The sequence below is a fragment of the Papio anubis genome, chromosome 15 (genome assembly GCF_008728515.1).
Source record: "Papio anubis isolate 15944 chromosome 15, Panubis1.0, whole genome shotgun sequence".
NCBI lineage: Eukaryota > Metazoa > Chordata > Mammalia > Primates > Cercopithecidae > Papio > Papio anubis.
The window spans coordinates 24,614,196-24,758,374 of record NC_044990.1 but is presented as its reverse complement, the minus strand read 5'-3'; the positions used below and the strand labels follow the sequence as shown (position 1 = coordinate 24,758,374).

Here is a 144,179-nt window from a genome sequence, read left to right as displayed (position 1 = left end):
ATACATTATTCAAAATTTGCCACTTGTGTTCTAATTCAAAATTTGCCACTTCTAATTCAAAATCACACATCACATTTTTTATCATAACCCTTTAATCTCCTTTAATGATCCCTTAGTGGTCCCCTTGTATTCTAAGAGTTTCTGGACCTGACTTCTCATGCTTTTATCTTCCGCTAGGGTTCTACACCTGTGTGTGCCACCATGCTTTGGCCTTGTATCAGATACAGGCATGAGGCTCATCTCTGTCACCGTTCCCAAAAAAGGAATATGAACATACCATTTGTGAGTGTAGGAAGCTCACTGCAGATGTGAAATCCCATGAGAAGAGACCGCATGGCCCATTGCCTGGCCTCCTGCCCATCAGGGGCCAGTGTGCTTGTCCCTTCACACAATGCTGCCTCTTGAAGTTTATGCATGCTACCATTCAGGCTTACTTACCTATCTGAACTGTCATTCATTCGTGGAAGCTGAAGACTAGGAGTCGGAGTTGGATCAGGCAGCAGGTGTGGTGGGTGGTGGGAAAGGTGGCTCTGTGGTCAACCAACGTGACTGCTATACAAGCAACTTGTTAAGCTTGTCCAGACCCTGCACCCATGTGGGTGCCCTGCCTTCTACTTTATCAACCTCATTGCCTGTAGTATTTTGTTTTTCCACATACCTCATCCATGCATTCCTGAAATCACACACTCCTGAAATCGTGATATCGTCATCACCAATCATTGCATCACCTCTGAAACCTCAACTCCAAGCCTCTCACCGTCTGAGCACTATCCTATTACCTCCAGCCCATTCACTCTTCTCGCCTCACTCAGGCAATTTGACATTTTGAGCCCTTGATATCTTGAAACTTGTGCTCTCTCACCATCAATAGCCCTATGTATTTCAGCCCCTCCAATCTCATTTTTCTCTACCCTGCCCTGCTTGCTTTTTTCCAGCCATGCTGGTCTCTCTTCTATCCTGGGAGGCGTCTAGCTTGTCCCATTTTATGGCCATCGTACTTGATGTCTCCTCTGCCCAGAATGTTCTCCTTGCATTGTTTTGATTTTGGTTAGAAACACTTTTAAACATCTAGTTAATAATTAATCCATACATTAATGAACTAATTATTAATCCATAATTATAACTTATAATAATAAAATAATTTATATTCTTATTTATAATAATATAACATAAGCTAATCATATTATTATATATAAAGACAAAAAATAATTTATAATAAATATATTTATAATTAATGAATTATTAATCCGTTAATTTATGAACTAATGCTATATTTATAAAATGCACATCACGTTTAGAGAACAACAACATATCTTACATTCATAGACCTGCTAACCATTTCAGTCATTTACCACAAACTCTGTGAGTTCCTTCCTGATCTCAGCCCCTCTCCTACTTAGTCTGAGATAAACATTAGCCTAAATTTTGTGTTGAGATTCTCTTGCTTTTCATTATAGTTTTACCACGTCTGTTTCTATCTCTAAGCAATATGTTGTTTGGATTGAATGTTAGTGGAATCACCATACTTCTGCCACTTGCTTTTTCACTCTGCTTTATGTTCTTAAGGTTCATCATGTTTGCGTGTAAAGCTGTAATTCATCCATTTTCACTGCTGTGTAGTATTTCATTACATCAAAATACAATTATCTGTTCTACTGTTGATGGACATTTGAAGTTTTCCAGCTTTTTGCTATTACAATAAACTAAACTTTCTGAAACATATCTCCTAATACACATGTGCAAGGTTGATTCCGTATAACTAGGTATAGACTTGTGGGTTCTAGGATGTAAGCATATTCCTTTTCTCTAAGTAACATAAAATTGATTTCAAAATGGTTATACCAATTTACAATCTTATTGTCAATGAAGAAGCATTCCTATTGCCCTATACTCTTGTCAATATTTGGTATCACCTAACTTTTCAAGTCTTGCCAGTCTGGTAGGTATAAATGATATCTTGCGGTGCTCTCACTTGCAATTTGCTGATTATTTGTCATGACTTCTGCAGGGCTAGCTTCTTCTTGTCATTCAAATTTGAGCTTAAACACCTGGAGTCATCTTGCCCTTCTTAACTATGTCAACCTATTTTAATTCCTACTATCTGATATTTTCCTTCCTCTCTTTTTCAAAAAATGTTTGTTGGTCTATTTTAGTTCCTCCTCTACAAAGCTTGCAGATAGTGGCTTCTCGGTAGATACTTATTGACTATTTATTGAATAAATAAAATGTGCTAACTTTAGTTCTGTTCAGATCAATACTTGCATTCTTCCTGCTTGGTATATGTTCTTTCATCTTGCTTTCAGTTTCATCTTATACTTTCTCCACTGTCTTTTACTCTCCATTAGTGTGTACTTTTGTGTTTATTCTCATTCTTGCTAACTTCTTTCTTCCTAGAGAGGTCTCTCTCTTGCTTCCATGCTTGTTGCCAGACTTGAAACTTCAGGAGAGCTTACTCATATTTTTCAAAGTCAGCTTTTCAATTTAATAACCCCTGTACCCAGCTCCCACCCCGCTACTTGACACCCCTGGGCCTTGGTCAGTCAGAAGCAGCCTGACTCTAGAAGACACAGGAGACAAGAGCCAACAAAAATCATCAGTCATTCAAATCATCTGCCAAGGATCCTAAAAGAAAGAACCCTGAGGGTCCCTAACTTTTGTTAGAGGTGCTAAACTCTAGAAGCAAAAAGACGTCTTGTCTAGAGCTCATTTCAATGTAGCCTTCCCTCACGTTTCCTGTCAAATTTCACAACTTTGATATTGCAATAGCAGCAAATTCGGGTAAATATGTGTGGAAGATAGAACCACATATCACCCAACAAAGTTTTAAAGATGAATGAGGCAAAAATATAACTTATCTTCTGAAATAGTGAAAGTAATCTTTTTTGTGATACCTTTTATGAAATATGATCTCGTGTTACTTCTATATTTGAAATTATGTTAGACAAAAATTCCATTTTCATCATATATTTAAATATTTTTTTAAAAAGATTGTTTTATGTTGCATAAGCATGGCAAATTAACTAAATGTGCTTTCCCCCTCCCTCCTAGAACTTTAATAAAATATCTGTAAAGGAAGTAAAAAAAATACAAAAGTCCAAGAGGACAAAGTGGATTGAATATGAAACAGCATCTGGTGAGAAAATTTTCAACAAAAAATTTCATTGATGGAAGATTTGTAACAATGTTGGTGTCTATAGAGGGGAAGTTTGATGGGAAATGGGTGATTCCTCTTCAGAGGCACAAAAAGGCTTAAAACAGGTGTGAGATACCATGAGTCAAAGGTGGAAATGGGGGCATTTTCTGGAAGGCTGTATGTGGAGTGGTTAGACATCCTCCCCTGTCCTCATGAAGCTAGCTAGGCAAGTGCCCTCTCAGAGCCCAAGCTGGAGTGCAGTGACACGATCTCAGCTCACTGCAACCTCCACCTCCCAGGTTCAAGCAATTCTCCTGCCTCAGCCTCCTGAGTAGCTGGGACTGCTGTTGCGTGCCACTACGCCTGGCTATTTTTTTTTTTTTTCTGAGACAGAGTCTCACTCTGTCACCTAGGCTGGAGTGCAGTGGTGCGATCTCAGCTCACTACAACCTCCATCTCCTGGATTCAAGTGATTCTCCTATCTCAGCCTCTTGAGTAGCTGGGATTACAGGCACATGCCACCACACCCGGCTAATTTTGTATTTTTAGTAGAGATGGGGTTTCACCATGTTGGCCAGGCTGGTCTCAAAGTCCTGACCTCAAGTGATCTGCCTGCCTCAGCCTCCCAAAGTGCTGGGGTTACAAGCAGGAGCCACGGCGCCTGGCCTGGAGGTTTATTCTCTATGGAAACTGAACTTGAGAAACTCAGGAGAATCTTGATGAACGTGAGTGAGAATAGATGGGTACAAGTTGAAAACAAGGAAATTAACTTACAATCTGCACATTGAATAGTAGACTCTCAATACCCTCCCACAACGCTCTGTTTTAAGGAAGCTAGCAGTCAGGCTTACAATTCTCCCCATCCCTGGGGAGATTGGAAGCATCTTCTCTAGACTATGTGAATGAATCTAGAGAAAACATCTCAGGCACCACCATTTGGAGGACCCTCTGGTGATGAAGAAGTTGATGTTCCAACTGATCTCCCTGTGGTGGGTCCTACAACCATGCACAAGCTGACCCTGCAATTCACTTCAAGCTTGAATATGATTAATAGTCAAGACTGCCAGACATTTGTAGGTAGCTTCCAAAATGAAAGAGCACTAGAAAAAAAAAAAAGGACAGAAAAAAATAGAACATGAAGAAAAAATATCAGGCTGAAAACAGAAAAAAAATACATTGATTTTACTGTGGTGGGGGGAGTGAGGGTGAGTCTCTTAAGGGATAACATGAGGGAGATCTTTGTGGCGATGACACAGCCAGGTGGGAAGGGGTCCCCAAAGCAATCCCAACTGACTGGTGCACTGGAGTTCCGCCGTGTGCATTGGGGAGGAGCTTGGCCCCTCCTCTTCCTGGGTGGAATCTGGAATTCAATCTGCGAGGCGGGAAGCACACTAGCAGGGACTCTGGATTTGCGGAGAGGCCCTGTTTCCCTTTTTTCCTTTTTGCCCAATAAATTCCATTATTCTCACCCTTCAAATTGTCTGTAAGCCTAATTTTTCATGGCCATGTGACAGGGACCTCGTCTTTAGCTGAACTAAGGAGAGAGTCCTACAACAGTGATGTAACATAGAAATATACATGCACGGGCCGGGCGCGGTGGCTCAAGCCTGTAATCCCAGCACTTTGGGAGGCCGAGACGGGCGGATCACGAGGTCAGGAGATCGAGACCATCCTGGCTAACACGGTGAAACCCCATCTCTACTAAAAAATACAAAAAAAAAACTAGCCGGGCGAAGTGGCGGGTGCCTGTAGTCCCAGCTACTCGGGAGGCTGAGGCAGGAGAATGGCGTGAACCCGAGAGGAGGAGCTTGCAGTGAGCTGAGATCCGGCCACTGCACTCCAGCCTGGGTGACAGAGCAAGACTCCGTCTCCAAAAAAAAAAAAAAAAAAAAAAAAAAAAGAAATATACATGCGCATTGCCCCAGTATCAACTTCCTGATTTTGATATTGCATTATAAGTATGTAAGATGTAACCATTGGGGGAAACTGGGTGAAGGGTACTTGCGACCTCCCTGTACTATCTTTGTAAATTTGAATCTATAATTATTTAAAGACAAAAAGCTAAAACAATAAATATCCCCAGTACATTAAGATATTGCATCTAGAATAAGAACCGCTGTTGGATGTGGTTTGTTAATACTTTGTTGAGGATTTTTGTATCTATGTTCATCAGGGATATTGGTCTGTAGCTTTCTTTTTTGTTATGTCTTTGTCAGATTTTGGTATCAGAGTGATGCTGGCTTTGTAGAATGAGTTAGGGAGGAGTCTCTCCTCTTGCATTTTTTGGGAATAATTTCAGTAGGATTGGTACCAGCTCTTTTTTGTATGTCTGGTACAATTCAGCTGTGAATCCAACTGGTCCAGGGCTCTTTTTGGTTGGTAGGTTTTTTTATTACTGATTCAATTTCAGAACTCAATATTCATCTGTTCTGGTTTTGATTTCTTCCTGCCTCAGTCTTGGGAGGTTGTGTGTTTACAGAAATCTAGAGATTTCCTCTAGATTTTCTAGTTTGTGTACATAGAGATGTTCATAATAGTCTCTGAAGAGTCTTGGTATTTCTGTGGAGTTGGTTTTGATGTCACCTTTGTAATTTCTGATTGCACTTATCTAGATATTCTCTCTTTTTTTCTTTGTTAATCTAGCTAGTGGTCTATTGATCTTGTTTGTTCTTTAAAAGAACAAGCTTTTGGTTTTGTTGATCCTTTGTGTGGATTTTGGGATACATGAAAAATAAAAAGAAATATTTCTTTGAGATTAAAAATGAGACATTTCTAAATAATGAGAGGACTGAAAGATAATATTGAAGAAATCTCATGTAAAATAGAAGCAAAGTTAAAGTGATAGAAAATATGAAAGGAAAGAAAATTAGAGGATCAGTCTAAAAAGTCCTATAGGAGCTAATAGAAGTATCATAAGGAGAAGTAAAAAAATAGGAGGAGAAAATTATCAAACAATAAAATGAGATCATTTCCTGTAATTGAAGTCTTGAGTTCTAGGTGACAGGACTCACCAAGGGTCCAGCACAACAAATGACAAAAGACTGTCAAAACTTGCCATTATGAAATTACAAAACACAAAAGATAAAGATTCTAAAAGCTTCTAGAAACAACAACTCACAAAAGAGTGTGAGTCAGACCAATAGCAGACTGCTGACATCAAAAGTTAGGAGACGGCCGGGCGCGGTGGCTCAAGCCTGTAATCCCAGCACTTTGGGAGGCCGAGACGGGTGGATCACGAGGTCAGGAGATCGAGACCATCCTGGCGAACACGGTGAAACCCCGTCTCTACTAAAAAATACAAAAAACTAGCCGGGCGAGATGGCGGGCGCCTGTAGTCCCAGTTACTTGGGAGGCTGAGGCAGGAGAATGGCGTAAACCCGGGAGGTGGAGCTTGCAGTGAGCTGAGATCCGGCCACTGCACTCCAGCCCGGGCGACAGAGCGAGACTCTGTCTCAAAAAAAAAAAAAAAAAAAAAAAAAAGGAGACAATGGAGGCCTTTCTTCAAATTCTGAGTGACAATGATCTTCAATCCAGAATTCTGGATTCTAATATACCACACACACTGATATTAGAATCAAGGCATTTTCTGACATATACATCCTCAAAACAATGTTCTCCCATTTACAAGTTATTGAGAAGTTACTGGAGGATGTGTTCCACTAAGACAAAAGAGTAAGCCAAGAAAGAGGAAGGTAAAATAAAAGATCTAACACAGGACAATGGCATAAGAAAAGTCCTGAGATGACAGTGAAGCAAAGTGACAGGATAAAACTTGTATAACCAACTTGGGAAGAAAACAGTCCAAGCTGAAGCAGGAGGACAGAGGACCCCAGAGAAAACACAAAAAGTAATTGATACAGTTGAGTATCCGGAAAATATTACCGATGAATATATAACAATGATAAAAGAACATTAGGAAAAATTAGCCACCAGTGCATAAAGTATCACAGATGAAAACAAGCAAATGTTTATTCTTAGTAAAATGGAACATTGTATGATAAAGAGACCTAGTCATAGTTTACAAGTCATGGACGGGGGATGATATTTGACTTCACCAAAAGCTGTGTCATAACTATATCAAGGTAATGTTAGGAGGGGAATTGGGAGTAGGAAATGTAATAGGTGAGTTTTTTTCTACCATGACAGAAAGTCAATAAATACTACCTAAACCAGATAGAACAGAACATTTATAGTTTAAGCATATCATTTGGAAATATCGAGGTAAATACCAGTAGAAAGAGCTAGAAAAAGTCGAGAGTGGTTGCTGCTGGAACAGGATGTGGGGAGACAGGGCGTATGGCTATGGATTTCATTATAAGACTTTTTTTTTTTTTTTTTTTTTTTTTTTGAGACAGAGTTTTGCTCTTATTGCCCAGGCTAGAGTACAATGGTGCTATCTTGGCTCACTGCAGCCTCTGCCTCCTAGATTCAGGCGATTCTCCTGCCTCAGCCTCCCAAGTAACTGGGATTACAGGTGTGTGCCACCAGGCCCAGCTAATTTTTGCATTTTTAGTAGAGACAGGGTTTCGCAATGTTGGTCAGGCTGGTCTTGAACTCCTGAGCTCAGGTGATCCACCCCTCTCATCCTCCCAAAGTGCTGGGATTAGAGGCGTGAGCCACCACGCCTGGCCAGCCTTTGAAATTTTTTTTTTCAAGTTTTAAAACTATGGATCTATATGTATTTTAAAAATTAATATTGATAATGTCACCAAAATCTGTATAAGTATTGTGTGTAATTAAAATTAATAAAATAAAAATTAAAATCACTTAAAATAAAAATGAGGTAAAACCTCATGTTTCTATTGCGTTGCTATAAAGAAATACTGGAGGCTCGGTAATTTATAATGAAAAGAGGTTTAATAGGCTTACACATCTGCAGGCTGTATAGGAAGCATTGTACCAGCATCTCCTCCTGGAGAGGGCTGCAGGAAGCTTCCAATCCTACTCGAAGGTGAAGGGGCAGCAGGCATGTCACATGGCAAGAGAGTAAGCAAGAAAGAGAGAGGGAGGACATACCACATTCTTTTAAACAACCAGATCTTGCTTGAACTCAGAGCAAGAACATGCTCATTACTATGAGGAGAGCACCAAGCCATTCATGGGGAATCTTCCCCCATAACCCAAACACCTCCCACCAGGTCCCATCTTCAACATTAGGGACCACATTGCAACATGAGATTTGGAGAAGACAAATATCCAAACCATATTCCCTCAATTACTCAAAATTAATTTTCACTGGAACTTCAATAAACATTCTTTTTATCTCTGTACGTGAAATATAAAGGAATGATAGAAATTAAAACCAAACAGCTAATCCAAGAGATTGTATTTTTAAACAGCAATTTCCTGAAGAATCTTGTGGGATTGTCAGTCCAGCTTCCCCTGTCTTCTTCTCTATTGTATTAAAACTGTGTCTTCAATAAGATTATTTTTAACATTTTCAGTCATCAAGAAAACTCCAAGTACGTTCAATCTATTTACTTCAGAGAACAGACCAATACATTTAAGACTTTAAAAATATCAATAGTTGATATACAAAATGACAGGGGCCACATCTATCTTATGTGTTTCCGTAATCACAGGTCTAGAACTGTGCCTGGTGCATTGTAAACACTCAATAATTTCTCATTGGGTCAATGATTATTATGAACCAAGGAAGTCATTTGACCAGAAGATCCTATTCTCTTTGCATTCCACTTTCTCAGACTTTTAACAAATGCACCAAAGTGACATTCCATATTTCTGACTTTAATACAGGTTTGGTTTTTGCCAATTAAAGAAATTATTTCATTTTTAAAGATTACAACAAATAAACCACTAATCTGTCAATCTTCAAAGTCCGCCTGAAAATAAGACTAGTTTCTCTTGCACGTGCATTGCCCAAGTTTCATGCTACAGAAATCTGCCCTCCGCAGCCCTGCAAGTGTGAGTCAGTTGGAGCACCAGCCGCATCCTAAGGCATGCCACACTTATTTTCTGGCATCTGCTAATCTGATGAGAAAGGGAACCTGACCTGAGGGAAGGCAATCCATTGGCCAGCCAGCAACCTCTGGTACATTTAAATGAACTGAGCCAGTCGAGTGCTCTGTCTTAAAAACTTGGACTCAGATAAGGAGAAATGTAGTCAATTTGTGCTAGTGACAAACACGGAAAAGATCACAGGACAATCACGGAAAAGAATAGAGTAGGGACCGTAAGAAGAAATGGCTGTGTTCCAGTCAAAGTTACAAAGAAGCGGAAACTAAGTAAGTAGAGCAGTTAGTACTAGGACAAGAATAAAAGAACCCAGATTGTAGATAAAGTCGTATCAAAATTAGAGCCCTAGAGGGTATGCCAAGGTGTAGGAATGTCTGAGTGGCAGCTCAAGTCCCTAGAGCAGCCACAGATCTAGAAACCCTCTCTCCATCTAGTCCCTATAACAGTTTTTGTTTTAAAATTTCAGAGACAGTTAAGCTTTCCTATTATTTGTATCTTCATGTAAATTTCCTTAACTTGAGCTATCTGGAAGAGCTTATGTTGCTTGCAACCAAATGAGTCTTATCAGAAGTAACTTGGAATACGTTATTGAGGCTGCGTCATTTTGATGTTGACAAAGATATTTTTGTTATGGGTTTCATACAAGTAGAAAAGGATAGCAAATGCAAATGCATATGCAGATAATACTGTGGTACAAAGAGGACAGCCAGTACAGAAAGTATTGATTTCCCTAGGCAAGTGAATGGTAGGTATTCTCTTTCTGTATCACAGGAAATCACATCGATTCTCTCCTAGGTTGAGGGAGATATACACTCTTTCACTGTTGACTCCAGGTACCTGGCATAATGCCTCACACATATTAGTTGCTCAATAAATAGTTGGGGAATGAGTGAATTCTGGTGTGTCCTGACTGCATGTTATGAGAAAACAGGTGCAGCAATATTTTATTTGCTGAAAAGAAAGAAAGGGGGCCGGGCGTGGTGGCTCACGCCTGTAATCCCAGGACTTTGGGAGGCTGAGGCGAGTGGATCACCTGAGGTCAGGAGTTCAAGACCAGCCTGGCCAACACGGCAAAAAACCCCATCTCTACTAAAAATACAAAAGTAAAAATTAGCCAGATGTGGTGGCAGGTGCCTGTAATCCTAGCTACTTGGAAGACTGAGGCAGGAGAATCGCTTGAACCCAGGAGGCAGAGATTGTAGTGAGCTGAGATCACACGATTGCACTCTAGCCTGGGCGACAAGAGTGAAACTCCATCTCAAAGAAAAAAAAAAAAAAAGAAAGTAAAAATTCACATATAGGCCAGGTGTGGTAGCTCATGCCTGTACTCCCAGCACTTCGGGAGGCCAAGGTGTGAGGATCACTTGAACCCAGGAGTTCGAGGCTGCAGAGAGCTATGATTGCACCACTGCACTTCAACCTGGGTAACAGAGCAAGATCCTGTCTCAAAAAAAACCCCGAAAACAAAAAAAGGACATTTGTCAGGAGACATTGCAATGGTTGCTCATTAACTCATCATTTATTTATGAAACAGCTTATGCTGGTACTGTGTTTGAGGCTAGGGCTAGAGAGCAAAAAAGCCATCAGTGGTCCTGGTCCTCAAGGAGCCTATGACCAGTAGGTATCACAAGAAATTGAATAAATGATTACACGGGCTCTGAGTATGTAAAGGAATGAACAAGGTGCCACAGAAGCATCAAAAGGGGACATTCTAATCCAGTCAGGAGGCCAGGGAACTTTTTTTAAAAAAAATTTGTCGGTACACACCCCATAGCAAGTGTATATGTTTATGGGGTACATGAGATATCTTGGTACAGGCATAACAATGCATAACAATCATGTCACAGAAAATTAGGTATCCATCCCTTCAAGCATTGATCCTTGGTGTTACAAACAATCCAATTATATTCTTTCAGTTATTTTTTAATATACAATTAAATTATTATCGACTATAGTCTCTCTGTTGTGCTGTCAAATACTAGGTTGCATTATTTCTATTTTTTTGTACCTATTAACTATCCCCACTTCTCTTCCCTTCCCGCCGCCACCTCTCCACAACCCTTCCCAGCCTCTAGTTACCATCCTTCTATTCTCTATGTCCATGAGTTCAGTTGTTTTCATTTTTATATCCCACAAATAAATGAGAATATGTGATGTTTGTCTTTCTGTGCCTGACTTATTTCACTTAACATAATGACCTCCTGTTCCATTCATGTTTTTGCAAATGACAGAGTCTCATTCTTTCTATGGCTGAATAGTACTCCATTCTTTTTTATGGCTGAATAGTACTTTATTTTCTTTATCGATTCATCTGCTGACAGATACGTAGGTTGCTTCCAAGTCGTGGCTATTGTGAACAGTGCTGCAGCAACACACGGGAATGCAGATGCGCCTTTGATATACTGATTTCCATTCTTCTGGGTATGTACCCAGCAGTAGGATTACTGGATTGTATGGTAGCTGTATTTTTAGTTTTTTGAAGAACCTCTGAACTGTTCTCCATAAGGGTTGTACTAATTTACATTCCCACCAACAGTGTACAAGCATCACGGAATGTTTCTTTGAGGAAGTTATGTTTAAGCTGAATCAAACAAATTAGTTAACTGAAGTCAGGCATGGTGGTTCACACATGTAATCCCAGCAGTTGGGGAGGCCATGGTATGTAGATCACTTGAGATCAGGAGTTAGAGATCAGCCTGGGCAAGATTGCAAATCTTCATCTCCACGAAAAAAAAAAATGTAGCCGAGCATGGTGCACACCTGTAGTCCCAGCTACTCTGGAGACGGAGGTGAGAAGATAGCTTGAGCCCAGGAGATAGAGGTTATAGTGAGCCGAGATCACACCACTGCACTCCACCCTGGGCAAAAAACAAACAAACAAACACCAACGAAAAAAGAAAATTAGTTCGCAGAGGCATGATTCCAGCATGTGTAAAGGCCTGGGAACTGGAAAAGTGTGGCCCATGTGAGGAACTGGAAGAAACCCAGAATGAAGCAGTCATACTATGAGATGAGAGTGGCACGAGATGAGGCCAGATGAGGCTGAGCTGGAGCCAGAACAATCATGCTGAGAAAAGGTGTTCGAAACCCACTGAATAACTTTTTACAACAGAAACTGTATTTTATTAGGTATTTTAAAACATTTTATTCAAAAGACATGTTTATTTATTTTTAATTAACACATAATAATTGTACATATTTATGGAGTACCTAGTGATATTTTGATACATATGATGTGTAGAGATTCGATCAGAGTAGTTAGCACATCTGTTATTTCAAACATTTATGATTTATTCGCATTGGGAACATTCAAAATCCTGTTTTCTAGCTATTTGAAAATATATAATATATCATTGTTAACTAGAGTCATCCTATACTGCTATAAAACACTAGAACTTATTCTTCCTATTTGGCTATAATTTCACGTTCTTTAACAAGTCTCTTCCTCTCCCCCTCTTCTCTTTCCTCTAGTAACCTCTGTTCTGCATTTTATATCTATGAGATCAACTTTTTTTCAGTTTCCACATATGAGTGAGAACATGTGGTATTTAACTTTCTGTTTCTGGCTTATTTTATTTAACACAATGTCCTCCAGTTCAATTCATGTTGCCAAAAAGGACTGGATCTCATTCTTCTTATGGCTGAATGTATTCCATTATGTATATATCCTACATTTTCTTTATCCATTCATCTGCTGTTGTATTGTACACCTAGGTTGATTCTATATCTTGGCTATTGTGAATAGTGCTGCAATAAACATGGGGGTTCAGCTGTCTCATCAGTATACTAACTTCCTTTCCTTTGGTTAAATATCCAGTAGTGAGACTGCTGGATCATATGTTAGTTCAGTTTGAAGTTTTTTGAGGAATCTCCATACTGTTCTCCATAGCGGCCGGACTAGTTTGCATTCCTGCTGACCGTGTATATGAGTTCCCTTTTCTCCTCATTCTTACCAGCATGTTATTTTTTGTCTTTTTGATAATAGCTATTCTAACTCAGTGAGATAATACTTCACTGTGGGTTTGATTTGCATTTCCCTCATCAGAGGAATTAGTTAAACTAATTAAATTAAACTTTTTTTTAAAACAAATTTGTTGGCCATTTGTATGTCTTCTTTTGAGCAATGTCTGTTGAGATCATATGCTCATTTATTGATTAGATTGTTTAGGGGATTTTTGTTGTTGAGATGTTTGAGTTCCTTATATATTCTGGATATGAATCCCCTGTTGATGAACAGTTTGCAAATATTGTATCCCATTTTGTAGACCGTCTCTTCACTCTGTTGATTATTTCCTTTGCCATGTAGAAGATTTTTAGTGTGATATAATCTCAGATGTTTATTCTTGCTTTTGTTGTCTGTGCTTTTGAAGTCTTATTTATACAATCTTTACCCAGACCAATGTCCTGAAGTGTTTCCCCATTGTTTTCTTCTATAAGTTTTATACTTTTAGGTCTTCCATTTAGGTCTTTGATCTATTTTGAGTTGATTTTTACATAGGGTGAGAGGTGGGACCCTGTTCTTTTTCCTTCTGCATATGGAAATTCTGTTCCCAGCACCATTTATTGAAGAGACTGTCTTTCTCCAGTGAATATTTTTGGCACTTTGGTCAAAAATCGGTTGTAGATACATGGATTAATTTCTAGGTTGTCTATTCTGTTCCATTGGTCTCTCTGGTTTTATGCCAGTACCATGCTGTTTTGGTCACTATAGTTTTGTAGTATATTTTAGTGTCTGGTAGTGTGATATCTCCAGCTTTGTTCATTTTGTTAAGGATTGCTTTGGTTATTCAGGGTCTTTTGTGGTTCCATATACATTTTAGAATTATTTTTTCTATTTCTGTGAAGAATGTCATTGGCATTTTAACAGAGATTCCATTGCATCTGTATATTTGGGTAGTATGGTCATTTTAGCAATATTCTTCTAATCCATGAATATGAAATGTCTTCCCATTTTTTAAATGTTCTCTTCAATGTCTTTCATAAGTATTTTATAATTTTTCTTATAGAGATCTCTCATTTCCTTGGTTAAATTTATTCTGAGGTATTTGATTTTCTTTGTAGTTATTGAAAATGGGATTGCTGTCTTGATTACTTTTTCAGGTAGTTTTTTGTTTGTGTATAGAAGTACTAGCAGATTTTGTATGTTGATTTTGTATGCTACAATTTCACTGAATTTGTTTATCATTTCCAAAATTTGTTTTGGTAGACTCTCTAGGTTGTTAAATATATAAGACTATATCATCTAGAAATAAGGATAATTTGACTCTCTCATTTCCAGTCTGCATGCCTTTTATTTCCTTTTCTTGCCTAATTACTTTGGCTAGAACTTCCAGTACTATATTGAATAAGAGTGGTGAGAGTGAGCATCCTTGTCTTGTTCTAGTGCTTAGAGGAAAGCTTTCAGCTTTTCTCCATTCAGTATGATGTTAGGCTGTGGGTATATAATATACAGCCTTTATTGTTTTGAGGTACTTTCATTCTATACTTAATTTACTAAATATTTATTATGAAGGGAAGTTGAATTTTATCAAATGCTTTTTCTGCATCTATTGAGATAGCCATATGGTTTTTGCCCTTCATTCTGTTGCTGTAATGTATCACATTTATTGAGCTCAATCAATATTTGCGTATGTTGACTGGGCACAGTGGCTCATGCCTATAATTCCAGCACTTTGGGAGGCCAAGGCAGGTGGACCACTTTGAGGTCAGGAGTTTGAGACCAGCCTGGCCAACATAGTGAAACCCAACCCCATCTCTACCAAAAAAATACAAAAATTAGCCAGGTGTGGTGGCAGGCACCTGTAGTCCCAGCTACTTGAGGGGCTGAGGTGGGAGGTTCCCTTGAATCCAGGAGGAAGAGATTTCAGTGAGCCAAGATCGTGCCACTGCACTCCAGACTGGGTGAACAGAATGAGACCCTGTCTCAAAAAAAAAAAAAAGGTCAACATTTACATATGTAGAACCATCCTTGCATCCTTGGAATGAATGCCCCACTTGGTCATGGCGTATGATGTTTTTTGGTGTGCTGCTGGATTCAGTTTGATAGTATTATGTTCAAAATTTTTGCATCTATGTTCATTATGGACACTGGTCTGTAGTTTTTGTTGTGCCTTTATCTAGTTTTGGTATCAGAGTTAAGTTTGCCTTTTAGAATGAGTTTGGAAGAATTTTCTGCCCTTCAATTTTTTAAAATAGTTTGAGAAGAAGCAGTCTCATGTCTTCTTTAAAAGTTTGGCAGAATTCAGCTGTGAAGCCATCCAGTCCTGGACTTTTCTTTTTAGGGAGACTTTTTATTGCTGATACAATATTGTTACTCATTATTGGTCTGTTCGGGCTTTCTATTTCTTCTTGGCTCAATTTTGATAGATTATATATGTCCAGGAATTTCTATATTTCCTCTAGGTTTTAAAATTTATTGGCATATAGTTGTTCATAGTAGTCTTCAATGAGCATTTGTATTTCTGTGGTATCAGTTGTGATGTCTACTTTTTCATTTCTGATTTTGTTTATTTGGGTCTTCTCTCTTTTTTTCATAGTTTGTCTAGCTAATGGCTTGCCAATTTTGTTTATCTTTTTAAAAAAATCAGATTTTTGTTTCATTGTTCTTTTCTGTTATTTTTAAGTCTCAATTTTATTTCTGCTCTGATCTTCATAATTTCTTTCCTTGTAAGTTTGATTTGCTCTTGGTTTTCTTTGAGATGCATCATTAGTTTTTTTTTTTTTAATTTGAAATCTTTCTTTCTTTTTTTTTTTTTTTGAGACAGAGTCTTGCTCTGTTGCCCAGGCTAGAGTGCAATGGTTCGATCTTGGCTCACTGCAACCTCTGCCTCCTGGGTTCAAGCAATTCCCCTGCCTCAGCCTCCTGGGTAGCTGGGATTACAAGCATGCACCACCACACTGGCTAATTTTTGTGTTTTTAGTAGAGACAAGGTTTTGTCATGTTGGCCAGGCTGGTCTCCATCTCCTGACCTCAGTTGATCCACCCACCTTGGCCTCCCAAAGTGCTGGGATTACAGGCATGAACCACTGCACCTGGCTTTTTTCTACTTTTTTGATGTAACTATTTACTGCTATAAACTTGCCTCTTAATCCTGCTTTTGTTGCCTCCCACATGTTTTGGTAGGTTATGTTGCTATTTTCATTGATTGCAAGAATTTAAAAAGTTTTCTTTTTAATTTCTTTCATTACTCTTTGGTCATTCACAAGCATGTTGTTTCATTTTCATGTATTCGTATAGTTTCAAATGTTCCTCTTATTGATGTCTAGTTTTATTCCAGTACTCAGAAAAGATACTTGATATGACTTCAATTTTTTTTAAATTGAAACTTGTTTTGTTTCCAAACACATGGTTAATCCTGGAAAATATTCCATGTGCTGATGGAAAAAATGTGTATTATTTAGCTATTGGGTGAAATATTCTGTAAGTGTCTATTAGGTCCATTTGATCTATGATGCTATTTAAGCCCAATGTTTCTTTGTTAAATTTTGTCTAGATGATATATCTAACACTGTCGGTGAGATGTTAAAATACACAGCTACTGTTATATTGGAGTCTGTATCTCCCTTTAGATCTAATAATTTGCTTTATATATCTAGACTATCCAGTATTGACTGCATATATATACAATTGTTATATGTTCTTGCTGAATTGATCTCTCTATTATTATATAATGTCCTTTGTTTCTGTGTATAGCTTTTGAATTAAAGTTTGTTTTTTCTGATATAGGCATGGCTACTCCTCCTTGCTTTTGGTTTCCATTTTCATGACATATCTTTTTCTGTCCCTTCACATTAAGTTTGTATTTACAGGTGAAGGGATTGTCTTGTAGGCAGCATATAGTTGGGTCTTACCTTTTTTCAATTTGGCCAACCTATGAGTTTTAACTGAGTAATTTAACACATTTACATTCAAAGTTATTATTGATAGGTGAAGACTTACTCTTATCACTTTATTGATTGTTTTCTGGTTGTCTTGCATATTACTTATTCCTTACTTCCTCTCACTGTTTATTTTTGCAGTTTAGTCATTTTCTGTAGTGATAAAGTTTGATTCCTTTTTTTTCTCCTTTGTGACTACTGAATGAGTTTTAAGGAGGGCAATAATGTGATTAACTTTACATTTTGGAAAACTGACTTTTGTTTGTTTGTTTGTTTGTTTTTGAGATGGAGTCTCGCTCTGTTGCCCAGGTTAGAGCGCCATGGTGCAATCTCGGCTCACTGAAAGCTCTGCCTCCCAGGTTCACACCATTCTCTTGCCTCAGCCTCCCGACTAGCTGGGACTACAGGTGCCCACCACCACACCCGGCTAATTTTTTGTATTTTTAGTAGAGACAGCATTTCACCGTATTAGCCAGGATGGTCTCGATCTCCTGACCTTGTGATCTGCCTGCCTCGGCCTCCCAAAGTGCTGGGATTACAGGCGTGAGCCACCACGCCTGGCTCTGACTTTTGTAGAACTATATAGAAAGCTAGCTAGAGTGGGGGAAGAGTTGACGTATATGGCCATACCACTTAGTAAATTATCACAATTGTTCAGATAAGAGATAATGATGGCCTGGAATGGAATAGCGGCAGTGGAGCCAGAGACATTGGAAAGACATGTAAGAGGTAGAGGTAGAACTGACAGGACTTTGTAAGTTATTGGAAGTGGATCATGGCTATGAAAACATAAAACACTTGAACCATTAAACTTAATCCATATCCTGTATGTGTGTGTGTGTTGGAGGAGGTGGGTATACTCTCAGCAATAAAAAATATATTTGCTTGGGGGTAAACAATGCTACTTTCATTGACTTCATAATAGCTATAGTTTCTGCTTTGCTTTTTGAGGTAAAGCAGTCCTGACTGGGCCATGAGGCTACTGAGGTACAAGCTTTGTTGTACTTACTAATACAAAGAAGAATGACTACTAATTAGATAAATGCAAATCAAAACAACAATGAGATGCCATCTCACACTGGTCAGATTGGCTATTATCAATAAGTCAAAGAATAACAGATGCTGGTGAGGTGGCAGAGAAAAGGGAATGCTTATATACTCTCGGTGGGAGCGTTAATTAGTTTAACCATTGTGGAAATCAGTGTGGTGATTGCTCAAAGAGCTAAAAACAGAGCTACAATTTGACCCAGCAATTCCATTACTGGGTATATACCCAAACGAATACAAATTGTTCTACCATGAAAACACATGCACATGTATGTTTATTGCAGCACTATTCACAATAGCAAAGACATGGAATCAACCTAAATTCCCATAAATGGTACAGTGGATAAAGAAATGTAGTACATATATACTATGGAATGCTATGCAGCCTTAAAAAAGAATGAGATCATGTCCTTTTCAGAAACATGGATGAAGCTGTAGGCCACTTTTGTAAGTAAACTAATGCAGGAACAGAGAACCAAACAGCACATGTTCTCATTTATAAGTGGGAGCTAAATGATGAGAAGACATGGACACAAAAATGGGAACAACAGACACTGAAGCCTACTCAAGGGTGGAGGGTGGAAGGAGGGAGATAATCAGAAAAAAAATAATGATTGGGTAGTAAGTTTAGTACCCAGGTAACAAAATAATCTGTACACCAAACGCCCATGACACAAGGTTACCTATATAAAAAATTGGACCTGTAGCCCTAAAACAAAAGGTTTTTTTTTTTTTTAATAAAAGATGCATAGAAAATACAAACAAACAAACAAAAAACAATGATAGTGTAAGTTAGAGCCTATAACAGATAACATCCATTTACTCCTCCATATCTACTCACTGCCTCTCTCCACTCTGCTGTCTGCCCCAGGAGGTAAAGGTGTAAGTTCTGTGTCGATAGATCCCTACCCTTATAGCTTTCAGGAGGGTCTGGACAATTAGAAACCCTGAAAGGAGACCTAAGAAAGGAAGGAGAGGGAAGTCATGACAATTGTTCACCCTGGTTTTTACTTGTGAGGCTGCCTTGGGATGGTCATGCTCCTTAACTGAAGGTCTCAGCATCTTTCAAGGTAGTTATTCTACATAGATCTCTCTACTTTTGGGTTTTGGAAACTTTCATTCCTCTCATCCCTTCAGGCTAGGGAGTAGTGAGAGTTCTGCTGCTGCTAGCCCAGGTTCCTCCAGCATCTCATGATCAACTGTTCCCTGTATATACCTTTGTGAGCATACGACATTTATGTCTGCCTCCCTACCTCTAAGTCTCCAATCCTGTTGCTATGGATGATTTGCAGAGAAGTGTGTGCTTCTGCTGTGGAGCTGTACTCATGCCTAGTACAGAATGTGGTGAAACTGAAGGAACAGTCCTGTGGGAGCTTGAGGAGCTGTGGACCCAGCCACTGCCCCTACCATCAAAGTTAGTCAGTGGATCCATGAAAATGTGCATGAGGGGCAACCGGGTCTGACCTACATCAATCTTCAGAGAGGAAACATGGCTAATGCCTCATGCCAATATCTCTTCTGGCCATCCCTAACTAGAAACATACAGGAAGAGAATTCTGAAAAATAGAGTTCAGCTTAGCAAACTTGACACATAAAACCACCACAGGAGTGCTGCCATTATTCATTTTTAACTTTCCTCATAATATTTCTAAGACACCAAACTAAGATGATGAATTAAGGTTAAGAAAATGTTTGGTTTCAACAAAACCTTAGAACTGTGAAAGAAGTGACCGGAGGCTGCCAACTCTGGTGAGAAAACTTCGGGATAACAAATTTTCAAGCCTCAAACACAGCAGAATCTGGATTTTACCTTAAGAGAGAAAAATATAGGAGCAAAATCCAATACACATTTGAAAAATTTTGTCCCTTTGCTTGAAGAAGTTGTGAGAACTTTTACCATATCTTTGGGCACATGGGAAAAAAAGTCATCTGTGAAAAGTAAAAACCCTGTACATTACATCGAAATATGTCCTGTTTGCATGCATTGGGAAACTCAAGCCAAGAGATGAACATGCATAATGAGCCATAGCCATTGGTATTTTTAGAGTTCTGACCAAGTCATATGAAAGTTTTTCATCCCTCAAGACTCATAGGACTACCATGGAAAAAAATCCCTACTAAATATGAGTACAATAAAAAAAAATCGCTGGCCAAAACAGGAAATCATACACTATGAAGGAGAGTCAGCATACATATCAAACAGGAGGTCAGCACATTGAGAATTTGAAATAACAGGATAATCTGAAAGGCACTATAAAAGAAGCATATTTATAATGATTAAATAATTTTAATAGGATTAGAAATCATAATAAAAGAATAAGTGCTCTGAAAAAGACAGGGTTGAGAAAGAATCAAATAGGAATTTGAGAAATAAAGTCATTGAAAACAAGAATTCAGTGTGTGTATTAAACATCTTATTACAAACAGCTGAAAAACTGGAAGATAAATTATAAGGAAATTATCTTGAATGTAGCACACTAAAATAAATAGGTGGATATGTAAATGAGAAGGTAAAAGACATGGAAGATTAAAGAAAAGGCTTCAAATTACATCTAGCAGGAACTCTAGAAGGAGAGCATAGAGAGAATGGGGGAAAAACTAATGAAGAGCCACTAGCTAAGAATTTTCAGGAAAGAAACAGAATGCAGCTTTAATTTGAAGAAGCACACTAAATACCCAAGCATAATAAATAAAACTAAGTTCACATTAAATATGTCATGGTGAAACTTTAGAATATTAAAGACAAAGAGCAAATATTAAATGCAAGGAGAAGATGCACAGATTACCAAGAAAGGAATAGTAATCAAACAAAAAAATACTTGTTATTAATAACAATAGGTCCTGAAGATGAATGTCAAAGTGCTGAAATGAAATAGCCATCAGCCTAGAATTCCATTCTCAGCTAAATTATAATTTTATAGGTGAAGTGAAATAAAGGCATTTTGTACATAAACACCTGTCACATAAGATAACTTTTTCCTGTATTGAAAATATATTTGCTTTTTAAAATTAGTTTTCTCCCACAATATGCTTTATACATATTAGTATTGCTGATTTAATTCTCTGAAGAAAATAAAAGCTGAGATAAAAAACACCAACTTTCCCAAGTTTACCAAACAAATTGAGGATAAAAAACCTTGGATTATTATGTTCTGAACCACAGATATAAAAATATCAGAAAGATCTTTCCTTATCACAGATATACAACCTGTATTAGTCAGCATTTGTTAGGTTAGGTTGCAGTAACAAAGAATTCCAAAATCTCAGGGACAATGACAAAGGATTACTTTTTGCTTACAATACATGTCAGCTAGGGCTGGCTGTAGCTCTGCTCTACATGTCTTCTTCATTCTGGTTTATAGGCTGAAAGATTCACCCCTACCTAGGACACCCCCTTCCTCCCCCCAACCCCCACATTTTTTAAGAAAAGGAAAAAAAGCCATTGCTGAACTATGCAATGATTTTTGTTGTTGTTGTTGTTATTATTGTTGTTAAGATGGAGTCTTGCTCTGTCACCCAGGCTGGAGTGCAGTAGTGCAACCTCCACCTCCTGGGTGCAAGCAATTCTCCTGCCTCAGTCTCCCTAGTAGCTGGGACTACAGGCACGTGCTACCACACCCTATTTACCACACAGCTAATTTTTGTATTTTTAGTAGAGACAGGGTTTCACTGTGTTGGCCAGGCTGGTCTTGAACTCCTGACCTCAAGTGATCTGCCCACCTTGGCCTCCCAAAATGCTGGGATTACAGGCGTGAATGACTTCTAAAATTTCTGCTGAGACATGGTATAAGTTATCTGATCACATTCCATTAACCAAGGCAAGTCCTTGGACTCAAGTCTGATGTAAATAGTGGGAAGAAATGTATTCCACAGGAAGGCTCATGGCAGTAGACCTGGATGTATAATTTTCTTACAGGGACAGTGTAAATAATCTGGAAAAAATACTGCAGTCTATCACAGATCCCAAAGATAGTTTCATCATTTGTATTTTTACAAATACTTACTGGATACTATTCCTGTCTGTGAGGCAAGAACAACCAGCTGTCATTCTCTAAAAATTTTCTGATATTAAACACATATTCACCTCTGAACTTTGAAGTTTTTTCTACATCAGCATTATTCGGAATCTGATCCAGGAACTACTTGCTAAGAATTTGCAAAGAGATGAGAAGATTGTGCCAGGAAGTCAATCAACACACTGCTTCCTTCATCACGAAAGCCTTGCTACAAAAAATCACGTGGCAGCAGAACTGAACAGCGCACTTACTGATGTAGTTGGTTAACATTTTGGTTTAAGCTCCTTATCTTGCCATGGACAGGTACCAAATACTCTGTCGACTGACAGAGGTCAACAAACTATGCTTTGAGTGGCACTGTTCTGCAGCACGGTGGCTTTACCCGTAAGACCATTCAATTACAGAATTTTAGAACTGAAAAGTGTCATAGACACCATCTAGTCCAAGTTCCTGGTTTCACAGCTGAGGATACTTAGAACCTGAAAGTTTTAGCAAACTTCCCAAAGTCACGTTGTGGTTGTGATGCAATAAGAACTAGAGGCCAATTGTCCTGACTCTTTCCGATCACCAGCGTGCCCTGAAATTCCTGAAGGAAGAAGAATTTCCTCTGAGGTTCCTGCTGAGTCATATGCAGGTTCCATCTGATGTAGAGATTCAGTAGAAGGGGCCAGTTTGCCTCCTGATGGCGGCAGCATGTGGAGGATGAGCCTGGGCTTACATGGCAGACAGATCTGGTCATGTTCCAGCTCTATTTCCTACTTGCAGAATGTCTTTGGGAAAATTACTTACATTCTCAAAGCCTCAGATTTTTACTTTGTCAACATTCCTTGAAGACTGCTGTGAGGATGAGATATGCTAAACTGAAGACTCTGGTGTTCCCTTTTGTGGTAGGGAGAATAAACCCCCGCAAAGATATCGACATCCTAATCCTTGGAACCTGTGACTATGTTATGTCACATGGCAATGGGAGACTTGAGGTTCCAGACTGAATTAAGGTTGGTAATCAGCTGACCTTGAGATGGGGAGACTATCTGGGATCATCTGGGTGGGTCCAATGTTATCACAATGTTCCTTATAAGAGAGAGGCAGGAGAGAAAGAATCAGACAGACAGCAGCATGAGAAAGGCTCAACCCGACATTGCTGGCTTAGAAGATGGAGGAGTGAGGCCATGAGCCAAGGAATGCAGGAAGCCTCTAGAAACTGGAACATGTCCCTGCTGACACCTGGACTTGCACCTAGTGAAACCCATTTCAGACTTCAGACCTCCAGAACTGTGCAGTAATAAAGCTGTATTGTTTTAAGCCACTGATTTGTGGTAATTTGTTAGAGCAACAATAGGAAAGGAATTCACCATTCATCTGAACATTGTTATTGCCTCCCTAGAGCAATTGTTACATCATCTTTTGGAAGATACAGCTTTTTTGAGGACACATTTTATAGTGGTATTATTTGGCAGAATCTGCTCTAACACAAGCTAGCCAAGGTAGGAAGTCTGCTTCTTTAGAGGGCATAGTTTCTCTCTTGCTGTTTCTCAATCTTTTTTAGCTATTTTAGTCATAGCTGGTCAAAAACAATGGTTTGCTTTTAGGGGTCATTGCACTTGGGAATTTAAATGTACTCTAAAATAGCTGATAATCTGATTTTTTCATCTTGCTTGATCATCAATTTTAGTCAGAGCCGCAGTCTTTCTAAAAGTGCTGCTCTTTTGCACTGTATCAGACACTATTTGCCAGGAAAGAATTGAGGTTACATGGTGCCTGGCAGTGGTGGCAGACAGTTTGTGGTCTCTACGCTTTGCAACACTCATCATCCTGTTCGATGCAACTCTCTGACGCAGTGTGAAAAGGCACTGCAGCAGGAGGAGGCGTTTCTGTTTGACCTATTTCCTCATATTTGAGCAGAGGTATTAGGATTTGAATGCTTGATAATCACATATTCACTAAGTTGCATAAAATTCTCAGCATGCACTGACACAGTAACACCAGTGATGAGTCTGTTAGAAGAAGAGAAAAAGCACAGAGTGAGGCTCAAACCAGCTTTGACACATACATACCCACATGCTTCCCATCACGTGTTCTGGACTCTTAGCTTCTCTTGATAACACAGGTGCTAGCGCTGAAGCTCTGACTGTTGAGAGGAGGAACAGAGCAAGCTTCTTTCTGGTTCCTCAGAGTAAAGGAGCTGTTCCTTTTTCTGGAACAAACCATAGAAGTGTGGGAGGGTCTGACGCTGTTAGATTTTCCCTTTTCTAAGTTTTTCTTTCCTTTTAAAAATAAAATACCTATGTCCATTTCCAGGAAAAATAGTGAAGCATTTCCTCTTTTTATTTAGGATTTATGCCATGCTTACTGCCTACAAGACTCAGAAGGACTAGAAAATCGAACAATTGGAAAACAGAGAATTTAAAACAAAGACCATTAAAATAACCACAAAAAGACACTACTTTCCCATATGAAGGCATTAAATATTTCAGAAGACAATCCTTAATGTCTTGCTTAGTATGTAGTGGGAAGAACAAGTAGGTAGCACGCTGGGAATGTACACTAGCAGGAACACAGTTTTCAAAAAACAAATTGGCTTCTCGTATGAAAAACCTTAAACATGCTTACATTTATAACCTTGAAATTACACTGTGTGGAATCCACTCTTTTTTTCTGAGATGGAGTTTTGCTCTTTCGCCCAGGCTGAGTGCAGTGGTGTGATCTTGGTTCACTGCAACCTCCACCTTTTCAAGCATTCTCCTACCTCAGCCTCCCAAGCAACTGGGATTATAGGCACCCCCCACCACACCCAGCTAATTTTTGTATTTTTAGTAGAGACGGGTTTTCACCATGTTGGCCAGGCTGGTCTCGAACTCCTGACCTTGTGATCCACCCGCCTTGGCCTCCCAAAGTGCTGGGTTTACAGGCGTGAGCCACCGTGCCCAGCTGGAATCCACTTTTTCTTAACTCTACTTGCTTCAGTTTACTGACCTATAAAACAGAGATATTAATAGGAGCCATTTCATAAAGTGATGTGAGAATTAGATCATAGATAACTGGCACAGTGTGTGCCTGACAAATGTGAGACATCACTATTAATAAAAAAGTAAAAATATTCTTAGGCAAAAATGATTACAGCATCGTGGCATAGAAATTTAGGGCACTGATAGCTCCATGTTCTGGAGTGAACCTGCAGCCCAGGTTCCAGGGGTTTTGAGGTCCTTGGGTACACACTGTGAAAAAGTACCCACTTGTTACTGCTGCACCTTGAGTTCCTGTTTCAAAAAGTCCCAGAAAGAAGCTCAGCCTCTGCAAAACAAAAACCTGGTTGAATCGGGAGATGCCTGCTGTGTTGGAGATGAAATTTGGGGAACTCTCCTCATTCCCATACTTAAAAAACCTGCCCAGGGAGGAGCCTGTTTGCCATTTTCTGAACATGCAACATTATTTTATTTTATTTATTTATTTTTTTGAGACGGAGTCTCGCTCTGTTCACCCAGGCTGGAGTGCACTGGTGCGATCTCGGGTCACTGCAACGCCCACCTCCCAGGTTCAAGCGATTCTCCTGCCTCAGCCTCCCAAGTAGCTGGGACTATAGGCATGCCCAGCTTTAATAGAGACGAAGTTTCACCATGTTGACCAGGCTGGTCTCGAACTCCTGACCTCAAGTGGTCTGCCCGCCTCAGCCTCCCAAAGTGTTAGGATTACAGGCATGAGCCACCGTGTCTGGCCACATGCAATATATGGAGAAGCATGAACAGCGACTGCACCTGTGTGGCCTAGACTCCCCCTTTACTTACAGTAACTCAGCTATCCAGCCCAATTAAAGCCCCGTTTTCACTTTTGTTATGAAAGGCACTGTTTTGGGGAACTATCCCGGCTGTCTTCCTTACTTGTTGCAAGTAATAAAATCCCCTTGTTAAATCCTCCTTGGTTGTGGTCATTGGACAGCCACCCACCAAGAGATCATACCTGCCCATTGTGTGGGTAACAAACATAAAACCATTTGAAAAGAGCTCCGGCTGTCTTGTGAGCTTTCCACCCACCCACTTCCCACTAAGTTCTGGAATAGGTCTCTTAAGACGTCTGAAAGTTATGTAAATTGGTGATCACAATTTAATTCAGAGTTATAAGAAAAGTTAAGGACATCTTTGATATAAGAAAACTACACATGTTATTTTTATGGATTGCTTTGGGGGCATACAGTGTGCTTCTGAGGGAACATTCTAGGGTGGACTCTGTTACCTGGAATTGTGTGGTTAGTGTGGGCTTATCAGCCTTCACAGTGGGCTCTCTTTTAGAAGTCTATTTCTCTTGTACGAGTCTGAGTCTATTTGAAAGTTTTCAAGGGCTTTGAAAATGGAAGCTTCTTGGTTCTTAAGGAAAGGGGGTCCAGATTGTTTTGGGCTAGCCATGATTGGGCTGTGGTGATTGGGCTGTGGTGTAGACGAGCAACTCAAGCTCTGTTGTGAATGAAGGGAGAATACAGCTGTTTAGGAAAGCTGTGAGAAGGGCGTGCAATGGAACCCACAGGATAGAGAGGAGGGAGATGCACCAGTGGTTGTGGGATGGAGACCTAGTTTTCTGACACTTGAGTGAGAGGGAATTGTCAGAATGGGGAAAGAGGCTGTCCATGCAGTGCGGGAGTGGGGCAGCATGTTGGGAAGGGTAGACTCACAGGAGGCCTAATGCAGGGTCCTCTTCTCACACGCTCAGGAGCTACTTTGAGTGTTGTCTTCGTCGCTGACCTCCCAGCCTTCATGCATGTGGAGGTCTCCCTCTCCTCCTCCTGACTACACACGGACCTCGGCTCCACCCACCCCTCTGCCTCACCAGTTAACTGACTAGCAAAAGTGACCCCAAGCAATGCCACAATCTTCGTCATGTGGACAACTACCCAAGATATCTACAAACCCAAAGGGGACCCTCATAGCTTAGTGTTCTCAGAGTTCCCTGTCCTGTGCTTGGGCCAGAAGTCCTAGTGAATTGAGCAAAATTTAGATCCTCAAGTTGGGACAGTGCTTAACAGGATTCCATCACCTTTTTAAGGTAATGCTGTTTTTTTGGTTTTTTTGTTTTTGTTTGTTTTTTCTTTTTTAGAGCTAGGGTCTCCCTCTATCACGTAGGCACAATCACAGCTCACTACAGCCTCTACTTCCTGGGCTCAAGCAATCCTGCTGCCTCAGTCTCCCAAGTAGCTGGGACCACAGGAATGTACCACTACACCTGGCTACTTTTTTATAATTATTTTTTGTAGAGACAGGGTCTTGCTTTGTTGCCCAGGGTGGTTTCAAACCCCTGGTCAAGCAATTCCCCGGTTTTGGCCTCTCAGAGTGCTGCAATTACAGGCTTAAACCACTGCAGCTGGCCTTGTTTTCATATTTTTAAACTTATTTGTCTTACACAGGACATCTTTTACACTTGTGTCCACTGAAGACTGCAAATAGCTGTAATTCCATTTGCCCTGTAAAGTGGGGGACAAGGAGATAAACCTAATAGTTATGATGATAAACACCTCTAGCAACATCATGAGAGGAATTCAGGCGGAATCAAAATACAAGAACAGTTAAAGGTTCTTTGAGCTTTGCTAAAAGGAATACCGTAGATCTTTTCTTTTCTTTTTTTTTTTTTTTTTTGAGACACAGTCTCACTCTGTCGCCCAGGCTGGAGTACAATGCTACGATCTCAGCTCACTGCAACCTCCGCCTCCCGGGTTCAGGCGATTCTCCTGCCTCAGCCTCCTGAGTAGCAGGGACTACAGGTGTGTGCCACCACACCTGGCTAATTTTTATATTTTTAGTAGAGACAGGGTTTCACCATGTTAGCCAGGATGGTCACGATCTCCTGACCTCGTGATCCGCCCGCCTTGGCCTCCCAAAGTGCCGGGATTACAGGCATGAGCCACTGCGCCTGGCCCCGTAGATCATTTCTGAGTCTCTTTTTGGTGTATTGCCAAACAGAAAAGGAAAATAAAATTGTAAAGTTCCAATTAGGCAATTTGTTCTGTGATGTATGACGTTACAGAGAAATGCCCTTGTCGGAACGCTGTTTCAAGGATAATCTATCATCATGCTTTCTGGGCTAAGAGAATGCCCAGTTAAGGTCAGCGGGAAATCTGGTGTCCCAGCAGATATTTCCAATTAGATAATGACTTTGTGAAACTGTCTGTATCTGGCCCAGGCCTTACGGAGACTATTGATCTGCTTGTTGAGCCAAATTTTGCATTACTATAAATTACTTGGGCAATGCTTACATCTTATTACCTCACTCCTGAATTAAAAGTGTCTGACAGAAGCAAGAGTGACCCAGGGATCAAAAAGTATAATTGGTGAGCACCTCTTTTTAGTTAAAAAAAAAAAAAAAAAGAATACAACCCATAAGCTATATGCAATTGGGCGAGGGAAAAGTACAGGAAGAAAATCAAACTGACTATTATTTGTACAGTTTCGGGTAAGCCCATGGTTCTCACTAAGCTTTTTATAATTATGGCAAATGGCTTGTCTGAGTTCCCGCGGAATATACCAATTGGCCTCATGAAGTTTCAGCTTTAAAAAATCTAGTAGTAATAGTTTTCTGGAGACACCTCTGACTTCTGCAGAATTTCCTAACATCAGCTTTCTTTATTTGAAACATAGTGAAAATTTAACTTGTTTAGATTTTCCCAGTCGTCAAACAAATGTATGTGTTGTTGTTGAAATGTTGTGACATTCCAAAATTGATGTGGCACTGTTGAGTAGACTGATTCTTATTCTTCTCATGCTCCAGGCATCAGGAAATAGCCTTTCCCACATTGAGGGGCAATCGTGGAGGAATTCCCTCAAAACGGACAGGTAGCTCCAGTTCCTGGGCCCACACATTGCCTAGGGGCCACATGGGGACTGAGGGAGAACACAATGTGGCTGCTATTTTTTTTAGCAAGTAGGACCTAAACAGGGGTGAGGCATGGGAGGCAGAATGGAATAACTTGGTCCTTTGTCTCATGGCCCTTTATATCAAAGGCCAGTTCCTTCCCTGCCTCTGCATGAAATCTCTGGTAGAGCGCAATGCTCTACCTGCTTTTTTGTGTCATAAGAGCAGTATCATTGCAGCAACAAAATGTCCAGTCCAGTGTAATAATCACACTCCAAGCTCTTAAGCAGGTGAGACCAGTACTGAGTAGGACAGGAGAATAGAGTGAGGTAGAAGTGGTGATCAGCTGCGTCTGTCCCCCCTCGCTCCCCAGTCCCATCTTGCTCACCCATTGGCTGGCTGTAGTTTCTGACCCTTTCAGAGTGGTGCTCCAGGGGCAAAGGAGATTAGGAGAAACTGGCACAATCTTGCATCATGATCTGGCATTGTGTCATTTGGGTCTGGTGGATGCTCAAGGCCGATTGTCTCCGGACAATCCTGTGGGTTTCTTGAAGAGTCTCCTAAACTCACCCCACCAGGAATCTCCCACTGCAGCTCCCACCATCCTGGTGGTACTTCCTTCAATTGCCACTTTCTGTCCCCTCCATTAAGCCCTGCACCTCCAGTAGTAGATCCCCCTGTAGCGTTTGGCTCAATCCCCAAGCAGACCTCCTAAAGAGAACCCTCTCAACGTGACCCCAGGCCTGATCCTCCCTCTGGTCCACCTGACTCAAGGGAGAGCTGACACATCCTTGCCTCTCTTTGGGGTCTTGCTGCTTGTGCCTAAGCTGACCTGGGTCTGTTCTTTTTAGTTGGCCATCTTAGGCCGATAGCCACAGTCTCCTCCCTTTCGATTTCTGCGTATGTCCTGCGCCAGTGCCATGTTCCTGAGCTACAGGGAACACATTAAAAACTCATCAAGCAGACCTTTGAAGTCTCTCCCACTTGGCTGAGGGCAAGGGGAAGCAACCACCGTGATTCCTGGAGCTTTAGTTCTGCAACTGTTCTCTCTAAAGGAATTAATTTCTGTGTCTCTTCGGGTCTTGGTGGACCTCCCACACACCTCTTATGTGTTTTTCAGATTTCTGGAATATATGTTTTTATATATATATGTGTGTGTGTGTGTTTATATACATATATATATGCCATACAGACACACACACATATACACATATATATATGACTAACTCACAAAACTAGTTTTAACCACCTTCTTTCCAAGTTCTTTACAACATATCATTCATGAAACTTATCATCTTATTTTAAGCATTTGGCCCCCAACTAAAATGAAGAGAATGCAAATCTTATTTTAGTATCCTGTTTGAGTTGCTAACCATTACCAAACAAGAGCTCAGTAACCTAAAAAGAGGTCGTATAAAATGCATTTGTAAGCACTAACATGTAAACAAAGAGAAGCTTAGTCTGATAGGTTATACTGACAAAGATTCAGGGGCACATCAGGGCCTAGCAGGCAAGAGTGTCAGGATTGATTAGGAATGTCTATAGTAAGCTGGAGAATATGATGATACCTGGCTAGAAATTCACCATCCCAGTAGATGTTGGGAGACTCAATAACAAATCAGATTTTGCATGCAGTTCCCAGGTTTTCCTGGTTTGCTGATTTAGGACTTTTTTTTTTTTTTTTAAGAAGTATACAGAGATACAAAAAGGAAATATAAGTTGACCAGAAGTGGTTGATTTCTCCCTGGCCAGTATGTCATATAGACCCGTGTCAGGGGAGGTGGGAGAGCCCAGCCCCCTGCCCCATCCCACAAGTGAGATCACAAAGAAATCAGTTTGCTCAAGTTTTCTCCAGCCTCACATGTAAATCTGACTTATAACAGGTTTAGAAGATAGCCAAGAGCCACTTGAAGGGAAAAAGGAGTGAGTTAACAACAGATTTCTCCAGCAGGGGGAGTCTAACTCTTTGCTGGTGTCATTGATTAGTGTCTAAAGCAGTATCTGTGAGGATTAGATTTGGCTGGATAAAACAGAGACCCAAAATACCAGTGACTAAAACAAGATAAAAATCATTTTCTCTCACATGTACAAGGTAGGGAATACCAGGTCTGATACTGTGGCTCTATGCTGCCATCAGGGGCATAGGCCTCTACTCTCTTTATTCGCAAGGTCACCTTGTAGTCCAAAATGGCTGCTGGAACCCCAGTCATCCTGTCTGCATTCTACACTGGAAGAAAGAGTAAAGACCAGAGGGTAAGAAAGATCCTCCCTCAAATCAATCACCTCCCTTTCAACAACATTGCTGGAGTCTGACACATACTTTCACTCATGTTATTGGCTATTGTATAGTGGCCAGATTTAGCTACAAGGGAGCCTAGAGAAAGTAGTAGTTTCTACTAAGAGGCAATTGTCCCTATCCAAAAATTGGATTCTGCTCCTAAGGAGGAAAGAGAGAAAGAAAATGCCATGGGTCATCAGTCTTCTGCACCACACAGGTAATACTAGAAAAACAACGGCTTTCAAATTTCTCCCCTCCCTTGGTATATGAAAGTGCTTTGCAAAACTCTGAACTGTGTAGGCAACGTAACTTGGTTTATACTGGTATGTAAGAGTTTGAAGTGATGCAAAGACAGCACATTATTTGATGAGAGATTAAGGGAGGAAATTAGGAGTATTCAAATCATAGTGTCTTTTTCTCCCAACAAATGACTGTATATCTGAATTTATTTAAAAAAAAAAAAAGAATACATAGTCTGGCATCTCTTCTGAGTCTGACAATAAATCAGAATATTAAAAATGGTGAAATCATTTACACAACATATTATTGGAGTCACTTTCTGGTTTTGAGAATTTATTCAGCTGAATAAATCTATAGAAAGTTCCTGCTATGTGCAAAGCACTGTGCCAGGAAATACGTAAAATTGGCAGAATGAATAGCATATCCTATTTCTTAAAAGAAAAAAGTTATAATCCATTAGAGTATACATTCCATGAGGATAGAAAATTTTATCTGTTTCATTCACCACCATAACTGAAAAGTATAAGATAGTGTCTGGCATGGAATGGGAATCCAGCACGTATTTCTTAACTGAGTGAATGAATGAATCCTAGAGAATACTGATCTGCCACTTACTTTAAAAAAATAAAAATATCTTGGGGAAAAAAATCAGTTTGAAAGTATGTGTATGTCGGTTTTTAGAAAATGAATATGTTTCTGAGGAATAGTACATTAAATCATATTTATAGCTGACAGTTTAAAAGTGTCATATAAAGATTTATTTCCTAGAACAAATAATCATTTTATAAAGAGAATAATTACCTTTGTTTACTTGACAAATCTGGATTTTTAAAAATCTGTCACATTTGTATAAGGTGGCATAAAGTCCACTTTAGTGCCAAGAAGAGAACAGAATATGAATTAAAACTAACTCGTAGTTTTGCAATATCAGTCCTATAAAACTATTTTTTTCTATAAGAAATTTATAGGTTTAGTGAATTGATGAGTGAAGTAAAGCTTTTCAAAAAAAATTTCTTCCTCCATAGGATGCAAATTAAGCAAATAGTCCTAGAAACTCCCCTTTCTCCCTCATGCTCTACATCCAATCTGCCAATTTTATATTCTAAACATTTTTTTAAATTTCTGCTCCTTCCTACTACTACTGCCATGCCTGGTTGGAAACCTTAACATCTTCTCTGAATTTCCTCTGTACATCTATCTACCAGACTAATCTATTCAGAATACACATTAGATGATATTATTCCTCAGTTAAAATCTTTCCGTGACTCCTTAACAGCTAATAACAGTCCTTACATGGTATGTGACAGCCTTGTGACCTGGCCCTGTTTATTTCACTATTGTCTCCCGTAATTCTCTGCCATGCATTTTACAACAGCAATATTGCTTTAACTAATGCTCCCTCAGAAAGTGAATCCCCGGAGGTGGCTCTGTGCTGCTTCATTGTGCTTCTGTGGCATGCTGGGCACACCTCTGTCATGGAAATTCCACATTACACTTTATGCAAAGGACCTAGCATGGTGCCAGGCATCTAGAAGGTGCTTAATAAATAACTGATGAATTGAACCAAGCTTTAACAATTGTGATCTCCAGAGAACACTAGTTTGGAAGTTTTACCCGATAGTTAATATAGTTGTTATTTTCTTCCACTATAAAGCAACGAATCTCCACGATTCCCCAGAGCTATACAGCAAAAGAACACTCTGAACCATTTGGCCTCACTGTACATATGTCCTCCTACAACTGTTTTCTGATCAAACACACACCGCATTTCTTGATGAAAAATAGGGCTTCCTGATATGTCCTGATGGAAATATTAAAGTGGCTACGTAGTCAAAATGAGTTGGTATTCTTGATTTGTGGATGTATGGATTTCTGAGATTAATTACATTTGGAACATTTGCATTGCTTGCTAGCTAAAGGAATCCCATTTAAAGATTAGAAATGCTTAAATAAGCACAGCTTGGAGAGAATATAAAGAAGAATCAATTTTTGTCATTAGTCTCTACCTCCTGTCCCTCCCCTAAATGTAATGAAAACAACAAATGAAAAAATCAGAGATCCTCAACCGACATTCAATCATTTGAAAAGGTCATTGTGCTTATCATTTAAAAGTAAAAGAAACTGGGAAAATGCAGGTTTAAAATCTATTTTAGAAACACAAACCATAATGTCCTTGAAGGCAGCCATCATGGTACAAGAGAAAGGAGGATGGGCTGGGCAGACACAAGTTCTGACATTAAAAATAAGAGCTACCTTTTTCTGAGTCTGTACTCTGTGCCAAATCCTGCATCAGGTGCTTTGCAAGTCCTATAAGGAGATGAGGAGCCTTGGATTGTGACTTATTTATTTATTTATTTATTTATATTTTTGAGAAGGGCCTTGCTCTGTTGCCCAGGCTGGAGTGCAGTGGCACGATCATGGCTCACTGCAGTCTTGACCTATCGGCTCAAGCGATCTTCCTGCCTCAGCCCACAAATATCTGGGACTACAGGCATGCACCACCATATCTGGCTAATTTTTGTATTTTTTTGTAGAGATGGGATTTCACTATGTTGCCTAGGCTTCTACTTTCCTTTACCTTATTGGAAGTGAGGACCCTGAGTCTGGGTTCTGGAAGGGGAAAGAATCAACTCCCATCCGCTCACCTCCTCACCCCCAGGGGCTGCCCAGGTTGACTTGTCCATCTGCTGAAGAACTCCACATGTATTTGTGACTCTGTTGGAGGGTTTTTTTTTTTTCCTTTCTTTTTTTTTTTTTTCTTTTTGAGACGAAGTCTCACTGTGTCGCCAGGCTGAAGTGCAGTAGCGTGATCTCAGCTCACTGCAACCTCTGCCTCTTGGGTTCAAGCAATTCTCCTGCCTCAGCCTCCTAAGTAGCTGGGATTACAGGCACCCACCACCACGCCTGGCTAATTTTTTTTTTTTTTTTTTTTTTTTTGCGTGTTTTTAGTAGAGACTAAAATAACAGGGTTTCACCATGTTGGCCAGGCTGGTTTCAAACTCCTGACCTCAAGTGATCTGCCCACCTTGGCCTCCCAAAGTGTTAGGATTACAGGGGTGAGCCACCGTACCCGGCCTGTTGGAGGCTTTTTAACTGGGTATTAACCCACACTTGTGGGAGCGGGGAGGAGAGAGAATTTTGGGAGGGACCGAGCGTCAGTAGAAGAGGTGGTTGGCCTGGAGAGGGCATAGTCACCACCACTACAGAAGGGAACCTCATCTTGCCCTCCTGAGTAAGCAAACTCCAGAGCCTCAGCAGCTGTCCTCCTGAGCCTGCAGGAAGCCAGGCCCTTGGGTGGTGTCACCACGAGCTCTCATTGGTGCTGCACCAGCCTGGCTGCCTTGGTTGAGGATTGGTCCTTCCCCATCCCTAACCCCACCCTGTCTCTGGCAGACAGTGACACTAGGTAATATCTTTAAATCATCATTCATGGTTGGTTGGTGGTGGCAGTTTATGGGAGTCAGATTATCAGGGTAGAGGCTCAGGCTGCATGACATCAAAGATGTGAAAGTAAAGCACTGCCTTGGTGGGTAGCTTATGTTTAAACAGTGATACCAGTAAGCTCCTTTATTTTATTTATTTATTTATTTATTTTTTGAGGCAGGGTCTCCTCTCTCACCCAGACTGGAGTGCAGTCTTGACTCACTGCAACCTCTGCCTCCTGGGTTCAAGTGATCCTCCCACTTTAGCCTCCTGAGTACCTGGGCCCACAGGCACACACCAACACGCCCGGCTAATTCTTGTATTTTTTGTACAGATGGGGTTTCGCCATGTTGCTCAGGCTGTTCTCGAACTCCCAGGCTCAAGCAATCTACCCACCTTGGCCTCCCAAAGTGTTGGGATTACAGATGTGAGTCACCGCGTGTGGCAAGCAAGCTACTTCTTGAGTGCCTGCAGCCTATAGGATATTTAATATCCCTTGTGAGGTACACAGGATATTATACAACCCTTAGATTCCAAGCACAAAATGATAATCCCTAGCGAAGGGGGCTCAGAACACCTTGCCCTGCCTTCTCATCCTTGCTTTTCACCACAGTCAGCTGAGAATGCCCGCTCCACACAGAACTCCGATAATGGACAAGAGGACAGAGAGCAGGCAGAGCTGGCATCCAGTTTGTCAGAAAAAGGCACAGTATTCCATGGAGATATATCGGGCAAAACTCTGAGCTTGGAAGTTATACATTTTTTTTTCTTTTTTATTTTTGAGACGGAGTCTTGCTCTGTCGCCCAGGCTGGAGTGCAGTGGCCGGATCTCAGCTCACTGCAAGCTCTGCCTCCCAGGTTTACACCATTCTCCTGCCTCAGCCTCCTGAGTACCTGGGACTACAGGCGCCCGCCACCTCGCCCGGCTAGTTTTTTGTATTTTTTAGTAGAGACAGGGTTTCACCGGGTTAGCCAGGATGGTCTCAATCTCCTGACCTTGTGATCCGCCCATCTCGGCCTCCCAAAGTGCTGCGCCTGGTTGGAAGTTATACTTTTTGAGTAAACGCATAAGCATAATATCCAAAAAAGATGCAGACAAAAACCGCAGACTGTATTGTTTTTACCATAAAAAACATGGATCATAGGGAAGTGAATTCCCCAATGACTGAATTATCACAATCATGATCATTACCTTAGTGAAGCTACACAGTACGTTACCGGATGGGAGACTCTAGCCGGTGTGGCTCTCAGTTCTCTTCAAACCAAAGTAATCCTAACCACAGTCCAAAACAGTTTACGTGGTATGGGAAAGGGAGATAAAACAAATTAATTGTAAGGATTATAATAATTATTATAGAAAAACAAAGTTACAAGAATAGCTAAGAAGTTTTGCATAAGGATAGCAATGAGTTGGAACTTGATAAATCAGATATATTGAGGCTTGGTTTTGGTTACAATAATTAAAACAGTGTGGTATTGGCATTAGATAAACAAGTTAATGAAACAGAATAGAAAGTGGAGGGAAAAAATGGCCTAACCATGTAAGAATTTAGTGTATCATAAAGTGGCATTTCAGATTGGTGGGGTAAAGATTGAGCAGATAATGGCTGAGGGCACAACTTTCCAGAATTCTAGAAAGACTTGAATTTTGGAAGCACGCATCACGTACCATACTGAGGTAATTCTGAGGTGAATCAAAGACGAATTCTGAGGTGAATCAAAGATAAAAATGTAAAATAAGTAAAGTTTAGGTCAATATGTAATTTGAGGATTGAAGAAGGACTTATTAAAAGCTTAGCAGTAAGAAGACACACAAAAACTAGATCGATAGATTTTATCATCTAAAATTTACATTTTTCTTTACGTCAAGAAATCTCACTTCAAAAAGGCAGGCAGTAAACTGAGAAAAATATTTTCATCACACGTGACAGAAGGTTAATACTCTCTCTATCCATATATACATAAGCTGTTACAAATCAATAAAATGAACAAACATACCAATAGAAACGTGAGAAAAAGATGTAAAAGGAAAAATCAGAAAAGATAATAGGATCATGATTATTTCACATGGAACCCAAATCAACTTTATTAGTAATAAACAAAATCAGTCACATTGTCTAATTGGCAATGAATATATTAGTCAATTAATTAATACCAGTAATGTGGGCTTAGGCAAAAAGGGCATTTTATACACTACTGGTGAAGAGGTAAACTGATATGAAGAACAATTTTATCATACAAAATTTATATCAAGCCGGGTGTGGTGGCTCACGCCTGTAATCCCATCATTTTGGGAGACTGAGGTAGGCGGATCACCTGAGGTCAGGAGTTCGAGACCAGCCTGACCAACATGGAGAAACCCCATCTCTACTAAAAATACAAAATTAGGCAGGCATGGTGGCGCGTGCCTGTAATCCCAGCTACTGGGGAGGCTGAGGCAGGAGAATCGCTTGAACTCGTGAGGTGGAGTTTGCAGGTGAGCAGAAATTGAGCCATTGCACTCTAGCCTGGGCAACAAGAACAAAAACTCCATCAAAAAAAAAAAATTCTATCAAAATCAAATGAAAATGGGTAGAGATTTTGGCAATGATTTAGCTTTAGAAATTTTCTTTATCAAATGTTGTTTATAATGGAAAAGAAAATGAAGGTAATTTAATTAGAGAATATTAGATAAGTAAATTGGGCACTTCCGTAATGACATATCAATATTGGAATATAATAACAGAAAGATATTTGTGATATATGGTTGAGGAGAGAAAAAAAGTGTCACCATTATATGATCCCATTAAAATCCCATTTTTTGTTTTCCTAAGAGTAATACATAATTATATTAAAAATTCAAACAATCAGAAGTTCATCTAGCCAAAAGCAAAGGACCCTATGATCAGACCCTAGATTCTGTTTCCCAGACACAACCGTAAATTCATTGTTTACCCTTCAGGTGGCTTCTCTCAAGCTTTTTCTTTGTGTATGCAGACACTTGTATGCACACATACTCACTGTTGCAGGATGACTTTGCAATTCTCTTCAGTATTTTACAGACGATTTCCACTATTCCTAGTCCCCCTACATATCTTAATTTAACAAGCACACTTTGCACTAGGAGTGAGAAAAAGATAGAAAAAAAAGAATGAAAGAAAGGAACAAGAGGAGGGCAGGAGGGAGGCTGGAAAGAGAAGGAATGGAAGGCAAGCAAGTCAAGGAATAGGAAGGATAAAAAAGAGCCTGGATATTGAGATGTTTTCAACAACAATCAAGAAAACCTAGAAACAGAAGCATTCACTCATCTCTCTTCTTTCTCTGGTGCTCCTGGAGTTTTGGAAGTTACAGGTAATGTGGGGCTTATGGCGATGACCCAGTGGCTTACACTGGTTGATATGTGAATGTTTAACCAGTCCTGCAGCCGGGCACAGTGGCTCATGCCTGTAATCCAAACACTTTGGGAGGTCGAGGCAGGAGGATCTCTTGAGCCCAGGAGTTCGAGACCAGCCTGGGCAATATAGCGAGACCCTATCTCTACAAAAAATATAAAAATTATCTGGATGTGGTGATGCCTGCCTGTGGTCCCAGCAACTCGGGAAACTGAGGTGGGAGGATCGCTTGAACCTAGGAGGCTAAGGCTGTGGTGAGCTGAGATCGTGCCCCTGTACTCCAGCCTGGGTGATAGAACAAGAACTGTCTGAAAACAAAGAACAAACAAAACAAAACAAAAACCAGTCCTGCATTCTTAGGATCATTTTTGTAGATGATTTCGTCAGTGATGATGATGTATAGTTGAGCCTAATGAGAAGATAATGAAGTATGTTACACCAACACCTGCCTCTCTTGAATCAACACTTTGGTGTGAGCGTTCTGACCTCTGGAGAACAGTGATTCTCAATCTTAGCAAGCATTAGAGTCACCTGGAGACCGGGTAGTAATTAAAATTCCTGGATAGTATTCCCAGAGATTTTGATTTAGTAGGTTGGAGATAGGTCTGAGAATCCATACTTTTAAGAAGTGTATGAATGACACTAATGCCGTTCTTAAATTATATAATGCAAAAAAAAAAAAAAAAAAACCCTACTGGAATAAGGAAAATTCTTCTATAAACAGCTGCATACTTATAGGTACTTAGTGTTTAAGTAAATGCAAGAAGCTGCTTAACAATATTTGGGCATCTGAAGGAAATTAATATGAAATAGACTTTTCACTATTAAATATTTTTTGAGCTGGGTAAAGTATGCTGGTATTACCTATTTAAAAAGCAAATACATATTTTTTCCCAATTCCGAATTAAATATAAATGAACATACCTTTTGACCCAACAATTTACTTCCAGGGAAATGTACCACAGATATATGTAAACATATGCAAAGGACAAACTTATTCATCACAACATTTTTTTCCAAGCAAGAGGTTAAAAAGTTAAAAGTCCATTAAGTAGTAAACTAGTGAAATAAGCTACATGTGTTACTCAATGGAATAATATAAAACCATAAAGAAAGAATATAAACTAATAATGTACTGATCTGGAATAACCTCTATGACATAATTTGAATGGAAAGGTGCAGAAAGGAGTATATATTATGCTAATATTATACAGATAAGGAAGAAATATATGTATATGTCAGCATACATATGCATAAGCTATCCTGGAATACAAAATGATTGATATCATTGGTTGTCTCTGAGAAGGGAAAAGGATGCCAGGCATCAGGGTTAAAGAAAGAATTTTTATCCTATATACTCTTTTGTACCTTTTGACTTACGTGACTATGTTACCTAGTAAATATTTTTCAAAAACTACTTGGTAGATATCTTTCCGTTTAAGGAAACAGAGTTATCTAATTTTTAAATGACTGAATGATATTGCCTTGTATGGATTTACCAGATTTAACCAATTCCCAATTGATGAACTCTTTGAATGTTTCCGGTTTTTCACTATTGTAAATATCCTGGTGGTAAATATACTTGAATATATTTTTAGACATACATGCAAGTATTTTTTAGCAGAAAATTATTAGACTTATGGTAAAAAAAACAAAAATTAGGCTGGGCGCGGTGGTTCACGCCTATAATCCCAGCGCTTTGGGAGGTTGAGGTGGGTGGATCTCCTGAGGTCAGGAGTTCGAGACCAGCCTCAACATGGAGAAACCCTGTCTCTACTAAAAATACAAAATTAGCCAGGCATGGGGGTGCATGCCTGTAATCCCAGCTACTCAAGAGGCTGAGGCAGGAGAATCGTTTGAACCCGAGAGGCAGAGGTTATGGTGAGCCGAGATCACACCATTGCACTCCAGCCTGGGCAACAAGAGCAAAACTCTGTCTCAAAAAAAAAAAAATTAATTAAATTTTGATTGTTATAGCTATATAAATATTAAGCTCATCTTTTTGTTGTTATTGTTACTTGTAACAGCTAATTGGATGTTAGGAAGTTTAGAGGTCTCTGACAGTTGCAGTTTTAGCTGCTCAAAACACTTTTTCTTCCCCTAATTTTCAATTCTAGAATTTTTCTTTCTTGTGGAGAATCTAATTAGCATGTTTTGGAGGGGCTAATTCTGCCTTACCTAGTTCCAGAGACGGGCATGTGACTCAGGCCTGGCCAGGGTATACCATCCATGAAACTCTAATGATTTGTTTGGATTTGTGACCCAGGTTGAGCCAATGAAAATCATCCCTAATGTATTTTACAGTAACAGTTGGGATAGATAGTGTGTTTTCCTCTGAGGTTCCTGAGAGATTCTTGTACATGAACCTGGAATGATTAGCGGCCATCCATATTACCTGGATATGAGACAAAATTTTTAGAAAGTATTGGTAAGAGATAGATGATAGATGATAGATGATGGATAGATAGATAGATAGAGTGAGCTAGATTAGACAGAAAAATAGATAATGCCTTGATGACACAGTTTGAGTCCTGAATGAGTTGTGTGCCAGGAGGCACATGCACAACATATATATATATATATAGTTGTTGTTGTTGTTGAAAACCTCATTCTTTGCTGGTCATATATACTATAGATATTTTCCCCAGTGTGCTGCTTCTCTATATTTTTGGTTATTTTTGCTTGACAGACATTTAAAAAATTTTTACATGGTAAATTTGTTCATCTTTTCTTTGAGGTTTCATTACCCACTTTAAAAAAAATCTAAATCTGATTTTTTAAAGACCATAGTTATATATTTTCATGCTTTCAACTTAGACCTTTAGGTCTAAAATTGGAAATTAATCTTTGGTGTGGTGTGAGGCAGATAATCCCAATTTTTAAAAAAGAGCAATACATTATATAAATGTGTGTATACACACATACACATGTTGAGATGATTATCTCTGGCTTTCATTGGGTGGTGGTGTAGCCGAGTACCCCATTTTTAAAAGGAAAAAATGATTTTTTTTTCTTTTTCCTTTTCCTCTAGTTCCTACTTAGCTCTTTAGGAATGCAATTATAACCTTTACCTTCTCTCCATCCCATCAGGTGCAGCAAGCTTATCTATGTGTTTACTTAGAAGCTCCAGAGACCAAAACATGAAGCAAATCAGGCCCCTCTGGAACTCTCACCCACTAGGAGATTGCCTCAATTTACAACATAGCTGCCTGCCATGGCGCCAGCCAGACCACATGATAGATAAGACATCTGAAGCAAGTCACACAGACCCCACACCTCCTCCCCTCCTCCCCACCCCGCTTTAAAAGCCCTTGTCTTCTGCCCTGAAGGCTGAAGTGGTATCGCAAGGCAGGAACCTGTACTACTTCCCCTCGGGTAGCTCTTGAATTAAGTCACTTTTTTTTTTTTCCCACCAGACCTTGCTCTTGTTATTCAGACTCTGCAAGCAGTGGATGACTGAACCTGAGTTACAGAGGCATTACAAGGAGGATTTTGTTTTCTTCTTAGGTTTAGTTGTATTTTCTAATATTTCTTTTTTTTTTTTTTTTTGAGGCGGAGTCTTGCTCGGTAGCCCGGGCTGGAGTGCAGTGGCCGGATCTCAGCTCACTGCAAGCTCCGCCTCCCGGGTTTACGCCATTCTCCTGCCTCAGCCTCCCAAGTAGCTGGGACTACAGGCGCCCGCCACCTCGCCCGGCTAGTTTTTTGTATTTTTAGTAGAGACGGGGTTTCACGGTGTTAGCCAGGATGGTCTCGATCTCCTGACCTCGTGATCCGCCCGTCTCGGCCTCCCAAAGTGCTGGGATTACAGGCTTGAGCCACCGCGCCCGGCCCTGTATTTTCTAATATTTCTATTAAGGGAGGAGACCACCCCTCATATTGTTTTATGCCCAATTTCTGCCTCCAAAGAAAGCAGTAAAAACTAAAAGGCAGAAATGAAATCCACAGGCAGACAGCCCGGCGCCGCACCCTGGGCCTGGTAGTTAAAGATCGACCCCTGACCTAATTGATTCTGTTATCTACAGATTACAGACATTGTATAGAAATGCACTGTGAAAATCCCTATCTTGTTTTGTTCCGATCTAATTACCGGCACATGCAGCCCCCAGTCACATACCCCCTGCTTGCTCAATCACGACCCTCTCACGTGCACCCCCTTAGAGTTGTGAGCCCTTAAAAGGGACAGGAATTGCTCACTCGGGGAGCTGGGCTCTTGAGACAGAAGTCTTGCTGATGCCCCCGGCCGAAGAAACCCCCTTCCTTCTTTATTTCATTGTCTGAGGAGTTCTGTCTGCACCTCCTCCTGCTACATTTCTTGGTTCACTGATCCAGAAGCGAGGTGATTGGTGTCTGAGTTTTGTCTGTGGCTCGTCCTGCTACACTATAAAAAATATGTCTTACTTTCATTAAAAAATACTGTAAGTTACTTTTTTTGGAAGATCTATAAGAGATCACTCAGATTCAAGGTTTATACTAAGCATGAAGAGATTGGGTTCTAAGTATATTTCATATTTGTCTAAGTATCTAGGTATATTTAGTTGTGAAACATCCCTCAGAATTTGTCATTTCCCTTGAAAGCTATTCTTTTTTATTTCCTATTTCAATGTGAAACTACTCGAAAACCAAAACCCAACATGTTTTGAATAAATAAATAAACATATTTCTTCCCCAAGAAATATTTGAGGAACAAGGGTATTAATAAGCTATATGCCACAGGGAGTTAGTATTATTTTCTTCATCTTGTTTTCTAATTATGAGTATATTATGTTTTAATGAATTAATTTATCATACTATAAATATCCCTTTCTGTATACATGTGTAATATGGTAGTTACTTCTTTCATTATAAATAATTTTATTCTTACACTGGAGAATACAGTGTATATTTATCAAGCAAAGAGAAGTTTACCTGATTCTGCTGAAAAATGAAACAAAGTCTCAAGGAAAAACGTGTAAGCTTCGCAATGTATTGAAAAATTATAGAAATTATAAATTTATATATAAATTATTTATATATATAAAATTATATATATTATAAAAATTATATTAAATATATATAAATATATAAATATATAAAAATATATAAATATATAAATATATTTTTAAAATTATATATATATTATATATATTTATATATAAAAATTTATATATAAAATTATATATATAAATTATTGAAAATTTATAGAAAAATTATTTTGCCTGATTTATCTTTATTTAAATGATATCACTAAAAGATACACACGAACATGACATAATGTATTTTTCTGACATTAATGATAAGATAGCTGTGTAAATTTAAATCATTTCATATCACGAAATTTAATTAGCAATGATATTTGAGATTTAAGTGAACTGCGTGTAAAAGATACATGAAATAATTCTATGCCATTGTAAAGTTATTTGTATATCAAAATGCCCTTTTATCTTTCTCTTACCAAACGTTAATTCTTAAAGGAAGTTTCACTGCATGCAAATGCTGCTTTGCAATGTTATTTTGTAAGTTATATTTTGTTTTCCTGTCAGGCTATCACTGTAGGCCTTGGTAGATGCTGGTGCTAGCCTACGGAATCAGGCTAATGTCCAGTTTCTCAGCTTTAGGAAATGAAGTTCAAGGTAGCAATTAAAGACTGTACCAGTTCTCTAAGAACCTGGGAAATTAATTTAAACAAACAATTGGGGATAGAATTAATCGTTTATTCCCCCAAACAATCTAAAATTGAGATGGTAGGCACTGGTCAGATTTCCGCAGAAATGCACAAGTATTGAGCACTTGGATGTGTGACGTTGAAGCTGTATGCAGCACAAACCCCACTGATGGCTCTGCAATGCTATCTCGTCACTTAGTATGGATGCATGAAAAGACCAGTTGTAAGATATAACCCATTTTGCAAAGGATTCTAACATTTTTCCTTTTATAGTAAACAGGCTCTGAAAGAAATTTTCTAGATCTGTATTCAAATCTAAAGGCTTTACTAATCCTCCTTGAGTAATTATTCTGCAACAATTCCCTAACAATCACAAACTTTTATAAGGAGTTAGAATTACAAAGATAATTCGTATGAGAAGACACTTATATCTTCCAAACAGAACCTCTACTTTCAAAGAGACGGATTACTATATGTAGACATATATGTAGTAAAAGCCAGTGAAGTTTATATATATATGAGATAAATCGTTGTACTATAATTCTTTTGACAACTCCACATCTAGAGCTATTCTTCTACTAGGACTACCATCTAAAATAAAACTGCTTTCCTTTATTCTTCTATAGCAAGAAGAAGAACAGACATGAAACATAACTGGAAGCTGTGATGCTCCAAAAATATCACAGGATCGGATGACACGAAAACCTTCACCAAACTTGGGACCATGACACCATTCACACCTGGATGTGCTGAAATGTAGGAAACAGCAAGTCAATATTTAATACATTTTTACTAAAGACTCTGTGCTATGCAAGACTCTAAACAGTATAAAATACAGCCCTTATCTTCATTGAGCTTACCACCTAGATAAGTGCTACCCCTTAAGTGAAAGACTAAATGCTAAAAGACCTAAACAATACAGTAGATATATTTATAATACAATCCTAGCTTTTTAAAACAAAAAAGTATATATGCATAACAAGAAAAAACTCTAATGATAGATCCCAAATTGAAAATAGTTATTATTCTTGGGAAATGTGATCACAGGGGATTTTACGTTTCTTAATAATGTGTTTATTTTCTAATTTTTTATAATAAACATGTAATTTTTATGATACGAAATAAATATATCATTTTTTAAAAAAGGTATTATCGTAACCCGGCATGGAATTAGAGTCCATAATGTATTTTTAAATGGTTAGAAATCAGTTACAAAATATTAATCTATTAATACATTAACATTAGTACAGGAGGCCGGGCGCGGTGGCTCACGCCTGTAATCCCAGCACTTTGGGAGGCCGAGGCGGGCGGATCACAAGGTCAGGAGATCGAGACCACGGTGAAACCTCTTCTCTACTAAAAATACAAAAAATTAGCTGGGCGCGGTTGTGGGCGCCTGTAGTCCCAGCTACTCGGGAGGCTGAGGCAGGAGAATGGCTGGAACCCGGGAGGCGGAGCTTGCAGTGAGCTGAGATCCGGCCACTGCACTCCAGCCTGGGCGACAGAGCAAGACTCCGTCTCAAAAAAAAAAAAAAAAAAAAAAAAAAAAAAAAAAAAAAAAAAACATTAGTACAGGAATGGACTATTCACAGAAGAAGAAAAAAATGAATGTCAAGAGAACATAGGTAAAGCTTCTCAATCTCCCTAGTAATCGGGAAATACAAAATAAATTAGCAAAGAAATACCATTTCACAACCATTAGATTATAAGAATATGTTTAAGTATTTAAACAAACTATAAAACCATTAGAAGAAAACATAGGGGAAATGCTTCAGGACATTGACCTAGGCAAAGATTTTATGGTTAAGACTTGAAAAGCTTAAGCAACAAAAATAAAAATAGACAAATGGGACTAATCTCAAATTAAACACCTTCTGCACTACTAAGGAAAAATCAACAGAATCAACAACCTACGGAATGGGAGTAAATATTTGCAAAGTATTCATCTGACAAGGCACTAATGAATATATGAGGAACTTAATTCAACAGCAGAAAAAAAAATCTGATTTTAAAATTATCAAAGAATGGATATTTTCAAAAGAAGACATAATAAATTGGCCAATAAGTATATGAAAAAATGCTCATCACGAATATTTAGGGAAATGCAAATAAAAACCATAACAAGATATCTTACCCCAGTGGGAATGGCTATTATCAAAATGATAAAAAGTAAAAAATGCTGGTAAAGATGCAGAAAAGAAGCAACTTTCACACACTTTCAGTGGTAAATGTAAATTAGTACAGCCATCATAATGGAGTATGGAGGTTTCTCAAAAAACTAAAAATAAAACTAACTTACTATCCAGCAATCTCATTACTGGGTATTTATCCAAAGCAAAGGAGATCAGTATATTGAAGGGACATCTGCACCCCCATATTTATTGCAGCACTATTCACAATCGCCAAGATACGGAATTGATCTTAATGTTTACCAACAGATGAATGGATAAAGAAAATGTGGTATATACATACACTGGAATACTATTCGGCTTTAAAAAGAATAAAAGCTTGTCGCTTGTGGCAACAGGGATGATCCTAGAGGACACTATGTTAAGTGAAGTAAGTTAGGCACAGAAAGGCACTCACATGTGGAAACTAAACACAAATTGAGCTCATGGAAGTACAGTAGAATTGTGGTTATTAGAGGCTGGGAAGGGTAAGAGGAAGAGGAGGATAGGAGAGGTTAAAAATGGAAAAAAGTCACAGGTAGATAGGAGTTTTAGTGTTCTATAGCACTGTAGGTGAATATAGTTAACAATTTACTGTGTATTTTCAAAAAGCTAGAAGATTTTAAATGTTAACAACACAAATAATAAATAAGGTGATAGATATATTAAGCTGATTTAACATCACATACTAAATACAAGTATTGAAATATCACCCTGTATGTTATAAATATGTATAATTATGTGCCAGCTAAAAATAAAAGAAAAAATAAAAACAAACAAAAATTTCTATCATCCTAATGCACTAGGAAGTCAAGGTAAACTTCTATGGAACATGAGTCTTCTGACCCCACTCTTAATGGAAGTGGATTCTCTGTCTGAGGTGATACAATGTGGGTAGAGAGAGAGAGAGAGGCAGACAGCAATGATAAGTTGTACAGGACAAAAATGACATACATAGCTGCTAATTGAGAGGGCAGCCATTGAAGTGAGAGCAGTAGCTGAGCTTAGAGTGACTTTAGTGCAAGCCCACAGCTGAGCCGCAATCCAAAGAACTCAGCAAAAGTAGGACAGTACCGAAATTTTCAGTAGTTAGAAATTCAGTATTAAAGCCAAGGGTAGACATTGGAGGATGACAGTGGTTGGGTGACAAATCCCTCCCTCACTGTTCTTATTTTTACTAATATCACAGTCGTCTATGATGAGGTTGAACCCGTAGTCATTTTTCATCCTCCCTTTCTCACTTGGCCCACATACCTAGGTATGTTAATTTTACCTCCATAATTTGTCTTGTTGCATTTCCCACCTGTTCATACTCCTGCTTGTTACTCTGGATCAGTCCCTCCTTACCTGTTATGGACATGAGTGTTTTAACTGACCTCCACCCAGCTTGCCCTGCACTAGTCCATCTTTGACATACTGCCAGGTCTATTTGTACTATTTGGACTCAGTGACTCTCAAGGCCTGAAGAAGAAACTTCCAATGCATTCAGTGATCTCTAATGGACAGCTAGCTAACTCTGTTTATTTCTTCCCTTTTTTATTTCTTCGTCTTTTTTTTTTTGAAATGGAGTCTTGCTCTGTCGCCCAGGCTGGAGTCCAGTGGCATGATCTCAGCTCACTGCAACCTCTGCCTGCTGGGTTCAAGTGATTCTCCTGTCTCAGCCTCCCAAGTAGCTGGGATTACAGGCATGTGCCACCACGCCCAGCTAACTTCTGTATTTTCAGTAGAGACAGGGTTTTGCCATGTTGGCCAGGCTGTTCTTGAACTCCTGACCTCAGGTGATCAACCTGCCTCCACCTCCCAAAGTGTTGGGATTACAGGTGTGAGCCACCATGCCTGGCCACCACTACTCTTTTTTTTTTTTTTTTTTTTTTTTTGAGGCAGATTCTTACTCTGTTGCCCAGGCTGAAGTGCAGTGGCACAATCTCTGCTCACTGCAACCTCTGCCTCCTGGGTTCAAGTGATTCTCCTGCCTTAGCCTCCGGAGTAGCTGGGACTGCAGGCGCGTGCCACCACGCCAGGCTAATTTTTTGTATTTTTAGTGGAGACGGGGTTTACCACATTTGCCAGGATGGTCTCGATCTCCTGACCTCATGATCTGCCCACCTCAGCCTCCCAAAGTGCTAGGATTACAGGTGTGAGCCACCGTGCCCGGCCCACTACTCTTTATGGATGTTTTGTTCTGGCTAAATATTCATTTTTCTCTTTGTCCACATCCCTCTTTTCCCATTTTGTTTCCTCTTTCTGGAAGGTCCCTTGAACACAAGACATAGTTCCAAATTTTACTGGTCCTTCAAGACCCTTCTCAAATACTATTTCATCCCTGTATCTTTCCCCTTGTCCCCAACTATTTGTCATTAGCTCCTCCTCCAGCTGCTGTTATTTATAATTCACTTGTATCAGTTTTTATTTACATGAATGAGTCCTTGTAAAATTTCCAAACAATATAGAAATATATAGAGAAAAACACAGAGATTCCTGCTTATTCTTCTCTTCAGTCACTGCAACTCCTCTCCCTAGAGTAACTAAAGCTCTTGGCTTGGGTTGCCCCCTCCAGCTCCTAGATACGTAACTGTTTCTTACATAAATGGAATCTTTCTCACGTGTGTGCTCCCTCGCTCTGTATGTATGTGTCTGTGGGAATAACTTGCTTTTGTAATTTAATGAAATGTCTTGGATAACTTTCCAAGTCAAAGCATCTTTTTGACTTGGAAAGTTTAATGAAATGTCTTGAACAACTTTCCAAGTCAAAACATTTTTTTGACTTGGACAACATTTCCAAGTCAAAACTTAAGAATAAAACTTCATTCTTATTAATAGCATCATAATGTTTCATAGTATGAATATGCCGTAAGTTATTTTACCACTCTCTGACTGATGCAGTTTTAGGCTGCAGTTATAATCCCCGTATCTAACTTTGTGTTTACATGTAACTATTTCTGTAAGACAGATTCCTAAGATTTAAGGTGCTATTTTAAAGACTAAGAAACTGTCAAATTGCCCTCCAAGAAGCTTTCACCAATTTATAGTACCAACAATGATACATGATGATAGTCATATTTTCGGGCATCCAAAGCTAGCACAATATCAATCTTGTAAATTTTGATAAAATAGGTAGGTTAAAAAAAGCTTGTTGCTATTTTACATTGCAGTTTCTTGATTACTAGTGAGATTTCACATTCTTCATGTTTATTACCTATCTGTGTATTGTCATCCATGAATTTCACATTCCTATCACTTATCTACTTGTCTACGGTTTATATCTTTTCTTATTGATTTATGGAAGATATACAGTAGTGTCCTCTTATCCAAGGTGTTGCTTTCCACAGTTTCAGTTATCAACTGTGGTCCAAAAATAATAAATGAAAAATCCCATAAATAAGCAATTTGTAAGTTTTAAACTGCCCACCTGGGACAGGAATTATATCTCTTTGTCCAATGTATCCACCTTGTAGACTCTACCCATTGTTGCCCTCTGAGTTATCAAATCAACTGTTGTGGTACTGCAGTACTTGTTTAGGTAACCCTTATTTTACTTAATAATTGCCCCAAAGAGCAACAGTAGTGATACTGGCATACTGTTATTATTGTCCTACTTTATTATTAGTTATTTTATTAGTTATTAGTTATTGTTATTATTAGTTATCTCTTACTGTGCCTAATTTATAAACTTTTTTCTGTATAAATGTATATTTTATTTAAAAACAGGGATATTGAAATGTATTTATGTGTTACAGCCCTTACAGAAAGATGACAAGTTGTATAGTCCTTTTATTTGAAATTCAGTGTAAATCAATCTTAAACTATAAATTCATTGTTGTTGGAGGTTGTTTTTTTGTTTTTAGTTTAAATGATGTGAAAGCATTTGTTCCTTTCAAAGGCTTCCATGCCTTTGCATGACATATTCTCAGTAACTTATTTGCTGGTAACTAGAGTATGTGAGACTGAGTGACTACAATATGCATATTTCAAGAATTAGCTTCCCACTGCATTATAATACATTTCCTAGGAAAGCTGTTGTATTGTTCAGAGCCTTTTCACATGTCCCTCATTTCAGCAGTCACAGTGTTGCAGTTTTACTTTGTTTCAGAGGGGAAGGCCACCTTGTTGGCATAAGGAGGGCAGAAGATATAGTCTGCACTCTGGCCTCTTCCCTACAACCTAAAAGGGAGAGGCGTTGAGGCAGATGGGCTGGGACTAGACTTTTTGGTAGTCACATTATATAGCAGATTGGGTAAGAAAGGTGGGTTAGGTTTTTTCAAACTTCAAACTAATAGGACAATGAGGCAAAAGCAATAACCATACTATAATGTTCAAACAGAAGTAGGTTAAAATGTAGTACAGTTATCCCTTGGTTTACATGGGGGATTCGTTCCAGGACCTTCCATATATACCCAAATCCACACATAACTCAAGTCCTGCAGTCGGTCTTCTGGAAACTGAGTATATGAAAAGTCAGCCTGCTCTATAAGTGGGTTTTGTGTTTGGTTAATGATATATTTTTGATTCGTTTATGGTTCCCTCTCACAGTTCAAACCCATGTTGTTCAAGGGTCAAATGTATTTACTGCTGGATTATGGGATAATGAGTAAATTATTTTTACTTGGCTACTTAAAACTTTCCTATATTTTCTATATTTTCTTCAAAGAGCTTTGTTTGCTTGTTTTTAATCAGAAAAAAACATTCCTTGCATGCCAGTTGTTAGAGAGATGCAAGAGAACAGGGTGAGTACAAGGGCAGGCCAGATCTGGCAGGCTGAAGACAAATGGGAACCAAGGCTCATTACGAAAGCCAGAGAGGGAAAACGAAGTTAAGTGAAGCATTAGGCCTCCCCGGCATATGGCTGTGAAGTATGCTTCACATATACTGGTTCTCCTTTCGTGCACTGATGGTTTAGGCCAGGTAACAAGAATTCTGCTTTGCTTTTTGCTCCATGTCAGTCCTTGTGACGTTGATGCATGGCATTAATGCATTTTCACCATGACTTCTTCATACTGTTTTTGTGTCAGTAACCCTTCTGTTATGTTTTTACTTTCTTCAAATTTGGGTAACTCAACTGCAATGTAGCCTTCAGTGGATGGCTTTTCTTGAAGAATAGATGGCTTATGGAGAATGTGTTCAATCACTTCCATCGAACATCCTCTAACACAACTAGATACAGTATATGCTTCGCCATCTGAACAGTAAATCTTACAGAGCGGTGCAAGTTCTGTTAGAAACTGTGCCCCCCGCTTACATTTCCCAGAGACCTTGTTCTGAAGTCTGCTACAGTTGGTACTGATCTGACAGGGAATGCTTTTAATTGTTTTTCCACTTTGAAGAACTGGATGAGATTCTGTCAATGTGGTGACACATATTCGGTTAGAGTGCTGTGGTATACAGTGGTCCTCACAAGATTTTCCTTTGACATCTGCTTTGTACCAGTGAATGAAGTATCAATCCACAAACAAAGGTACCACTGGCTCTGCAGTTTTGTGCTTGGTAGCCATGGTGACCTCAGGCGCCACCACCCCTATAAATTAAACTTTATCATAGATATGCATGTATAGAAAAGCACAATGTATATAAGGTTCAGTGCTACCCATGGTTTCGGGCATCCACTGGAGGTCTTGGAATGCATCTCCCAAGGATAAGGGATGACTACTCTCTCTCTCTCTCTCTCTTTATATATGTGTGTGTGTGTGTATATATATAGTAATAATATATATATATTATTCAACTATTTTAAGCATTGCAATATCTTCTTCCAGTTAATGGCTTGTCTTTTAATTTCTTTTTTTTTTTTTTTTTTTTTTTGAGACGAAGTCTCGCCCTGCCGCCCAGGCTGGAGTGCAGTGGCCAGATCTCAGCTCACTGCAAGCTCTGCCTCGCGGGTTTACGCCATTCTCCTGCCTCAGCCTCCCGAGTAGCTGGGACTACAGGCGCCCGCCACCGCGCCCGGCTAGTTTTTTGTATTTTTTAGTAGAGACGGGGTTTCACCGTGTTAGCCAGGATGGTCTTGATCTCCTGACCTCGTGATCCGCTCGTCTCAGCCTCCCAAAGTGCTGGGATTACAGGCTTGAGCCACCGCGCCCGGCCCGTCTTTTAATTTCATTGATAGTATCTTATATGTACGTAAATATTACACTTTTGTCAAATTTATAAAACTTTGCTTTACTGTTTATATTTTTTGCATTGCGTTTAAGATATGTCTGCCTACCATGAAGTCATAGAGAGCCTTCTACACTTGCTTGTAAAAGCTTTAAAGTTTTGCTTTTCATATTTAAATCTTTAATCAAAATGGAAATGATTTTTTTGTGTGTCTGATGGTGCCATATATATAGCAGGAATCTGATTTTATTGTTTTTTCCTTGTGGATGACCAAATGTCTCAGCATCATTTAGTCAAAAGTCTATTCTTTCACTACTGATCCACAGGGCTATTCTGTCAAATGTCAAGTTTTCCTACATGCATCAGAACAAAATAACTGGGTTGTTTTCTCTTCCATTGGTTGATTTGCCTTTCCTTGAACTTAATACCAACCTTTATTGCCTTCTCTAACTTTGTAGTAAGTCTTGATGTCTGGTGGGCAAGCCTCTTATGTTAGGCATCTTTTTCAGGTTTCTTTTGGCTATTTTGGAGCCTCTGCTTTTCCACATACGTTTTAGAATAAGCTTATCAAGTTCCTGAGAACATTCTATTGGCATCTTCACCAGAATTGCATTGAATTTATAGCTCTATTTGGGAATAACATGTGTTTTTAGTACTGAATCTTATTATCCCTAAGTATCTATATCTCTTCCATTTAATTCAGCCTTCACTATTTTATAAAGATTTAGCTTTTTTTCCATAATGTTTCACACATTTTTCACTTAATATATTTATACATTAGGTTTGTTTCTTCCTATCATAAAAAGTATCTTTTAAAAATTATATTTCTAACTGTTTGATGTCTGGTTTTAGTTATATTTCTTAAACCCCGTATTTGTTATTAGGATTTCATAGAGATCATGTTTGTTTACCTACATATTTTCCAACTGCTTTTCTCACCATTCCTTCTTGCCTCTCAGAACTTGCTTCCGGAATCATTTTTCTTTTGTCGATGTACACCCTTTGTAACTTCCTTTGGAGAAAATTTATTGGGAGCAAATTCTGTTTTGGTTTATATAAAAATACCATGTTTTCTCTTGTTCTTGAAAGCTTTGCTGGGCAAAATAATATTTTTTTTCAGTCACTGGTCCACTGTTGCTGACAGTTGATTTGTTGTTTTTTGTAAGTGATTTTTTTTTTCCTGGCTGATTTTAGGTTCTTATCTTTGTTTTTGGGGTTCTTCAGTTTTGCCACAAGGTATTTTACTTAGCTTTTATAGAGCTCCTGATGATGTCTGTGAATTCACATCTTTTACTTCTAAGAATCCGTAGCCAATATCTCATTGAATAATGACTCCCACCATTCTCTCTGTTCTCACTTTCTGGGTCTGTAAGTGTACGTTAAATCTTGTCCTTTTTTCTCCATTCTCTTTACCTCCTGTCTGCATATTTACTATAATTTCTTCAGATCTCTCTTCATGTGTGTATAATCTGCTGTTTAACTCATGCATTGAGTTAATGTTAACTATTATTTTTTAGTTTCTAGAATTTCATTTTACTTAACATTTCTTTCTCATGTTTTTCTGGTCACAGTTGCAATACTAATATCCTAGGTCCTTGGAAATTAGTATCTGTTTGATTGTTTTGCTTTTTTCTTGGTGGCTTGTTTCCTCATATATTTGGAAATTTCTTTAAGCTGCGAGCTAATATTCATTTGAACATAATTTTCTGGAACATTTACAGTCTAAATGGAGGATGTTTCTCTCAAAAACATTTTTTTATGCTGGGAGAGTTAGTTCACTGCTCTGGGACCATTAAGCCTCTTTTGGAGTCCACATTTAATTTAGGAATCTCAAATTCAGCTTCCCAAGTACCTTGTGGTGAATCCAAATCTCATGATCCCATATCTGTTTATCACACACCAGTTAGGTTATAATTCTTCAAAAAAATTACTGCCTTTGTGATTTTTCTTACTTTCTCATGTGCATTCACTAATATTGACATCTTAATACGTTAAAATCAAAACCTTCTGGGCCTAGTTCCTTTTTCATTGGTAGATTTTTAACTACTGTTCAATTTCTCCAATAGTTACTAGGCTGTTTAGGTTTCCTGCCTTTTATTGAGTCAATGTTTATAATTTATATATGCCTGGGAAGCCATTTTACTTAGGCATATAGCAAATATTTGTTAAATTAATAACCTAAGCACTGATGGCCAGTAATTCAATAAAAGTGGTCTTCTACCATCTGAAGAAAATAAGTAACAAGCCTAAGTGGACTGTAAGGATGTGGGAGTTTAAGTACCCTGGTCTTGAGATTAGGCAATGATTCCAACGCTGGTCATTGATACCGTGAGGGAGGTTACTCCATGCATGCCTGCTCTATTCCTGGTCTCCATGATGTCACAGTGGAGTGAAACACCTCCCAGAATAGTGTGCCTGGAGCCAAATAATTTTTTTGGAAGAATCCACTTCTATGAACTCAGAAATTCATAGAAAAGATTTATGCAACCACCATATAGACAACTAACATTTCACACTGGAGTTAAGTAACAACTTGAGAATATCACACAATGGGGTTGGATTCAGACTACATTATTATACCTGAAGAACTGGGTGGAGCGATGTAAAGAATTGTGTGTATGGTTTTGTGTGTGTCACGGAGTACGTGTGCGTGTTAGTGACACTGTCATCTAAGCCTGTAATGAAGAACGTTTTAAATGCTTAAAGATATAGTTTGGTTAAAAGGGCTTTAGCATTTGCTCACCAGTTTAGTAACTTCTGAACTTCTACTGGGATCTTATCATAAAATTTATGTAGTTTATTTTGGACAATGAACAAAGAAATAATTTGAGTAAGTTGTTGTGGATTATTCAAAGAATTCTCTCTCCAAAAACAAGGATGAGTGAAATTATTCTCAAACTGAATTTTTGTCAGGTTAAGCTTCAAAATTCCATGTGGGAAAAAATTCAGTTCATTCCCATCAACAGTCAGTCTTTCAAGTGATCTGTAAATAAAGGACACCAGACTTTAAAAGGTATTACACAATTCATAATATTAAAGTAAAATTCTGCCTCAATCGTTCTTAAAAATTGGCATCAAACCTAGTACCAATAAAACACAAGTATGAATTTAAGTATTTCTTTAGAATCAATAGAATTAATTTCTAAAGCAACTGAACCAATATAGTATTATGCAAATAAGTGCATTTGAGCGAATAGCACAGTTTAAGTATATAGTTTGGATTTTTGCAATATGTCATCACTATGGAACAAAAAATATCCACAAACACAAGACTAATCAATGTCATATTACATAAAATATAGTATAGTATGATTCACAGAATATATTTTCATAGACAAATTAAACATCAATACGTATATATTTTTTCATTCAAGCCCAATCAAAATAGTGAAATTTATGCTATCAAAACATATTATGTGCTATTTTGTGCTTAAACTTTTCATTAACTGGGTCCTCTGGGTTTTTTCTGTGTCAATTACTTCTAATAACCCTTATTCTTTATTCAAACAGAGCCAACATTACTGATTTTCTTATTTTCATTTGCCTCAATGGTATTTTTGTACAGTCATGTATCTCCTTTCTAATTAGCCCTAGAAGCAGACAGAAAAGAGTCTATTCATGAGAGACCCATCAAAATCAAATCGAAGGCTGGTCCAACTTGTCAAATGTATTAGAGGTGAAAAGGCTGATATATGAACTTTAGGAAACAAATTGCTGAGGGCCTCTAGATTCTCATTTACAGTCTAGTTTCACATCTTATATCCACACAGTGTAACTTATTTATGACTCCTGCTGATAACATTAAAATGTGATCAACAAGGGTATTTAAAACAATGAGGCTAGGAAGATGGCACCTCAGCTCTCTTCATCCCTCAACCAGAGTTTGACTAATTCACCTCTCATGGTCTGAAAAAGGTGAGCAAGATCCTGGACTCTGCCACAGTCCTGAGAGAGCTGGCATGGCCACCTTTTTCTTCTGCACAAATCACAAGCCTAGGGGCCAGCAGGAGAGAGTCCTGCTCTGGTCTGAATGTTTCTGTCCCCTCAAAATTTAAATGTTGAAATCTTCACCTTAAGTTGATGGTATTTGGAGGTGGGGCCTTTAGGAGGTGACTAGGTCAGGGTGGGAGCCCTCATAAGTGAGATTAGTGCCCTTATAAAAGAGACTTGAGAGACCCCTCACCCCTTCTGCCATGTGAGGTTAGAGTGAGAAGATGGCTATCTATGAGGAAGGGGGCCGTCACCAGACACCACATCTGCTGGGGCCTTGATATTGGACTTCCCAGCCTGTGGGAAATAAATTTCTGGTTTTTATAACTTCCCAGCCTATAGTATTTTGTTATAGTAGCCCAAGCTGAGAAATACAAACTCTATGTGGACAATCAGAATGAGTGTGGCACCCCCTAGGCAAATGCTAGTGAAGGTTCACCACGGCTCACCAGAACAGCCATGGTGAGGCTCTCCCTGTCTGAGTTGGTCTACCTTGGAGGACACACCTGTTTAGCTGCCTCCTTCCCCTCAATGAGTTCTAAGAGAGTTAGGGGGAGGCTAAACCTTTTTTTTTTTTTTTTTTGAGATGGAGTCTCACTGTGTTGCCCAGGCTGGAGTGAAGTGGCCCGATCTTGGCTCACTGCAACCTCTGCCCCTTGGGTTCAAGTGATTCTCTTGCCTCAGTCTCACAAGTAGCTGGGATTACAGGCGCCCACTACCGCCATGCCTGGCTAATTTTTGTATTTTTAGTAGAGACAGGGTTTCGCCATGTTGGCCAGGCTGGTCTTGAATGCCTGACCTCAGGTGTACACCACCATGCCTCGCTAATTTTTTTATATTTTGTAGAGATAGGAGTCTCACTATGTTGTCCAGTCTGGTCTCAAGCTCCTGGCCTCAAGTGATCCTATCACTTCTTTTATTCTATCTTATTAATTTTGGCATTCTATTGTACTTCCCTAATCTGTTAGTGGCTATCAGGCAATCCACCCGCCTCGGCCTCCCAAAGTGCTAGGAGTACAGCTGTGAGCCACTGTGCCTGGCCGCTAAACCATCCTTAAAGCTAGAATAGCTCTGTGTTGAGACTGCCTTGGCAGCTGAGCACTTTGGGGTGCAGAGAAGCTTCCTCCTGGTCCACCACTCACTTTCTTAGCATTCTCAGTGGTGTTCTGTGACTGCCATTGGACTTGCATGGAAAAAAGAGTGGCCAGAAGAGAAAAACACATAGAACACACAAAGCAAAGGTCCTGGGACAAGCACCTTCTGTGGAGGGATGGATAAAAAGTTGGGGAGGGGGGTGGGGAAACAAGATTCAAATATAACACACACAGACACACAGAGATGTTCTGGAACCAAAATGCATAATTTGTAAAACTAAAAAGTTAAGTGGATGAATGAAAGAAGAACATGGTCTTCATGGGGATCCAAATTAGAGGCAAAGACAAAGTAGAAGAAATAATTCAAAACAAAAAAATAAAGAAAGAAAGAAAAACCATGAGGAAAAATCTAGTACCATGGAAGACAGATCTAGGAGATCTGACATGTAAATATAGGCATTTTAGGAAGAAAATATGAAACAGATGAGGAAATAGTTAAACATATTTTCTTAACCAGAAAAGAGAAGTTTGAGCTGGCTGATTAGAAGAATTCACTGAATTCCAGGAAAGACAGTTTTAAAAAAAGACAACTTGTAAGCATAATCTAATACAATTCTGAAAGGTCAAAGATTATGGGAGAATCTTAGTCTTTCCAGTTAAGAATGAAAGTCACTTAGGGAGAAAAAAAGAATCAAATTGGCATCAGGTGCCTCCCCAGCACCCTGGGAACTAGAGGAGGACACAATCATGGAGGTTACTGTGAAACATGCTGAATGCAAGCTTGTCCATTCACTCCGGACATCATTTATTTGTCAGGGTTAAAGATTCCGAGAAAAATTACCTATGGATTCCATCTGAGGAAAATACTTAAGGAAAAAAGCTAAACAGCCAATGAATCAAAAGAGACATGGCCAGGTTCCAGGTGACAGGAAAGGAGTGAAACAGCTGTAAACAATGAGTCTTGAAATACATACAGATAAATACAAAAGGAGAATGAACTAAAATACTTGTAAGATTTAAGTGCTAAATAAACATTCTTTAATAAAAAGAGACATGATGCAAAGGAAAATACTAATGAGAATCTGAAACAAAATTTTCTAAACTATTTCAGCAAAGCCTAGAGTTGGATAAGGGGAAGATGAGTTTGGAAAGAAAGTAGGAAAATAACAGTGTTCTAAAGGTCTCAACGAACAGCAGAAGAAGGCAGCATGGTGGGGGAAGTAGTTTTTATTTTGCCTTTATAAAACATTAAAGAAAATGTGTTTGATTATGAGTTTGGGAAAAGGAAAGATCACCACTAACAGATTAGGGAAGTACAATAGAATGCCAAAATTAATAAGATAGAAAAAAAGAGGTGGTAGGATCACTTGAGGCCAGGAGCTTGAGACCAGATTGGGCAACATAGTGAGACCCCCATCTCTACAAAATATAAAAAAAATCAGCGAGGCATGGTGGTGTACACCTGTAGTCCCAGCTGTTCAGGAGGTTGAGGCAGGAGAATTGTGGGAGTCCAGGAGTTCAAGGCCGTAGTGAGCTATGATCGTGCCACTGCACTCCAGCCTGGGCGACAGAGTGAGATCCTGTCTCTAAAAATTAAAAGTAAAATAAATTCAAAAATTTAAAAAGAGAATAAACAGCATCCTAAAAAAATAGGCAGGAAAGGGGGAAAGTAAATAAATACTAAGTACAAAGTAAAATGAAAAGCAAAAAATTAAATATGTTGGTCATAATAAATATGAACAGGCTGAAGTTTCCTACTAAAATATAGAGATTCTCACATAGGAAATTAAATAATTGATTTAAATATTTTAAAAGCAGAGATAAAATTATCTCATTCTGCTAAATGGAAGATTACGTTCCTAGGAAACAAAATAAAATGCAGTAAAACTAAATCAGAACTAACAGGAGAACTTGGTTACATACATTAGTTTTAAGTTAATATAAAGAAGTACATAGCTTTTCTCTATTCTGTACTGAAAATAGTTAGCAAGTGGAAATAAGAGAAATATTACATTACATTCATAGTAACAATCACAATTATAAAACACTTAGAAAAAGTTATTAGGAAAAATATGAAGTGACTCATAAATTCTTATGAAGAACATAAAATGAGATCTGAAAAAATGAAAAAAATGTTTTAGAGTGGAAAAATTTATCATCAAAAATATAAATTCTCCCAAATTTATGAGTAAACTCTATGCAATTGCAATTAAAATTCTAACTTTGTGATTATGTGTGTTGCTGGATGTGCTAGAAATTACACAAAATGATCATAAGGATTATGTTCTAAAGAGAACAGTTAAGAGACTATTACTGAAAAATAATCTCCCTACTAGTTATTAAAAATTATTCTGAAGTCACAATCAAAACAGTATGATACTGACCTATAAGGACATAGGTAAACTTGAGTTTTATTAATGTTAGAATTGAAGCTTTGCACAAAAATTATATTTTGTATTATTAGCATTTTGCGTATATGTATTTCCTTACAAAAAATAAATGAAACATAGTAAGAGTCACAGGTACACAAAGAGACAAATGTACGTAAGTAGCTTATCCATTCTGTTAAGTAGTCATCTGTACTGTTCTTTAAATCCTGAAAATGTTATGTCTTAAAAATACTATACACCAATCATTCAAATTACATGTTTGGTAAACTTTGTACTTCACAGATTACATTTTATGGCTATTAAATAAATGAAAGGACTCAATTTTCTCCATCACAATCATTATTAAATATATAATTAAGGGGCATATAACTTTCTATGTACTTCCAAAATACCTGAGTTTCTGAATTTCATTTGGAATAAAAGTAAGTTCATTATAGGAAACATCAAGTTCTTCAAGATAAGACAAGGAAAATAACCTTAAATAGAAAGAAAAAATTAATTGTAGAAATGATTATGTATCATCACTGGGAATAAATAAGTACTTGAGTAAGTAGGCAGGAGTATAGAAACCAGATTTCTAAGATCTTGAAATTTATATCAACTTCTTTTCATTATAGATGGTGTAATTACTGTGAAAATTCCTAAGAATTACTCATCTATCCATTAAGACCAGTTTGAGATTTTTGGAGTGGACAAGGCCCTATTTAGAAAAAGTCACCTGAGAAGTTTTCATTATTACTTACTTTTTTTTTTTTTTTGCTTGTCACATAAGTTTCCTAGAGATGACATAACAAATTACCATCATCTGGGTGGCTTAAAGTAACAGAAATGTATTTTCTCACAGTTCAGAGGGCCAGAAGTCCAAAATGAAGGTGTCAGCAGGGCTGGTTCCCTTTGGAGGCTCTGAGGGAGAAACTGTCCCTTGCTTCTCCCCCAGCTTCCAGTGGTTGCCTGCGACCTTTGGCATGTCATGGCTTGTGGCAGCATAATTCCAACCTCTGTCTTTGTCTTCACATGACTTTCTTATAGGGACAATAGCCATCGAATTTGGGGCCCACGCTTAACCAAGTTAGTGTAAGTATGACCTTATATTAACTAACTGCATCGGCAAAGACCCTATCTCCAAACAGGGTCACATTCTAAGGTTCTATATGGACATGAATTTCTGAGGGATGCTAGTCAACCCACTACAATTGCATTAAGACTTTTTTAGTAAAATACCTTTGATCTTTCTTTCCATCAAGACAGGTACTTAAAGGTGAGAACCAAAGAATACAAACAGTCTGTAAAAACATAGTTGTGCTGTCACAAGCCGTGACTCCTAGGGGATGGAAGTGGGAATTGCTTCTTGAAGACTGGAATTCAAGGCCTCAGTATCGTAGCCATCATAACCCCTAGTAAACACCCCCTTCTTTGTATGTGCTGTTCTCAAAGACTTTCTTGTTTTCCATATAAATAAAAGGTGAAAAGTGATTTGTATGATTTTTAAGGCATCATGAGCAGAATTTTTCACTAACTTCTTACTATCTTAACATGGCATATAAGGTCCTCATGATCTGGTCCCACGCTACTTGTCCCCCATATTCCTCTGTGGTCCAGCATTTATTTGCTAAAATTCCCTGAATTAACCAGTTATCACATATCTCTAAATAACACGTAAAATTTCCCCAAGCTTGACTCTTTGATCGTTGTCTTTTCATTTTTTGTCTTGGCTCAGATATCATCCAACAAACTCTTCCCAAATCCTTCAGACTGGGTGAGATGCCTCTTCTGTACTTCTCTTCTTACCCTCTCATAGTACCCATCACATTGTGCAATAAATGTCTGCCTCCTAAAATTATGAGCTTCCAGAGGACACGGATTCAATTTTATATTTCTATATATCCAATGCCTTACACAGCGTCTAGTACATGGTAAGTGCTGAGTAAATCATAACTGAATGAAAGGAATGGTGACCCCAGTTAATTTAAAATAATTTGCTCTGAGAAGTTAATGAGATTGACTAGGAAAACAAAAGAAATGCCTTTTCAATTCAATGTTCATCTCTGACTTCTTATCATCTCGGTAAAGAAAATGTTAATACCATTTGCTCTGTCTTTCAATTCAATATCATATCATTTTCTTGCCTCAGGCAGTTTCTGGAGTCATTCTATCTTCCGTATTTCTTTGGCTCTGGCAACCTAGTTTGGTTCCAGGCTTTCACTATGGATGACATATTCCTGCTGACTGTGAGATGTAACAGGTGTAGGCAGCACTGAGGAAGCTGAATAGGTTCTAGAGTTGAAGTTTACGTCATTTATATATGGTTTTTACAGAGAAAATCTGTTCCGACACCCTCAGTTTGGTCTGATACTCTATGCCCCACCAGTACCAAATCTATCACATTTTTTAGGATGTGTAAAATTTTTTACATTTATTTCATTGCTTTATTTAGTAGCATATTATTGGCCAATGAGCTGCTTAAACTAGAGCCCTTCTGTTAGCTTGCAAGATTAGACTAGCATTAATAATTTCATGTATTATCAGCAATGACCACCACACTGATATAAGTATTTATTAAAAGCCTACTATATGGCAATTTAGAATGATCTTTTACCATACCAATATAGGATTGTTGTTTTTTACAGATTTAAAAAAATGGAAGCTGTAAGAGGTTAAGCAATTTATCCAATTTGGTATGAAATAAAATGTAGCTATCCCTTTTCATCAGATATGTGGAGGCAAGGCAATTTAATCCCCTTCTTTAATAAATAACAATATGGGGAAATAAACGTGTACAATTTCACAATCTGCTCTTAAGACAGGGCTTTCAAGTAGGCTGTTAGGTTCTTTTTGTTCCAAGTAGTTTCTCTTTCCCAAAGAACGTACCTGCCAATTAAAGCAAATTGAGTCAAACAAGTAAGGCAAAGATTTGACTCCCTTAGTTGAAGTAGCTATTTTCTATGTCATTTTTCTCCTGCTATCCACTGAGGAAAAGATAAAAACTTTTTGTTTTAACCTTTGCCACAGTTGTTTCTGCATAACCTCAGGGCATGAGTCTAAAACCTGTCTCTGTCCTTTACTTTTCTTCACCCCACCTCCCTTTTTCTCCCTTTTTTATCTTTTATCTTTTCTACAAAAGCTTTGGGAAGAGAAAAAAAAATTTGGATTTTTGAAGTGATTCATTAGCTTCATTTTATAAGAGAGTTGAAAAGACAAACCAAAGAGCTTTTTATAGTAATAACGTTCCAAGCATAACATGGGAGTGTCGATCCACCCGCCCCCAATAGGAGGCCCCTGTTCTTCCGCGGAAGCTGAGCTTTCCTGCCTCCATGCTGCCTCACACAGTATGCCCTAAGCAGCTCAAAGCAAAACCTTAGGAACAAAAATGTAGGCCTCAGTACGTGTGTGCTTTACTCAAATAGAATTTTTTTTTTCTTTATTAACTTCTAATTTGCCCTACATTGAAACAATCGTTACATAATTTCAAAAATATTGCACCTTTTATTTTACTTTAGAAATAAAGGAAAAGAGACAAATCTGTGAAAATAATTGAAGGATTTTAAAAATAATTTACGAGATTTTTTTTTTTTTTTTTGAGACGGATCTCACTCTGTCGCCGGGCTGGAGTGCAGCTGCGTGATCTCAGTTCACTGCAACTTCCAACTCCCCTGGTTCAAGCGATTCTCCTGCCTCAGCCTCCTGAGTAGCTGGGATTACAGGCACGTGCCACCATGCCCGGTTAATTTTTGTATTTTTAGTAGAGATGGGGTTTCACCATGTTGGCCAGGATGGTCTTGATCTCCTGACCTCGTGATTCGCCCACCCTGGCCTTCCAAAGTGCTGGGATTACATGGTGAGCCACCACGCCCAGCCAATTTACAAGATTTTCTTACCTAATTTTTGTAACATCCTTGAAGACAAGTGTTAGTTTTCTAAACTTTCAGATGGAAACTGAAGTTAAGAGTAGGTCAGGGTCTGGCACGGGGGCTCACGCCTGTAATCCCAGCACTGTGGGAGGCCAAGGCGGGCGGATCACGAGGTCAGGAGTTCGAGACCATCCTGGCCAATATGGTGAAACCCAGTCTCTACTAAAAATACAAAAAATTAGCCAGGCATGGTGGCGCATGCCTGTAATCCCAGCTACTCAGGAGGCTGAAGCAGGAGAATTGCTTGAACCTGCGAGGCAGAGGTTGTGGTGAGCCAAGATCCTGCCATTGCACTCCAGCCTGGGCAACAAGAGCAAGATTCTGTCTCAAAAAAAAAGAAAAAAAAAGAAAAAAAAAAAAGAGTAGGTCAGTGGCTTGCCAGAGTCTATAGCACATAAGGGGCAGAGCTTGCCTCTGAAAGTATCTTGCTTTTTCTACTCTATCACTTTGAGTCTCATGAAACTTAGCAAGATCTTGTTAGGAATGCAAAGATAACAGTGAAAGTACTCCATTATACTTTTAGTAAAACTTTGAGAAGGTACCAAAATAATAAATCTGGGAAAAAATATGTATGCATATTTTAACATACGGAAACTATAAGAAAAAGACTAATAATGAAAAGAATTAAAAAGACAATCTTTTAAATACAATACTTAGCCAAATAAACAAGAGTTTCAACTCCCCACAAGAGTTGAAATCTTTGACTGGTTTAGTTTTAGTTTTAGTTTAGCTGTTACTGCCATAACAAATTGCAACACAAACAGTGGTGTACAACAACACAGATTTGTTAATTATAGTTATATAGGTCTGAAGTCTGCACAGCTCTCACCCTACTAAAATTAAGGCATCAGTAGGACTGCATTCCTATCTGGAGGCTCTAGAAAAATCTGTTTCCTTACTCATGCAGGCTGTTGGCAGAATTCAATTCTTTACGGCTGTAGAACTGAGGCCCTTGTTTTCTTGTTGCCTGTATGCTGAAGGCCATTCCCAGGTTTTCAAGCTGCCTCATTCCTTGACTCGTGGCTCCCTTCCTCAATCTTCAAAACCAACAAAAGCAAGCCAAGTCCTCAGGTGGTATCTGACAAATGCTTCTGCATCCCCCTTCCATTTTTAAGAGCTCATGTGATTTGATTGGGACCACTCAACTAATCCAGAATAATCTCCCTACTTTAAGATCAGCTGATTAGAACCCTTAATTTCATCTCCAAACTTAATTTCCCTTTGCCCTGTAATATAGCATATTCACAGGTTCTGGTAGAATACGAACATCTTTGGGGACCATTATTCTGCCTATCACAGTTCATCCCTAAAGATTCACATCTATCCCACATGCAAAATACATTCACTTATCTCAATCTCTGAAAGGTCTTAACCCTTTACAGCATCAACTCAAAGTTCAACATCTCATCTAAATCTCCAAAGTCCCATATCTCATCATCTAAATCAGGTATAGGTGAGGCTCCAGATATAACTCATCCAGAAGTACAACTTTTCTCCATTTGTGGATCTATGAAATTAAAGAAACAAGTTATCTGCTCTCAAAATACAATGGTGAGACAGGCATAGGATAAGTTATAGATATTCTGGTCCAAAAGGGAGAAAATGAAAGGTAAACAGGAATTACCAATCCCAAGCAATTCTGAAATAGGACTGAGTAAACTTCATTTGGTTTCCAGGCCTGGGAATAATGAGCAGTAGCTCCCAGCTCTGCCGCCTGCTTTCCAGTTTCTGCCCTCCTGGCTCCTGGCTCTGTCTTTTGGAATCACAGCTCCACCTTCTGTGCTCCTGGCTTCATCCTCCCCGGTTCCTAGCACCACCCTCTGAATCATCCTCCCTTTTTCATGAAAGTTGGCACACATATTCAGCTGTTTCCTGACCATGGAATTTTGGAGATCTGACAGCCTTTTTTCATTTCATACTGTCTTTGTCCTTAATACACTCTGGCAACATTTCTATTAGTATAAAATCTTCAAGAACCTGGTGGGGTTCCCATGTATTTCATGGGTATCATTCCATAAGACAAAAGACTTGTCCACAGATTTCATTCCCAGTTAATCCCATTTCTATTTTTGACTTTGCTGAAATGGCTGAGGCCATGTGACATGAGGTCATCATTAAAAAGGAATGGAATACTGATATATACAACATAGGTGAATCCCCAAAATTTATGTTGAGTGAAAGATGTCAGACTCAAAGAATCATTTGTTGTATCAATCAACTTTTAGAATTTTCCAGAACAGTCTCAGCTAAGCCCACAGCATTGTCTCTCAAACATTCACTTTTCTGTGCTCTGTTCTTTTCCATTCCTCTCAATAGCAATACTAAATCATCACAACTTCCTTTAAAATTTTTTTTCAATCATTATTCTTCTTGCTCTCAAAGATTATCTGAAGTTATTTCATAGTAATCTCTCTCAACTGATGCATTATAGGAGCTAAATAAATCTTTGTTGACTAAATGAATTTCCTGTTTTCTTACCCCTATAACTATATGTTTTACATGTTCATTTTTAGGACCTACCTCCAGTTTTAGAAGATAAGGGTTACTCCTCCTGTTCAAGACCAGAATCTCCACCTGAGCTGATGACTTCTTCCCCTCCCATCTCCTGTGAAATTCTGCATCATCTATCATCCTTCCACATCTTCAATCTATTCCCTATTGGTTTCTTTCCAACATCCTGTAAATATGCCCGAGTCTTTAAAAAACTAACGACAAAAATGTTTCTTTTTTTTTTTTTTTTTTTTTTTTTGAGACTGAGTCTGGCTCTGTCGCCCAGGCTGGAGTGCGGTGGCTGGATCTCAGCTCACTGCAAGCTCCGCCTCCCGGGTTCACGCCATTCTCCTGCCTCAGCCTCCCGAGTAGCTGGGACCACAGGCGCCCGCCACTTCGCCCGGCTAGTTTTTTGTATTTTTTAGTAGAGACGGGGTTTCACCGTGTTAGCCAGGATGGTCTCGATCTCCTGACCTCGTGATCCGCCCGTCTCGGCCTCCCAAAGTGCTGGGATTACAGGCTTGAGCCACCGCGCCCGGCCGACAAAAATGTTTCTAAGATCCCACATTCTCTATAGCTTTTATCTAATTGCTCTTCTCACGTTGCCTCTAAAGTTCTACAAAGAATGGTCTACACTATTACCAATTTCTCTCTTCCCATTCCATCACAACCCACTGCAAGCTGGCTTTTATTGCCATCATTCCACTAAAACTGTTCTCACCTTTACTCTTACTGAGCTTCTCTATTGTATTTGACACTGTTGGTCATCCTTCTTTTTCAAAATAATCCACTTCCCTGACTTCCATGATACACTTGGTTCTCTTTATGCAATTTCAGGCTTTTCCTTAGTCTTTTATAATTTCTTCTTTATCTGTCTGTCTTTGAAACACAGACGTTTCTCCAGAAATATCTCCAGCACAAAACTCTCCTGTGAGGTTAATATGTCTAAGTCTAGATTTGTGATGGAAAACAGAAATCTAAAACCAACATGTTAATCTAAAACAAAACTCATTATTTTTCTTCATTCAAACCTCCTCAGCCTTGTCACTCTGGTGCTTAAAAACAACCAATGGCTTCTCAATGCACTTTAAATAAATTATAAATGTCTCACCTGACCCTCAAAGCTTCATGGGATGTAGTCCCCATCCAACTCCTAAACCTCACCTGGGTTTTACTCTAAGCCATGCTGGCTTCCTGTCAGCCTTTGAGGAGTCCAAGCCTTTTTACCTCACATGTTATTCCCACTGCATTAATATTCTTTTTCCTATTCTTGGCCTGGATTCATAAACTTCTGCTTAAATGTCATTTCCTCAGATACGCCTTTCTTAGTGACTCAATTTTTTTTCTCCTGACATCATATTGTTCTTTTCAGTCAAAGCCCTTAGAATGTTTTATATTTACATATTCATATATTTATTATGGCGTTTATTAAAATTCCTGTATCCTTCTCTGGATTCTAAACCCCATAAGGGAAAAGATCATGCCCCTTTCTTTTAACAATCTAAACTCAATGCTTAGGACAGAGCCCAGTATTTAATAAATACTCAATAAATATATTTTACATGATTGAATTGTTTCACTCTAACTAGAAATCTGGGTGTTACCTTGAATTGACTTTTTTTTTTTTACTTTGATTCTTCTGTTCCTTACAGCCTCTGTGTCTCAATTCTAGGTATTACAGGTTTTACTTCAATTTCATAACAATTTATTCCTCCTTCTCCATGCTCACTACCATTGCCTTGGTCCAAGTTCTCTTCATCTCTTGCTTGAACTACTGCAATGGCTTTCCAACTGATCACCTTTAATTCTGTTTATCCCCTCACATCCATCCTCCACACTACCACTAGAATAACCTAAAATATAAGTTTGACTCTACCACACACCTATGGAAAACCTGTAAAGGTTTCTCACTGCATACAGCATAAATTCTTTACCTTAGTTCACAAGGCTTCCCAGATAATCTGTACCATTTATTACCACTTGGCATTGCCCTCTAAGCTTCAAAAACAGCAAACTGCCTGTATTTCCCATCTCATGTTATATATGCTACTTCTTTTCATATACGTTGTCACTTTTCATTGAAGAAATATCCACCCTATCATTGGCCCAACTATCCTTTGTTATCTCTCCTGTTTAATCCACCTAATTCACACTCAAACATCTTTGGATCAAATACCACATCTTCCAGGGAACCATCTCTTACCCTTAAGAATGGGCTACATGTAACTCATACATTTTACTGTGTACATCTCCATTATTTTACTTTACTCAATTGTATTCAATTATCTGCCTTCCTTTTAGGTGGTGAGCTCCTAGGAGCACACGGCATTAAAATAGATGCTTCATGAACATCTGCTGAATTAATTACAAGAATGAAAGTATAACAGTCAAAGTGTATCAGTGCAATTGCTTGTGATGGTAATAATGTCCACACTCCAGAATTTACGTGGAGCTAGAATATCTCAAATATATTACATAATTGTTTAGTTTACTAAATTTCACTCAATTTAATTCAGTTACTGATCTCTAAGTCTCACCACACTGTGTGAGGTCTTCTTTGCTCAGCAAGGTAGAGTTCTGACAACAACCCTTAGATATGAAGAATTCAGCACCTTCATTCTTCACTGTATAAATGCCCTCCTGGTGAGTTTTCACTGAACAAGCTTTGCAAATAAAATTTTTATTATGTCAGAGCTTGCTTGAAGTCTTCGAGGCCAATGAAGTTAAGTTTTCCCCATTATGTTTTTCATTCTTGGCTTTAATATGCTGTCACTCTTTCCTTGATATGCATACGTATCCTATGTTATTTAATAAAAATACAGTGCTTTTAGAAACACTAATATTTTTTTAAAAATAGCTTCCGCAAACTTTTTGAAAGTATGAATAATCAACAATTCATACTTATTTGCCCAATATCTAAATAAGGAACAAAATGTTGACCTTTTAGTTATAATCACATTTCACTTGCTTTAGGAATTTATTTTGCTTAAATGGTAGTTATGATTATTAAAAGTGTATAATTATGATTATAGATTTTTCAGTAGGAATTCATGTTTAGATGCTGTATATGCACATATATATTTATATGTATATAGTTTGTGTTTATATATATAATTGTATATGTGTTTATATCTATATAAACAATTATAGATATGTGTATACACATGGGTTAGTATACATACATATATTACTTTGCTCTCTCCAATGAGAGAGTCTAGAAGGAATGACATCCTAATGGCGATGAGGATACCCAACTCCCAGATCTTCCCTTTTAAACACCATTTTCTAATAAAAGGAAACAGGATTTCCTTAGAGAAATGGCAGATAGTATCAGGGCTGGGAAAATACGGTTTATGTACTGTGGAAAAATCCAGATAAGCCAAACAGAAGTAAAATACCCTATGTAACATTCTTACTTATTTAGTGTTTATTCTTTCTTTTTATACACGTGATGTGTAATGTGTGATATGTATATGTATTTTACACAGAAATGTATAATTTTTAAATATAATTTCTTATTCTTTTAAATAACTGAATGTTTATGAATGTACAATTTGTTAGATCATTAATTACAAACAATATCAAATGAACATCTTTATAAATGAATTTGGATGCAATTCCTTAGTTAACATAAATAAAACTCTTATTTTGCAAAGTATTATTCAACTATTTATGAGTCCCTTTCTCTTTGCGCTTAGAGATTCAATTTGTTAAATTCTAATTGGAATAAGTATCTTGTTTGACATTTGGTTAAGGTTTTGGTTTAAAACTTTCATTAGGAGTTAAATAATTACTAGTCCATACGTGGGAAGAACTCCATCTCTTTTATGTCCAAATATCAGCATTCCTATGGAGTTGAAAGGGTCTTAGATATCATATAAGCCAATCTTCTTAGTTTATAGATTAGGAAATTGAGGCCAAGAATGGTTAAATTACTTTCTCCAGATCAAATATATAATTATCATCAACTTTAAAGCCAAAGGTCTAGATTTCGTCATTCCAAATTCAGTGCTCTTTCCATATCCAAAAAAAGGCTGTCAAGAGATAGATGCAAGACTCTCACCTGAACTGCTTTAGATAATTCCTGTTAATTTAACCCATACTCAGATAACATATTTCTAGATGTATAGTCACTAGACCCATATTAATTGCTCTGTATGTAGCTGGTAGGATTGTTTTTAACACCATAAGAAGAAGCATATTAGCTAATTGGAATAGAATACGAATTACTAAATAGAAGTTACTAGCTGCTTTCAAAGGGGAAATCGATCTTTTTCAAAATTATAAATTATTTTCTGTGTTTATAATCTCAGACCATCAACCTTACCCAGTTGGAAGAACAGTAATTAAATTAAAAGCAATGGTGAAAATTCTAAGGAACTCAAGTTGTTGAATTTCAGAAGGAATTTCTTTGATAGGATTATTTCTCAGTTTCAGTATTTGTAAATTTTTAAGACACAATATCTGGGGAACAGAAAAGAGAAACAAACATGAGCAGAATAATAAAGTATGCAAATTTTTATTTGTTACCTTTTATAAACTCTCTGAACTAATGTAGAATCATTATAGCAACATCAATTGGCTATATCATGTAACTCAGTAAACACGCTCGGTCAACCTTCAAAACAAGTGACCAGCATTAATATGTATGATATGGCGAAATAGTGCAACCACTGTACTCATACAACTTTGACTCAAGAATGGTCCTTTTCTAAGTGTGAAAGTCACCCTTTCTGATCAAGCTCACGGTTTCATATGAGGCAATCACGGAATAATGAGGGAGGAAGGAGATATCTGCAGAACCAGGAAGATAGGTGGAATTAACCTTAGTCATCAGAGAAGTGTCAGATATCATAGCCAGATTATTTTTGATATCACAGTAATTTCATATACACTGATTTTTCATGTGAAGTTTTAAAAATAGAATAAACCATTTAAATCTATTATCTTCCTCTTAAATGTATACAAATTTTAAAAAGAAAAACAAATAACTGAATCTATGATCTTTACTTGATTAGTATATTTCTCTCTGGTGAATATTAAGAAGGTCTTATATTAGTTCTCTTTAACATTAAATTCAACCTTGTTATCATCATAAAGGTCCAAAATTGGTGGAGTAGAGCAAGTTCATCCGTGTAATCAGGAAGCATCAGTCTCCATGTTTGCCTTTCTTTTCAAAATTATTTTGGCTCTTTGTAATCCTTTGCATTTCTATACAATTTTTAGGATAATGGAGTCATTCATATTTTCTAAAGTCCCTTCTTGTGCCTTTGTAAGAATGTGTTCATTTCACCTAAGTTATTTAATTGGTTGGTATACAGTTATTGATAGTATTTTCCTTAAATCTTTTTAATTTCTATAAGGTCAGTAGCGATGTTTCTTCTTCTTTCATCCTTGTCTTTAGTAACATAAGTCTTCTGTCTTTTTCTCTTGTGAATCTACATAAGGTTTGTCAATTTTGTTGATTTTTTTAAAGTAATAACTTCCGTTTTTAAATTTTCTCTATTTTTCTATCTTCTATTTCACTAATTTCTATACTAATATTTACTGTCTCATTGCTTATTGTTTGTTTAGGTTTAGTTTGCTATTTTTTTCTAGTGGCTTTACATGAAAAGTTAATTTGAGATATTTCTTCTTTTTTAAAAGATTTACATTTACAGCTATAAATTTCCCTCTGATTACTCTGTAATGCAGCTCAGAAATTTTGGTATGTTGTGCTTTCATTTTCATTTATCTAATAATATTTTCTAATTTCACTTATAACTTAATCTTTGACTCACTCGTTATTTAGGAATATGTTGCTTAATTTCCATGTATTTGTGAATTTCCAAATTTCTTTCAGTTTTTGGTTTATAATTTAATTCCACTGTAGCCAAAAATAGACTTTTGTGATTTTTCAATCCTTTTAAATTTATTGAGACTTATTTTGTAGCCTAATATACGATTTATCCTGGAAAATGTTCTATATGAACTTGAGAATTGTGTATTCTGCTGCTGTTGGTTTGAGTTAGACTCTAATACATTCCATACAGATTTATTAGGTCTAATTGGTTTATAGTGTTGTTCAATTCTATTTCCCTCTTGTTCTTCTGACTAATTTTTCTATTCATTATTGAAAGTGGGATATTGAAGTGTCCAATTGTTACAGTTGAATTTTCTATTCCTCCAATTCTTTTGGTTATTGTTTCATATACTTTGGGGTTCTGCTACTAAATAAACACTTGTTTATAATGTTCTGTTATGTGATAAATTGACAAATGTCCCTTTTTATTTCTAGTAACTTTTTTTGCTTTAAAATATATTTTGTCTGATATTAGTATAGTCTCTCCAGCATTTCTATTGTTGCTGTTTGCATGATATATATTTTCTCATGCTTTTCGCTTCAACCTCTTCAATCTTAAGTGTGTTTCTTTTCATCTTAAGTGTGTTTTCTGCAGACAGTGTATCACTGAATCTATAAAAGAACTTGTATAATTTTGTACAGTCTATCTGTATCTTTTGAATGGATTGTTTGATATATTCACATTTAATGTTATTATTGACATTATTGGATTTATATCTGTCATTTCACTTTTAGCTTTCTATATGTCGTATGTTCTTTTAATTCCTCCTCTACTACCTTCTTTTGCATCAAGTGAATATGTTCTAGTGTAACATTTTATGACTTCAATAAGTGTTTTTAGTATGTTCTCTTGAGTTCTTTTCTTAGTGATTGGTTAGAGGTTATAATATATACTTTATCAGAATTTACTTCAGATTTATACTAACTTAATTCCAGTGAGATATGAAAATGTTCTTCATACATATTCAATTCCTTATTCCTTTTGTGTCTATAATTTCCATGTATATCATATCCATATATGTTACAGACCTAACAACACATTATTATACTTAGTATTATATTTGATTTTATGACTGTTTAAGAATCATAGAGAAGAAGACCGAGTATATGTATATAGAGTTTGCTATATTAATCTTTATTTAACATTTCTGCTTCTACCTTCTCCCATCCTAAACTATTTTAGTGGACACTGCACTCTGCCTGATTCAACCATCTTGAATTTTCCATGAAACCGGTAATAATTTGAATCACCCCACTTACCTCAGTCCCCAGCCTTCTATTCATTGCCTTTATGCCATGCTAACAGCTGGGCCTCATCAGCCTGTTCCCAAAACAGCCCCTCTAAGCCTAGATATTACCATCTTCATTGGAATATTTTACCTATAGCTATATAACACAGACCTGCATTTTAATGACAAGTTGATCTCTGTCACTTTAATAATGAGCACTTTATATCTTACATGTGACTAGCCCTCTTGTCTTCACACATTTATTTTTTAGTGGATGGAGTTTTCTTTGGCAGATACACAAATATTACCTGTATCTACTTAGAAGAAAAGTTAAATTAGTGTGAAGAACTCAGATCTCTATATTCCTTGGGAATTCTTGTCAATTTCTCCCAGTTAAATTAATAAAACTGGTGTTACATATTAGAAAAGAAATAATTTCTCCAATTGAAAATAAAAACATGATATTATAGAGAAAGTATGGAAAATATATGTTTTCAATAGTATATGATTGAAATAGGAAGAAAGTACATTTGCCAAAAATCAACTCGCTGAAAGACAATACTCTGGAAATCAATTCACAAAATCACCAATTACCCAGTAATCAATGAAACAATGACTAAAGACACTAAAAACACAATTTGTCCTAATTATTCATAATGATTCATTCACCTAAAATGATATTAAATTAGCTAATCCCATATCTGATTATCCTTCATACATTTTATTAAGCAGAATATTATATTTTATCCTTTGGTAATTAAAACTTGTTACAACACTACATGTTTACTTTGCTTTTAAAGCTTCCAGTTAGCATATAAATAAGGTTTATTTTAGATTACATTCAGAGTTAGAAGAATAAATATTTAATATACATTATAGAATTATGAGAACACATTTGAGAGCCTCATTGTAACATATTGTTTGAGGATTACATCATGGGACTTCCTAAGAAAGATGTACTGTACATTTTGTGCTTCTGAAAATAAGCCATTCAAAAGATGCAATCCAAAATACATTTACAGCACTTTATAGTAACTTCGAGGTATTAAAAGATGTCTATTTTTATTATAATTATTATACACAATAAGTTACATCAGTATATAACAATAAAAATGGACTCACTTCTGTGGGAAAGTAACGAAGATCATTAAATGACAAATTAAGATATATCAACTGGAAAGCTAAAGGTGTTAAGTCTGGACAATGTAGTATAAAAAAGCCCTAAAAGAAAGTGACAAGAGATAAGAAGTTAATCATGAACAAGGCACAAAATAGTTTATACAAGAGTAAAACAAAATCAGCACATAATTTGAATGAGAATGTTTTACACAATATACTAACAAGCCTATACTCGTCATCCATTCATTTTTTTTAGTCTGTCGTGTTAATAGTTTCTTTGGTATGTAAAAGATGGAAGCAAAATAGAGACACTATGCATTAGGCTGTTCTCACACTGTTATAAAGAGATATCTGACACTGGGTAATTTATAAAGAAAAGAGGTTTAATTGGCTCATGGTTCTCCAGGCTGTAGAGAAAGCATGGCAGCATCTGCTTGGCTTCTGGGGAGGCCTCAGGAAACTTACAATCATAGCAGAAGGTGAAGGGGGAAGCAGTCTTACATGGTCATAGCAGCAGGAAGACCAGGGAGGTCTTTAAAACTAAGAGATCTCATGAGAACTCGCTTGCTATCAGGAGAACAGCAAATCCATCCCCATGATCCAATCACCTCCCACTAGGCCCCACCTTCAGCACTGGAGATTACCATTTGACATGAGACTTGGTGAGGACACAGATCCAAACCATATCAGACTAAGTATTTATGTGTGTGACAAGTGTAGTATTATATGCGTGACAGAATTAGTTCAATCACTAACAAGCAAACATTGCTATGTGCTGAAATATAACTGAATCTATTTTATATATAATTATTTTCTTTACCCCTTTTTATATCTCTACCTTTATTTCTCTGATTTCTATCTGTTAATCCAGCATCTACCTGAAAGTTCTTGTTAAATGTGTCAATTTCTGTACTGTCTTCATTGTCATTCAGTTTAAAACACTTCTGATTTCCTTGGTGCTTTCTTTCTTGACCTATTTTTTAATTAGTGTGTTGTTTGATTTCCAAACACTTAGTGCTTTTTAATATTTACATTAATATTTAGCACAAATATTTGGTACTTTTCTAGATATCTTACTGTGACTTCTATTTTATTTCTGTTGTGGTATGAGAACTACAATATTTCAATCTTGAAATTGTTCCAACATATATCTTGAAATTGTTCTATGTGGACCTAAAAAGTAATGTTTATTCTGCAGCTATTGGATGTATCATTCTATAAATGTTAATTAGGTCAAGTTAGTTTCTGGAGTTATTTCAGATCTTCTATATCTTTACTGAATTGTTTTTTACTACACATATCAATTCTTGATCAAGATATGTTAAGTCTAATATCTAGTTATGATGGTGAATTGTTCTACTTCTCACTTTAGTTCTGTCAAATTTTGATTGACGAATTTTGAGGCATTCTTATTATATCTATACACATTTAGATTGTTCTGTCTTCTTGATGAATTGACCGTTTAAACATTTTCACACTTCTCTTTATACTTGGTAATACTCTTTTTCTTTAGTATTATTTTCTACTTAGTCAGCTAATACAGCCATAAGAGCTTTATAATGCCTACTGTTATCTTTTTCCAGTTTCACTTTTTAACCATCAGTGTCTTTATTTAAGTACGCTTCCTGTAAATAGCAAATAATTGAGTGGTACTTCATTGGCCAGTTTGACAATCTCTATTTTTTTATTGTGATGTTTAACCCATTTACATTTAACAAAATTACTAATATGTTTAGGCTAAAGTTTACCATTTTGGTGCTTTTTTCTGTTTGTCTGATCTGTTTCTGTTCTTCTATTCTCTATTCTCCCTTTTTTTTAGAGACAAGGTCTCGCTCAGTCACACTGCCTGGAGTCCAGTGGCACAATCATAGCTCACTAAAACCTCAAATTCCTGGGCTCATGTGATCTTCCTCAGCCTCCTGAGTAGCTAGAACTACAGGTACATATCACCATTCCTGGCTAATTTCTAAACAGAAAATTTGTAGAGACAGGGTCTTGCTATGTTGCCTAGGCTGTCCTCAAACACCTGGCATCAAGGAATCCTCTTGCCTTGACTTCCCAAAGCACTGAGATTACAGGCATAAGCCACAACACTCAGCCTTATTCCTCTATTCTTTTCTTGCCTTCTTTGCTGTGAACAGACCATTTGTTCAAACATCATTTTTTTAAATGACTTTCTGGTTATTCTCCTTAGTGTTATTAAAAAAGTGACTTCTTTAAAGATCACAGTATGTGCCTTAACACAACCACCCTTCAAAAAATATTCTACTACTTCATGATTAAAGAATCTTTCAATATCAGCACCATAGAAAAGGGTAAGAAAAAAAAGAACCTTACAATAGATACATACATTTAGCCCCTTCCAACCTTTTGTACTCCTGTTGTCAAATATTTTACTTTTATATTAGCTATAACACCCACAATATATGGTTAATGTATTTATTTTAAATAATCAGTATTCTTTTAAAGAGATTTCAAGATTGTTTTAAAAGGTCCTTTATATTCACTGATGTATTTACCACTTGTGGTGCTATTCATTATTTCTTAATTAACTAGGTTTCTATTTGGTCTAATTTTTTTCTTTTTTTAACTCCTCAGGCTTTTTTTCCAACATTTCTTGTAGTAGAGATAAGCTTGAGAAAAACGAATTCAGCTTTTCTTTGTCTGAAAACATCTTGTTGCATATTCATCTTTTAGTGATATAAGATTTATTCTTTATCAATGAAGAATTTATAACTTTAAATAGTTGCTAGAAACACAGTCTTAAGGCAGAAATGTGCAAAATAGCAAACAAATTCTTTAAAGCTTATAACCAAGGACCAGGTGTGGTGGCTCATGCCTGTTATCCCAGTACTTTGGGAGGCCGAGGTGGGTGGATCACCTGAGGTCGGGAGTTCGAGACCAGCCTCTCCTCTTGATTTTTATACGATGGCCCTCCTTGTCTTACCATTCTTGACTTAAAGTTTACTTTATCTGATATAAGTATAGCTGCTCATGCTCTTTTTTGGTTTCAGTGTATGTGGAATATCTTTGTCCATCCCTTCATTTTCAGCCTGTGTCTTTATAGAGAAAGTGAGTTTCTTATAGACAGCATATAGCTGGGGCTGATATTATTTATTTATTTACTTATATTCAAAGTTTTTATTGATAGGTAAGGGTTTCCTGTTGTCTTTTGTTATTCATTTTCTGCTTATTGTGTGAATCCTTTCTTCCTTTTTACCTCTCTTACTACCTGACTTTGTGTTTAAGTAATTTTCTCCAGTAATATGTTTTGATTCTGTGCTATTACAGGTTTATGCTTTGTGGTTACCATGAGGCTTACAAAAACCATGATATAATAGGTAATTTTAAACTGATGACAACTTAACTTTGCTCACAAGGAAAAGCATCAAAAACAAACTCCACACTTTAATAGCACCTTCTACATATTTTGACTTCTTGATGTTTCAATTTACATCCTTCCATATTGCCTATCTCTTAACCAGCTGTTGCAATTGTTGTTTTTAATAGTTTTGTCTTTTAGTCTTCATATTTAAGATGTAAGTGGTTTACTTACCACAATTACAGTATTAATACATTCTGAATTTGTCTAGTTTTCAATTTTCTTATTTTCAGCAGTGAGTTTTATATTTTGAAATGTTTTCTTGTTACACCTTATGGTCTATTTCTCCCAGATGGAAGGACTCCCTGTAGCATTTTTTTGGACAGGTTTGGTGTTCATGAGTTCCTTCCGCTTTTGTTATTTGGGGAAAGTCTTTATCTCTCCTTTGTGTTTGAAGAGACACTTTAATGGGTATAGTAGTCTCAGTCGAGAGGTTTTTTTTTTTTTTTTTTTTCCCTTCCCTTCAACACTCTCTCCTAGCCTGCAGGGTTTCTGCTGAATAAGCTGCTAAAAGCTGTACTGGGGCTCTGTTGAATGTCATATGTTTCTTTATTGTTTGTGCTGCAAATATTCTTTCTCTTTGATTTTTGCTAATTTGATTATGATGTACCTTGGGAAATTCCTCCTGCATTGAATCTAATTGGTGACCTTTGAATTTCCTGTATTTGGGTGCTACTGGTTATCTCCAGATTTGGGAAAATCTCAGCCATTATTTCCTTAAATATGTTTTTTAGGTCTTTTTTTTTTTTAATTTAGCTTTTTTTTTAAGTTCAGGGATACACATGCAGATTTATTATATAGGAAAACTTGTGTCATGGGGGTTTCTTGTACAGATTATTTAATCACCCAAGTATTAAGCCTAGTACCCATTAGTTATTTTTCCTAACCCTCTCCCTCTTCCCACCCTCCACCTTCCAACAGGATCCAGTGCATGTTGTTCCCCTCTATGTGTCCGTGTGTACTCATTATTTAGCTCCCACTTATAAGTGAGAACATGCAATATTTGGTTTACTGTCCCTGAGTTAGTTTGCTAAGTATAATGGCCTCCAGCTCCATCCATGTTCCCACAAAAGACATGCTCTTGTTCTTTTAAATGGTAGCATAATATTCTATGATGTATATGTACCACATTTTCTTTATCCAGTCTATCATTGATGTGCATTTAGGTTGATTCCATGACTTTGTTATCACAAAGAGTGCTGCCATAAACACACGCATGTGTCTTTATAATAGAATAATTTATATTGGTTTGGGTATATATCCAGTAATGGGATGCTGGGTCAAATGGTATTTCTGTTTTTAGGTTTTAGAGGAATTGTCACACTGTCTTCCACAATGGTTGAACTAATTTACACTCCCACCAAGAGTGTATAAATGTTCCTTTTTCTCCACAACCTCAACAGCATCTGTTATTTTTTTCGTTTTAGTAATAGCTATCCTGCCTGATGTGAGATGGTATCTTATTGTGACTTTGATTTGCATTTCTCTAATGATCAGTGATGTTGACCTTTTTTTATGATTGTTGGTCACATGTATGTCTTCTTTTGGAGTGTCTGTTCATGGCCTTTGCCCACTTTTTAATGGGGTTGTTTGTTTTTCTCTTGCAAATTTGTTTAAGTTCCTTATAAATGCTGGATATTAGGCCTTTGTCAGATGCATAGTTTGCAAAATTTCTCTCCCATTCTGTAGGCTGTCTGTTCACTCTGTTGATAATTTTCGTTGTAATGCAAAAGCTCTTTAGTTTAATTAGACCCCATCTGTCAATTTTTGCTTTTGTTGCAATTGCTTTGGTGTCTATCATTAAATCTTTGCTCATTTCTATGCCCTAAATAGTATTGCCTAGGTTGTCCTCCAGGGTTTTTATAGTTTTGCATTTTACATTAAAGTCTTTAATATATCTTGAGTTAATTTTTGTATATGGTATATGGAAGGGTTCCGATTTCAATCTTCTGCATATGGCTAGCCAGTTATCCCAGCACCATTTATTGAATAGGGAATCCTTTCCCCATTGCTTGTTTTTGTCAGCTTTGTCAAAGATCATATAGTTGTAGGTATGCAGCCTTGTTTCTGGGTTCTCTATTCAGTTCCATTGGTTTATGTGTTTGTTTATGTACCAGCCCCATGCTGTAGCCCTCTAGTATAGTTTGAAGGCAGGTAGCATGATGCCTCTAGCTTTTCTCTTTTTGCTTAGGTTTGCCTTGGCTAGTCAGGCTCTTTTTTGGTTCCATATGAATTTTATAATGGTTTTTTCTAGTTCTGTGAAGAATGTCACTGGTAGTTTAATAGGAATACCATTCAATCTATAAATTGCTTTTATCAGTATGGCCATTTTATTAATATTGATTCTTCCTATCCATGAGCATGGAATGTTTTTCCATTTGCTTGTGTCATCTCTGATTCCTTTAAACTTTGTGTTTCGTAGTTCTCCTTGTAGAGATCATTCACATCCTTGGTTAGCTGTATTCCTAAAGATCTTATTCTTTATGTGGCAATTGTGAATGAGACTGTGTTCCTGATTTGGCTCTTAGCTTGACTGTTGTTGGTGTATAAGAATGTCTGTGATTTTGGCACATTGATTTTGTAGTCTGAGATTTTGCTGAAGTTGTTTATCAGCTTAAGGAGCTTTGGGGCTGAGACTACGAGGTTTTCTACATATGGGATCATGCCATTTGCAAATAGGGATAGTTTAGCTTCCTCTCTTCCTATTTGGATGTTCTTTCTTTCTTTCTCTTGCCTGATTACCCTGGTCAGGATTTCCAATACTTTATTGAATAGGAGTGTTGAGAGAGGGCATCCTTGGCTGGGTACAGTGGCTCACGCCTGTAATCCCAGCACTTTGGAAGGCCGAGGTGGGTGGATCATGAGGCCAGCAGATCGAGACTATCCTGGCTAACATGGTGAAACCCCGTCTCTACTAAAATTACAAAAAATTTAGATGGGCGTCGTGGTGGGCGCATGTAGTCCCAGCTACTCGGGAGGCTAAGGCAGGAGAATGGTGTGAACCTGGGAGGTGGACCTTGCAGTGAGCCGAGATCGCACCACTGCACTCCAGCCTGGGCAATAGAGCGAGACTCCGTCTCAAAAAAAAAAAGAAAAAAAAAAAGAGAGAGAGAGAGAGAGGACATCCTTGACTTGTTCCAGCTTTTAAGGGGAATGCTTCCAACTTCTGCCCATTCCGTATGATGTTGGCTGTCGGTCTGTCATAGGTGGCTCTTATTATTTTGAGGTTGTTCCTTCAATACCTAGTTTATGGAGAGTGTTTAACATGTAGTGATGTTGAATTTTATTAAAAACCTTTTCTACATCTATTGAGATAATCATATAGTTTTTGTTTTTAGTTCTGTTTGCGTGATGAATCACATGTATTGATTTGCATATGTTGAACCAATCTTGCATCCCAGGGATAAAGCCTACTTGATCATAGTAGATAAGCTTTTTGATGTGCTGCTGGATTCAGTTTGCTAGTATTTTGTTGAAAATTTTTGCATCAGTGTTCATCAAGAATATTGGCCTGAAGTTTTATTGTTTTGTTGTTGTTGTTGTTGTTGTGTCTCTGCCAGGTTTTGGCCTCAGGATGATGCCGGCATCACTGAATTAGTTAGGGAGGAGCTCCTCCTCCTCAATTTTTTGGAATAGTTTCACCAGAAATGGTACAAGCTCTGCTTTGTACATCTGGTAGAATTCAGCTGTGAATCTGTGTGGCACTGGGCTTTTCTTGGTTGGTGGGCTATTTACTACTGATTCAGTTTTGGAGCTCATTATTGGTCTGTTCAGGGAATCAGCTTCTTCCTCGTTCAGTCTTGGGAGGATGTATTGTCTGGGAATTTATCCATCTCTTCTAGGTTTTCTACTTTGTGTGCAGAGAGGTGTCTGTAGTTGTTTCTGATGGTTATTTTTATTATTGTGGGGTCAGGAATAACTTCTCCTTTGTTATTTCTAATTGTATTTGGATTTTCTCTTCCTTCTTTATTAGTCTAGCTAGTGTCCTATATTACTAATTTTTTTTTTTTCCCCAAAAAATCAACTCCTGGATCTGCTGATCTTTTGAATTCTTTTTTGTGTCTCAGTTTTCTTTAGTTCAGCTCTGACTTTGGTTATTTCTTGTCTTCTGCTAGCTTTGGGGTTGGTTTACTCTTGCTTCTCTAGTTCTTTCAGTTTTAATGTTAGGTTACTAATTTAACATCTTTCTAACTTCCTGATGTGGACATTTAGTGCTATGAATTTCCTGCTTAACATTTCCTTAGCTGTGTACCAGAGATTCTAATATGCTGTATTTTTATTCTCATTAATTTCAAAGTACTTCTTTTCTACCTTAATTTCAGATTTACCCAAGAGTCATTCAGGAGTATGTCATTTAATTTTCATGTAACTGCATGGTATGAGTGATTTTAAAAGTCTTGACTTCTATTTTTATTGTACTGTGGTCCAAGATTGTGTTTGGTATAATTTCGGTTATTGATATGGTTTGCCTGTGTCCCCACCCAAATATCATCTTGAATTGTAGCTCCCGTAATCCATGTGTCGTGGGAGGGATCTGGTGGGAGGTAAATGAATCATAGGGGTGAGTTTTTCTTGTGATGAAAATGAATAAGTCACATGAGAGCTGATGGTTTTATAAAGGGCAGTTCCCCTGCACATGCTTGCTTGCCGTCATGTAAGACATGTCGTTGCTTCTCCTTTGCCTTCTGCCATGATTGTGAGACCTCCCCAGCCATGTGGAACTGTTAGTCCATTAAACCTCTTTTTATTTATAAATTACCCAGTCTCGGGTATTTCTTCATAGCAGTATGACAATGTACTAATACAGTTATTTTTCATTTGCTGAGACTTGTTTTGTGTTCGATTACATGGTTGATTTTAGAGTATGTGTCATGTGGAAATGGGAAGAATTCTGTTGTTTTAGGGGTAGAGTTCTGTAAAGGTCCAGATCCATTTTTGTCCAATGTTGAATATCTTTGTTAATTTTCTGCCTTGATGATTTGTCTAATGCTGTCAGTGGAGTGTTGATGTCTCCCACTATTCATTATGAGGGAACCTCAGTCTTTTTGTAGGAATCTAATAATTTGCTTTATGAATCTGGCTGCTCCTGTATTGGGTGCATATATATTTAGGATAGTTACGTCTTCTTGTTGAATTGAGCCCTTTAACATTATGTAATGCCTTTCTTTGTCTTTTTTGATCTTTGTTGGTTTAAAGCCTGTTTTGTCTGAAATTAGGGTTGCCTGAAATTAGGCCCATCTGGTCCTGGATTTTACTTTGTTTGGAAGGTTTTTGTTACTGACTTAATCTCATTACTTGTTAAATGTCTGCTCGGATTTTTATTTGTTCTTGAGTCTGTAATTTGTGTTTTTCTAGAAATGTTTCCATTTAATCTAGGTTATATTATTCATTAGTGTACAATCATTTAAAGTATTCTTTTACAATCCCCTTTATTTTTGTAAGACCAGTTGTAATATTTCAATTTTCATGACTAATGTTAGTTATTTGTACATTCTCTCTCTCTTTTTTACTTAGTCTAGCTAAGGATTTATTTATTTTGTTGATCTTTACAAATAACCTATCTTTGTTTTCATTAATTTTCTCTACTGTTTTCCTATTCTCTATTTCATTTATCTCTGCTCTTATCATTATTGTTTTCTTCCTTCTGTTAACTTTGGGTTTAGTTTGCTCTCTTTGTTCAAGTTTTTTAAAGTGTAAAGTTAAGTTCTTAATTTGAGATTTTTCTTCTCCACATACCCCTTTGCCATATGTACCTATAGCCTTCTCCCAACATTAACATCTTGTACAACATGTTGGTATATTTGTTACAATCAATGAACCAACATTGGCACATCATTATCAACCCAAGTCCATAGTTTACATTATAGTTCATGCCTCGTGTTATATATTCCATGGGTTTTCAAAATGCATAAGGAAATAGACTCACCATTACAGTATCATACAGAATCACTGCCCTAAAAATTACTCGTGCTTCTCCTATTCATCCTTTCTTCCTTTCTGCCACAACCCTGAAAACCGCAGGTACTTTTACTGCCTTTACACTTTTGCCCTTTCCAGAATGTTTTGTCATTGTTGGTTTTGTTCGTTCCCTTCATTACAGCCTTCTTTGTATTTAACGAATTTTCTGTAGTGTGCCACATTAATTCCCTCTTCACTTCCCTTTGTGTATGTTTTAATATGGTTTTTTAGTAGTAGTTACTATGGGATTGCACTTGGCATCCTAAATTTACAACAATCTAGTTTAGATTGATACCAAATTAACTCTAATGGCATACAAAATCTCTGTTCCTATACAGCTTCATCTCCCTTCTATTTTGTCACAAATTAAATCTTTAAACATTGTGAGTCCATTAATATACATTTATAATTATGTTTATACACTTGTCTTTTAAGTGATATAAGAAAGAAAGAGTAATACAAACTGATAACCAAAATAATACTGACTTTTATATTTACCTATGTAGTTACCTTCATCAGAGTTCTTTATTTCTTAAGACTCTGAGTTGCTGTCTAATGTTATCTCACTGTAGCCTGAACAACTCTCTAGCATTTCTTATAGGGCAGGTGTACTGGCAACAAATGCCCTCGGCTTCTGCTTTTTGGGGAATGTCTTAATTACTCCTTTGTTTTTGAAGGATAGATTTTCTGGTTATAGACTTTTGGTTGACAGATTGCTTTTCTTTCAGCACTATAAAGATGTCATCCCATTCCTTTCTTGCCTCCATAGTTTCTGGCAACAAAATGGCTGTGAATTTCATTGTAGAGCCCTTGTACATGACAAAACACTTCTTGCTTGCTGCTGTCAAGATTATCTCTTTGACTTTGGCTTTTGACAGTTAGATTATATGTCTCATTGTGGATCTCTTGGCAATTATCCTTCTTGGAGTTGATTGAGCTTCCTGGATGTATAGAGTTGTGCTTTTAATTAAATTTGGAATATTTGGCCATTATTTCTTCAAATATTTTTTCTGCCCTTTCCTCTCTTTCCTTTTTTCCAGAGACCCCATTAAATGTATGTTGGTATACTTGATGATGTTCCAGAGGTCCCTTAAGTTCTGTTCATTTTTCTTTATTTTTTTTCTTTCTGTTCTTCATACTTGATCATTTCAATTTACCTATTTTCTAGTTCTATAATTCTTTACTCTGCCTAATCAATATTTCTAGTATTAAAACTTTCTAGAGAAGTTTTCAGTTTGGTAATGTAGTTTCCAGCTCCTGAATTGTTTTTTTTTTTTTTTTCTTTTGTCATTTCCATCTCTTTATTGAAATCTCTGTTTACGCATTATTCTCCTTATTGAAATCTCTGTTCACACATTATTCTCTTTAGCTCTCTGTCCATAGTTTCATTTAGCAGTTTGAACATATTTAAGACAGCTTATTTGAAGTCCTTTTTCCAGTAAGTCCAATATCTGTGCTTCCTCAGAAGTAGTTTCTAATCCTTTAGTAGTTCATAAGCATGATGATTGGCTTTTTATGCTCATGAATAAAATATTCCTCCCTCAAGCGTTTTTATGACATTGGCACATTACCCATCTGATGTGAAAAAATAGAGCTTCTGTTAGTTTCTTCTGTGAACAAGCCATATTTTTTGGATATTCCATAATTTTTGTTAAAAACTGGAACTGGACGTCTTAATCATTATAATGTGTTAACTCTGGAAATCACATTTTTCTCTCTCTTTGGGGTTTGCTTTGTTGTTTTGCGTTCTATTTCTATTTTTATAGAATAGAAACAGATCAAATCTACTGCCTGATCAAATCTACTATTGAAATCTTCCAGTGAGGTTTTCATTTCAGTTATTGTATTTTTCAGCTCCAGAATTTCTGTAGGCTTGATATGAGCTATAGCTATTGAGTTGTTTAGTAATTTTCTAAACTTTTTTTGTGAAGTCTGTATTCTTTGTCACATGTTTTCTTTAAAATCTCTGCTCTTTTAACTCGGGTTCAGTTATTGTTTTGACAGAGATTTCCTTACACAACAGAAGACAGAGAGAGGAGGACAGAGAGAGAGAACTCCACCTTTTCAGATGGACTCTGTGCTAAGGCACTCCTTCAATGCTTAGCCAGGCCATTTACAACCGCCTTTGCCTTTACTTCCTGCTTGTACTGCATTTAGAGGTCAGCCAGATGTGAAAGCTTAGGGCCTTCTCAGGTCTTTTCTAAGAATGTGTCTAGCCCCAGCCAAGCATTTGGCTTTCCAAATTTCCCAGTATATAAGAATATTATTTTAATGCCCTAATTTTTCAAAGAAACTCTCTGTAGCTTTTCCTATTTTTACAAATTTTCTATGAGTTAGAACTTACCTCAAAATAAAACTTAAAATAAAATAAAATAAAAAAGCATAGATTTTGAGGCCAAAAGGTTCTGGGTTCAAACCCAAGCTCTACAACTTGCTTTCTGTGTGATCTTATACAAGTTACTTTCATTAAGCCTCAGTGTTCTTGTCTGAGGATAAAGATTACAATACTTTACATAATTATGTATTAGGAGTAATGTGTACTTGGCACGTAGTGGATACTTCACAAATGATAACTAATATTATTGCTATTCATGATATTAAGCTTGTGTTCAGTGAAAAGCCATCCTAGTACTAGATTTGTCACAGAGCCAAAGATTGCTAATAACTTAAAAATACAATAAATCTGAATTCAAATTCTCTTATGCTAAGTAATTTTAAAAAAGCACTGTGATTGACTTGAATGAACCTCAGAATCTTTTTAAACTGAAGGCAAACTAGGAATATAGGTTTTGAGATGCAATTTGAATGTGTTCCTAAGAAATCTCTATTGTAATAGGAAAATTCCCCTCAATACCATAGAAACTAATCTATATTGGGAAATCTAAAGCAAAAATAATTGATAATACAGGAGGACACTGTCATTAAAAAGATCCAGCATACCTTCAGATTAAGTGCATTTCTTCCATATACTTGACAGTTTACTATGGCCAGGTTGGTCATGGCTGCTATTGTTTCATATCGTGTTGCTGCAACAGTCTTAAAACCTTCACCACGCACAATCTGTATCTCTGATTCTATTTTTTCAGTTTTGGTGAGACCTAAATAAACAAAACAAAACATAAAATTTAAATGTGTTATCACCTAGAATGAAAGTTAAGAGGTATTTATCTTATGAAAATATTGAGTTACCCTAAGGGCTTAAGTGCACACATCCTCTGGCAGGGATTCCCCATAGCCTTCATCTACCCCAAACTCAGTTCTGTTTGCCAAATTGGGTGTTGTTTTGTTTTGTAATTTTAGGTGCACCATTATCTTCCCCAAAGTAAACCATATGCTCATAGATTTCTATCTGGATAATTTAGTTTCCATCAATATCAGTCTTTGCATACTATGTGTAAAAATATTTTCTTAAAATTTACTATGAATTACATAAAGAACTTCTTGGCTCATAAAATTAATAGGCAACGTCATGTAAGAATACCTCAGCAAGACATCAGCCTCACTTTTTCCTTAGTATCACTTTGATGTACAATTCAAATGCCCTATGTAATTAAACTCTTCCTTTAGCTGGTAGATCCCCCGTAGGAGACAAACAAACATCTCAGGAGTAAGCCAAAGAAAGACCATCTAAATTTAAATTTACTTTATTATGACCCTATGCGTTTCACCTTCCATCAAAAATGTCGCATGCAAGTATACACCAAATGTGGCAGGAAAGTATTTTAAAATTTTATATAATATATTTTACTTTTGCAGCCAGTATTGCTGCATTGTTTGCAGAAACATATTTTATAATGTTAGTAATTCTTATGTTACTGCTTCGATGAGAGAAAATCAGCATCCTAGAACGAAGAAAACAAAAAAAGGTTTTTAATTTCTAAAATAGAACCTCTGTGCCCATTTCAGATCAAGAGACATGAAAGCTTGAATAAAGAAAGATATATAATGTAATATAGAGATACCTTGGCTTGGGAGAAACAATGGAGCAAGAAGGGAAAGAGAGTGAGTTAAGACATAAGTCTGTGGCCTGCTCCCTGCTCTAAGCCCACACAGTTGGTTGTTGAGTAGAAATGAGGAAGATGGAGATGAAGAGGAGGTGATCCCTCAAGAATCTGGGGATTCTTAAATTTTCTAAGAAGGAAACCACCAGAGAAGAAACTCAATAAAGCAAATAATGGCAGCATGACATGGAAGAGACCTGGAAGTTAATTGACATCATAGACAAGGATACAAAAGTTCTGGGAGGAATGGCAGGTTATGGTTGGAGTGTTCTGCTGTATATAACCTTTTACTAAATGCAGCTATTTGAATTGTTAATTTGGTATATTATTTTTATTGTTCTAGAATTTTATTTGACTCATTTTAAAAAACAAAAATACCAGTTCTGTGGTAAAATTCTCCAATGATCTCTTTGCTTTCTTGGACATAGTAATCATAGTTACTTTTAAATCCATTTGAAACTCTAATATCTGAATCAAATATAGGCCTGTTTTATTGCCTGTTTCTTTCTACTGTTTTTCAGATACTTTATTTTATTTTTAGAATGTGTTGTAATTTTTTAAATTTAATGCTGGACTTCCAAGATGAACTATTTTAAGAAGTCTGGATAATATGCCCTCTCTCTCTTTCTTTCTCTTTCTCTCAACATGTTAGGTTTTCCTTGATAAGGCAGAAAACACCATTATCAAGGATTAGTTTGAGCTTTGTTAGGGCTCGGCTATTTTAGTTTTGTCTTCTTTCCTACAACATCATCTTTATTCCTAAGGCATGGAATTTCAACTGAAATTCCAATGTGTTTACAAAGGCCCCAACACTTCGGCAGAGCTTGAACTCTATTATCCATCTTTTGTGCAATCACAAAACTCTATGATCAATTTCTTATCTTCTCAGCTGATGTTTTCAACTGTGTTTCTTGGAATCTTGTTCTATACATTCACAGCTTGGAAATCAGCTAGCACCCTTGAGGGAGTTTGTATGCAGTTTTTTTTAGGAGACTGTGATATAGTTTGTATGTTGTCCTCTTTAAATCTCATTTGAAATGTAAACCCCAATGTTGGATATGGGTCACGGAGGGAGGTGTTTGGGTCATGGTGGCAGATCTCCTATGGCTTGGTGCTGTCCTTGTGGTAGTGAGTGGAATTCTGATCTTGTTTAAAAGTGTGTGGCAGGCCGGGCGCGGTGGCTCACGCTTGTAATACCAGCACTTTGGGAGGCCGAGGCCGGCGGATCATGAGGTCAGGAGATCGAGACCATCCTGGCTAACACGGTGAAACCCCGTCTCTACTGAAAATACAAAAAATTAGCTGGGCATGGTGGCGGGCGCCTGTAGTCCCAGCTACTCTGGAGGCTGAGGCAGGAGAATGGCGCGAACCCAGGAGGCCGAGCTTACAGTGAGCCAAGATCGCGCCACTGCACTCCAGCCTGGGTGACACAGCAAAGCTCTGTCTCAATAAATAAATAAATAAATAAATAAATAAATAAGTGTGTGGCAGGCCAGGTGCGGTGGCTCACATCTATAATCCCAGCACTTTGGGAGGCCAAGGAGGATCACTAGAGGTCAGAAGTTTGAGACCAATCTGGTCAACATGGTGAAACCCTGTCTCTATGAAAAATACAAAAACTAGCTATGCCTGCAATCCCAGTTACTCAGGAGGCTGAGACAGGAGAATCACTTGAACCTGGAAAGCAGAGGTTGCAGTGAGCTGAGATTGTGCCACTGCACTCTGGCCTGGGCAACAGAGTAAGACTCTGTCTTAAAAAAAAAAAAAAAAAAGTGTGTGGCACCTCTTCTTCACTCTCTCTTGCTTCTGCTTTTGCAGTGTGATATACCTGCTCTTGTTTTGCCTTCTGCCATGAGTAAAAGCCCACTGAGGCCTCCCCAAAAGCTATACAACCCAACCATAACTATGCTTGTATAGCCTTCAGAACTGTAAACCAATTACACCTCTCTTCTCTACACATTACTCAGTCTTGGGTTTTTCTTTGTAGTAATGCAAGAACAAACTAACACATAAAATTGGTACTGAGGAGAAGGGCATTGCTATGAAGATACATAAAAATGTGGAAGCCACTTTGGAACCAGGTAACAGGCAGAGGTTGGAAGAGTTTCTAAGGCTCAGAAGAAGACAGGATGATGAGGGAAAGTTTGGAACTTCTCAGAGACTGGGTAAACAGCGTGACCAAAATGCTGATATTTATATTGACAGTGAAGGCCAGGCTGCCAAGGTCTCAGATTGAAATGAGGAACTTATTTGGAACTGGAGCAAAAGTTACTCATGTTACGCCTTAGCAAAGAGCTTGGCTAAATTCTATTCATGCCCTAAAGATCTGTGGAAGTCTGAACTTCAGAATGATGATTTGGTATCTGATAGAAGAAATTTCTAAGCAGCAAAGCATTCAGGATTTAGCCTGGCTGCTTGTAACAGCCTATGCCCAGATGTGGGAGCAAAGCAATGACAAAGTTGAAATTTATATTCAAAAGGGAAGCAGCTTGTAAAAGTTTGGAAAATTTGCAGCCTGGCCATATAGCATGGAAAGAAAAAGCTTTGGGAGAGGGATTCCAGCAGGCTATAGAGTAACCACTTGCTAGAGAGATCTGCATAACTAAAAAGGATCCAAGTAAGAATAGCCAAGAAAATGGGAACAAGGCCTCAAAGACATTTCAGAGACCACTGTGGCAGCCTCTCCCATCACAGACCCAGAGGACCAAGAGGACTGAATAGTTTCGGGGGCCAGATCCAGGGCACCACTGCCCTGTGCCACCTGAGGGGGCTGCTCCTTGTGTCTTGGCCATTCTGACCCCAGCCTCAGCTCAAAGGACCCCAGATACTGCTTAGGCCGCTGCTTTGGAGAGTGCAAGCTGTAAGCCTTGGTGGCTTCCACATGGTGTTAGGCCTCAAAACCTGCAGAATGCAAGAGTGAAGGAGGTTTGGCAGCCTGCACCTACATTTCAGAGGATGTATAAGAAAGCCTGGGTGCTCAGGTAGAAGCCTGTCACAGCGGTGGAGCCTTCACCGAGAACCTCTATTAGGGCAGGATGAGGGAAATGTGGGCTTGGAGCCCCCACACAAATACCGCACTGAGGCATTGCCTAGTGGAGCTGTGGGAAGTGGGCAGCCACCCTCCAGACCCCAGAATGGTAGCACTGCATGCAGCTTAAATCGTGAGGCTGGAAAAGCCACAAGTATTCAACTCCAACCCATGAGAGCAGCCACAGGAGCTGTACCCTGCAAAGCCACATGGGTGGAGCTGGGAAAGGCCTTGGGAGTCCACCCCTTGCACCAGTGTGCCCTGGATGTGGAACATCCAGTCAAATATTATTTTAGAACTTTAAGATATAATGTCTGCCCAGCTGGGTTTCAGATCTGTATACTTTCTACATTTTCATTTTCTGTTATAGGAATTTCTAGAAAAAAGAAAAAGACTGGGATGAGTTTGGATACGTGTAAAAATTCATTTGAGGGTCTTATGACTTCAGTATAATTGTTCATCATTTAATGGATTGCAATTATCCATGAAAATGAATAGGGTCTGTAGCCTCTTTCTTTTTGCCAATTTCTCCCTTTTCGAATGGGAATGTTTACCCAATGCTGGTATCCCTCCCCCCATTGTATCTTGGAAGTAAATAACTTGTTTTAATTTTACCGGCTTGGAAATAAATAACTTGTTTTAATTTTATAGGCTTCTAAGTGGAAGGGTGTGATGGTTAATACTGTTAATTTGATTGAAGGATGCAAAGTGTTGTTTCTGGGTGTATCTGGGTGTTTCTGGGTGTTGCCAGAAGAGATTAACATCTGAGTCAGTGGACTAGGAAAGGAAGACCCGCCCTCAAGAAGACCCACCCACAATGTGGGTACCACTCCACATTGTGGGATGTGTGTACCACTCCACATAATGGGATGTGTGTACCACATTGGATGTATGTACCATCCAATCAGCTGTCAGCACAGCTAGACAAAGCAGGCAGAAGGTAGAAGAAGCTGACTTGTTGAGTCTTCTGGCCTTCATCTTTCTCCCATGCTGGATGCTTCCTGCCCTAGAACATCAGACTTCAAGTTCTTTGGCTTTTAGGCTCTTGGACCTACACCAGTGGTTTGCCTGGGGCTCTCGGGCCTTTAGCCATAGACTGAAGGCTACACAGTCGGCTTCCCTACTTTTGAGGTTATGGGATTCAGACTGAGTCACTACTGGCTTCCTTACTCCTCAATTAGCAGACCGTCTATTGTGGGACCTTACCTTGTGATGGTGTAAGTCAATTCTCGTTAATAAACTCCCTTTCATATATACATATATCCTATTAGTTCTGTCCCTCTAGAGAAACCAAACTAATACAAAGGGACATGCCTTGTCTAACATGAGACTTTGTACTTTTGAATGAAGCTGAAATGAATTGACACTTTTGGGGAACTACTGGCAGGGGACGATTGTATTTTGCAATGTGAGAAGAACATGATATTTGAGAGGCCAGAGGTGGAGTGATATAGTTTGGATGTTGTCCCCTCTAAATCTCATATTGAAATGTAACTCCCAGTGTTGAACATGGGGCCTGGTGGGAGGTGTCTGGTTCATGGGAGTGGATCCCTCATGGCTTTGTGCTGCCCTTATGATAGTGAGTTCTTTTTGGGAATTCTTTTTTTTTTTGAGATGGAGTCTCGCTCTGTCGCCCAGGCTGGAGTGCAGTGGCGGAATCTCGGCTCACTGCAAGCTCCGCCTCCTGGGTTTACGCCATTCTCCTGCCTCAGCCTCCCGAGTAGCTGGGACTACAGGCGCCTGCCACCTCGCCCGGCTAGTTTTTTGTATTTTTTAGTAGAGACGGGGTTTCACCGTGTTAGCCAGGATGGTCTCGATCTCCTGACCTCGTGATCCGCCCGTCTCGGTCTCCCAAAGTGCTGGGATTACAGGCTTGAGCCACCGCGCCCGGCCGATAGTGAGTTCTTATAAGATCTGGCTGTTTTAAAGTGTGTGGCACCTGTACCTCACACCACTCTCTCTCTTGCTCCCACTCTCATCATGTGATGTTCAAGCTCCCACTTTGCTGTATACCATGAGTAAAAGCTCCCTGAGGCCCTAACCAGCGGCAGATACCAGCACCACACTTCTTGTATGGTCTGCAGAACTGTGAGCCAATTAAATCTCTTTTCCCTATAAATTATCCAGTCTCAGGTATTTCTTTATAGCAATGCAAGAATGGCCTAACACAGACTGAGTCTCACTATGTTACCCAGGTGGGCCTCGAACTCCTAGGCTAAAGTGATACTCCACCTCAGCCTCTCAAGAACTGAGACTACAGCTGCGCTCCACTGTGCCCAGCTTGTATGCAGATTTTTTGATTCACCTTCCTTCAATTCTTTCCTCGCCAAGATTTTCTCCCTCAAGTCCCAAGTATATTGGCTGCTCTGAAGTCTGACTGCTAGCTCCTCAATCCACTAAAACCACCACATTCTACTTGTAATCCATTCTCCCACACCACAAATACCCTCAGGCAAAAGGCAAGGCAAAGGCAGAGCTTCCCTTCTTTCAGGAATTGTAACATCCACATTGGTTACTGTCCAGCTCTACTCAAGTCACACCCACATTTGTTACTGTGCAGTTCCTTCAATGGCGACTTTATATATTTTTGGCAGCTTTAATAGTCGACTTTGGTAAGGTTAGTCCAATACAAACTACTTAGTAATGGAAAAAACCTAGAAGTCACCAGGTTATTTAAAAATGTGTCCAATAATTCTAATACCAAATAATCCTGTGGATAAGTTTCTACTCTTTATTGTTTCTGCTAGTTTTCATTCATTTTGTCTTTCTCTTTGTGTGCCTGGTAATTGTGAATTATTTACCACACACTATATTTGAGAGATTGTTTGTAGACATAATGTAAATCTAGGATGGTGTAATCTTTCTTCAAAGATATTTTTCATTTTCATTTGTTTCTTCTAAGTTACTAAGGTCAAAGCACTTATAACAGTGCCTGGCACATGGCAAATAGTTAATTCATATTTTTGTATGTCTGTTCACCCCACCCAGATTAAGAGTACATCAGCTTTTATATTCTCAATATCAATATGTTTGGTTCATAGTCAATATATTAAAAATAGCTGCTCCATAAATGACTTAGGGATCCGAAAATGAAGTAAGACATATGTGTGTTATGCATGTGTGACTCACACACATAAACACACAAAATCATTCATAATTTTTTAAAGATATAATCTTATATATGGTTTCTAAAAGAATTGCATAAATCTAGCATTTACCTTCAGGTGGTCTTGGTAGGATTTGCTTTGGGACACTTTCTACATTTTCATGTTCTGCTACAAGAGTTTCTAGAAAAATGAAAAACAAATGGGATGACTTTGGATACATGTAAAAATTCATTTGAGGGTTTTATGACTTCAATATAATTGTTCATCATTTAATGAATTCCAATTATCCATGAAAATGTATTCATGAAGGCATCTATCAGCATTGGCATTCTACTTCTGGAGTTCATCTAGATCACCTTTTGAATGATTGTGTATTCTCACTGCTTCTGTATATTAGCTTTTCTGATCCTTTGAATTCCCTTGTTGGTTCCCATCATCACCATCAGAATGGAGTACCCAGTCTGGCCTTGGCAGATCTGCAAGGTCAGGACTTCTGTTATTGCCCTATGGCTCAAGTATTACATGTAGAGATAAAAGGTGATTCCATCCTCCCACTCTGCAAACCCAAACGGGGAGGGGTACCATTAGCTTGCATGCCTTCTCTCCCCTTTGCTCTACTTGACTCTGTAATTACACCATGTTCAGATCGTATTTACCTATCACAGACTGCCTGTGAGGTTTTCTTGGTAAAATTGGTGTTGGCAAGGAAACAAAACCTGGAAATTGAGTAACTTTTAGTGTCAATGTAGCAGTTGGTTTAAAATGTTCAGGCCACTGTCCTTCTGGTTTCACAGATACAGTTGTAGGTAGAGGGCTTGGCACTCTTGCACTTAAATCTCTCAAGATGTGCTGATAAGTATCGCCTGGACTCTCCAGTAAAGGTTGATGCTCAGGGTGCACATTCTCAAGTTTGTGAGTGATAACTAAGCCAGGAGTACTTCCAGGTTTGGAAAACTTGGAAGAAAGAATTAAAATGTTTTCTAGCTTTTTTTCAGTATAAACATCTTTCATAGTTTTCAACTTTCTGGAACTTTCCATTTTGTTTGTTTGTTTCCCAAAAATTCGAGTAGAAGCTGAATGACAACGTGGAAAAAATATGGAACCAGTAGCAGTATCTGGAATCTGCTCATAGACATGCTTAGTAGGTTTTTGGGGTGATGAAATTGCAGTCACTCTTTCTTGTACACAATGACCAAAAAAGATATTTTGGATATTGATAGGTGTTAATGATTGACTTCTTAAAACATCAGGAAAATGAGTTTTATCCGTTTTAATGGAAGTGGTTTCATCTTCAGTGAATGTTACGTGTAGTGACCCAGTTTTACCAGTTTTGGCTAAACCAAAAGAAAAAAAGAAAAATTAAATTATATTTATCAATGTGTCACAGACAAAATATCTTAGCATTCACAACTTTTCTTTACCCACTCACCCCTTTCTCACCTTCTAAAAATGTTTCTGTATATACTTGCTCAGCTACCAGGATGTGTGTTGACATGACTGGTATAAAGTTTGAGTGAGCAACTGGAGAAGTGAAAAGGCTAAATTGTATTAGATTTTTAAAGGGTAGAGAACTATCCTTGGAAGAACAGAATTGGTAGAGAGAAGGGAAGATATAAGCTCCAATAATAGACTAGATTTTTGAGAGTTTATCACTAAAACTCTGGCAATAGGGATGGATACAATTGATGAAGTTTTGCTATTTATCATACATCATTAGCGCTCCCTCATTTGAAATTTTCTTGACCAAAGATTTACATTTCTTTTAAATGCCAGACGTCAGGCCAATGTGTCTTTTGAAGATGGTAACAATCTGATAGTGGTTACAGGTGCCATAAGCTCATTTAGATTATAACAACAAGTATTCTTTTCTATCTCATGTCCAGAAAATGCACTGAGCTTGCATTCTTAGGCAGGAATCATATATGCCTTTTCTTTCCTATGCAACAGAATGTGAAATGACATTTTTCTGTTCCCTCAGCTGAGTGCAATAAATGATGAGGATCTGTACATTCAAATGAGGAGATAATAGATTCATTAAGGCAAAATTTGCCAAGGGGTGGCCAAAATAAGTCCCTCAGCACTTCACTCTTCACCCATCTGTTGTCTATATGGGACGGCTGGAGACTGATCTGAGTTTGGAGAGAGTATCTCCTCTGAACAGAGCTATTGGAGTTGTATGCATTTCCCTGATTTTTCCCTCCCCATTGAGGGTGTAGGAAGGATGATGTCCCCTATCTCAAACCAAGTGAGGGGGACTTTTTATAAATAAGAGGAATATATACCACAAGGAGAAAGTAACATCTCACTCTTCCCCTATCCACCTCCCCCACTGATACTTGCAGAACAGCAAAATGTATTGGTTTATCCATTGCTGTTTCCTGATCAGAGTAATATAAGGGAATCATTTTAACTACTTGACTTGTATCTCCTGACATTTCCGTGGGGTACAAGACTGATGCTGATTCTCACTTTAATTATTAACTTTTTTTTTTTTTTTGAGACGGAGTCTCGCTCTGTCGCCCAGGCTGGAGTGCAGTGGCCAGATCTCAGCTCACTGCAAGCTCCGCCTCCCGGGTTCCCGCCATTCTCCTGCCTCAGCCTCCCAAGTAGCTGGGACCACAGGTGCCGCCACCTCGCCCGGCTAATTTTTTGTGTTTTTAGTAGAGACGGGGTTTCGCCGTGTTAGCCAGGATGGTCTCGATCTCCTGACCTTGTGATCCGCCCGTCTCGGCCTCCCAAAGTGCTGGGATTACAGGCTTGAGCCACCGCGCCCGGCCAATTATTAACTTTTTAACAACATAACTCTTCCCCACACCTTGCCCCACTTATGGAGGAACCAAAAACTATAATATGAGTTGAAAAAGAGAGTAAGGCCAGGCACAGTAGTTCATGCCTGTAATCCCAGCACTTTGGTATGCTGAGATAGTAAGATCACCTGAGGCCAGGAGTTCAAGATCAGCCTGGGCAACATAGCAATACTCCTATCCCTGCAAAAAAAAAAAAAAAAATTAGTCAAGTGTGGCAGCATGCTCCTGTAGTCCCAGATACTTAGAAGGCTGAGGTGGGAGGGTACCACGAGCCCAGGAGACTGAGGCTACAGTGAGCCATGATTGCACCACTGCACTCCAGCTTGGGTGACGGAGCGAGACCTTGTCTAAAAGAAAAAAAAGAAAAGAAAAAGGGAAAATGAAAAGAATAGAAAAAGAGAGTAAAAAAATGGGGTGGAAGAACTGATCAGGCCCCTCCTTCCCTTGGCTTGTGTAAGAATTAGCAGGCCTAGGTTGAGCTGGGAGAAGGGACACAGTCTGATTATATACTATATGGAAGTACTAATTTAGATGAAACAAGTAATTTAATATCTGAAAATGAATAGAGCTAATTGACAAAACTGACTAGAAATGCTTTTAGAGAGATACATGTGCCACGTGAGTTTGAAGGACAGTAGTAAGAAAATAATGTTTGCTTCCCACTTAAGTGGAACTAATTGAAGGTAACCGATTCAATAAAATAGCTACACCAATGTATTTAAGTTCATTTTCTCTCTATTAAAACAAAACACATTAACACAGCAAACACTTCAATAGACTCCAGAACTCCTTCCAGCTACCACCATCTCACCATATTTATCCTTCCCTTTAATGGCAAACTGAAGTAATTTATACTCATTAGTTTGATTTCCTCTCCCACTGGAAGAAGAGTCTCTGTACTCAGGCTCATACATAGAGAACAGGACATCTCCTCCTCTTCCACACACCCACTTCTGCTGCTGCTGCAGAAGGCTGGGGCAGGTGATCCAGAGACCGGCCTGACTGAGGTTCTAAGTAGTGACTACAACCTCACAGTGTAACATGGCCTGCATGCCTGGGATCTGGAGTGAAAGCAAGGTTCTTCCTCCCTGACACATGGCACTATAGCACTGCTGCTGCAGAGAGCAGAAGAACCTGAGAACAGCATGTCTGAAGCTGTGGGTGGTGACCCATAGCACAGCCACCACCAACATGAGCCCATACCATGCAGGACCCAGAGGGTCATTCCACCACCTCTACTGCCATGACCCATAGCACAATTGTTTCCCAGGACATGAGAATCTGTTCAGTGACCTAGCCCACTGCTGCCACTACCAGCAGCCATGCAAGCCACCTAAGGCCCAGGAACTGGCCCACCAGTAACCACCAACACAGGTGCCAGCACACACCACTTTGGGACACAAAGATAGGTAGAGTCAGCCTACCCTTGGGGCCTGTCCCCAGCACAACTTCACCACAGCCTTCACTAATAATTGCAGCCTAATCCTCTAAGGAAATCACAGAAAGCACTAATGCTATTTACAGCCAAAGAAATCATACAGAGACTACACTACTACATGCACCCAGAATCAAAGTCAAAGTGCCCTACCCAACCAACACCCCAGATACATCTTCAGAAAAAAAGTCCTACCCTATGGAAGTGAATTAAAAAATAGGAAGATGCAACTGTTACACCAGATACACAGATATCAACATAAAGACACAGAAAACATCAAAATACAATGAAATATGTATTATTTCCCTTTAATATGAAATATGAATTATTGTTTTCCAAAGGAAACAATATTTCCAAAGGAAATTGTTTTCCTTTGAAAACAATAATTCTCCAGCAACAGATCTTAATCAAAAAGAAGTTGCTGAAATCCCAGAAAAATAATTCAAAATTTCAATTTTAAAGAAGCTCAGTTAGATACAGAGAATTCTGGAAAATACAAAGAATTCAGAAGAATAATTCAGGACATGAATGAGAAATCTACCAAAGAGATAGATAGATATTTTTAAGAAAGACCCAAATAGAAATTCTGGAGCTGAAGAATTAATTGAAGAAAATATAAAATATATTTGAAAGCTCCAATAATAGACTAGATCAGGCAGAAGAAAGAATCTCAGAACTTGACGACACATCTTTTGAAATAATCCAGTCAGACAAAAATAAAGAAAAAGAACCTAGAAGAATTCACAAAGACTTTGTGACATTTGGGACAACATAATGTGATCAAATATTCAAATTATTGGCATCCCAGGGGCAAAGAGACAAAGGAAGGACTATAAAACCTATGTAATTAAATAATAGAAGAAAACTTCCCAAGTCTAGCAAGAATTGTAGACGTTCACATTCAGATATAGGAACTTCAGCAATCCCTAGGCAAACACTGCAAAAATGTCTTCCCCACGGCACATTATAGTGAGACTGCCTAAAGTCAAAGATAAAAAGCATACCCTTTAAAAAGCAAGAGAAAAGCATCTAGTCACCAATAAAGAAACCCCATCAGACTAACTAACAGTGGATTTCTGTGGGATTTTTGTTGTTGTTGTTGTTGTTGTTTTGTTTTTGTTTTTGAGACAAGGTCTTGCTCTGTTGCCCAGGCTGGAGTGCAGTGGCACAATCTCGGCTCACTGCAACCTCAGCCTCCCCATATTCAAGCGATTCTCCTGCCTCAGCCTCCCGAGTAACTGGGATTACAGACCCACACCACCATGCCCAGCTAATTTCTGTATTTTTTTTTTAGTAGAGACGGGGTTTCACTATGTTGGCCTGGCTGGTCTCAAACTCCTGACCTTGTGATCCACCCACCTCGGCCTCCCAAAGTTCTGGGATTACAGGCGTGAGCCACTGTACCTGGTCTTAACAGTGGATTTCTTAGCAGAAACTTTACAGGCTAGAAGAGAATGAGGTGATATATTCAAAGCACTGAAATTAAAAACAAACAAACAAACAAAAGAAACTGTCAGCCAAGAAGAGTCTATCCAGCAAAATTATCCTTCATAGATGGAGGAAAAATAAAGTCTTTCCCAGAAAAGCAAATGCTGAGGGAATTTGCTACAACCAAGAGAGACCCTATGAGAAATGCTCAATGGAACAGAATACAGAACCCTGAAATAAAGTCACATACTTACAGCCAACTGATCTTCAGCAACACTGACAAGAACACTGGGGAAAGGACACCCTCTTTAATAAATAGTGTTAGGAAAATTGGACAGCCATATTCAAAAGAATGAAACTGGATCCCTATCTCTTACCATATACAACATATAACTCAAAATGGATTACAGAGTTAAACTTAAGACCCAGAACTATAAAATTACTACAAGAAAACCTAGGTAAAACCCTCCTGGACACTGGTTTAGGAAAATAATTTATGACTAAGACCTTGTTGAGTGGGAGAAAATATTTGCAAATTATCCATACAACAAGGGACTAATATCTAGAATATACAAGGACCTCAAACAACTCAACAGAAAAAAAAAAATCCCCCTAGAAAACAAAAAATCCCCTTAGGCATGACATGAATAGACATTTCTGAAAAGAAGACATACAAATGGCCAACACTTATATTTAAAAATGCTCAACATCACTAATGATTAGAGAAATACAAATTAAACCATAACGAGATATTATCTTACCCTAGTTAGAATGGCTGTTATTAAAAAGATAAAAAATAACAGATGTTAGTGAGGATGCAGAGAAAAAGAAACCCTGAAGGCATGTGTTCTCATCAGCTGTTCACTATACACCTGACAACCTTCCACTCTGAGTACAATATCAGCCTGGCCATTCCATGTTGCTCTAGGGGTCTGCTTTGGCAACTCCCAACAAATAAACTATATTGAAAACATCCAAGGCCTGAGATGGGTTCTGGAAATCTTCAGTCCTCCACAATCATTCACACCAATGTCCCTTTCTTTCTTCCAATAGACCCCAACTCCCCAGCAGCAATGGGTTAACCTCTGCTGACTCAGAACCAAGTCTTGAACTTGAAGACAAAATTTGAACTTTGATCAATATGGCACTTGAGAGACAGCAAAATATCACAGTCCCATATACTTATGAACCCCTCTCTTCAAACCCAATGTCATGAAAACAAAACAGGAAAATAAAAATTTAAAAAAGGTTTTCCCCTGATCATCACTGCCATCGTCCTAGTCTTCAGAGTTAATTTCCCATTGGTTTTCTGATATTGGCATATCATGTTTTCACTGAATTATCGGAATCGGTATTAATTCAGATTTCTTAGTTTGGCATATAAAAATCTAAGTGAATAGGAACTACTTTATGCCACCTTTTTGTGAGATGACTTGTTACTTTCCAATATGAAGCCTTAGTTACTGCAATTATTTCTGACAACCAAAAAGGCCTAATTGCTCATATACGACTTCATTTCACATGTCCATCATGCTATGTGGAATATCTTATCAACCAGTTCAAATCATTTTTTACTTTCAAAGTCTACCTTAAACCCTGTGCAATCCATCCTTCTTTGATAATACAACACATATTTATCATTCTCATCAATTCATTCAATGAACATTTAACACCTACCATGTGTCAGCTGTACACATAGTGCTGGGGGTACAATGATACAACACAAACCTTACTACCAACAGATATCTCACAATTCAGTATAGAAACTAGGCAGGTAAACAGTTATAATAAGTGGTTCGTAGGGGTAAATATGGAATACTATGGGAGAAAAGAAAAAGGCAGTCTTATTGGGTGGAGAAGTGATGCTTAAAGAACTTTTCCCAACATGTAGGGTGAGCCAAAGCAGGGTGTGGTGTTGCCTCACCTGGGAAGCACAAGGGGTCTGGGAACTCCCTACCCTAGTCAAGGGAAGTCATGAGGGACTGTGCTGTGAGGAACAGTGCACTGCAACCCAGATACTACGCTTTTCCCATCATCTTCACAATCCCTAGACCAGGAGATGCCCTCAGGTGCCTACGCCACCAGGGCCCTGGGTTTCAAGCACAAAACTGGGTGGCCATTTGGGCAGACATCGAGCTAGCTGCAGAAGTTTGTTTTTTTTTTTTATAACCCAGTGGTGCCTGGAATGCCAGTGAGACAGAACAGTTCACTCCCCTGGAAAGGGGCCTGAAGCCAGGGACCAAGTGGTCTAGCTCAGTGAACCCAACCCCCAAGAGCCGGGCAAGCTAAAATCCACTGGCTTGAAATTCTCACCGCCAGCACAGCAGTCTGAAGTCAACCTGGGACACTTAAGCTTGGTGGGGGGAGGGGCATCTGTCATTACTGAGGCTTAAGCAGGCAGTACCCCCCCCCCCCCCCCCCCCCGCACAGTGTATACAAAGCTACCAGGAAGTTCAAACAAACAGCAAAACTGCTGTAGCCAGACTTCCTCTCTAGATTCGTCCTCTCTGGACAGGGCATTTCTGAAAGAAAGGCAGCAGCCCCAGTCAGGGCCTTATAGAGAAAACTCCTATCTCCCTGGGACACAGCACCTGGGGAAAGGGGCAGCTGTAGGTGCAGCTTCAGCCGACTTAAACGTTCCTGCCTGCCAGGTCTAAAGAGAGCAGCAAAGCTCCCAGCACAGCGCTTGAGCTCTGCTAAGGGGGACAGACTGCCTCCTCAAGTGGGTCCCTGACCCCCATGCCTCATGACTGGGAGACACCTCCCAGCAGGGGTTGACAGACACCTCACACAGGAGAGATCCGGCTGGCATTTGGCGGGTGCCCCTCTGGAACAAAGTTTCCAGTGGAAGGAGCAGGCAGCAATCTTTGCTCTTCTGCAGCCTCCACTGGTGATACCCAGGCAAACAGTGTCTGGAGTGGCCCTCCAGCAAACTCCAGCAGACCTGCAGCAGAGGGGCCAGACTGATGGAAGGAAAAAATAACAAACAGAAAGGAATAGCATCAACATCAACAAAAAGGATGTCCACACAGAAACCCCATCCGAAAGTGACCAGCATCAAAGACCAAAGGTAGATAAATCCACGAAGATGAGGAAGAACAGCACAAAAAGGCTGAAAATTCCAAAAACCAGAATGCCTCTTCTCCTCCAAAGGATCACAACTTCATGCCAGCAAGGGAACAAAACTGGATGGAGAATGAGTTTGATGAATTGACAGAAGTAGGCTTCAGAAGGTGGATAATAATAAACTCCTCTGAGCTAAAGGAACATGATCTAACCCAATGCAAGGAAACTAAGAACTTTGAAAAAAGGTTAGACGAATTGCTAACCAGAATAACCAGTTTAGAGAAGAACATAAATGGAGTGATGGAGCTGAAAATCACAGCACAAGAACTTCATGAAGCATATACAAGTATCAAAAGCCAAATCGATCAAGCAGAAGAAAGGATATCAGAGGTTGAAGACCAACTTAATGAAATCAAGCGTGAAGACATGATTAGAGAAAAAAGAACAAAAAGGAATGAACAAAGCCTCCAAGAAATATGGGATTATGTGAAAAGACCAAACCTACATTTGATTGGTATACTGAAAGAGACAAGGAGGATGGAACCAAGTTGGAAAACACTCTTCAGGATATTATCCAGGAGAACTTCCCCAATCTAGCAAGACAGGCCAACATTCAAATTCAGGAAAGACAGAGAACATAACAAAGATACGTCTCAAGAAGAGCAATCCCAAGACCCATAATTGTCAGACTCACCAAGGTTGAAATGAAGGAAAAAATGTTAAGGGCAGCCAGAGAGAAAGGTCAGGTTACCCACAAATGGAAGCCCATCAGACTAACAGTGGATCTCTCTGCAGAAACACTACAGGCCAGAATAGACTGGGGGCCAGTATTCGACATTCTTAAAGAAAAGAATTTTCAACCCAGAATTTCATATCCAGCCAAACTAAGCTTCATAAGCGAAGGAGAAATCAAATCCATTACAGACAAGCAAATACTGAGGGATTTTGTCACCACCAGGCCTGCCTTACAAGAGCTCCTGAAGGAAACACCAAATATGGAAAGTAAAAACTGGTACCAGCCACTGCAAAAACATACCAAATTGTAAAGACCATCAACACTATGAAGAAACTGCATCAACTAAAGGGCAAAATAACCAGCTAGCTTCATAATAACAGGATCAAATTCACATATAATGATATTAACCTTAAATGTAAATGGGCTAAATGCCCCAATTAAAAGAGACAGACTGGCAAACTGGATAAAGAGTCAAGACCCATCAGTGTGCTGTATTCAGGAGACCCATCTCACATGCAAAGACACATAGGCTCAAAATAAAGGGATGGAGGAATATTTACCAAGCAAATGGAAAGCAAAAAAAAAAAAAAAAAAAAAAAAAAAAAAAAGGAAAATAGCAGGGGTTGCAATCCTAGTCTCTGATAAAACAGACTTTAAACCAACAAAGGTCAAAAGAGACAAAGAAGGGCATTACATAATGGGTAAAGGGACCAGTGCAACAAGAAGAGCTAACTATCCTAAATATACCCAATATAGGAGCACCCAGATTCATAAAGCAAATTCTCAGAGACCTTCAAAAAGACTTAGACTCCCACACAATAATAATGGGAGACTTTAACACCCCACTGTCAATATTAGACAGATCAACAAGACAGAAAATTAACAAGGATATTCAGGGCTTGAACTCAGCTCTGGACCAAGCAGACCTAATAGACGTCTACAGAACTCTCCACCCCAAATCAACAGAATATACATTCTTCTCAGCACCACATCGCACTTATTCTAAAATTGACCAGATAATTGGAAGTAAAACACTCCTCAGAAAGTGCAAAAGAACGGAAATCATAACAAACAGTCTCTCAGGCCACACTGCAATCAAATTAGAATCAGGATTAAGAAACTCACTCAAAACTGCACAACTACATGGAAACCAAACAACCTGCTGCTGAATGACTACTGGGTAAACAACGAAATTAAGGCAGAAATAAGTAAGTCCTTTGAAACCAATAAAAATGAAGACACAACGTACCCAAATCTCTGGGACACAGCTAAAGCAGCGTGTAGAGGGAAATTTACAGCACTATGCCCACAGGAGAAAGTGGGAAAGATGTAAAATTAACACCCTAACATCACAATTGAAAGAACTAGAGAAGCAAGAGCAAACAAATTCAAAAGCTAGCAGAAGACAAGAAATAACTAAAATCAGAGCAGAACTGAAGGAGTCAGAGACATGAAAAACCCTTCAAAAAATCAATGAATCCAGGAGCTGAGTTTTTTAAAAGATTAACAAAATAGATAGACTACTAGCCAGACTAATAAAGAAGAAAAGAGAGAAGAATCAAAGAGACAGAATAAAAACATTGATCCCACACAAATACAAACTACCATCAGAGAATACTATAAACACCTCTACGTAAATAAACTAGAAAATCTAGAAGAAATAGATAAATTCCTGGACACATACACCCTCCCAAGATGAAACCAGGAAGAAGTCGAGTCCCTGAATAGACCAGTAACAAGTTCTGAAATTGAGGCAGTAATTAATAGCCTACCAACCAAAGAAAGCCCAGGACCAGACAGATTCACACCCGAATTCTACCAGAGGTACAAAGAGGAGCTGGTATGATTCCTTCTGAAACTATTCCAAACAACAGAAAAAGAGGGACTCCTCCCTAACTCATTTTATAAGGCTAGCATCATCCTGATACCAAAACCTGGCAGAGACACAACAAAAAAAGGAAAATGTTAGGCCAATATCCCTGACGAAGATCAGTGTGAAAATCCTTAATAAAACAGTGGTGAACCGAATCTAGCAGCACATCAAAAAGCTTATCCACCACAATCAAGTTGGCTTCATCCTTGGGATGCAAGGCTGGTTCAACATATGTAAATCAATAAACATAATCCATCACATAAACAGAACCAATGACAAAAACCACATAATTATCTCAATAGATGCAGAAAAGGCCTTTGATAAATTTCAACATCCTTTCATGCTAAAAACTCTCAATAAACTAGGTATTGATGGAATATATCTCAAAATAATAAGAGCTATTTATGACAAACCCACAGCCAATATCATACTGAATGGGCAAAAGCTGGAAGCATTCCGTTTGAAAACCGGCACAAAACAGAGATGCCTTCTCTCACCACTCCTGTTCAACCTGATATTGGAAGTTCTGGCCAGCACAATCAGGCAAGAGAAGGCAATAAAGGCTATTCAAATAGGAAAAGAGGAAGTCAAATTGTCTCTTTTTGCAGATGACATGATTGTAGTTTTAGAAAATCCCATCGTCTCAGCCCAAAGTCTCCTTAAGCTGATAAGCAACTTCAGCAAAGTCTCAGGATACAAAACCAATAAGCAAAAATCATAGGCATTCATATACACCAATAACAGACAAACAGAGAGCCAAATCATGAGTGAACTCCCATTTACAACTGCTACAAAGAGAATAAAATACCTAGGAATCCAACTTACAAGGGATATTAAGGACCTCTTCAAAGAGAATTACAAACCAGTGCTCAAGGAAATAAGAGAGGACACAACCAAATGGAAAAACGTACCATGCTCATGGATAGGAAGAATCAACATCATGAAAATGGCCATATTGCCCCAAGTAATGTATAGATTCAGTGCTATCCTCATCAAGCTACCACTGACTATCTTCCCAGAATTAGAAAAAACTACTTTAAATTTCATATGGAACCAAAAAAGAGCCCATATAGCCAAGACAATCCTAAGCAAAAAGAATGAAGCTGGAGGCATCACCCTATCTGACTTCAAACTATACTACAAGGCTACAATAATCAAAATAGCATGTTACTGTTACCAAAACAGACATATAGACCAATGGAGCAGAACAGAGACCTCAGAAATAATGCCACACATCTACAACCACCTGATCTTTGTCAAACCTGACAAAAACAAGCAATCGGGAAAGGATCTCCTATTCAGTAAATGGTGCTGGGAAAACTGGCTAGCCATACACCGAAAACTGAAACTGGACCCCTTCCTTGCACCTTATACAAAAATTAACTCAAGATGGATTAAAGACTTCAATGTAAGACCTAAAACCATAAAAACCTTAGAAGAAAACCTAGGCAATACCATTCAGGACACAGGCATGGGCAAAGACTTCATGACAAAAATGCCAAAAGCAGTGGCAACAAAAGCCAAAATTGACAAATGGGATCTAGTTAAACTAAAGAGCTTCTGCACTGCAAAAGAAACTATCATCAGAGTGAACAGGCAGCCTACAGAATGAGAGAAAATTTTTGCTATATACCCATCTGAAAAAGGTCTAATATCCAGAATTTACAAGGAACTTAAACATATTTATGAGAAAAAAACAAACAACCCCATCAAAAAGTGGGTGAAGGATATGAACAGACACTTCTTAAAAGAAGACATTTATGTGGCCAACAAACATATGGAAAAAAGCTTAACATCACTAATCATCTGAGAAATGCAAATCAAAACCACAACGACATACCATCTCACACCAGTCAGAATGGTGATTATTAAAATGTCAGGAAACAATAGATGCTTGCAAGACTGTGGAGAAATAGGAACACTTTTACACTGTTGGTGGGAATGTAAATTAGTTCGACCATTGTGGAAGACAGTATAAGGATTCCTCAAGGATCTAGATCCAGAAATACCATTTGACCCAGCAATCCCATTACTGGGTATATTCCCAAAGGAATATAAATCATTCTACTGTAAAGACACATGCACACGTATGTTTATTGCAGCACTGTTCACAATAGCAAAAACATGGACCCAACCCAAATGCCTGTCAATGACAGACTGGATAAAGAAAATGTGGTACATATACATCATGGAATACTATGCAGTCATAAAAAAGAATGAGATCGTGTACTTTGCAGGGACATGGATGAAACTGAAAGCCATCATCCTCAGCAAACTAACACAGGAACAGAAAACCAAACACCGTGTGTTCTTACTCATAAGTGGGAGTTGAACATTGAGAACACAGGGACGCAGAGAGGTGAACAACACACACCAGGGCCTGTTAGCGGGTGGAGAGTGAGGGGAGAAAACTTAGAGGATGGGTAAATAGGTACAGCAAACCACCATGGCATACGTATACCTATGTAACAAACCTGCATGTTCTGCACATGTATCCTGTTGTGTTTTTTTTAGAATAAATAAAAAAAAAATTTCGAGCACTTACTATGTGCAAAGCCCTTTGTCAAGAGCCTTTGGAGCAAGAGAGCTCTGCTTTCCCCACCAAATAAGGAACCATCAGCCCAAAATGTCCATAGTGCCAAGGTTGTGAAATTCTGTACTAGAAGATAAACTTTAAACAAAAGATGAATAGAGAAACTACAAGATAAGTGGTAATCTTGAGCTGTAAATCTGCATACTGCATTATTACAGAGCAGATTGTAAATGCAGAACATTCTAGAAATGTAGAAATGATGATGTAGAAATCATGTAACAAAAGTTGGGAGAGAAAGTAAGAGAGGAAATTGTGGCAGTATTACAAGTAAGTTGAGTTACATATTGTTAATAGTCATAGGTCAAAAGATGATAATTTAACATTATAAATCAAGTTATAGACTAGGTATATTTGAACAGTATAAATGTTGACACTAAAACTGCAATCAACTAAAATCAGATGGAAGAGGAGACTAAAAAGGGGAAAATGAGAAAATATGCTAATTGTATTGCTTATAATAAGGAGGGAATAGAAACCATATACAGAAATAGAGGATTAAGTATTATATAAAGTTATAGTTATAAAAGCGACTCATATTTACTTCATAGCACTTATCACAGGGTAATTTTACATTTACTTATATGATTGATTGATTACAATCACTATCCCAGTGGGTAACTAATGAAGGGAACTGGTAAGGTCTGTTTTTGCTCACTAAATATATTCAGTCCTCGTTATTTGTGGTAGTTCTCTTCTGCAAACAATGAATTACTCATTACTCAACCATTTCTCCTAGGAGAAATATGGGGCTAGGTTCCTACAAACTTCTGGTTTCAACATTTTCATCAACTGATCAACATGTAATTTTGTTTTATATTTGTTTCTATTTAAAGACACTTTAATAAATATATACAGTTGATTTGTTAACATTGAACTCAGGGCCAACAACATTACTCATACCTGAAGGAAGCTTATCTAACACATATCTTGTTCTCTGTAAGGCCCATCACAGCCTTCTTGTGATCAGGAACACTAGACAGTACTTCGGCACTATGCTTGGGGCCCACAGTGAAATCACTAACTAAAAGCACAAAACATTCAAGAAATATAGCGCTAAACAGACAGGGAACACAGTACCTGTTTACAACATGAGAGCTGAAACAAGAAGGCAGAGGTAGCTTTGTTCCACCTCAGCTGGGGCATGGGTGTTGAGTGACTCAAATTTTTCAGTGCTCTGCACACATCCACGCACGACTGAGAAAGCCCTATGAGTATCAATTCTGGAGTTAGAAGTAAATTTTATCGATGAGGTAAACTTGAACCTACTAAGTCCACCAATAAGTATCAATAAATGCATCTGTAGGCTTGAATTGGATGCTTTCATCTGACAACAAACATTTGTAAGTTATTAGTGAGTGTATTTATTGCGATTCTAAGCTGTGCAAGTCAAGGAATTTCTATGAAAGATACATAAATGTTAATACACATATCTGATTAATACACATACCTGTACGGGTTTTTATCTCATGTAAAGACGGCTTAGTGAATTTGGGAGGTAAGGGTCTTCGAAGAAGTAGTGGGGGCTTTCGCATTTTAATGAATAGTAAGTGCTGTTTTTCATAATCCTTGCTGTAAGTGAGAATTTAAAAGGTTTTGAATATGTTTGAATTGTTGAAAAATAAGAATTTAGATTACATCTTAATGAAAATCATTCTGTTGCAATATTCTACTGAATCCAAGCAGAATTCCTTTATGAAAAAAAAAGAGGGTAAGAAAATAATTCTTTAAAACTTCTATTAATAGAAAGAATCCAGTTAAAATGTAGGGTTATAAGTAAACATATAATTTTTAAAATATGTGTATTATTACTACCCAAGATCCTTCTACAATTTTCCATGCTAGCACAAAGTTCAATTTGCCAATGCTGTTTCAACTAGTAAATACTGATTTTTCAGAATAGTAGAAATGACATTTTTTTCTCTCCCTCCAAAATGTTATCACTATAAATGTAGAAAGAATTTGGTCAGAAATGTGTAGACGATCTCTTCATTAGATAAGCCTCTGAAGACCCACCATATCTAACCATTCACAAACAAATTGTCTTCTTTCTGTAATGGCTTGTTTTTCAACCACTATGCTTGGGCCAAAACCATTCAATCCTAAAATAAGATAGGTTTCACTATAATGAGGTTTCCCAGGGCTGCTGGATCCCAACTCATGCTGTTTAGAAATGATGCCAGAAGATGCACCCCCAAAATGTGCTTTTAGTTTGCAGGGCAACATCAAAAGTGCCTGGCACGGCACTACTCCATTGATAGCCTAGAAGGGAACACCCTGGAACTGCACAAATGGGCCGTTTACCGCCAAAAGATAACTGCACACAAGCGCTCAAGGCGTACTCCCTGGTCATATATTCCACTGGATGCTGGAAATCTCCCTTCCGTAGTACCCAAAGAGGTGCACGGAAGTGCTGGACTCCCACACTACCCTTTAGGATAATCAGCCGCTTCCCAAACCAACTGGCTTTTCGTCTCCTATCTCCTATTCCTCGGAATCTAGGCAGCGAGGTAAAGGTCCAGCGAGGTGGCGGGTCTTCCTGCAGGAGGCTGTTCCCGAAGAAGCACCACGGATCCCCACCCTCCAGGAGGCCAAGGAGACACACCCTAGCAACCGGGATCCGCTAAGCTAGCCCAGCCACTTGACGCGCAGGCGCGGGGTCGGGACCGGCGGGGCGGGCCCCGGGAGGGGAGGGGCCCGCCCAGCCCAGTGCGCGGCGCGCGCGAAGTCCTCTAGCCTTACTCAGCCGCCCTGGGGGGCTGCAGGGGAGGCTGCGGGCCGTGGGGGCCGGAGGAGAAGCCGGCTCCACGTGCAGCTGCTGTACGGAACGCCGTGGTGACAATTATTACTATTCTTATGCTTAATGGCAATGACCACTATTATTTATTATTTTCTTCTCTGGATTGCAGGATGCTTTACTTGGGTGTCTAGAATATGGGCTGGCATTCTTTAGCGCTGCACTTTTGCGCAGCCGGGTCCCGGGGCTAATTTTGCAGTGCTCTCGAAAAGCGGGCATTCGGTTTTCTTTCTCTTCCTTTCATGCAACCTGTTTTGTCTTTCTGATCCTTTAAAGTTCCTGGCTGAGGCTGGATTGTGTAGAAATAAGGGCATTAGGGATCCAAGCGGGCTGTGAAAGAAACCCATTTCTCACTGTCATCGTCCTCTGTTCCGGTTATCATATTGTGAAGTGTCGCCTCTGTCATGGTGTTGATGAACCTGTGTGTGCAGTGATCGATACATCGTGTGTGTCTGCAAAAATGTGCGTGTTTCTCTGGAGATGTGAGGAGGAAAGAGCGCTAGAAAGAACCTGTGTGATAGATGCGGAAATCCGAACTCAGAAAGTAAACTAGGTAGAGCTTCCTTCCAGGTTTGGTTTTTTTCGAAGTACAAGTGCAGGAACTTTATAACAGAAGTTGGAAAATGAGAGACTTCTGTATAGATCTTTCTAGCTTTGGGGATCTTTCAAGATTCACACCATAACCATCTCTTCCTTTTTCTCCTAAGTAGCAAATGCATTTTAAAACAATGAAAAAAATAGAAAAGTTTAAACAAAAAAGCAATCACACTCTGGAAAATATTATGCAACTCGTTTTCCTTTATAGTGCTGGTGTACTGTTTCTTTTCATCGTAAGATTACTGTGTCCCAATTATACTGCTGCCCCAGACTATGAATTTATTTCCACTTTGGCTGTATCTGCACCATAGATTCATTAGTTTCTCAGAAATACAAAGCTGAAAACAAAAGGCAGCTCTGATGGCTAAGATTAGTCTCAAGTAATATATATCGGGCATATTTTGTAAATGTGAAAAAATGTTTATATTTTTAAGCATAAAAAATGGCATAAATTGAGTCAGGTACCTATGCTCTTCAAGATCATTGGAACCAGGAGAACTACGGGAATTGAGTTTTACTGACTGACGTTTGGCCTTTAAAATGTATGCTTTGTTTTGCGTAGTCGAAAGCAAGCCTTCTGAATGCTTTTTCAAAAAAATGCTTTGTCACACGTGGAATCCGCAGGCATCCAGGTTTCATTCCTTGCAGATCTCTTCCAGCAAGTATGAGGCTAAAACCTCGGGCGGTTTAATATGTAATCTTCTCAGGTGTGAATATTTTGTTTTCTGTTTCTACCACTTAGTACCAAACATTTAGGCAAATGAGATAGTTATTATGAAAATTAAATCCGTGGCTTGGTATGTTTTATATGTATATATGTTATTCTAACACATCTGACCCGCTTTGTCTATAGAAATGATGTTTCGGTGTAGGATGGGTTTAGACAGGACAAATGAAATTCAATTTAGATTATTTTATAGTTCTTGTATTTTTGAAAATATAATCCCCTCAATTTTCTTTCTTCTTTTGTAAAATAATGTGTTTTTGAAATAATGAATAGCTCCCTTTTTGATTTTAAGGGTCTGCTTTTTCTGATGTACGCACAGTCAGCCTATTTATTTGTTCCATCCCCTTTGCAATTTGGCAGAACCTTATGAAGAAGCTTCCCAAACTGAACCACAGTGCTTTCACTCTATTAGCAAATTGTACTAAAGATGCCAGCGTAATGATGAGTACCAAGGTTATAGACATCCTGCATTTTTTAAATGTTGCTAAAATGAGATAAAAGCCTTATGCAAAAGCAACCGCAGGCACCCCGCAGGTAGTGCTATCGATTTCCCTAATAAGTGGGAAATGCTTGAGGAACCTTAGATTTGCTGTTGGTTCTGTTGAAATGATGTAAAAAGTGTTGCTAGACATCTTCTTTATTTTCCATAGACCTGTCTCTTATTTATCTATTTACCTTTGAAATAGGACAGAGGTTTACTAAACAGTTTGGCCATTATAGTTTTAACCTAATATTTTACCTTATGGAAATAATGGAGTAATTTGTGTTTTTATGTTCATATTAGTTTTTTTAAGTACTGTTAAAGAATGAATAGTTATTTTTGAGCACATATTTGTTCAACTACTGAGTCTCCAGTGTAACACAGGGCACTAAAATGCTTTTGAGAAAGAGATGTTTTATTGGTCTGAATTTACCTGTTGATATTAATTATATGTACGGGGAAATGTCTTCTTCACCAGTCACAGTGGCTTAAATGTATCCACTTATTTCATGTGTTTTCATGCTGTTGCCTAGAGAATCATTTTATATTTTCTCAAATGTTAATAAAGATATTTTGAAGAAGCTGCTACTTTTTTTATCCCCATATTTCACTGTAAAGACAAACACTTCCGTTTTTAATTATTTTAGCCAATTATTTCTTTTTGTCTTTCAAGGTGATAGTTATTTCCTTTGTTTGAACCGGAGATCCTGGGATTCCTTTACAAAAATTACTTATAAGGAAATGTCATGCAACCTTTATCATGGAATTAAAAAAAAAAATCCAAACACAAGGAAAGGACAATGTCTGTCTGTTTTCAAAAGTGCCTTTATGAATTTAGTCATTCATTCCAGAATCATTTATTGGAAACCTACTATGCATAAGTTACTTCACTGGGTGCTAAACTTTCAACTTTATTAAAACAACTTACAATGATTAATTTGAGGCTTTATAATTTAGACATCAAAATGAAATTTTAAATCATTTCCAAAGACTACACTTATCTGTATTATCACTACTTGAGGGTTTTGTTTTTTTTTTTTTTATTTTAACAATTTTTTATTATATTGCTTTGGTAGAATAGTGTTGTTTATTCACACTCCTCTGATTCTCAGAAACATTTCTGAGTTGTTTTTTTTTTAGCTGCAGTGATCATTTTAGACTGTCTGCAACCAGCTAATATTAGATATTTGTGTATATTGTATGATTGTGTCCTTCACCAAAAAAAGCTAAATAATATTTGTTTCCTTAATATTGGGCACTTAAGCATGAGCAATGTCCATTACTATGTGGAAGGCACTGTTTTAAATGTTGATTTTGTTTTAGCTTCACAATTATTCCATTAATTGAGGGTGCTGGCATCTGCATTAAATTTCAAGCACAGGAAGTACAGCACAGCTCTACCCAGCTGGGTTCACATTTGGCCGCTGCTTGTCAGCTCTGGGTCCTTGGACCAGCTACTTAACCTAAGCCCCAGGGGTTTCCTCATTTGTGAAACTGGGTTAAAATGGTACTTACCAAAGGGTCTTGTGAGGAGTTAAAGAGATAATCTGTGTCAGGAGCTTAGTTCTGTGCCAGTCACAGAGTCAGTGCTCCGTGGATGTTGTTAGAAAATTAAAATAAAACAGCCCAGTTTTCCGGTCTCCGCAGCCCTGCTTTATGTGATGATAGTCTATGTTAATTGAAATATTGGAGGGCTGTACATCCTGGGCATTTATCCACAACATTTCACATTTAACTTTCTTAATGTCTCCAAATGTTGGCAACTCTAGTTTGCAGTTCTCAGACCATGGCACAAATGCTGTGCTCTAGGCGGTGTCCTACATTCTGTCACAGGTCTTTATACTCCTCTGGGTGGCACAGGAGCTGTGGGAGAGCTAGTGCCTGAAGGAGTCCTGGTACAGTGATGTAAGGAGGCCTTGACTCTCCCCCACGTGAGTTGGGTCTGCGAGCTGCCGTCACCATTGATTGAGCTGGGCTGAATTGATGATGAATTTCAACCGGTAACCCAAGGAAGAAAGCCTCTTTGTTCTCAGCATCTTCCAGGCCACTTGGTGTGCCTAACAAAGGTGAAAAAGGGCTGCAATGTGAAGCTCCTTGGAATGGCTAGAGGGAAAGGTGTTAAATGCATATGATCTTTCTTAGGTTTTTTTCCTAATGTGCACACCGGACTTTGATAGATGAGTCTGAGTCCCTGTACTGGCTGGGATTTAGTCCTAAACTTAGGAGGAATGTGTACCATATCAACAGAGTGTCTGAGCTGCATGCTCTCTATTCAACCCTCAGCAAACACCTGTAGCAATTAGAACCGCAGGTGAGAAAAATGCTTTGTAATGACTTATTCTTCATTCTAATGTCAACATATGACCTTAAACAGTAGATATGATTTGCTTTTCAAACCTAGCATTCTGCTTATGCCTACTGCCCTATGGAGTATTTGTTTTATTCATAAGTGTATGAGGCTAAAAGTTGTGTATGGGAGTAAGGGCAGGACATGTTAAGAGTCCATTGTATTCTGTGGGTTGAGTGTTGGTAAAGAACTTGTATTTCTTATACCAGAACTAGACAACTAGAAGTGTAACTCACATTTCAGTATCATATAGTTTAGTATGCTGTTGACAGTTATGCTACATTTCTGACAATTGCAATCTCCACTTTATAATATGTTGCCAAATTTATAATATGATGGCAAATTTTATCAGGGTAGAATTAAAGTTTCAGGACATTGCTTCTCTCTTCGCCCTGCCCCAGGTAGCAGAAAATTTCTTCATTTCCTTTGCCAGGTTTTCCAGGTGAGGTAATACCCAACCAAGGAAAAGAATATACTGTCCAGCTCTATTCAGAAGCCATGGGGAAGGCAGTTTGTGGGGCTTTATTCTTCTCCCCACTGCAATTCCAAGAAAGCAACTATGCTTGTATGAGTTTGACATACTAGGCTCTGCTGTTTGAAGAAAAGTTTCTATGGCTACAAGAGATTGCATGCAAACCACCAAACCAGATGGCTTTAGGTGTTTTCAGCCTTGAGACAGTCTGTGTTTCTGCTTCTCATTGGATGGTACCTTGCCCTGGAAAGGTTTCTCATGGCAAACTTGCGTGGCCATTGCTGGGGTACCTTCCTTGTGCCCAGGAGCTACACACACACCGTCACTTCCCAAGCCATCTGAATGAGGCTCAGTGGCAGCTCTGGGTCACCACTGCTCTCAATGGGAGCAAAGGAAGCCAGAACGTTCCTTTCTTCCCAACTCCCTACTCTCTCCCAAACTCAGAACGTTAGAAGCGATTGCTTCCAGAGGATTTGTAACTTGGTGTATCACTTTCCCCAAGTGTTCCTACTTAGGAAAAGAAAAAGCAAAGCGCCTCACCCTGTACACTCACTGACTGAGGACATTGGCAGTACATAGTTGTTAGACACTTGATGTCCCCAGTGAAGGTAAAAAGAAGACGGCACTAATGGGGTCAATGATGATAGCAGCTTTCTGAAAGGAGTTAAAGTGAGAGACCACAGGGGTTGAAAGTGGAACCATGAGTATAACAAATCCGGTTTGGCACCATTTGCTTAATAGAAATCAGTTAGTTAAAAACCAGAAGGGCCGGTTTTGCTACTCTTGTACTGTGCACCGTAAGACAAGCTGTGATGAATTAGAATGGCTATGATTTCTACAGCCATACCAGAGGGCTAGAGTTAGTTGGCCTAGTGTGTTTCTTAATAAATGTATTTATGTTTCATGCTTTCATGGGACAAAGAGTCAAACATAAATGTTTTCTGTGAGCTGTAAAAGTATGAGAGCATTGAGGGCTTTAAGAGCTTCTTACAGTCATGGAGATGTGGATTTTAAAGGCCAGAACTTCCTGAATGAGTTGCTGACATGTTCTGCCTAAAGGATTAAGGAATCCCAGAAGGGAATGGCTCCAGCGACATGGAATACCGACCCTTATCTCCTGCTTGATCTCTAGACCTCCCTCAGATGACCTCTGCCCTTCAGAAACATCTGCACAAAGCTGAACAGGCACCCTTCTTCCTGGTACTTCATAGTACCTCTCCCAAGTAGAAGGGACAGACTTTTGATGGAACAGGGTGAAGCACAGGAAGTGGGAGGCCACACAGCCATAGTCAGAGATAAGATTAAGATCTTGTCTTCTGAAACTAATAAAATGCTCTTCATAGTGATTTTATACTGTTTAAGTATTTTAGAGATAGGGTCTCGCTCTGTCCCCAGGCTGGAGTGCAGTGGCATAGTCATTAGCTCACTGCAGCCTCGAACTCCCAGGCTCAGGAGATCCTCCCACCTCCACCTCCTGAGTAGCTGGAACTACAAGCACCCACCACTGTGTCCAGCTCATTTTAAAATTTTTTTGTAGAGCAGAGTCTCACAGTGTTGCCCAGGCTGGTCTCAAACTCCCGCTGAGGAGATCCTCCCACCTCAGCCTCCCAAAGCACTGGGATTACAGGCATGAGCCACTGTGCCTGACCTTGTATGTTGTCTTTTGAGAAATGTTTATTCAAGTCCTTTGCCCAATTTTTAGTAAGGTTATTTGTTTTCTTGTTATTGAGTACTTTGAGTTGGATGTCAGCCCCTTATCCAGTATATGATTTGCAGATATTTTCTCCCAGTCCATGGGTTGTCTCTTCATTCTATTGCTTCCTTTGCAGTACAGAAAGAAAACAGCATCTTATTGTAATTAGTATTTGATTATTAATGAGTTTAAACATTTTTTCATATGTTTATTACTAAGTGTATTCTGTTGTAAATGGCTTATCCCAGTCCCTTGTCCATTTTTACATGGTAGTATTTTTTCTTCCCCCTAATGGTTTTTTTTCTTTAATTTTAATTTTTTTTTGAGACAGGTGTTGCTCTGTTGCCCAGGCTGGAATGCAGTAGGACGATCATAGCTTACTGCAGCCTTCACCTCCTGGGCTCAAGCAATCTCCCCACCTCAGCCTCCTGAGTAGCTGGGACTACAAGTCATGCCACCACACCCAGCTAATTTTTAAAAAAAATTTTTTGCAGACACGGGGTTTCAACACGTTGCCCAGGCTGGTCTCAGACTCCTGGGCTAGAGCGAGCTGCCTGCCCCAGCCTCCCAGAGGGCTGGAATTACAGGTGTGAGCCACCATGCCTGGCCCCTGTATGATTTTTAAGAGATCCCTAATGATTTTTAAGAGATATTATGGATACACAATATGCCCCGTTTGCCCACTGAGGCTATGTAAGATGAGATATGAAGTGGTTACATATGTGGGCCCTAAAGTCACATAGACTGGGTCTGAATACCGACACTATCGTTTACCAATTATATGACTTTGGCCAAGTTAACCCTTTAATTCTTAATTTCAACATCTGTAAAATTGAGGCAATAATGGCACCTACCCCAAACAGAGTTGTGAAAATTAGATGAGAACATCCTCAGAATGCTTCAACACAGTTCCTGGATCACTGAAAATGTTCAATAAATGTCAACTACTATTTTTTCTCAATGATAATTCAAAAGTTGATTGTATAAAGGAACTACCATACTCATTACTGTTATTATTATAATTACATATAACTGATTTGTTGCTAAATTACACTAAAATGGTTCTTGTGCTCTTTATATACATACATATACATATATATATATATGGGAAGTGGAGATGAACACCCTAGTCTGCAGCAAGCAGAGAACTGAAATAAAACGCCCTGCATAAATCTGAGAGCCTCAAAATTAAGACCCTTTCTCTGAAATAGGGACTAGAGAATCCACACTCTAGCCCACAACGTATCAAGGAAGCTGACCATAGACTAGGCAAACAATATATTAATAGTGGACAAAGTAGACTCTAATAGGCTTATTTTTTAAGGATACAAAGAAATGATTCATCAAGGTGATGTGCCAGCCTATGACTGTCTGCACCCAACCGCATAACTTCTAAATACCAGAAACAACAATTGACAAAATGACAAGGAGCTATTGATAAATCTACCTCTAAAATGAGAACCCCTTTTTTTTTAAAAAAGCGCATGTCTCTTAGAAAATAAAAGCACAAGCAAACAAAAGATTCCTAAGGATATGGGAGATTTCGATAAACCAAGTAATACACTTTATCTGATTGATATATAGATACCTGTATCCAATAAATCAAGAACACACATTCCTCTTTGGTACACTTGAAATATTTACCAAGATTGGCCACAAAGGAAATCTTAACAAATTCTAGAGGGGCACTTAGTAGATATTCCAGTTTGACTAGAGAAGAAGTTGGGTAGGTCAGGCTAGCAATGGAAGTCTGATAGGAACTTAAATATTAGGATATTGACAGGCAGTAGGGAGCTACTGGAAGATTTAGAGCAGGGAAGCTACAGGATCTGCATTACGAGATGAATCTGGAATTGAGGCCAGGTTATTCTCTTAATTTTCAAGGGCAAATGAGGAAAGATCCAGCTCTGACAGAATAATGAGTTGTGTAAAGTGAAGGCCAAATGACATCACCAGAGATGGCAGTAGTTCAAAGAAAGCAAAGCAGAGGAATTGAACTGCTGCAGAATGCACGGTAGGTAACAGGGCAGTGAACGCAGACCACCCTGGGCCTTGGGGGTCAGCACCATGCTCACAGGGCAAAGCATGAATTTAATTCCAGAAAGTCACTACTAACCTCATTAGAAATCTTAGTGTGGTTTTCCTGTGTGTTTTGAACTTAATTTTAAGCTTAGTTTGGATTTACAGTTATGATCTAACTGCAGTAGCAGCTTACCCCAAGTTTGCTGTTTGCTTATGTAATAGAAATAGGTAAAGACAACTGTGGAAGTCTGGGATAATTTTTTCATGTATGTATTCATGCTAGAGAAGTTCTAGTCTAGTTGATTCTCCTCATTCTACAGATACGGAAAATTAAGCACAGAAAAGTGACTGATTATTAATTATAGTAATAAAATGATTAAATATGAGTACTTTTAGAACATATGTTGTGTGTTAGTCATTATATTATATCATACTAAGTACTCTGCATGCATTCCCTTATTTATGCCTCGTAACTATGCTATGATGTAGGTGCTATTTACTTCTCCTGTCTGCTAATAAGGATACTGAGGCTTAGATTAAGAAGACCATAAACCCAGGGACTAGCTTTGGGACCCAAGCCTTTGTAACTCCACAGAACGAGCTCTTAGCCACTTGGCTATCCCTGCTTGACTTGGATACACAAGTTGCAACCCAATCAAATTTAGATTCAAGATCTCTTGACTTGTGGTCTAGTGTATTTCCTGTCTCACCTCAGGCCTCTGTTCTCTACATTTCTTTGAGAGTATACAGCTAAAGCCACAGAGTAGTATTAGATCTTATTGTAAGAAAAATGCTTAGTTAGGCACATCTCCTATATCAGAAGTTCGGAATCATATTTCCGCTTTCTGACTTTTCAGAGTTCCTGGGATGTTTTAATTAGACACTTGACATATTTTTTAATTTTCTCTATCACTTGTAGCACACACCAGATGTTCAGGTTTCGGTCCAGATATTGGTTCAGTAAGGATTTATTGGATGCATTAATGAAAATCTAGAACCTCCTTACTTATGGACATGTTAGATTTCAGAAGGTTATTTTCCAATACATTTGTGTATAAATCCTTAGTGACTAAAACAGATTAAGGAATATGTCTCAGAAGTCCTCAGAAGCATTTCCACTAAAGATGGGTATAAAAAGTTAGTCCTGTGAAACTTTAAAATCAGGTCTGTTTTCCGCCTTTGAGATCATATACAATCTATCAGACATTCTTTCTGTTAATGTAATTGATTATTTTGGTCTACGTCGAAAATCTATTGAGGCAGTTAACCCTCCTCTTGGATGACATCTGCAGCTGTTTTAGGTTACACTTTAAGGTGCTCACTTGATAACCACAATATTAAATCAACTCTCCACCTACTCAATACCTACACCAGTGGAACCAAACAGGGTTGGAGAAAGCCCACGTGGAATGCCCTTATTTTAAATTCATAATCACCTACATTTTTTTAAATTTATTTTTTTGAGACAGAGTCTCACTCTGTTGCCCAGGCTAGAGTGCAGTGGCGTGATCTCGGCTCGCTGCAGCCTCCACCTCCCAGTTTCAAGCGATTCTCCTGCCTCAGCCTCCTGAGTAGCTGGGATTACAGGTGCCCGCCACGACGGTCAGCTAATTTTTGTATTTTTAGTAGAGATGGGGTTTCACCATGTGAAGGCTGGTCTCAAACTCCTGACCTCAGGTGATCCACTTGCCTTGGCCTCCCAAAGTGCTGAGATTACAGGTGTGAGCCACCACGCCCGGCCAGTCAGCTACTTTTTAATTACAAAGGGAAAAATAGTAACTTTACAGTGGGGTGTCCCTGCAGACATCATGTACTCCACGTATGATGTGCTGAGAGAGAGAACAACATCACTAATGTGTTACTCTTGCCAAAAATACATACCTGAATTAAATTGTGAGGAAACAGACAAGCCCACACTGAGGGACATTCTATGATGGACCTTTTTGAAAGTGTCAAGGTGATGAAAGACAGATTGAAGAACTGTCCCAGATTCATGGAGGCTAAGGTGACATCACAACTAAATGGAATGTGAGATCTGGATTGGATCCTAGTCCAGAAAAAGGATACTAATAGGATAGTCTATCAAAGGTGAAAAAGGTTTGTAGTTTAGTTAATAATAGTGGATCAATGATAATTTCTCAATATTGATAATTATACTATGGTACAGTATTAATGTTAAGATGTTAACATTTGGGAAAGTTGGGTGAAGGGTATACGGGGATTCTTTTAACTATTTTCCCGCCTTTTTTGTAATTCTGAAATTATTTCAAAATTAAAAGTTAATTAAAGGAAAAATATTTTTAAAATGGATCATCACTAGCCTTGAATATTACTCAGCCATTATACCATCTTCCCCAAAGTATTCATTCTTCCAAACTCCTAGACAATATTTCAGACACTCTCCTTTCACTACAGCCCTTGTGTAGCTCTTTCCCCAGCCTCATTCATTGTGAAAATAGGGGCATTTAAAAGAATTTCCCCAGGTGCACCTCCCAGCGCCTGTGACCGTTTACTGTGCTTTCTCTCCTGCCCTTGTGGATAAGCTGTCTTTGCAGCTAGCCAGGGTCAAGTCCTCCACTTGTTTAGTAGATCTTATCCTCTCATCTATTCAAGAAAATTGCTCCCACACATCTCTCTCTCTCTCTCTCTCTCTCTCTCTCTCTCTCTCTCTCTCTCTGTCTCCATCGCCACCCCTACCCTTTCTCTCTGCTGCTGGGTAATTCCTGGAATCATAGAAATATGCTGCTATTTCTTTCTTCTTAAAAAAGAAAAACAACTCTTGAGCCCACTTCCCCTTTCAGCCAGCTTCAACATTTCTCTTCTTCCTTTTACAGTACATCTTCTGAAATTGTTTACAATTACCGTCTCCAATGTCTCCCCTCTCATTCTTTTGGGAAACCGTTCCAATGGGACTTTAGCTTCACTCTTCCATGAAACTATCTTTACACGGTTCCTAGCGGCCTCCATGTTTGTGCCTTCTGTGGTCAGTTGGTTCTCCATCCTCTTACATGGCCTATCAGCAGCTCTTCAGAGGCGGCTCCCGCTCCTCCTCTAGAGATCAGTCTTCATTAGGCCTCTAAGTCATCACAATCACCTGATTTATCTCCTGCCTCTCTGGAAGCTTCTTCTTAGTATCCTTTGGTGTTTCCTCTTGATTTTCCTAACCTCTTATGTTGGAATGCCCCAGAATTTGGAGTTTATTTCTTCTTCTTCTTTTTTATTTCCATAGCTTTAGAGGTCCAAATGGGTTTTGATTACATGAATGAATGGTATAGTGGTAAAGCCTGACATTTTAGTGCACCTGTCACCAGAGTCGTTTACACTGTGCCTAATACGTAGTTTTATTATCCCCTTACCCTGCTACCACCCTCCCTTCTCCTTCATATTTACTCCATACATGATCTCAACCAACCTCACAGCTTTATTATTTATTTTTATTTTTTGAGATTGAGTCTTGCTCTGTCACCCAGGCTGGAGTGCAGTGGTACGATCTCGACTCACTGCAACCTCCACTTCCCAGGTTCAAGAGATTCTTCTGCCTCAGCCTCCCGGGTAGCTGGGATTACAGGTGTGCGCTACCACGCCTGGCTAATTTTTGTGCTTTTAGTAGAGATGGAGTTTCACCATGTTGGCCAGGCTGGTCTCAAGCTCCTGACCTCAGGTGGTCCACCCACCTCAGCCTCCCAAAGTGCTGAGATTGTAGGCATGAGCCACTGCACCCAACCCTCACCGCTTTAAATACCATCGATATGCTGATAACTTCAACTTAATATCTACAGTGAGACCTCCAGATACCTATATCCAACTGTCTACTCAGATCTCCTGATTGGATCTCTAATAGGATAAACAGATCTAAAATTGAGCTTCTGCAATTCTCCATCCCCAGGCCTGATTTTCATCCTGTCTTCTCCATATCAGTTAATGGCAACTCCATCCTTCTAGTAGTTAAGGCCAAAGGCCTTCGATTCATACTTAACTCTTCACTTTCTCATATGCCACAAAGAATCTGTCAGCAAATCCTATCAGCTCTACTGTCACAATGTACACAGAATCTGGCAACTTCTGTCTCCTCTTCTAAGAGTTTGGTCCAAGCCACATCATCTCTCACCTAGATTATTGCAACAGCCTCCCAATTTGTCTCCCTGCATCTGACATTGCCCTTCTTTGGTTTAATCATGACACAACAGTTAGAAAGATCTTTTTAAAAATGTATATCAGATCTTGTAACTCTGTTGATGAGACCACCCTCCCTGCAATAGCTTCTTGCCTCCCCTGTTGTAAAAGGCAACGCCCTGTGTGATCAGGCCTCTCTGACCTCATCTGCTACTACTCTACCCCTCTTTTGCCTCTTCTCATTGGCCTTGAAAATGAAACACTCTTCCCTCGGAGCCTTTGCACTTATTCCTTCTGCCTGGAATTCTCTTACCCCTGATATCTTCAGGGCTTGCTCCACTTGCACTCCCTCACTCTCTGCCCTTCCCTCCCTCATGTTTTTGTTCAAATGTCACTTTCTCAGAAAGGCCTTTCCTGGTAACGTCACTAAGAATTTCAATTCCACACCACCCTCAACCCTGAATACACACACACACACATAGCCTTAGATTCCCCTTCTGTGCTTTAATTTTTTTCTCCCTAAGCCTTATTCCTATCTAATAGGTACTTAGTTATCTTAAATATTGAGTGTCTCTCTCAACTGGAATGTCAATTCCATAAGGTTAGGAACTAATGTCTTATTTATGCATTTACACCTCCAGTGCCTCTAAAAGTACCTGAGATACAGTAAGTAATCAAGTATTTGTTGAACAAATGAATGAATGGATGAATGAATCTGCACTGGAGCCCCAGTACAAATTTTGGTGAAGCAGCCGTTGAACCAATGGAATCATCCAGGCCTTGCAACAACTTTTAGCAGCAATTCACCATGATATGTTACTCAAAATTCCTAGACTTCTTCTAAATGAACATTAGCCATCCAATATTTACCACACCAAAGACTTCTTCCTAGTTTCTAGCTAATGATGATTGCATAGATGAAGCCCATTTCAACATTTTGCATGATTTATTATCAGCCTCTCGGTGTTATTGCTACTGTTCAACCATTCACTCCGTATGCACCAGTAATACTCATTTCATCACCGTTTATTTTTATGTGTTTAAATGATCTCTCTTTTAAATACGTAATTATAATTGTATGCACCTTCTTTATGTTCTTTCAGCATTCTTAAGTCTTTTGCACTCTTTGTACATGCTAAAGTTTGTTTCTAACCCTGCAGCGACTTCCATGTTTCCGCACAAACATTGCAAACTTGCCGTAGACCAGAAGTTGTAAATTAGTGATGTCTGGATGAGTCAGTTACAGATTAGCCAACTCGATATTTAATTGAAAAAATTTTGCCAGTATATTAAAAATCAGACAACTTTTTACGTAAAAATCCAGATTTCTGGTTTCTCTTAAACAAGCCTACCTTCTTTCTGCTGTTACCTTTAGATAAGACTTATATTTTCCAGTGTGTGGCAATCCCTGTGACATCTATGCAACCTATTTTACTTCATTGAGTTACCTGCCTGACCCCTGTAGGTATTTGACATTGATTGAAACCACAGGCAGGGAAATGACTTAGAGACTAAAACAATCCTGGGTGCTCACCAATGGCACCTACTGGGATAGGCAGAGTTATCCACTTATTCCGAAGCACTGCTTTCTATCTCCGGACAATTATAAAATGAAAGTTTCTAAGGTCAGTAGGTTTGCTAAATCTACCAAAAGCAATTTTGGAGAGTCCATGTTTTATTCATCCTGGTATTTGTTTTTTTAAAAATTAAAAAATGTTTTTGTTTCTCTTCCCTTATCCTTCCTTTCTCTTGATTTAGACAGAAAAGAGAAATTGAGAAGGGAGATGAGGTGAGAGGATCCTTTTCCCTCCTATGGTCTCATTCCTTTGACTGGAGTTCATAAGGGAGTAGGCGGCCTTCATAAGTCTGAAACACTCTGCTGTGTAGACTACTGACACAGCCCTGTAGAGTGGTCGTGGGAGCCCCTCAACCAGTTGGGTTAAAATGTGTGGCCACTTGCGCATATATTTATCACCTTTTGTGCTTACCTCATAATTCGTCTAAAAGAAGACCTCCCTCTGCTGATTAACAGGCACCCTGCCTTCATCTATAAAAAGGACATAGCCAAAGGACAATAGGAAAGACAAGTAGAACTAGTTAAATGTCACTGAGGTTCAATCCTGATTACTTTGTATAGGAAAGAGGTAGGATGCAGATTGTCACAGGCTAGACTATGAATTCCACCAGAGCAGACAGTATGTCTGCCTGATGCGCCACTGTGTTGTCAAAGTTTGGCTGAGTAGCTTGTGGCAAGTAGGATGAATGAGGAAAGGAGTGAATGAATTTAGAGGCTGTAGTCATTGCAGGCAGAAGCAAGTTCTCAGATTTGCTGGACACTTCCAGAGTTTGGATGATAGAAGCAGATCTTACACACTGGTAAATTGGAAATGGGTTATTGATATTCAAGGGACTTTATTTTTAACAATGATTTTCTTGCCCTGAACATGATTTTTCTTAAACAGAATGTATAGTGCTTGTGCCGCCTCCTTTATTGATACTTATCTGTTCTCGGGCACAGAAAAACAGGAATAAAAGGTAGTCCTTTATTATTGAAATGCATTCCATTAAAGTGCACACCAAAAATTGGTGAAATGGGCCTTTGTTCTTCTTTTTTCCTCTCACAATTTTAGATGTCAGTTTTTAAAGTTCTTCTCATTTGCATCCAACGCTTCCTCCTAGACAGTTAACTCTTTCCTACAGTTGTAGTCAGCTCCGTGCTGATGAGGCTGCAATCTGTATCTTCTGCCCTGACTTGGCACTAAGCTCTGGATGCATACCTTGCATTATCCACAGGCCAGCTCTCCTGAGCTATCTTCAGTGTTGCCTCGACCTCATTGTAATCCATTGGATTTCATCTTCATCTTCCCTAAATGCCACAGTTCTGTCCAGGGCGTCACCACTCCCTAAATTCCTTAGATGATGTCTTGGTCCATTTGTGTTGCTATAAAGGAATACCTGAGGCTGGGCAATTTATGAAGAAATAGACATATTTGGCTCATGGTTCAGCAGGCTGTACAAGAAGCATGGTGCCAGCATCTGCTTGTGGTGAGGGTCCAGGCTGCTTTCACTCATGGTGGAAGGCAAAGGGGAGCTGGTGTGGAGAGATCACAGGGCAAAAGCAGAAGCAAGAGAGAGGGGTAAGGCGCCAGACTCTGTTTAACAACCAGTTCTTATGGGAACCAACAGCAAGGGCTCACTCACACACTTCCTCAGTAGTACCAAGCCATTCATGAGGGATCCACCCCCATGACCTAGACACCTCCCATTAGGCTTTACCTTCAACATTGGAGATCAAATTTCAACATGAGCTTAAGGGGACAAACATCCAAGTGTCCAATGGCAGATAATTAACCTGAAAATTATCCTTGACTTGTCCTTCTCATTTACCCTCAATAGCCTCTGAAATATCTCTTATGTTTGCCTCTTGCTCCCCATGCCCCTTGCCACAATCTCAGGCCTAGCGGTTACTGCCTCATACCTTGTCCACAGCCATGGTTTCTTTTTTTTTTTTTTTTTTTTTGAGACGGAGTCCCGCTCTGTGGCCCAGGTTGGAGTGCAGTGGCCGGATCTCAGCTCACTGCAAGCTCCGCCTCCCGGATTCACGCCATTCTCCTGCCTCAGCCTCCTGAGTAGCTGGGACTACAGGCGCCCGCCACCTCGCCCAGCTAGTTTTTTGTATTTTTAGTAGAGACGGGGTTTCACTGTGTTAGCCAGGATGGTCTCGATCTCCTGACCTCGTGATCCGCCCATCTCGGCCTCCCAAAGTGCTGGGATTACAGGCTTGAGCCACCGCGCCCGGCCCAGCCATGGTTTCTTAATGCTTCTTGTTTCCAGCTATGTCCCCTCCATCCCATTTTTCTGCTACCAAACTAACCTAAAATGGCTAATTTCATAGTTTCACTCTCTGCTGATCAGATTTCCTGATTCTTTTTACCTGTGTTTGTTTTGTGTCATCTTTAACATTTTCTTATACACAATAAATACTTGCTTAATAAAAAGTACTAAGAGTGATTGAAATAAGGAAGTTTGGTCATGTGAATTCACTGGAGATATGTTGACTATGCTTTGGCCTAGTTTATAGAAGATTAGCAGCTGATTCATATCTCTATTTAAGGAATGGAGAACTTGGCCAGATATATTTTTATATTGCAGCTGCAAATAAGACAAAGAGTTTTCATCTGGACTTCAATTTCCTTACCTTACAACAGAGAAAAATGCCACCTATGAGTATCCTAGATTTGCTGGAAGTATTACATGTGGTGGATTAAGGCACCCAGCATGGGATATCCCACAGATGCAAAATGAATCCTACTTGAGTCTTAATACGGAAAGATTGAATTAGCGAATTTGATGGCAACGTGAAATAATGAATCATTTTATATAAATCACAATTTATAAAATTCAGATTCAACTAAAATTTGGCACTATTTATGACCTCTGTGTTAGGTATGTGAACACATATGTCGTCTCCTCATGCTTTCTTAGAAGTAACCCTGTGATGCAAGTGGTCTTTTTTTCAATGTACAGACAAGTTTAGCTAAGAAAAAGGAAAAATGCTTTACTCCAGGCTTGTTGGTATATACTGGAATTAGGATTTGTCTCAAGATTTCTGCTTCCAAGTCTTTTTCTTTTTCTTTTTTTCTTTCTTTTCTTTTCTTTTTTTTCTTTTTTTTTTTTTTTTTTTTTTTTTGAGATGGAGTCTCACTCTGTCACCCAGGCTAGAGTGCAGTGGCGTGATCTCAGCTCATTTTAACCTCCGCCTCCCGGGTTCAAGCAATTCTCCCGCCTCAGCCTCCCGAGTAGCTGGGACAACAGGTGTGCGCCACCGTGTCCTGCTAATTTTTGTATTTTCAGTAGAGATGGTGTTTCACCATGTTGGCCAAGCTGGTCTTGAACTCCTGAACTCAAGTGATTCTCCCACCTCGGCCTCCCAAAGTGCTGGGATTTACAGGCATGAGCCACTATGCCTGGACTCTTTTGCTTTTTCTATGTACCATGCTCTCAAATATTTTTCTTATCATTTTTTTTTCACCTTTTAACATGAGCATTGTTAAAACGCTCATGACTTACATTTTTACTCTCCTGTTGAATTACTTAGTTCATACTCTTTTTCTTTTGTTTTCTGTATGCTTATTTTAAAACCTTTGTTCCTATATTTGTATTCTTGGTGGTTCGAAGACTCTCAAACATTGTCTCAGCAGCAGCATCATATCTGTTTATAAAAGTTGAGGAAGTACTGTATTTCCAGCTTAGGAAACTGAAGGTAAGTAGCACAATTAATTTCAACTGGCATCTGTTTCAATGACTCTGTTAATGCAAATGGGTTGTAAACTGTCAGTGAATATCTAGGGATATCTAGGGAGTTGTTATAAGCTACAGGTAAGTGAATTTTCTACTTTTGAAATGGTTGTAGACTGCATCATTTGCTGAGTTCCACTTTTTAATACATAGGAATACTGCAGAGACAACATTTTTATGTGTTTGACATTTTATGAAAAAAAAATTGCAAGTCATGAACAGCCCTTTCTTTCTTTCGTAATCTACCTGAAAATAATAACTATAATTAACTTTTGTTACATTGTTATCAGAAAGGGATAGTCAAATTAGCATTAAACAGATGTAAAGTCAACCTTCCTATGAGAGTTGTGTATATAAATTCTCTGGAAGACCTATTGTGCTTCAAGAATGAATTTTAGATATCTATTTAAAACGTCTAATTACTTTAGCGCTTCGGTTTAATGTTAAAATGCCATATTGTTTATAGAATCGGCTTGCCTTCTCAACTAATGAAATATGCATTGAAATTGCTGTACGTGCAACGCACCAGGTTAGGTGCTGTGGAAGGGTGCAATTCCTGTACTCCAGAAGCTGACATTTCAGTTGGGAGATGTATATAGCATCCCGCTCTGTTCATATATGCTGGCCCCTCTGTTCGAAATGGGCTTCATCACTTTTCTCCCTCCTTTATCTGGCCAGCTTCTATATATTTCTCAAGGCCCAGCTGTACATCGTCTTCTTTTTTTAACTGATAAATAAAAAATACATATGTTTATGGTATACAGTGTGATGTTTTATGTATGTATACATTATGGAATAATTAAACTAAGCTAATTAACTTACCTATCCCCTCATATACTTATTTTTTTCCCATGAGAATATTTAAATAACCTTAGCAATTTTCAAGGATATGGCACATTAACTATAGTCACCCTTTTGTACAATAGGTCTCTAGGAGTTATTCCTCCTATCTAGCTGAAAGTTTGTACTCTATGGCCAACATCTTCCCATTTTTCTTACCCTCCCCGCATTGCTCAACTACTCCCTGCTTCTATAAGTCAACTTTTTAAGATTTCACATAAAAGTGAGATTATGCAGTATTTGTCTTTCTGTGCCAGGCTTATTTTACTTAGCATAATGTCCCCCTGATTAATCTATGATGTCACACATGACAAAATTTCCTTCTCTTTTAAAGCTGAATAGTATTCCATTGTGTATATAGACCACATTTTCTTTATTCATTCATCTGATGCTGGATACTTAGGTTGATGCCACATCTTGGCTGTCGTGAATAATGCTGCCGTGAACATGGGAGTGCAGGTATCTGCTCTGAGTTCATTCCCTTTGGGCGTATGCCTCTGCCATGCCTGGCACACTTCTCGTATGCCTGTGAGATTTTTGTGCTCACTCACTCTCCCGCCTGTGTCTCCACTCGCTATGTCTATAAATCTGAATCATTCTCCTAGAACCAAGAACAGAACCAACTACATAATTTGTGGGCCCCAGTGCAAAATAAAAATGTGGAGTCCTGTTTAAAGATTAGGAATTTTTAGACAGCAGAGCATTAAACTAAGTGTGGAGCCCTTCTGGGCACAGGCTTGTGTGAGAGTGCACAGGCCACTGGATTATATGGTAGTTCTATTTTTAATTTTTTGAGGAACCTCCATGTTCTTCATAATGGCTATACTAATTTGCATTGAATCCCCACCAACAGTGTACAAGGGTTCCCTTTTTCTCCATATCCTTGCCAATGCTCACTTTCTATCTTTTTGATAATAGCCATCCTAACAGGGGTGATGTGACATCTCATTGTGATTACAGCTATACTTCTTCTAAGATGCCTTCCTACCTGGCACTTTACTGTCATTTTGCTTTTGCACTTAAGCATGCATCTTTCTACCAGAGTTTATCAGCAAGGCATTATAATTGCTATATGTTTGGTAACCTCCCTGATTGCAAACTTCCGAATTTATAAGACTGAGTCTTTTAGGTTTGTTTTCTGAGTACCTGGTACATGGTATGATCCTAATAAGAGCTTGATGAATGAATAAAAATGCAACAAACACATACAGATATATAGTCATAAAGATTAGTTGACAAATGTGGCATGCAATAAGTATCAAGAATGTCTTATAAACAAGTACTATAGGCCTTTGTGCAGGGGAGAGGTTACTGAACGGTGGCTGTGGAGGGAAGATTCTTGGCCAGGCTAGCCTCCTAGCCTGTGCCCAGAAGGGCTTCACTCTGGTTTGATTGCCTGCTGTCGCCTGTCTGCACCCTACCTTTTAAACAAAGGACTCCACATTTTTATTTTGCACTGAGGCCTACAAATCATGTAGTTGGTTCTGTTCTTGGTTCTAGGAGAATGATTCAGATTTATAGACAAGGGGAGTGGAGAGACAGGCAGGGAGAATGAGCACAAAAATCTCACAGGCATAATGAGAAATGTGCCAGGCTTCCAGAGGGTCAAGGACAGGCCAGCCTGAAGGCACTAGAGGGTTTACGTTGTTGCTCTGAGGCTTGGAAGATGGATTGAGGCAAAGTTTGGACATTTTTCTAGCAGCAATAAGTAACTTCAGATGCATAGGGAGCAGGAGAGTGAAGGGAGAAAACTGTAGCCTTATGAAGAGTCATGTGGTGCTGCTATGCAGGATGGAGAGAGGAGCAGTGAGGCAAAAAACAGGGAAATCAGGAAGCTAATCCAAATGTGATAATAAGGCAAAAGTGGCAAAGAAAGAACAAAACCAAGAAATACTATAAGGGAAAAATAAATGAAACTTTGACCACATGTGGGAATTGCAAAAAATAAAAAATAAAAAAATAAAAAAATAAAAAGTAGGACTCAAGGAGTACTCTGGACCATCCTGGGGGTGTAGTCTGCTCTTGGCGGAACGAAGGAAGGAAGAGATGGGCTAAGGGCAGCTTCTTTGTCAAAGGAATGATGACTTCAGTTTTAGACATTGGAGATTGTCGGAATTTCAAAATAGACTTGTTTATTTTTCACTTAAATATGAGTAATTGTTCATGGTGAAGAGAAATTGGAAAAGGAAAGGATTGTTAACAGTGTCAAATATTGTATAAAAACAAGGACATTGAGGACTGAATAGAGTCCAGTTTCAGAAGAGTGATGAGAACAGCAGCCGAATAGAGATTCTATGGAAATGAACAAAGGTAGCATTTATTAAATTCATAATCCTCTTGTCCAAACCCCTCCTCCTGAATTCCTCATCTCATTGAATGTTACTACTCTCTACCACCCAGTTTCCCATGCTCCTTCCACCATATTCAATCTCTTTTCCTCCGTAGTCAATCAGTCTTTTCTTCCCCTTTCTGCCTATCAAGTGTCTCTGGAATTCACCCACGTATAATTATCCCACTGCCACCATCATCACCTTATGCCCTGCCAAGGCAAAGGCTTCTGGGATGGGCCAGTCTTTATTCTCCCCACTCTCCCTATAGTCCTTGCCTTCTTACTCTTCTCACTGGAGTTAGGGGGATTTTTCTAAAACTCAAGTATAATTGTGTCACTTTCCACTTATGACTGTTAGAAATTGTGTCCTACCAAAAATATTGAAGTTCTAAATCCAAATGCCTATGAATGTGACCTTATTTAGAAATAGGGTCTTTGCAGACAATCAAGTTAAGATGAGATCATTAGGATGGGCCCTGATCCAATATGATTGTCATCTTTTTTAAAAAGGGGAAATTTAGACACAAATGTGTAGATAAAAGCAGAAATTGGGGTGATGCCTTTATAAGCCAAGGATGACAAATGTTGCCAGGAAACCCACCAGAAGCTGGGAGAGAGACATGGAACAAATTGTCTCTCACAGCTCTCAGAAGGAACCAGTCCCACAACACTGTAGTTTCCGATTTTTAACTTCAGAACTGTGAGATAATTCATTTTTGTTATTTTAAACCACTCAGTTTTTGGTACTTTGTTAAAACAGCCCTAGGAAGTAGATAGGGATCCTAAAATGGCTCCCAATTGCTTGCAGGGTGTGATGGTTAATTTTTTATGTGTCAACTTGATTGGGCCATGGAGTGCCCAGATATTTGGTCAAACATTATTCTGGGTGTTTTGGTGACAGTGTTTTGGGTGATGTTAACATTTAACTTGGTAGACTGAGTTAAGCAAATGGCCCTCCCTAAGGGGGTGGCCCTCATCCAATCAGCTGAAGGGCTGAATAGAGCAAAAAGGTTGACCATCCCTTGAGTGAGAGAGAATTCTTCCTGACTGACTGCCTTTGAGCTGAGACTTTGGCTTTTTTCTCCCTTTGGACTCAAACTGAAACACTGGATCTTCCTGGGTCTCAGGCCTGCCAGCCATCAGGCTAGAACTTCACCACTGGCTCTCCTGGGTCTCCAGCTTACTGAATCATTATGAAGATCTTGGGACCTGTCAGCCTCCCTAATCACATGAACCAATTCCTTGTAATAAAGCTCTTTATACGTATACATACATGCATAAATACATACACACAGACACATATCCTATTGTTCTGTTTCTCTGGAAAACCCTGATTAATACACAGGGTAAAGCCCAAACTCCTAAACACAGTTAAAAGATCCACTGTGACTTGGTCTCTGCAAAATCCTCCAGTTTTTCTCTTTCTCTGCACTTTCCCCCAGCTTCGCACTCTTAAACCACAGTAGCATCCAGTTTTGGTCATATTTTTGATGTACTTTTATTTCTCCCACCTGTGATCTTTCACACATGCGATTCCCTTATGCTTATAGTACACTTCCACCTTTCCTTTCCATGTCATTCTTCAAGTCTCAGCTTAGTCCTCTTCATTAATTTATTCAACAAACGTTTTTGAAATGCTGGATACAGTGTTTAGAAGTTAACAAAGCAAACACAGCACTTGGCCTCATGGAATTCCAAGTCTAGTACGTGAGACCAATATCAAATGAGCCAATAGTATACCAGAGATGTCAGCAGTATGTTGGAGACCATGAAATAGATGATAACACTAGCCTTAACAGATATGGAAAAGCTGAATTCCAAGCCTATAATGAGAGAAGCCATAGAGAAGTAATTCATATCCCACCATGGGCACTCAGCAAAGCTCATTACTCTGAGGCACCAGATACCTTTGGAGGCAGAGTGCAAGAGGGACTTGAAAAATAGGAAGATTAGTAGAAAGTTTATATAAGGAGCAGTAAGACATTCCCCACCCTGTCCCCACCCACATGTTGCTATATAAAATTTAAAAAAGAAACATGCAGAAAAAAAGGGTTTTTTAGCAATTGCTATGGTTTGAATGTCCCCTCCAAAACTCATGTTGAAATTTAATTGCCATTGTGATAGTATTAAGAGGTGAGGCCTTAAAGGGGTGACTGCCCACGTAGAATTAATGCCATTATAAAAAGGCAAGTTTGTCCCAGTCTTGCTTCCTTGCCTTCTTGCCTTCTGCCATGGGATGAGGCAGCAAGAAGACCCTCATAAGATGCTGGCACCTTATATTGGACTTCCCAGCCTCCAGAACTGTAAGCCAATGAATTTCTGTTTATTATAAGTTACCCAGTCGGAGATATTTTGTTATAACAGCACAAAACAGACTAAGAGATAAATTTTGAGGTGAAAGCAGAAATAAAACATACAATGGAAGTTTTGAAGAAAATGTAGAAAAATTCTAACAGTAGAATAGGAAGGCTAAGAGGCAGAAGATGGGAGGAAATAAAGGAAATTAGAAGATTAATCCAAGAGGCATAACATGCAAATAAATGTAATCCCAGGGAAATAGAGCATAGGAAACAGAGGAAAGGAGACAAGAGATGGAGAGAGAAACTATTTCCCAGAACTGAGAGACTTGAATTTCCCAATTAGAAAGGACCACTGAGTACCTTGCATGGTAGATGAAAACAGACTTACACTAAGACAGATCACCAACAATTTTCAGAACATCTGGCATTAAAAAAATTCTAAAAATTTTCCGAGAGAAACCAAAAATGACGTGAGAGGGACCATAAGTCAGAATGATATCAGATGTCTCAAGAGCAACCCTGGAACCTAGAACACACAGGAACAATTCCTTCCAAATTCTGAGAAAATGATTTCCAGTATGGACTTCAAAGAATGAAGATAGTTTTCAACTGTAAAATGTCTCAAGAAATTTATGTTCCATATACTCTTTCTCAAGAATCTACTAGAGGATATGCTCATTTAAACAAGGAAGTAGACCAAGAAAGTGGGATGGTGTGTGGTCCAGAAATAGGAGATTCAGCCTAGATGGAGAATAAAGGGGTCCCCAGAGTGATGAGGAAGGGAAGCTTCTAGAAGGCAGCTGGGCAGCAGGACCGAACAGGAGGAAGGGCCTCTCCAAGGGGGAAACAAGGGATGGAATCATTTCTTGATGTTTTAAATTGTATTTTAGCTCTTTTGGAGAGTTTATACAGAATTAGTAATATGTACATAGAAACCTAGCATATCAAAAAAGATACAAAAACATAATGCAAAATATTCCTAACTCAGTTATGAATATTTTGAGTCGCTGTAAAAACTTGATTATTGATTTAACTAAAAGGATATTGTAAACTGTTCTGGAGGATGATGGGAAGGTTACCATGTATATGTTGGACTAGGGCATGTGAGAGGCTCAAATATTTATCTTTCAAGTAGGAAGGAAAAAAATATATGAACATATATATACGTATATATGTATGTATCTGAACCTAATCAAGATATTGCATAAGCTTAACTCTAGAAATATGGAACAAAACAACAGAAGAACTAGCTAAAACTATTGAAAATACTTGATTCTAGGGAATGGAATCAGAGGGGAAGGAGTGTGTCAGGAGACTGGTGTTTCATGAGGAGCCTTGAGGTAATATTTGACTTCTAAAACTAAATACATATATTACTTTGATTAATAAATCAAAGAAAACATATGTCCACACACACAAAATGTACACAAATGTTGACTGCAGCATTTTTTATAATATCAAATAGTAGAGAGCATGTGAATATCCATCAGCTGATGAGCAAATAAAATTTGATATATTCATACAGTGGAATGTCATTCTTCTATAAAAAGGAACAAAGGCCAGGTGCAGTGGCTCATGTCTGTAGTCCCAGCACTTTGGGAGGCCGAGGCAAGAGGATCACCTGAGCCCAGGAATTTGAGACCAGCCTGGCCAACATGACAAGACCCTGTCTCTATAGAAAAAAAAAAAAAATTAATTAGCCAGGTGTGATCGTGTGTGCCTGTAGTCCCAGATACTCAGGAAGCTGAGACGGGAGGATGGCTTGAGCCCAGGCGTTCAAGGCCTCAGCAAGCTATAATCGCACCCCTGCATTTCAGGCTGGGCGACAGCGCGAGACTCCGTCTCAAAATAAAAGAATAAAGTGAAGTACTGACATGTGACAACATGGATGGACCTTGAAAACATGCTAAGTGAAAGAGGCTCATAACAAAAGAACATGTATTGTGTAATTCCCTTTATATGAAATGTCCAGAATAGGCAAATTTATATGTAGAGAAAATAAACTAGTGGTTGGCTATGGCTGGGAATTTGGGAGATGGGGGTGAATGGGGAGGAATTGCTAATGGGTACAGAGTTTCTTTTGGGGATGATGAAAATGTTCTGGAATTATACAGTGTAATTGTTGCACAACTCTGTTAAAATACAACAAACCACTCAATTGTATACTTTTTAAAGGTGAATTTTATGGTATGTAAAGCATATTGCAATGAAGCCATTATTTTAAAAATTAAAGAACAAATATTAATAATCATACCTAATTCATAGAGTTGTTGTGAAGAATAAATGAAATAATGTACGTTAGGGGTCTAGTCCAGAGCTTGATGTAAATATTAAAAGATTAGTTAACACTTACATAGCATATACTATGTGCCAGGCACTCTTCTAAGTTCTTTACATATATCAATTCACTTAACCCTTGCAACAACTGTATCAAATAGACACTGTTCTTATCCCCATTTTCTAGATGAGGAAACTGAGGCCAGTGCTGGCAAACAATTTGCCCAAGATCACACAGCTAGTACAACAGTAGAACTGGAGTCTGACCCCAGCCAGCTGGCCCAGATTCTTTACTCTTCACCACTTTGATGCTCCCTCTCTCTGCCTCCCAGGCCCCACATCTGGGTTAGTGCTGTGTGTTACCAGGGACACTGCTTTTCATCTGTTGTGATTCCAAATAGAGAACTCTTCACTTGCCTTTTTTCCTTGTCTGTGTCTTCGACTATAGTGGACATTCTACAACAGCAGGGACCGTACCCATCTTAATTCGTCTTCATTCCCTACCCATCATATGTTGGGATGCCGGTGAGCTATAGAGTGAAACAAAGGTGTTTTTCTCTTTGTACAAATCCTGTGAGTGCATGGAGAGGAAGTAGGGAGAGGTGAAGATGCTAGCATTAAGATGCTAGAAAAGCATGGGATAATTGATGGAGCAAGGTATCTAAGGAAGTAGAAGATTAAGAGTGAGATAGTAATGAAACACTGGCCTTGGGAAGAAAGAAGAATGCTGCTTCCATTAAGACTGAAAGAGGAGGAAGATGTGGATATTGTGAGAGTAGAGGGGAAGCTCATACCAGACCACTTGGATCATCTCAGTCAAGAAGGGGCAGCAGAAGAATCTTGGGCCAGGACAAAGCATAGGAGGGTGGAGTGGAAAGTTGAGGCAAGAGGAGAGAGTTTAGAATAAATGCCCAACTTTTTGGGGTCTGTGATCTCTTTACTAATACAATGGACCCTTCTCCCAGAAAAAAGTACATACACACAAAATTATGCATTTAGTTTTAGGGGTCTATGGACTCCAAGTTGAGAATGCCTGTTCTCAAGACTTAATAAAATTGAATAAAAGTATTTATGGGAAGTAATGTGAAGTCAAGCATCTTGACTTTTTAGATTTCCAAGTTTCTGTTTCTGTGACTTTCCTCAGCAATATTCAGAGGCCCAAGTGTGTAGCAGGTGATCTGGTATCTGGGACTGAGGCCAGAGGCTTCAGGGCAGGAGAGGGTGGGATGAAGTCTGAGAGGGTGGTAGGGCTTAGAGGAAGGCAAAACCCAGGCCAGGGACTGGCAGTGGAGGCTCATAGAGGGTGGGGTGAGAGAGGTCCGCTCCAGCTGCAGGCCATAAGGAGGCGCACTGTCTGTAGAGAACATAACGTAAGAAAACCAAAAGTCAGTCTTCTGTTTACTATTATGCTGTACAAGCAATTTAAAACACCAACAGCAGTAAAATACTATTCTCTGAAAAAGTCTTGGTCTAGGACCTAAACAATTGCCTGAAACTGGGTACACTTACACCACTGAGAGGCAGATAAAGAGATTAAGATTGAGGGAGTAGGGCAGGGCTTGCAATGGTGCCGGCCAGGATGTGGCTGAGGGGGTGTGGGTGGCTGCCATGGATGCTAGGGTAGAAGACGACTGTATTAACTGGGTGTCTGTAAGCAGCACCCAAGTCAGTGCCTTTCATCTTCTACAACCTAGACATTGCCTGGAATCCTAAATCCTTTTCTTCACTTAACAAACGTCACCTCTGCTCAAAGCTGCAACTGCTTTGATATCACACTGCCTTTTTCACCCCTCTATTATAGATGGCATTTATTTACTTACATGTTTTTTCCCCACTAGACTATACTCCTTGAGAACAGCAATTGTGTCTTATTTATTTCTGAATCGCCAATTCAGACAGGCATGTAAACACTTGTTGAACCAATGCACAAATATATTTTGCTCTTCTTTGTAGATTCCTCTGGCCTCAGATGACCAGGCACCACTAGATACAGCATACTGCACTTTCCTTCTCCAAGGTAAAGGAATAAATATATGTCCCCCTTCATGAAGTGTCACCCTTGGGCCCTTATGCCATCCTGAAACCACCAGGATGTGGAACCAGATCAGGGAGGTCCACAGTTACAACCCCTTGTATCTGTAAGATGATCAGGACATTATCTACAGAGTCCTGCTGCAGGGCCCCGAATGAGGACAGCATTTTGCTGCTTTGTAGTGTGAGCAATGGTGTAACAGCAACGCATGGATGTTCCTCTGGTGTCCTGAAAGAATTTAGGTGCTTCTTGAAAGCTCTCTGCAACTTATTAATTGGGAGTGATTATGCAATGGAGAAAAAAGAGTCCCTCAGCCCCTGACTCTTCCCTAGGAAATCACAAGAGGGCTGATAGCTCTCGGTGAGGTGAACCGTTTCTAGAATCCCCACCGTCTCGTCCTGTTCTTCCACCCACCCAGTTCCTCAAGATAGCCCCTGTGGGCTTCTGATGAGGTCACCACACCACTGGCTAATGAAGTAGATAAACCAGAACAGTTTGGTTTAACATTTAAGGTCAGAAACAGGAACTTTCTAGAGGAGAAATCAAAAAAGCAAAAGAAGTATAAGGGCAGCCCTCCAACCAGTCAGAACACCGTGACCACCTGAGAGGCCCGGGGCCCAGCAAACACAGACGCGTGTCGACTCTGGAGGAGGTACCTTCAGCGCAGCATCTGACCTGGGAGCACAGCCACACACCCTCATTCCTAAACAGCAGATTGACTACTGGAACCGCACACAGTCTCCAGGCAATGTGGAGACATGTCTAATATTTAGTCAACATAACCCAGGGTGCCACAGTCTTCACAACCGTCGTGAGCACTTGAGGATGCTCCGTTTGAAGATAGGAATTTGCCCTCAAGCATCTGGGGTTTGGGTACAGAATAGCGCTTCCCCCGCCACCACCTGCTAATTTTATAAAATGTACATTCAAAAAAAATCCTGCCTGTAAGAAGGAATTAAGCCACCCATTTAAATATAACAGCTGCCTGTGCAATCTACTGCTGCTCTTTATAGGAAATGCTTAAATAATTGAGATACTTAATTGGGTTAAAGAGAGCCCGAGCACATAGATGTTCTATAAATAAAAGAACGAGTAAATAATCTAGTAACCTTCCTTTTCACGTCCTTCACTTAAAGCGATCATTCTGTTTTGTTTGCACCAATGAGATCACTGCTAGAGGACTCCAGAAAGGTTTGATTGCAGGTGGGGTGGGGCTTTCCCAAGGAAATCCCTTTTCATTTGTTTCAGGTGTTTTGCCACCTTTTTCTCTGGCTCTTTCACTAAAAATGAATAATTTGTTGATCTTTGCTGTAAGTAGGTAGGCACCTGGGCTTTGCTTTTGCAACTGGAGTCAAAGAAGTCAAGTTGTCAGTCTGACCTTGCCTTACTATCTAGAATCAGAAAGGTTTAAGTAGCCCAGGGACTACTTAAAGACAGCTGGAGGAGAAAGGGAGAAAGAAAAATGCTTATAAAGAGGTGGGTAAAAGAACGGGACCTTGTCTGAAAAAAAAAAAAAAAAAAAAGAGGAAGTGGTAGGAGGTGTCTGAATTTCAGTGTGACCTGTTCTGTCAGGTGATTTTTGGTGGGGCGGGACATGAAAAAAAAAGTTAAAATGTCCTTATAAAGACAAAATCTTTTTCTTTCCTGGCTGATGATTTGTCATTCTAGTCACTTCCTGCCTTGTGACCACACACCCGGCCTTGACAAAGCTGTTCTGCAGATCAGAAAGAAGGGGTTCCTGGTCATACACCAGTACTACCAAGGACAGCTTTTTTCCTACAAGGTAAATTTTCTTCATGTGTTTTTGTTTGTTTTAAGTGCTTGTGATGTCCTTCGGCACTGTTCCTGTGGATTGTGGGTTTTGCCCTCGGGGGACTAGACATCTGAACATGTCACCTGAGAACTCTGTGATTCCTGCCTCTAACTGGCCAGGACATCTGCTGCCACCTCGTGTGGCCATCCAAGATGGAGCACCTCTTCTCTCCGGGCTGAGTTCTTCTCAACTTATCTGCAGTTATCACCCCTGCCCAAAATGAAGGTTTCTTTTTCCTTTTAAAACCAAACCATGTTCCGGTTTATGTCTATTGCTCTATTTCAGGAAGGTTATTTACTGTGATTTTATCTTCTTTAAAATGTTTTCAGGAAAAGCGTACATTGATAATTTAGATTGTACTGCTTATTGGCCTAATGGAGGTAGTTTAATGTTAGTTCCTGCAGTTCTGTTTTTCTTAAAAACTTCTTTTACAGTACTTTAGTGGATATATTAATATCTTGAGTCATATGTTACTGAATGTGATACTGGCTATTTGAGTGATTTTTGGCGCCAAGGGTTTTTAATGGGTGTGCTGTATAACCACATGGAATTAGAGGTTTTCTCTTTTCCATTTGTTCTCTAAAAATAAAAGCAATTTGTGTAATGCTTAATTGTAGTGTTTCTGTAGGATTATCTGAATTGTTATGCTTATGACCATACCAATGAATATTCACTCAAATTCTGGGAGAAAGGCTTTTTATCTGCAATAGAAATTTTTATACAGTTGATATGGGATATTTATTGCAGAAACTTTGCCCAAACATAGACACTTCGAATTTTGTAGTATAAGCTTTTACTTAATTACCGCTATCATATAACACTAAGAACCGTTGACAAATGATAACCATAAAAGCCATTCAGACTGGAAATGGAAACATTAATCAGGATATTTATCAAAACCGAACTTTAACATAGCAACTTGTTTTCTAAAATTACTATGTCAGGACTGTCAGTAAACAAATAAAGGTGGCTTATCCACACACATCTTGATTTTGAATTTACATACATTTGTCATATGTTTCTATTTGGTTTCCATTAAGAATAATTGTTTAAAGAATGTCTGTGTAGACAAATTTGAATGGAATTAATCATTTACCTATAAATGTGAATTTCTGGAAACTGCAAAATGTGACCACCAATGTTACGTTGCACATCTCACCGGAATAGTTTCAAATAAGCAAAAATGTGAAATTGAGAGAAGAGGGACTTGAACCCCAGAAAAGAACAGACTAAAAATATGCTGTGTCTTATTTTAAGTAAAACTATTAGTGAGAGTAAAATAAATTAGAATGCGAAGGACTGTCAGTATTTTTCTTATATTTAAGAAGGAATGAAAAGGACTACAAGAAAGTTAATTCAAAATGAAAAGGTCTCCTGTTTAAAATTAAGTTTACATTGCTAAGGCATCAATCCCATACGTTACGAAGATATTCCTCTTCATTCTAGCTCACCCCCAGGAACATGAGGAGAAAAATCTTCTAGGTCTTGCCCTTTGAACAAGCACTGCTGTGGTGGGATGGAGCTGTGCCTAGGAGGACATTTCCTTAACAATCCCAGAGACTTTCTTTGTAGCATTTAAATTTTAGACTCTTTTGTAAATTATGCCTTGAAACAATCGGTAATTTGGGAAACAATTTCGGTGCTTTAACTTCATTTATAATTCTATCTCTGAACCCTTTGGGGAAGAAAAGACCAACAAGTAGTCTCCTTTGAATGTAACCATTTAACTTGGAGAGGACGGGAAATTAATAATAGCACTCAATAATTATAAGTACGTAGTGTAAGCAGCTATTCTTTATGCATCACCTCGTTTAATCCTCTCAACTACCTTTAGAGATAAGGAATGGGCTAGATGGTTGAAGGAACTGGCCGTAGGTCACTGGGCAGTTAAGGTGGGGGGCAGTAGATGGTCAGGATTTCAGGCTCCTACTGACTGTGTCTGTTACAGATCCTCCCTTCCAGGCCAGCATATTTTTCTCAGAGGTAGGTGTTTGTAGACTTTTCTTGTTGAATCTGGCTAACAAGATCTTGGCACTCACAGTTTTAAGAGAGAGAGGATGAAAGAGAGAGAGCAAGAGAAAGAGAGAAAAGAGAGAGAGAGAAGAAAAACTTTGTAATAAATTTACAAACATTTTTATTTTTATAAATAAGAGATATCATTGCAGGTTTTATATAGTAATGGGATGAAGAACTATTTTTAAATTAATGCATCATTTTACTAAAGAATTGTGTGCCCTTACAAACTTGCCTCAACCCACTTCCCCAATCTTATTTCTTGTCACTTCCTTCTGTTCAACCTCCCACTACCCCATCCCCTCCCCCACCACTGCTAACCCACATTTTGGTGCACCAGACCACAAGCCACCAGAAAGTTCCATTCTCTTTCACCCTTTTTCACTCCAACTGTTTCTTTAATTGCATTCTTCTTTATTTTTAAAACTTCTGATCATTTTTCAAGGCTGACTTCAAGAAACATACCTTTTGGAGGCCTTCCCATCTTCTCCCTGCCCCCACTAAATGTTTCTTGGGTGTGCATTTGCTTAATGCTCTGATCTTAGAGTAAGTATAGCATTAATCGTATTGTCTTAGTTTCAAGTCCTTACTTGCTGACAGACCTGAGCCCCTTCTCTATCTTTTCTGGCACATGGTAGATACTAATGGTATTTACTGAATTGAAAACTTGTCACAAGTATTTTTTCTCAGCTTCTTACATATGCATGAAAGACTTTGATTGCACTTATTAACTTAATATTTACTGAGTTTCCATTTATTGCTATGAATGAAGATACAACAATAACTTAATATTTTGCATTCTAGCATGCTTCAGCTTTGCCAAAGCCCTAGTCTCATTTTAGCTTCAAAGTATCATATAGACATTGACCTCAAGAAGTTTAAAAAATGTACAATGACTAGCAAACAGGCAAAGTTATAATCTCATTATTTTAGTATAAATACATTGGTTGGGCCAAAACTTAGCCACCCTTGCCAAAACTATATGCCCAAATATGCCTCTTTGATGACAAAGAACACAAGACAAGTTGTTAACTTTTACTTAGTCACTTTGGATTATTCTCAGAAAATTCTCAAGTCAACTTCTCCTTGTTACCTAAAGAGTACAGGCCCTTCTGTGTATACAGGAGAGATGACAAGCAAATTTTAAAATCAGGTTAGGTAAAATAAAATTAAGATATCTGCTTATGAGGTTATATTTATGAAGAGTCAAACACTTATAAAGTAAGACTATAAAGGCTTGGATTTTATGACTAATGGTAGATTTTATAGCAGAGTGACATTATTTCAGTTAATCTAATTTTCTTCCTAGTGTTTTTTTGTCTGCTAGTTTCCCAACTTACGGATATCACATGAAATGATACTATTTCATCTGTATATTGAACATTGCAGAAATAAAAATTAGAATTAGAACCCATCAAAATAGAAAACTAATCAGTGTCCGCAGATATGAAGAGTTTCAAGTGTTCCTATTTTGCCAGATGGGAACGCACTTCTTAAAAACGTGTGATGTTCCACAGTGTCTTCATTTTGAGGCTCTCGGAAGTCACCTCCTGATTGGATGTTGGTTTCCTAGGGATATCTCCCTACAGCTGCTGTGGCCATGGTGATCCCCACATGGCATCTCCTTGTTGCTTTCCTCAGTTCCCTTCTGATCCAACTTCCTGCCTTATACTATTGACTGTTCCTGTTGTTTTGGTTTGTCAGTTTCTTTTTTTTTTTTTTTTTTTTTTTTTGAGACAGAGTCTCGCTCTGTCACCCAGGCTGGAGTGCAGTGGCCAGATCTCAGCTCACTGCAAGCTCCGCCTCCCGGGTTCCCGCTATTCTCCTGCCTCAGCCTCCCAAGTAGCTGGGACCACAGGCGCCGCCACCTCGCCCGGCTAATTTTTTGTGTTTTTAGTAGAGACGGGGTTTCGCCGTGTTAGCCAGGATGGTCTCGATCTCCTGACCTTGTGATCCGCCCGTCTCGGCCTCCCAAAGTGCTGGGATTACAGGCTTGAGCCACCGCGCCCGGCCTGGTTTGTCAGTTTCAATGCTTACATCAGTCTGCCCAGAAATTTCATAACTGCTCCATCTTGTAAGACATTGGTGTGGGGGGAGTGGGAGAAGTTTCAATTAATCATCCTAATAATAACAGCTAATACTTACATTGAACCAGGTGCTTTTCTAAGTGCTTTAACCCTATGAAAGCATTTAGTTGTCATACAGACCTGTGAGGTAGTTTCTGGTGTCCTCTTCATATTTGAAGGCAAGTTCATTCATTCACGAGTTTTATTTATTATCTACTATTGGATCAATTTTGTCTTAACTGTTGAATTTCAAGGCAACTTCCTGAGATAAATAGGGAGCAAACCATGGTGCTTATTTGTACCTAAGCCCTCAAGTTGAGCCCAAATAATCATAATCCCCCCCAAATAAATACATCTATATGATAAGTGCTTTTATTAAACAGACTCTTCTGTGTCA

General features: G+C 38.7%; 2 protein-coding genes, 1 non-coding gene and 1 pseudogene across 13 annotated transcripts in view; 2 read left to right on the top strand and 2 right to left on the bottom strand.

Annotated features, from left to right (window-relative positions):
- Positions 1-44,367: 44,367 nt before the first annotated feature.
- On the bottom strand, positions 44,368-110,249 carry LRRC63 (leucine rich repeat containing 63). Of its 7 annotated transcripts, none has more exons than XM_017951227.3 (11): positions 110,171-110,249; positions 109,016-109,137; positions 94,287-94,964; positions 93,742-93,810; positions 86,435-86,592; positions 74,158-74,256; positions 70,292-70,428; positions 64,374-64,511; positions 59,959-60,042; positions 54,836-55,075; positions 44,368-44,583 (listed from the first exon to the last, which is right to left on the bottom strand). In XM_017951227.3, the coding sequence occupies exons 2-11, from the start codon at positions 109,098-109,100 to the stop codon at positions 44,370-44,372; spliced, it is 1,902 nt and encodes a 633-aa protein (XP_017806716.2). In that variant the 5' UTR covers positions 109,101-109,137; positions 110,171-110,249; the 3' UTR covers positions 44,368-44,369. The 7 variants fall into 7 exon arrangements, with proteins under 7 accessions (XP_017806716.2, XP_017806713.2, XP_017806714.2 ...); XM_017951224.3 differs by having other exon boundaries at positions 109,870-110,209; XM_017951225.3 differs by having other exon boundaries at positions 109,996-110,209.
- Positions 50,458-51,559, bottom strand: LOC116270530 (annotated as a pseudogene). Its single transcript, XR_004178600.1, has one exon. The product of XR_004178600.1 is annotated as a protein Abitram pseudogene (transcript).
- LOC116270626 lies at positions 84,972-85,075 on the top strand. Its single transcript, XR_004178783.1, has one exon. It is a non-coding gene; the product is annotated as a small nucleolar RNA U13 (small nucleolar RNA).
- Positions 110,250-137,816: 27,567 nt separating the features above from the next.
- Positions 137,817-144,179, top strand: part of LCP1 (lymphocyte cytosolic protein 1) — a 58,587-nt gene continuing 52,224 nt past the window's right edge. The window contains exons 1-2 of one of the 4 annotated variants that reach the window (XM_021929423.2): positions 137,817-137,875; positions 139,559-139,673. The gene's annotated coding sequence lies outside the window, so the exon portion shown is untranslated. Of the gene's footprint in view, positions 137,876-139,330; positions 139,367-139,547; positions 139,674-139,710; positions 139,929-144,179 lie in introns of those variants that run through there. The other 3 variants (XM_009191894.2, XM_031655717.1, XM_009191895.2) reach the window with 3 other exon arrangements.

Excerpts from the sequence above, each read along its gene's own strand:
- LRRC63 (XM_017951227.3), bottom strand. The coding sequence starts at position 109,100 with ATGCGAAAGCCCCCACTACTTCTTCGAAGACCCTTACCTCCCAAATTC. Across the intron at positions 74,257-86,434 it reads GAAATGCACTTAATCTGAAG|GGCTTTTTTATACTACATTG; the intron begins GTATGCTGGATC and ends ACTTTCTTTTAG. Across the intron at positions 70,429-74,157 it reads TTCGTTACTTTCCCACAGAA|ATATTGTGTCTTAAAAATTT; the intron begins GTGAGTCCATTT and ends TCTGTTCCCCAG.